The sequence below is a fragment of the Rhinoderma darwinii genome, chromosome 5 (genome assembly GCF_050947455.1).
Source record: "Rhinoderma darwinii isolate aRhiDar2 chromosome 5, aRhiDar2.hap1, whole genome shotgun sequence".
Taxonomy (NCBI): Eukaryota; Metazoa; Chordata; class Amphibia; order Anura; family Rhinodermatidae; genus Rhinoderma; species Rhinoderma darwinii.
In genome coordinates, this window is record NC_134691.1 from 155,060,343 (window position 1) to 155,204,521 (window position 144,179).

The 144,179-nt window shown below is 42.3% G+C and overlaps 1 protein-coding gene across 2 annotated transcripts; it reads right to left on the bottom strand.

Annotated features, from left to right (window-relative positions):
• Positions 1 to 43,608: 43,608 nt before the first annotated feature.
• On the bottom strand, positions 43,609 to 117,404 carry RREB1 (ras responsive element binding protein 1). 2 transcript variants are annotated; one of them, XM_075826671.1, is made up of 14 exons: positions 117,099 to 117,404; positions 108,037 to 108,103; positions 85,263 to 85,374; positions 82,347 to 82,463; positions 74,163 to 74,365; positions 71,998 to 72,087; positions 70,271 to 70,434; positions 64,540 to 64,684; positions 63,472 to 63,608; positions 59,849 to 60,038; positions 55,142 to 57,854; positions 49,962 to 50,126; positions 47,678 to 48,385; positions 43,609 to 47,166 (listed from the first exon to the last, which is right to left on the bottom strand). In XM_075826671.1, the coding sequence occupies exons 2-14, from the start codon at positions 108,046 to 108,048 to the stop codon at positions 46,685 to 46,687; spliced, it is 5,238 nt and encodes a 1,745-aa protein (XP_075682786.1). In that variant the 5' UTR covers positions 108,049 to 108,103; positions 117,099 to 117,404; the 3' UTR covers positions 43,609 to 46,684. The 2 variants fall into 2 exon arrangements, with proteins under 2 accessions (XP_075682786.1, XP_075682787.1); XM_075826672.1 differs by lacking the exon at positions 49,962 to 50,126.
• Between the last annotated feature and the right edge of the window lie 26,775 nt (positions 117,405 to 144,179).

Here is a 144,179-nt window from a genome sequence, read left to right on the forward strand (position 1 = left end):
AGACAATTGAGGCAATACAGTTAAATTCAGGTGTAAACATGGAAACTGAACAAAAGCCGTTTATTATGGATTTAATTAAGTTCGATTCCCACTACTATCTTCAAACCGCAGGTACAGCTATGGGGGCTAAATTTGCCCCCAGCTATGCCAATTTGTACCTGGCAGTTTGCGAAGATAAGTACTTTTATTCTAAAGAAAATGTTCTTTTGGATCGTCTAAAAAAAAAACGTAATATAGATGACATTTTCATTGTTTGTGAATGGGATGTGGAAGACTTGCTATTTATTTTTTGAATATATTATTAATAATTTTTACTACTGAGTATAGTGAAAGTGAAGTACATTTTCTGGATTTGGAAATCTTTATAGATGGTGAAAGTTTATGCACAAAGAATTTCTTTAAGCAGGCAGCCTGCAGTAGTTATATTGAGTTTACAAGCTGCCCCCATAAGCCTTGGTTGCAAAACATACCTAAACGGTGGTTTAAAAGAATTGAAAAAAACTGCACTAATGATGTAGATTTTAAAACGCAGTCTAAAGTTATAAAATCACTTTTTTTTTTAGAGTGTAATTGTGTTGTCAAAGTTGTTAGTAATGCAATAAAGGAGGTTGAAAGAAATTGTTACAGTAGTAAAGTAAAGAAGGATATAGAGAAAATATTGAAAAAATATGAAACCAAGTAAGGTGAATGTAGCATTCATCACTACATTTTGTGTAGGTGCTGCAAAGGTTAGAGGCATTATTAGATGTAATTGGTATATCCTTAAAAATGATCCAGTATTGGGAGCAATTTTGCCTGAAAAAACAAGGTAATATACCGTAGGGCAAAAAACATTAAGGACATAGTAATGAAAAGTTATATGAACTCGGAGACCGGACCGACCATATCCATAAAAGGTTCCTTTTCTTGCAATAGGTGCAAGGCATGTAGAGAAGTTGGGCACAGTAAAATTAAAGGTGTATATAAAACTTTCTGACGTTAAAAATGTGAAGACCTATGACCAGTGGCGTAACTACCGCTATAGCAGCCGTAGCGGCTACTACGGGGCCCGCGGCATTAGGGGGCTCGTGTTGCCCGCCGGCACGGGCCCCCACCATGGCCGGAGGCTCCGCTATCTGCTACTATGGCTGCTACGGCGCGACACCACTGAACACTACGGCAGAGCAGGGAGGTATCTCCCCGCTCTGCCATTAAAGGGGTTGTTCCTACATAAGACCTGTATCCCCTATCCACAGGATAAGCGATACATGTGTGATCGCTGGCAGCGATAGGGAGAACGGGGGACCGAAAGTCCCCTGAAGTTCTCCATCACAAACCTCGGACTTCCGGGGTCTGTGTCGGCAGCTCCGTAGAAATGAATGGAGCGCCGGTCGTGCTTGTGCGCATGCGTGAACAGCACGCCTTTCATTTTTATTGATCTGCGCAGACTCCGGAAGTCAGAGGTTAGTCATGGAGAACTTCGGGGGACTTTCGGTCCCCCGTTCTCCCTATCGCTGCCAGCGATCACACATGTATCCCCTATCCTGTGGATAGGGGATACATGTCTTTTGTAGGACACACTATAGGTCAGATTTTTTTGGGGGGTTGGGGCTGCATGGCGTTCCCTACAGGGTGGGCTGTATAGCGTTCCCTACAGGGGGCTGTATGGCATTATCTACAGGGGGGGTTGGTTCTGTATGGCGTTATCTACAGGGTGGGCTGTATGGCGCTATCTACAGGGTGGGCTGTATGGCGCTATTTACAAAGGGGTCTGTATGGCGTTATCTACAGAGGGGGCTGTATGGTGTTATCTACAGGGGGGGCTGTGGAAAAAGGCACTATCTACAAGGGGGGGGGGGTTGTGTGACACCCAGTCAAAAGTTTGCTTTGGGGCCCAGTCTTTCCTAGTTACGCCCCTGCCTATGACATAAACCATTTTATCACATTTGACACAAAGGGTGTCATATATATGCTGGTGTGTCCATGTGGGCTGATGTACATAGGTAGAACGGCTCGCAAACTTAAAACGAGAATGACACAACATTGCAACATTAGAAAGGGTAAGATGGACCATAGTGTATCTGCACACTATGCAAAGATACATAGTAAAAATCCCAAAGGGACAAAATTTTATCGGATAGAAATAATGGAGAATCACTGGCGAGGAGAAAATCACATAAAAAATAAAATGAGCCAGGGGGAAACCTACTGGATTGACCAGCTCAAAACATTATTTCACTCGGGTCCCATTTAGATTTTGAACTAAAATATTTCTTGTAAGTTTAGAAATAGTGTCTAAAGATAAATCCACTTGCCTTAAAGGGGTTGTCCGGGATTTAATGACTTTGTATTAATGCATGTAATTTATAAATGTAAATACATTTGTCATTTACTTACGTTTTCCAAAGTGGCCCCGTTTCCAGATCCTGCCGTGGGGAACTTGACGAGTGATGTCACTCTCTGCTCTGGCCGCTGTGTTGATCTTCAATTCTTTGCCGGGTATACGACACGTCACTTGTGACGTGATGTATATCGGCTTGTTCTGCTTCACAGCCCGTAATGCGCATGCACTTTCACTGCTGTTCTCGTGGTCCCTGCTATTTTCGAGATAACAGCAGGAGCCGCGAATGCGCATTACAACAGAACAAGCCGATATACACCACGTCACAAGTGATGTCGTATACCCGAAAAATAATTCAAGATCAACAAAGCGGCCAGAGCAGAGAGTGACTTCACCCGTCAAGTTCCCCACGGCAGGATCTGGAAACGGGGCCACTTTGGATAATGTAAGTATATTACAAATGTATTTACATTTATAAATTACATGCATTAACACAGTCATTAAATCTCGGACAACCCCTTTAAGTATTCATTCTGAGTATGCAGATCACACTTAAAATACAGTTGAATTTATGAGTCGGCCACAAAGAAAAGGTGTAACTAATAGTAGGTTTATAATGTTCCCTCGTTTGTTCTGTTTGGCTAAAAAAAAATGTGTCGATTTGCGCCGTGTCTGTATTTATAGGTTTCCATATTCTATCTTTTTGTAAAACTGTGACACTTGGTAATGATTTAAATCGTATAACAACTTTGTTCACTCCATAGGAATTTAAATATCATGACTTTTCTCCATTACCTTGGGGAACGGTAGTCTTTTTTTAGGGGGAGGTGACGGGAATACGTAATGATTTAAATATAAACTAAAAGAATGTCATGGCCTTTTTTATTACCTTTTGGATGAGTAATTCCAATACGTGTCGGTCAGGACAATACTCAATGATTTCAACTAGAGTATTCATCAGTTTAACAGATGGTCATTCTTTATGAATAAATTTACATCGATGTGCGTGTTTTTTGTACATTGGTTGATCCTTTTTGGGTTGAGATTGGTTATAATTAGTATTGTGTCCTGGAATATAAAGATGAGCATGTAAGTCTTAGGGATCTTATATTTGGCTGCGGTAGCGTTATTGAAGCAGCGTTAATATATTTTTAGATTTTTGATTTTTATTATACATATTTTCTCGATGTTTTTAGAGTAATCATATTTACTATGCAATATTATTTATATGTAGGTTTTTATATTTCATGTGTGTATTTATTATGCAAATTTTTGTTTGTGGTGGCTATTTATCTTTGTCAAAGTACGCGCCTTACATGCCCCAGAGGTAGTCGGAAGGGCGAAACCCAGGGTTGGGCTATAGTTTGGTGTGCCGCATGCTATGTTTTAAATCTTTTCCCTTTTTGTAAGTATGGAATAAAAAGCGTGAAGTGAATTAGTCCAAAAAGTGTTGCACTATTTGTTTCCTAGTTCCGTCTTTTGGAGATCTAGTGTGGCGTTCGACTGGGCTTACCTGGATCGTAGCATCTCTGCATCCTTGTGTGGAACTACAAGTTGAAGAAAACCCCTAAAACAAGTATGATTTGGACTAAGGAATTGCCTTCTTGCATATAGGCTGGGGGATTTTCATTACCATGTGCGATAGATGCGAGTTATACACAGGAGCTCTGCAGACCATACAAGTGATTGATTATGGCACATTTATAATCCAGTGACTCAGGTGATATTTTCTCTAATTAGAGTCATTGATTTTTTTCCCTTTTTTCTCCATCCGGCCCAGACAACTGTGACGACTTATTCCAGCCCTGACTCGTCTCTGCAGAATTTGACACACAGACATGTTGGTTTCTCGCTTTGCCGGCATCCTCCCCACCTATACCCCATCCTCTAAACAAACTCGTAATCCACAGTGCCCCAGATGGTAATAATGATCCATCAGTGCTCGACACAATAAAAGTGCCCCCCCATTAACCGTGCCCCCTTTCGAGTGTGCCAATGTGTCCCCTGTAGATAGTGCCACAAACAGCCCCCCTCCTGTAGATAGTGTCACACAGCCCCCTTTTAGATAGTGCTATACAGCATTCCCCCCCCCCCCCCCCCAAAAAGTACTTGCCTAGCCAGTACTTCCCTTACTAGTTCACAACCTCGTCAGCCTCACCACAGATGCAAGTCCATGGGGTTGGGGGAAGATCTCTGGCAGGGAAGATGGCATCTTTTGGCAAGATCCTCCTCAAATCTCAAGGGACTGATGGCCATAAAGAAGGATCTCCTAGATGCAAGTCCCCTCTTACAGGGAAAGGATGTCAGAATTTATTCAGACAAATCAGTGGCTTACATAAATCGCCAAGGAGGTACAAAAGCTCACCCCCAAGCACAATTTTTCTTTGGGCAGAATGCCACCTCAACAGCTTATCTGCAGTTAATCTCTGGGGGAAAGGACAATTTTGTTGCAGACTCACTCAGCATGGTCAGAATCAGGCAAGGCGAGTGGTGCTTGAACAGAGATATTTGTTTGCGGATTGTTTCCAGATGGGGTCCTACTCTGATAGATCTCTTTGCCACCAGGGAGAACAAGCAAGTAGGGAAATTTTACTCTCTCAACCCTCTAGATCATCCTCTAGCTGTGGATGCTTTGAGTCAGTCATGGGGTCAGGAATTGGGATTTGCCTTCCCATCCCTTTGTCTTATTCCCAGGGTATTAAAGAAAATCAAGGAAGACAGGGCTGCAGTGATTCTGATTGCTCAAAGGTGACCCAGGAGAGCCTGGTTCACTTGGCTCATGTCCCTGTCAGTAGCTCCTCCTTGGGTACTTCCCATCAGGAAGGATCTTCTCTTTCAGGGTCCCCTTTTCCATCCGCATCTCAACAAACTTCAATTGACGGTGTGGAATTTGAGAGGCTAGTTCATTCTAGAAAAGGTCTTTCGGACAAGGTAGTAGACACACTCTTAGCCAGTAAGAGATAAATGACATGTAACATCTACTTGAGGGTTTGGAACACCTTTACTAAGTTTGTAGGTTCAGAACAAGATCCTCTAACAGATCCTATCATTCCAGTCATTCTAGATTTCCTACAGGCAGGTATAGACAAACAACTTAGACCCAGTACTCTGAAGGTTCAGATAGCGTCATTGAGTGCCTTTTTTGACGTTGGGCTAGCCGAAAATCCCAGGGTGAAGAGGTTTATATGAGCATCATCACGTCTGAATCCCACTCTTAGGTCTGTTGTACCACCTTGGGATCTAAATACTGTCCATTCGGTTCTTTCTCAAAGTCCCTTTGAGCCTATTGAAAATATCAGACTGCTAACCCTAAAATGGACTTTCGTTATGGCCTTACATCTGCCAGGAGAATTTCTAAGATTCAGGCTTTTTTCAGCTCACCCCTTTTGGATGATAGAGTGATCTTTAATCCCCTCCCCTCCTTTCTTCCAAAGGTAGTGTCAAAGTTCCATACTTCGTAGAGTGTCATTCTAACTTCCTTCTTTTCTGACCCAAAAGGCACTCAGAAAGAAAGATTCCATTGCCTGGATGTCAGGAGATGTCTTCTGAGATATCTAGAAGTTACTTCTCATTGAAGGAAAAATGAAAATCTTCTCTTACAGTTTCAGGGACCATTGCCAGATGGATCAAGCAGCATATACATTTAGCTTATGTGTCTTTATCCCTTCCTCCACCAGTAGGGTTTGGAGCTCATTCAACCAGGTCAGTGGCCACTTCCTGGGCTGAGAAAGCAGGAGCCTCTCTTTCTCAAATTTGTAATTCTCATTCTTTTTGGAACAGATGCTTCCTTTGGTAGCAAAGTTCTGCAGGCTGTTGTTCCTCCCTGATGACTGCTAGTCTAGTCTTTCATGGGTGATGATAAAACAATAATTACTTACCAGTAATTGCTTTTTGGAGTCCATGACCGCACCCTATATATTGCCCTCCTTCTAAGAATTTATTTGGCACTAAGAGTCAGTTAACTCCGTGTAGAGGTCTATAGGTCAGGGTGTGGCCTAGGCCGAATAGAGATATAACTTACCAGATTTGGGTCCTTTTTTCATCTCTGCCTCTTGTGGTGTTCTCTTTCAAGATACCTTTTTTATTGTTTTGTTTCACTTCTCCGAAAACTTCATTTCTTGCAAATCACTGAGGTGTGGAGGGGGTGTGAACCTTTTTTATTTCCACAGGTTTCCAGAAAAACAATTAGGCTTCGTTCGAAACTGCGCCAGGCTTCCGCTCATGGGTTCTGTCAGACCTTTCCATCAGGGGAACCCATGAACGGAAACCATAGCTTTCCGTTTGCATTACCATTTGATTTCAATGGTAATTCCGTTATCAATGGTTTCCATTTGTCTCCGTCCTCTAAGGTTTAGGTTTTTTCAGCAGAATCAATAGCGTAGTTGACTACTGTAGCATCCATGGCCATGGGCCGTCGGGTTTACTCACCTCCCGCAGCCTTGGATCCGTGAGCGCTGGTCCCCATCTCCTTCCTAGGAGACGCCAGCGCTCGCTTCCACTCCGGTCTGCTGTGTCCCGAAGGGTGCGCGCGCGCACGCTCGTGCCCGGCCTTAAAGGGCCCGTGCGCGCACAAAAGAAATCTGCATCATCATCACTGCCACGATTTCCTGGTCTATAAGAAGGCTCCAGGCCTTCTGATCCTTGCCTGAGCGTTGTTAGTTTTCCAAGTCTGTCTTGCAAATGGTGCCTTAGTTGTTACTCGTGCCTTGTTACCTGTTCCTGTATCCCGTGCTGTTAGTGTCAGAGTCGTGTCATGTCCTGTGTCATCTGCCACTTCCGGAGAAATCCGCCACGTCCGGAGGAATCCGCCATGTCCTGTGTCATCTGCCACGTCCGAAGGAACGCACCACGTCTGGCGCAACCTGCGGCACATGTGTCATCCGCCATGTTTGGCATTACCTGCTGCACCCATCTCCATCTGTACCAGAGCTGGGGCCACTGTCTGGACTATCCAGGTACCCTTGTGCGGGACATTGTATTGCTGGGGTTTCCTGTTGTTTGGCCAGCTGCCTCGGCGGTACGGCCTAGTGGGTCCACTAACCCGCTACGTGACAACTACGCTGTTGATTCCACCAAATATACGGAAACCTTTACGGAATGGAGATAAATGGGAACCATTCGCAACGGAAGCATTACCGTTGAAATCAATGGTAATACAAACGGAAAGATATGGTTTCCATTCATGGATATCTCTGACTGAAATGTCTGACGGAACCCCAACACAGAATTTTATTTGAGCTGAATCAATAGCGTAGTCTACTACGCTATTGATTCCATCAAAAATACGGAAACCTTACGGAACAGAGACAAAAGGAAACCATTAGCAACGGAAGCATTACCATTGAAAGCAATGGTAATGCAAACGGAAAGCTATGGTTTCTGTTCATGGGTTCCCCATATGGAACACATGGGCGTAACCCCGACGCAGATGTGAACGAGGCCTTAACGGTAAGTAATTATTGTTTTTCACAATGAATGAAGAAGGAAGTAGAGCCGCACTCACCCAACTCTGACATTTTCATATGCTTTATTGCTCAAATAGAAGTGTGGGGGGGTACCCATGAAATCTTCTTCCTGTGTCAGCCATGGCTTAAGTAACGGCAGCTAATTCCTCATTTTGGACTTCTCTTCACATCTGGAAGCAAGCCAAGTCCACGATCCTTCAGGCAGTTGATCGCATGAAAAAGTATGCTGATAGAAAAAGAAAAGTTCCTCCTTAGTTTTCCCCCGGAGTCAAGGTCTGGCTATCTTCTAAAAACATTTGTCTCAAGATCCTTTCTCACAAATTCGCTCCTAAGTTCATCTGCCCTTCTGTGGTCTTGCATCAAATAAAGCCTGTGTTCTATAAGCTTCGACTGCCTCCTACTCTCAGGGTTCCCAACTCATTCCATGTGTCCCTTCTTAAGCCTGTGGTCCTGAACCACTACAGTAAATCTCCTGGTTCTACAGTTGCTCCGAGCGGTTCTTCTGATGTCTTCAAGGTGAAGGAAATCCAGGACTACAAGAGGGTAGGAGGGAAGACTTTCTATCCAGTAGACTGAAAAGTGTTTGGTCCTGAGGAGAGTTCCTGGGAGCCAGCAGGGAACATCAATGCCCCAACTCTCATCAAGAAGTCCCTCCTACAGAGTGTAGGACCTAAAAAGCTGGGAACTAGTGCACGCACATGCACCCTACAGGAATCAGAGGGGGAGCTGCAGCCGCGTGTGCCGGCATCTCTGGGGAGGGAGACGCCGGTAAGTAGGACGTGCCGGCGGTCAGCGACCGTGGGCACATCACATAGCATCGTCCGGTTACTTAATTTCTTGCAAATCATTGAGGTGTGATGGGGCGGGAACCTTTTTATCGCCTCAGGTTTCCTGTGCCCAGATGGGCGGTCTCCTTACATGGGTGCGGTCATGGGCTCCAGAAAAACAATTAGGCTTCATTTGAAATCAATGGTAATGAAAACGGAAAGCTATGGTTTCCATTCATGGGTTTCCCTGTCGGAAAGGTCTGATGGAACCCATGAACATTGTCAAACATCTCTTTTTTTAGAGTTCCCCCCGGCCCCAGACATCAGTCCCCAAATACACATATCATGCTTCACTCTAGTCACCAAAAATCATGTCATCACAAAATATTTCCAAAGTCTCCCGAACAAAACACAACAATCAACATCCACAAAAAGAAAAGAAAGACCAGAGCGTTCAGAGGAGGCAAACAAAGAACCATACAAGAAAAGCAGAAAGGACTGACAAAAAAGCCTTATGATTCAACAATAGAAGATCCAAACGAACAAAAGAAACCAAATAATATCTTCAATTTATCCAACTATACCCTCAAAGATGAAGAAATAAACCTCTTATCTAAAGGACTATCATTCTGCCCTACACAACAAGCAGATGAATTTCAACTGATTTTAGATCTTAATTTTATTAGAAAGTTGATGCCACAACGTCATTTTGCCATTGAAGCTAGTAAGCCAAAACGGTTAGAAAATATAATAGATGAAGAAGACCCGTTCACACACCTTCCAGTAAAAGGCAGGTCAAAATTTTACCCATTACACCATAGAGGTAACTTTTTGGAAACATTCTATACATGAAAATTTTTTATAAAAAAAGAAACCTAGCAAGAGTAATCTTGATAAATCAGAGAGAAAATCACTCAAGGATCTACAGAATAATAAAGACATAGTGATAAGATCAGCAGATAAGGGAGGAGGAATCGTAATACAGGATAGAGAGGTCTACATCCAAGAAGCAAATAGAATACTTTCCGATTATAAATATTATGAAATATTAAAATCAGATCCTACAGATCAATATGAAGAGGAATACCAACACCTAATAAATATACATTTTGAAGAAGAAATCATAAACAAAAAAGAAAAAAAAAATTCATAACAGTACCAAATTCAGAAACACCATTTTTTTTTATCATTTACCCAAAATTCACAAAGACAAAAATAATCCACCGGGAAGACCTATATCAGGCATCAACTCATTAACCAGTCAATTATCACATTACATCGATCTACACTTACAAAACTTAGTTATAAAATTACCATCATACCTGAAGGACTCCACAAGTCTAATCAGAGACCTACAGAAATATAATTGGAAAGAAAACTATATCTTTATGACACTAGATGTGACCTCTCTATATTCCAATATAGATCCCAAACTTGGACTAAAAGCGACTCAATACTTTTTGGAAACTAACGGTACAATTGAATAGACAGACTGCATTCATACTGGAAGGTTTAAATTTTATTCTTAATCATAATATTTTAAAATACAATTCCAAACTATACAAACAAATAAGAGGTACAGCAATGTGGACAAGGGTAGCACCCAGCTACGCAAATTTGTTTATGGGGCATTTCGAGTCCCAAAATATAGAGAACGATCATGTATATATAAACAACATAATATATTACCGCAGATACATCGATGACCTTTTCTTCATATGATCTGGTACCTTAGAGGAGGCTGATTGTTTTGTTAACATCTTAAACAACAATACATGGGGAATACAATTTACCCCAAATTTATCAAAACAGAACATTGTATTTCTGTATTTGGAAATCGGCCACCTACTTAACAAATTCACCACAAAAACTCATTTTAAAGATGTAGACAAAAATAGCTTCTTGAATTTTAACAGTGCTCATTATAAAAGATGGACCACAAATATCCCACATAGTCAATACAGAAGAATCAGGAAAAATTGCTCCTTAACAGAAATTTACATAGATCAGTCAAAAATTGTAAAAGAAAGGTTCAAAGAAAAAGGCTACCATTAAACCTTATCAACCATGCATATCAAAAAAATTTAGCTATCCCACAATAAATATGTCTCAAAGAAAAAGATCAGTCAAAATATAACTCAGAAGCCCCAGTAAAAGACTATTCTAGCAATTTTTTAACAACATATAACTCAGATCACAACATTATCAGAGGCTCTCTAATTAAACATTGGGGAATCCTTCAGAGTGATCCAATTCTGAATAAGATTATTCCACCCAAACCTGGTATTACATTTAGTCGTGGGAGAACAATCAAAAACATATTGGCACGCAGCAGACTGAGGGTTAAAACTACTGCCACCACTTTTAACCTTTTTTGTGGTATATATGTACTGAGCTTGGTTCTGGTGTGGTATATATGTACTGAGCTTGGTTCTGGGTCTGAGAAGGTAAATATATACAGTAAAAACTAAACCCAAAAAACCATGGAGGAATCTCAGTTTTTTCCAATTCACCCATTATATGGTAGTCTATATGGTGCCAATAAAAACTACAACTCCTCCCACAAAAAAATAATCCTTCACACACCACTCCATTGACGCAAAAATAAAAAAGTTATAAAGCTCCTGACCACTTGAGTGTCTCAAAATATTCTGCTTTCTCTCTTCTGTATGGCTCATTCTGCTTTTACAGCTAATTCAAAATCATGCTAGATCTGTGGCCGCCTAAACAGAAATCTGCAAATATATACGGTACAGCGTCTTCAAAGTTCTGTCTTCAGAGTTTGGGAGGGGGGCCCAGACTTGAAAAAGTGCCCGGGGCCATGGTACCCTTAATCCTCCCCTGCCTGGGAAGTACACGGAGGGAGAGGCAGGGCAATTGCGCCATGGACAAGTCCAGGCGCAAAAGGCGGAGTCAGGCAGGCAGGGTCAAACCGGGAGAGTGCGGAGAAACAAAAAGTCAGAAGGCAAAGAAAAGTCAAGAGTCCAGCCGGGGTCATGGTACACAAAGGAGTCAAAATGCAAGTCGCTGTGGGGAGTGTAAAAAAGGGAAAGCGCCAGGCTAGGTAACTCTAATTACTGCCTCAGTCTGCCAGGCCGAGCGAGTAACTCTCGACGTCCTGGAGACTGAGGGAGCCGCAGGAAGGGAGTACGTGACAACAAAATAACTCACACGTACCTTTTGAAAACTCCCATAATGAACTCTAACCTTGACTATCTGACCCGGGCGTGAACTACATGACACGGCTATTTAAGACGATGTCTGTCTGAAATCTATATGCCTGACGAAGACCTCAGCATGAGTTTGAAACGCGTTGCAGCAGCTATTTTTATTGTTTCTTAGCATGTTTATAAATAAATTGTTTTAAGTCTCATCCGATGGTTCTGTGGAATTACTGAACCACCCACACAAGAGTGCCCGACACAAGGAGTATTTTTCCTAGGTTCTTAATTTCAAGTGACCACGGTAAAGATACCCCAGCATTGGAGCTATCAACCGTGGGTCTGCTCCAGAGGCTAGCACAGTGTGTCCGAGACCAAGGTGAATACACCTGACGAGCAATATAGTTAAGTTGTGCTGAGGATCTTGCACAACCAGATCAGCTGAGTCTATAAACTCACTTTCACAAAACTACCATTTGCCTATACGCTATCACCTTAGAGGAGCGCCGTTTCTCTCTTTTGTTTTTTTCCTTATATCAAGCACGGTAAGTAATTATTGTTTTTTCCTCAGAAATGTCAGACACTCTTATTCAAGCTATTAGGGAAACCATGAATATTCAGGAGGAAGATGAACTCATACTATGCAAGACGAGATGTTTGGGGGCCTTACAGAAAGGAAAACTAAGGTATTCCCGGTATTCCCTTAAGAAAATGATCCTGGCAGAGTGGGAGAATTCAGAAAAAATACTTTATTTCAAGAGTTAAAGAATAGGCTTCTATTTGACATTGAGGACACAAAAGCCTTGGATCAAGTTCCACATGTAGATGTTCCAGTGGTGAGAGTAGCATAGAAAACGGCTATTCCGTTTGAGGATTCCTCCAAACTAAAGGATCCTTTGTGTTGTGCCCACGGTCGCTGACCGCCGGCACGTCCTACTTACCAGCGACCGCAGGACATGATCTTCTTGCCGACGTCTCCCTCCCCAGAGACGCCGGCATGCGCAGCTGCAGCTTCCCTCTGCGTCCTGTAGGGTGCGCACGCTCGTTCCCGGTCTTAAAGGGCGAGCGTGCGCACCAGTGCAAAGTTCCCTAGCCAATCCCTATACATCCTGAACTTTAAAAAGGGCTCTGCTCTTCCTCTCCTTGCCTGAGTGTTGTAGTGTCTGCCCATGTTCGTTATTGCAAATAGTCCCTCAGTTGTATTCTGTGTTCCCGTACCCTGTATCCTGTATCCAGTAATTGTGTTTGTTCCATTGCGAAGCCGAGTGTCATCTGTGCCCAGTGTTTGCTATACCACGTGTCTGCTATGCCACGTTTCTGCTACGCCACGTGTTTGCCGCGCTGAGTTTCTGCCAAATCATCTATCCTGGTACCCTTCGTTTACAGACTGTTATTGACTATTGTTTGGCCAGCTGCTACTCCGCTACCCCACACAGGTGATACTGGATTGAAAAGCGGACAAACTTCTTAAAAGAGCCTGGGAATCATCTTCCGCCCTGATTTCAACAAACATTGCTGCTACCTCGCAAGATCAATGTTCATCTTGTGAATTCAACTAGAAAATCATCTGATGATGAAAACACCTAGAGAATAAATAATAGAATCCCTTCCCTTACTTAAGATGGCAACGGGGTTTCTAGCGGACACATCAGCTGAGTCAGTAAGATTTTCTGCTAGAAATGGGGCATTATCAAACACCTCTAGCAGAGCTTTATGGTTGAAAATGTGGATGGGAGGTACAAAGTCCAAAAATAAGTTGTGCTCAGTGGCGGATTATCATATGGGCGGTTCGGGCGGCCGCCCGGGGCCCGAGGCTCCCAGAGGGCCCATGGCAGCCCGAACCGCACATAATTTTAAAAATCACTTAAGGACTCACTGTGTGGTAGCGCCGCTAATGGCCGTTGAGAGGGAGGGGCGGGCGGACTGCAACAGAATGCAGCCGCCAGCGCAGTGCTGATGAGGAGGAGGGGGATGGATAGCAATAGCTGGATTGGACTAGCAGACGTGCGTCTGCTAGTCGTGGTAGAACACGCCCCTCTGACGCTGCACGGCCAGTGAGGAACAGACGAGAAGGGCGGTGGTCGAGCGACGAGATAGAAGGTAAGTGTAATGACCGGGGGGTAGGGAAACGGACAAGTGAGCCCTAATCTACCCGCCACTCTGTCCCTGCCTACTTGCAACGACCCGCCCTATGCGACGGGGTACAACTGGGCGGCGGTCCCTGCACTCAGTAAGTGCACGACAAACACGACAAACATACAAGGGAATACAAGCAAGGGAAAGGGGCAGTTGCCCACGGCAACACCGTGAGCAACCAGAGTGGTGAACGAGCCGAGTCAAGCCAGGAGTGTGCGAGGTACCAAACGAAGAGTAGTCAGTAAGCCAGGGTCTGTATGGAGCAGGAACAAAATAGAAGGAGCTGTAGCTGGGCCAGGAAACCACACGAAAAAGAATCACAAGCACTGGAGGAACAGGAAAGGCAGGCTTAAATAGACAGAGGGCGGGAGCTAGCTGAGTCTGGCCAGGTTGCGATAGGCTCTCCCACTCCTAAGCCTGCCAGCCTGAGTGGTGGAAGCTGGAGTCAGTCTCAGGGATGTAGATTCAGGTGCAGACTGATTAAGGGAGTTAACCCCGAAGCTGTGCCTGGCAGATCCTTTACAGTACCCCCCCTTTTATGAGGGGCCACCGGACCCTTTCTAAGTGGACCTGGCTTACTGGGGAAACGCAGGTGGAACCTCCTGACCAATACCCCAGCGTGAACATCCCGGGCGGGTACCCAAGTCCTCTCCTCGGGCCCGTAACCTCTCCAATGGACCAGGTACTGGAGGGAGCCTTGGACTATCTTGCTGTCCACAATCCTGGCCACCTCGAATTCCACCCCCTCAGGGGTGAGGACGGGAACAGGAGGTCTCCTCGAGGGAGCCAAGGACGGGGAGCAGCGTTTAAGGAGGGAGGCATGAAACACATCGTGTATACGAAAAGACGGGGGTAACTCCAGCCGGAAGGAGACAGGATTGAGGACCTCAATGACCTTATACGGCCCAATAAACCGGGGAGCAAACTTCTTGGACGGAACCTTGAGATGCAAGTTCCTAGACGACAACCACACCAGATCCCCGACCATAAACAGGGGGTTAGCAGAACGTTTTCTATCAGCCTGAGTTTTTTGTACGCTCTGGGACGCCTCTAGGTTCTTCTGAACCTGGGCCCAGACTGTGCACAGTTCCCGATGAACGACCTCTACCTCGGGATAGTTGGAACTACCAGGTGAAACCCAAAATTACAGAAAAAGGGAGAGACCCCTGACGAGTTACTGACCCGGTTATTAAGGGAAAATTCGGCGAGGGGAATGAATGAGACCCAATCATATTGACAGTCAGATACAAAACACCTTAAGTATTGTTCTAGAGATTGATTAGTCCTCTCCGTTTGGCCATTGGTTTCAGGATGGAAGGCAGAGGAGAAGGACAGATCAATCCCCAACTTCATACAGAAGGCTCTCCAAAACAATGAAACAAATTGTACCCCTCTGTCCGAAACAATATTGACAGGGACCCCATGGAGACGCAGGATGTGTTTGACAAACAAGGTAGCCAACGTCTTGGCGTTGGGTAGTTTCTTGAGGGGCACAAAGTGGCACATCTTACTGAAGCGGTCTACCACCACCCACACCACCGACTTGCCTTGGGATGGAGGCAAATCGGTGATAAAATCCATGGAGATATGTGTCCAAGGTCTCTGGGGAATGGGCAACGAACGCAGTAAGCCCGCTGGTCGGGACCTGGGAGTCTTGGACCTAGCACAAACCTCACAAGCGGCGACGTAGGCCTTAACGTCTTTAGGCAACCCAGGCCACCAATAATTTCTGGCAATGAGGTGCTTGGTACCCAGGATGCCTGGATGGCCAGATAGTGCGGAGTCATGATTTTCCCTAAGTACCCTTAGCCGGAATTGCAGGGGAACAAACAGCTTGTTCTCAGGAAGGTTCCCGGGAGCTGAACCTTGATCAGCAGCAATTTCAAAGACTAAATCAGAATCGATCGAGGAAATGATTATACCTGGAGGCAAAATACAAGCAGGATCTTCCTCCGAAGGGGGGCTGGCCATGAAGCTACGCGACAGTGCATCAGCCTTAATATTTTTAGACCCAGCCCTATAGGTAACCAAAAAATTGAATCTGGTAAAAAATAACGCCCATCGAGCTTGTCTCGGGTTTAGCCTCCGGGCAGATTCTAGGAAAACCAGATTCTTGTGGTCGGTAAGGACCGTTACCTGGTGTCTAGCCACCTCCAGGAAGTGGCGCCACTCTTCAAATGCCCATTTAATGGCTAAGAGTTCGCGGTTGCCAATATCATAGTTACTCTCAGTTGGCGAAAACTTCCTGGAGAAGTAGGCACAGGGGCGGAGATGGGTGAGGGACCTGGTACCCTGGGACAAGACAGCCCCCACTCCCACCTCAGATGCGTCAACTTCCACGATAAATGGCTCCATTTGGTTGGGCTGAACCAGCACCGGGGCCGAGATAAAGCACTTCTTAAGGACCTCAAAAGCCTGGACAGCCTCAGGAGGCCAGTGGAGGAGATCAGCACCTTTGCGAGTGAGGTCCGTAAGAGGCTTAGCGATGACCGAGAAGTTAGCAATAAATCTCCTGTAATAATTAGCGAACCCCAAAAAACACTGTAACGCCTTCAGGGAGGCAGGTTGGACCCATTCCGCCACAGCCTGAACCTTGGCGGGGTCCATGCGGAATTCATGAGGAGTGAGGATTTGACCCAAAAATGGTATCTCCTGTACCCCAAACACACATTTTTCGGTTTTGGCAAACAGTTTGTTTTCCCGAAGGACCTGGAGCACCTTCCTGACATGCTCAATGTGGGAGGACCAGTCCTTGGAAAACACCAGTATGTCATCAAGGTACACTACAAGAAATATCCCGAGGTAATTTCTCAAAATCTCATTTATGAAATTCTGGAAGACCGCAGGGGCATTACACAACCCAAAGGGCATGACGAGGTATTCGAAATGGCCTTCGGGCGTGTTAAACGCAGTCTTCCACTCATCTCCCTCTTTGATGCGAATAAGGTTATACGCCCCCCGTAGATCCAATTTAGAGAACCATTGGGCCCCCTGAACCTGATTAAAGAGATCAGGAATCAAAGGAAGGGGATACTGGTTCCTTACCGTGACCTTATTCAGGCTACGGTAGTCAATGCATGGCCTAAGACCACCATCCTTCTTCCCCACGAAGAAGAAGCCAGCACCTACCGGAGAAGAAGAGGGACGAATGTAACCCTTGGCCAGGGATTCCTGGATATACTCTCTCATGGATTCACGTTCGGGACAAGAAAGATTAAATATCCTACCCTTAGGAAGCTTAGCTCCTGGTACCAATTCGATAGCGCAATCGTATTCTCTATGAGGAGGTAACACTTCGGAGGCCTCCCTAGAGAAAACATCAGCGAAGTCCTGAACAAACTCGGGTAGCGTATTCGCCTCCTTAGGGGGAGAAATAGAATTAACAGAAAAACATGACGTACAACATTCATTACCCCATTTGGTTAGCTCCCCAGTATTCCAGTCAAACGTGGGATTATGCAACTGCAACCAGGGAAGGCCTAGAACCAAATCGTACGATAATCCCTGCATCAACAGTACAGAGCATTGCTCCAAATGCATGGAGCCAACAAGGAGTTCAAAAACAGGGGTATGCTGTGTAAAATAACCATTAGCAAGAGGAGTGGAGTCGATACCCACTACCGGGACAGGTTTAGGCAAATCAATCAGAGGTATAGCAAGAGACATAGCAAATTCCACAGACATAATATTAGTAGAGGACCCTGAATCCACGAAGGCACTGCCGGTAGCAGACCTACCACCAAAAGAGACCTGAAAGGGAAGCAAGATCTTAGTACGTTTCCTATTTACTGGAAATACCTGTGCGCCCAAGTGACCTCCCCGATGATCACTTAGGCGCGGAAGTTCTCTGGCTGCATTCTTAAGCTTAGGACAGTTGTTCACTTGATGCTTGTCATCCCCACAGTAGAAGCAGAGACCATTCTTCCTGCGGAATTCTTTACGTTGTTGGGGAGACACGGAGGCCCCGAGTTGCATAGGTATCTCTGAGTCTTTCGGGGAGGAACGAAGCAACGGAACTTCGGGAGGCATCATGGGGGAGTCGGAGGAGAAAACACATAAACGTTCATGTTGTCGTTCCCTGAGACGTCGGTCAAGTCGTACCGCTAAAGCCATAGCCTGGTCTAGGGAGTCAGAAGAGGGATAGCTAACTAGCAGGTCTTTCAGGGCATTCGACAGACCCAACCTAAACTGGCACCTTAAGGCAGGGTCATTCCACCGAGAAGCTACGCACCACTTCCTAAAGTCAGAGCAATACTCCTCAACAGGTCTCTTACCCTGACGTAAGGTCACCAGCTGACTCTCGGCAAAGGCAGTCCTGTCAGTCTCGTCATAAATAAGTCAGAGAGCAGAAAAGAAACAATCAACGGAGGAAAGTTCAGGGGCGTCAGGAGCCAAGGAGAAGGCCCACTCTTGGGGCCCTTCCTGGAGCCGGGACATAATTATACCCACCCGCTGGCTCTCAGAACCTGAGGAATGAGGCTTTAAACGAAAGTAAAGCCTACAACTCTCCCGAAAGGAGAGAAAAGCCCTCCGGTCCCCTGAGAACCGGTCAGGCAACTTGAGGTGGGGTTCAAGAGGTGCGGTGGGGGGAACTACCAAGGTAGCATCAGGCTGGTTGACCCTCTGAGCCAGGGCCTGGACCTGTAGGGAGAGACCCTGCATTTGCTGAGCCAGGGTCTCACGGGGGTCCATAGTGGTGTCAGGGACCAGGGTAGACTAGGTATGGGCTTGTGATTATGTAATGACCGGGGGGTAGGGAAACGGACAAGTGAGCCCTAATCTACCCGCCACTCTGTCCCTGCCTACTTGCAACGACCCGCCCTAGGCGACGGGGTACAACTGGGCGGCGGTCCCTGCACTCAGTAAGTGCACGACAAACATACAAGGGAATACAAGCAAGGGAAAGGGGCAGTTGCCCACGGCAACACCGTGAGCAACCAGAGTGGTGAACGAGCCGAGTCAAGCCAGGAGTGTGCGAGGTACCAAACGAAGAGCAGAAGAGTAGTCAGTAAGCCAGGGTCTGTATGGAGCAGGAACAAAATAGAAGGAGCTGTAGCTGGGCCAGGAAACCACACGAAAAAGAATCACAAGCACTGGAGGAACAGGAAAGGCAGGCTTAAATAGACAGAGGGCGGGAGCTAGCTGAGTCTGGCCAGGTTGCGATAGGCTCTCCCACTCCTAAGCCTGCCAGCCTGAGTGGTGGAAGCTGGAGTCAGTCTCAGGGATGTAGATTCAGGTGCAGACTGATTAATTAAGGGAGTTAACCCCGAAGCTGTGCCTGGCAGATCCGTTACAGTAAGTCTTCATGTTCGTCTCCTGCCAGCATGCCACAATCAACAACGGCAGACGCTAAAGGGGGATAGATTATACAGCAAGGGGGGGGTGAGATTTCCATCTAAGTGACTCCAGAGGACTCCATGAAGGGGGGAATAACCCCCCATCCAATCACCCATAGAGCCCTCAGTATTTGAGTATTTATTATACAGCAGGGGGAGTTGAGCGTGTAACTCACTGCAGAGGACACTATGGAGGGACAATAATTTCCCCCCATAGACACTCAGCAGTCAGTTACACGCTCAACCCCCCCCCTGCAGTATAATAAATACTGAAATACTGAGGGCTCTATGGGGGATGGAGGGATTATTCCCCCCTTCATAGCGTCCTCTGGAGTCACTTGGATGGTTAGACCCCCCCATTCAGTATAATCCCCCCTTCCCATAGAGCCCTCACTAGTTACTAATATATTGCAAGGGGAAGTCAAATTGTCTGACTGCTGGGGGCTCTATAGGGAGGTCTGAGCGGCGGGCTCTATGGGGGGGCTATCCCTCTCACAGAGATGTCAGAATCCGACACTCAGACCTCCCTATAGAGCCCCCAGTAGTCAGTGAGACAACCTCACCTCCCCTTGCAATATAATCCCCACCCCCCATACAGCCCTCAGTTTTCCCATAAGGGAAATGTATGACATATCCACCTGTTTTTGCTCTCGCTGCCTCCTAGCCACAACATGATTACATGGTCGGGAGTTACGAAAACAGCGTTGCTTGCTGAGCTACGCTGTTTCCGTAAGTCCCATAAAACTGAACGAAAGTTACGGAAGCAGCGCTGCTCGCAGACTCCCACCGATCACTAAAACTAGGGGCAGAAGCACTCGTGTGAGCGCTGAGCCGCTTGGTTTCTGTTTCCGGAAAACCGAGCAGTTTGTGTACGGGCTCATAGAAATTCAATGAGCCCGTACACCGCTACTTTGGCTTTCCGGAAAAAGCCAAACAGAAACGAAGTGGCTCAGCGCTCGCAGGAGCTCTTCTGCCTCTTAGTTTTAGCGATCGGTGAGGTTCTCAGCACCCGGACCCCACCCATCAAAAGTTCTGACATGTCACTATGACATGTCAGAAGTTTGTTGAACATTTACTTACCCTTTAAAAAGAGGTGTTACAAGTTGTTTTTATTTGATGTGTTAAAGGCTATGTAAACCTTTCAAAAAGTTTTTTTTTTGTTTGGTGCAACCTTTCTAAATACTTATTAACAATTATTTTTACTTTTTGAGATACAGCTGCTTTATATCCTGAATACAGAGCAGCTGTATCTAGTGCTAAAACCTGTATCCGTCAGGTCAGTGGCACTGACTGGTACAGTGTCAGCGGGTTGGGGGGGGGTGGTTGAATTGCGTGTGAGGGGGAAGCTGGGGCCCAAGTTGTGTCAACAGCCCTTGGCCCATGGTACAATTAATCCACCACTGGTTGTGCTCTATCCCTTTTCTGGATCTCCGGTATTTGGTCCCCATCTTGACAACATGTTATAGAAAAGAAAGTATTTCCAGAGGAGAAACCCAGGAAAAACTCCACCTTTTTGAAGTATCGTACATAGTCTAAAAACTACAGGGGGAAGGGAAAACGAGTGCACTACAGTTATCCTAAAGGAGGAGGAGGTCGGGGGTTTCTTCTCAACCTCAATAACTCCTTCCCTTCCAACAAGCAATGATGCCAGCAGTGTGGGGAGACTCCTACAGTTCTATACCAATTGGACGAAAATAACTCAAAACCCTTAGGGTATGTTCACACGAGGTCATTACGTCCGTAATTGACGGACGTATTTCGGCCGCAAATCCCGGACCGAACACAGTGCAGGGAGCCGGGCTCCTAGCATCATAGTTATGTACGACGCTAGGAGTCCCTGCCTCGCTGCCGGACAACTGTCCCGTACTGTAATCATGTTTTCATGTACGCCGTCTGTGCATGCGCCGCTCCCACACAGTCCAATTTGAAATTGGCGCCGTCCGGCGCCATTTTCCTGTGGACCGGAAGTCGCGGCCGGACAGTAAGATTACTACTTGAAAAACAAACTGAAATAATTTAGAGGGGAAAAATAAAAATAACAAAACTATTATAATGTGGTTGCATAATTGTGAACACCCACTTATAACCTTATAATTGGAGATGTGGTTGTGTTCAGAATTAGCCAATCCCGTTTAAAATTATGTTAAATAGTAGTCAGTACACAGCTGCCATTATTTAAAGTGATTCTGAGTAACCCCATATAAAGGTCAGCTGTTCTATTAGGATTTTCCTGACATTTTCTTTGTTGCATGTGACAGCAAAACCCATGGTTTGTAAAGAACTTGAAAAAACATCAAAGGGATCTGATTGTTGAAAGGCATCAGTCAGGAGAAGGGTACCATAGAATTTCCAAGGCATTAGATATACCATGGAACAGAGTGAAGACGGTCATGAAGAAGTGGATTACATTTGGAAGATATGCCATGCTGATAGACTTCTTCCCAAGACTGAATGCTGTCAAAGGGTATTTCAACAAAGTATTAGTTTAAGGGTGTTTAACCACATAATTTTTTTTTATTTTTTTTATTTTTCCACCCTAAAAGATTTAAGTTTGTTTTTCTATACAATTCTACAGATTATAACATTAAAGGTGGAAAAAGTTCTGAAATGATTCATCTTGGACTGATATTGTAACATGACAAAAACCTGGCATTTTAACAGGGGTGTGTAGACTTATATCCACTGTATGTATGTATGTATGTATGTATGTATGTTTTTTTTTCTTTTAATGTTTATGATTATGGCTAACAGTTAATGAAAACCCAAAATTTAGTCTCTCAGAAAATTTGAATATTAACCCCTTCCCGCACCTTGGCGTAAATGCACGTCCAGGTGAGCAGTAACTTCGCGCACTTGGGCGTGCAGTTACGTCCGTGCTTTAACAGTTAACCGCCGCGCGGCGCTACACCGCAGCGGCGGTTAACTGTGCAGGGTGTCAGCCCTGCTCTGCCCATTGCCGATCAGCTGCCTGTCGCCGCTGAAATCGGCAATTAACCCTGCAGTGGTCGATTGCGATCACCACATTGAAGAGGTTTACAGCGGATCGGCAGCAGCCCACATGCATTTGCGGGGGCTGGCGATCCTTATCATGGCAACCAGAGGTCAGACAATGACCTCCGGGTTGCCATGTACGGAAGCCTTGGAGGAGCATCCTCCGGCCAGTCCTCCGATGCTTCCTGTCAGTGTGACAGTTACGTCACAATGACAGTTAGAACACATTACACTACGTGTGTAGTGTAATGTGTTCTAGCAGCGATCAGAGCTGCAAGTCTAAGTGTCCCCTAGTGGGACAAGTGAAAAAAGTTAAAAAAAGATAATAAAAATGTTTTTAAAAAGTGTAAAAATAAAAGTTAGAAGTGACATAAACAAAGAATGCTTTTTTTCCTATAATAAGTCTTTTATTATAGGAAAAAAATTAACACGTTAAAAAAAGTACACATATTTGGTATCACCGCGTTCGTAACGACCCCATCTATAAAACTGTGGTATTATTTTTCCCACACAGTGAACACCGCGAAATAAATAAACGAAAAACAGTTCCCGAATCACAATTTTTTGGTTACCAACCCTCCCAAAATATACAATAAAAAGTGATCAAAAAGTCGCATGTACACCAAAATGATACCAATACAAACTACAAACCGTCCCGCAAAAAACAAGCCCTTACACCGCTTTTTGGACTGAAACATAAAAAAGTTATCGCTCTCAGAATATGGTGACACAAAAAAGAATTTATTTTATAAATAAGTGATTTTATTGCACAAACGCTGCAAAACATAAAAAAATTATATACATCTGGTATCGCCGTAATCGTATCGACCCGCAGAATAAAGTAAAATGGTAATTTATAGCCTAGTGTGAAGGCCATAAAAAAAAAGAATAAAAAACATTGTCAGAATTGATGGTTTTTGGTCACCTTGCTTGCCAAAAAATGGAATAGAACGTGATCAAAAAAATTTCTGCTACCCCAAAATGGTACCAATGAAAACGACAGATTGTCCCGCAACAAATAAATCCTCACACGGCTCCGGTGGAGAAAAAATAAAAAAAGTTTTGGCTCTCAGAATATGGCGATGCAAAATGTGCAGAGTGTTCCAAAAGCAGATAAGATCGGGCGCCATTTATCAGTGCGACACCGGCCACATATCTGCGGATTATTATTTATTTACTGCATTTTTATACCCTCTTATTATACCCTGATGTACTCCGCACAGATAACATATGCCCCCACATTATAAACTGAAACGCCAGTAAAACCCCAAACAGAACAACTACCAAGCTACATCTACGCCCCAAAAGCCAAATGGCGCTCCCTCCCTTCTGAGCCCTGCAGCGTGCCTAAACACCAGTTTACGTCCACAGATATGGCATCGCCATACCCGGGAGAACCCGGTTAATATTTTATGAGGTATTTGTCTTCAGTGGCACAAACTGGGCATAACATGTAGTGCACTAAAATGGCATATGAGTGGAAAATTGTAATTTTCACTCTGCACCATCCACTGCACATTAACCCCTTCACGCACCACGACATAGCATGGCTTAGTGTGGGGGGTTATGTATGGAGCGTCTCACGTGAAAAATAAAGAATTTAAAACGGCAAAATCGCTGTTTTTTTGGTCACCATCGCTCTACCTAAAAATGTAATAAAAAGTGCTCAAAAAAGTTGTATGTACCAAAAAAATGGTACCAATAAAAACGACCGCTCGTCCCTCAATAAATAAGCCCTCATACCGCTCTATTGACTGAAAAATAAAAAAGTTATGGCTCTTGGAACGCGGGGAGGAAAAAACTAAAAAGGAAAAGAAAAAAATGTAATAATGGGGTCACTTTCCGGGGGTTTCCACTATTTTGTTCCCTCCAGTGCATTTCAAACGCGACACGGCACTGAAAACTATTCCAGCAAAATCAGAATTTCAAAATCCAAATGGTGCTCCTTCCCTTCTGAGTCCTGCTGTGGGTCCAAACAGCAGTTTATTACCACATATGGGGTATTGCTATAATCGGGAGAAATTGCTTTACATATGTTGGGGTGTTTTTTCTCTTTTATTCCTTGAAAAAATTAAACATTTCTACGTTTTTTCAGAAAAAAAGTAGATTTTCATCTTCACATACTAATTCAAATAAATTTAGCAAAAAAACTGTGGGTTCAAAATGCTAACTATACCCATAGATAAATTCCCTGAGGGGTGTAGTTTCCAAAATGAGGTCACTTTTGGGGGTCTTTATTGTTTTGGCCCCATAAGACCTCTTCAAACCTGACATGGTACCTAAAATATATGCTAAAAAAAAAGGAGGCCCCAAAATCCACTAGGTGCTTCAGAGACCGGTGTTTCAGTAAATTAGTGCACTAGGGCCACATGTGGGATATTTCTAAAAACTGCAGAGTCTGGGCAATAAATAATAAGTTACATTTCTCGGGTAAAACCTTCTGTGGTATAGAAAAAAATGTATTACAAATGAATTTTGTAAAAAAAAAATGAAATTTTTAACTTTCACCTCTACTTTGCTTTAATTCCTGTGAAACGCCTAAAGGGTTAAAACACTTTCTGAATGCTGTTTTGAATACTTTGAGGGGTGCAGTTTTCAAAATGGGGTGATTTATGGGGACTTTCTAATATAAGGCCCTCAAAGCCACTTCAGAACTGAACTGGTCCTTGTAAAAATCGCCTTTTGACATTTTCTTGAAAATATGAGAAATTGCTGCTTATGTTCTAAGTCTTGTAACGTCCTAGAAAAATAAAAGAATGTTCAAAAAACGATGCCAAACTAAAGTAGACATATGGGAAATGTTAACTAGTGACTATTTTGTGTGGTTTTACTATCTGTTTTACAAGCAGATACATTTAAATTTAGAAAAATGCTAATTTTTGCAAATTTTCTCCAAATCTTGCTGTTTTTTACAAATAAATATTGAATTTATCAACCAAATTTTTTCACTAACATAAAGTACAATATGTCACGAGAAAACAATCTCAGAATCGCTTGGATAGGTAAAAGCATTCCAGAGTTATTACCACATAAAGTGACACATGTCAGATTTGAAAAATCGGCTTCGTCCTGAAGGCCAAAACAGGCTCAGTCCTGAAGGGGTTAAATAAGCTTAATTTAAAAAATGATTTTTTTATACCGAAATGTTGGCCTACTGAAAAGTATGTCCAGTATATGCCCTCAATACATGGTCGGGGCTCCTTTTGCATGAATTACTGCATCAGTGCGGCGTGGCATGGGGGCGATCAGCCTGTGGCACTGCTGAGGTGTTATGGAAGCCCAGGTTGCTTTGATAGCGGCCTTCAGCTCGTCTGCATTGTTGGGTCTGGTGTCTCTCATCTTCCTCTTGACAATACCACATAGATTCTCTATGGGGTTTAGGTCAGGCGAGTTAGCTGGCCAATCAAGCACAGTGATACTGTGGTTAGTAAACCAGGTATTGGTACTTTTGGCAGTGTGGGCAGGTGCCAAGTCCTGCTGGAAAATGAAATCAGCATCTCCATAAAGCTTGTGAGCAGAGGGAAGCAAGAAGTGCTCAAAAATTTCCTGGTAGACGACTGCGTTGACTCTGGACTTGACGGCTGCGTTGACTCTCGACTCGATATAACACGTTGGACCAACACCAGCAGATGACATGGCTCCCCAAACCATCACGGACTGTGGAAACTTCACACTGGACCACAAGCAACTTGGATTGACGTCTCTCCACTCTTCCTCCAGACTCCGGGACCTTGATTTCCAAATGAAATGCAAAATTGACTTTAATTTGAAAACATGACTTTGGACCACTGAGCAGCAGGCCAGTCCTTTTTCTCCTTAGCTGAGGTAAGACGCTTCTGACGTTGTCTCAAGGAATGCGACAGTTGTAGCCCATGTCCTGGATACCTCTGTGTGTGTGGTGGGTCTTGAAGCACTGACTCCAGCCGCAGTCCACTTTTCTTGACAATCCTTTCAAGGCTGCGGTTATCCGTTTCTTGTGCACCTTTTTATACCACACTTTTTCCTTCCTCTCAACTCTCCATTAATATGCTTGGATACAGCACTCTGTGAACTGCCAGCTTCTTTAGCAATGTTCTTTTGTGGCTTACCCTCCTTGTGTACGGTGTCAATGACTTCTGGACAACTGTCAAGTCCACAGTCTTCCCCATAATTGTGTAACCTCCTGAACCAGACTGTTGGACCATTTAAAAGCTTAGGAAACCTTTGCAGGTGTTTGTGTTGATTTGCTGATTAGAGTATGACACCATGAGTCTACAATCTTCAACTTTTACCCAATATTCTTTTTTTCTGAGACTACATTTTGGGGTTTCATTAACTGTTCGCCATAATCATCAACAATAAAAATGCTGGAAATAGATCCCTCTGTGTGTAATGAATCTATATAATATATCAATTACTGAAATAAATTAACTTTTTGATGATATTCTAATTAATTGAGAAGGACATGTAGTAACAGTCAGTCTCCTGGAGTAGAATTTTCTGGGATATGAGCTCCCCCTTGTGTTCATAAGGAATATTGTAGCTTGAACTGATCTAACTGAGGAAAATATTCTCATCATTTCCCCATATTGACAATTACTCATACATAATTGCAAACTACTAAACAGGATGAGCCAAGATGATGCATGTTCATTTATTTCTGCATACAATGGTTATGTGCTATGAAAATTGCAGCAATCCTGGAAAGTTTAAACATTAATAGAAAATGTATGTGTAACAAAAAGAAAGGTTTTCCTATGATAGGGTTCACTGTTGTTTCCTGCAAGAAATATACGTTCAAACAAAGATGTGAATAACCCAAGGTTCCGATTTGGAGTAACTTTAATGATCATATTTGGAGCAAAAACCGAGTCATTCCTCATAACATTATCAGCATTGCTCCCTTTTACATGCGGTAGTGATTAAAATATTCCACAATATGTAGGCTAGGTTCTACAAATGAAAATATAAAAGCATCAGATTGGTATAGGTGGAAGTGGGCTCTACTGGTCAGATGTTGATTGCATATCCTAGCGATTGGCTATCAATGTCAATTGTCAAATACCCCTAAAGGGGGTTATTCGATCTTTAAAAATGATGTGTTTAACTGTAGTAAGAGGGTAATTACAGCACTACCTTACAGCTAATATCTATCTTATCCATGAATGAGTGTGTGCATGTGCATATACATGATGTGTATAAATATAGTGTGTGTGTATGATGCATGTTTGCAGGGCTGGACTGCCCATCTGGCAATTCTGACAAATGCCGGACAGGCCAGTATCTGCAGTGGGCTGCACGCTTCATTCCTGGCAGTCTTCAGTTGCTCCACCCCCTCCACTCCCCTCTGACCTGTCTGCATGCTTCAGGGTTAGTCACTCAGCCCCTGTAGTCTCCTTTCCCCTTCCTCTGACCTGTTTCTCTGCCTGTGCACAGGGCCGCACCGTCCATGAGGCGGATGAGCTTCTCGCCTCAGGCGGCCTGCTGCCTCTCTGAGGGGGTGGCGGCCCCACTGAAACCAGCCGCTGACAACCCCTCCTGCACTAATTGTACCTGCGTCTATAGGACGCAGATACAATTACATGCATAAGCGCTGAATGGCCGAGCAAGTTCAGTGCCCGACCATTCAGCACCTTACAGTGACGCTGATTGGCAGGGCAGAATTACTTAGTGTGGCAAGTCATTCTGCCCTCCCAAGCAGCGCCTTTCAACTACGCAAGCGGCGCGATGACATCATTGCGTCGTTCAGCCACAGCAGACCTGCTCAGAAGAGAGCAGGCCTGCATTGACACAGGACGGCGCGGGAACGGGATCAAGGAGAGTTTGTAAAGTGTTTTTTTACACTTAAAAGTGTGAGTGGCATTATTTACAGGGGGAGCTATATGTGGGGCACAATCTACAGGGGACTATACAGTATGTAGTGCACTACCTACAGGGGGCTATATGTGAGGCACTATCTACAGGGGGCTATATGTGGGGCACAATCTACAGGGGAGGCTATGTGTGGGACATTATCTACAGGGGGGCTATATGTGGGGAGCTATCTACAGGGGTGGGCTATATGTGGCGCACTATCTACAGGGGGCTATATGTAGTGTACTATCTACAGGGGAAGCTATGTGTGAGGCACAATCTACAGGGGAGGCTATATGTTTGATTCTATATACGGGGGGCGATATCTTGAGCTATATGTGGGGCACTATCTACATGTGGGCTATATGTGTGGCACTGTCTACAGGGGGTGCTATATGTGGAGCACTATCTACAGAGGGGGCTATATGTGGGGCACTATCTACACGGGGGCTACATGTAGAGGGCTATCTACAGGGGGGCTATATGTAGAGCGCTATCTACAGGGGGCTGTATGTGGGCCACTATCTACAGGGGGCTCTGAAGGCACTATCTACAGGGAGAATTGTGTGTGTGTGTGTGTGTGTGTGTGTGTGTGTGTGTGTGTGTGTGTGTGTGTGTGTGGGTGTGTGGGTGTGTGTGTGTGTGGGACACAGTGTATGGTGCTATTATAATCAGGGACACAGTGTATGGTGCTATTGTATTTAGAGCACAGTGTATTTAGTGGCACCATGAGAATTTTATCTTCGTTTATGGGTGCAGAAATGTTTGAAAAGAGAGAAGCTGAAGACATCTGAGCAGCAAACTGCAGAAATGGACTGTGGCTGGGAGAAGTCATCATAGAGGTCTGGACCGGACGGAGAAGAAAAGAATTACTAGAATTTGAAAAGACGTCACCGGTGAGTCTCTTAATGTAAATGTTTATTCTGCCTCTAATCAGTACTGTAGTCACTATATGATCTGCAGCGACATGATGGGTGGTATGAATTATTTTTTTTGTGAAGCAGCAACTCCCAGCATATCCTTACAATTGTTCGGCCTATGCTGGGAGCTGTAGTTTTACGCCGTACAAACCTATATGGCAGGGGTTGCACTAAATTGAGCTGTATTTGTGCTGGTGCTGTATTTATGTACAGAGCTTGGTTCTGCTGTTGTTTTTATGGGTTGAGCTTGGTTCTGGTGTTGTATATACATACTGAGCTTTGTTCTGGGGCTGTATATATGTACTGAGCTTGGTTCTACTGCTGTATTTATGTACTGAGCTCTGTTCTGGAGCTGTATATATGTACTGAGCTTTGTTCTGGTGCTGTATATATATGCTGAGCTTAATTCTGGTACTGTATATATGTCAGAGTGTAACGTCTATGGCCACGGCCCGTCGTTCTGACTTACCCCTTGACGGCCATGGACATCCGAGTTCCTTGCAGCATCGTCCTCCTGTGAGGCGCCGGCACTCACTTCCGGATATCGAGACTGTCTACGGAGGGAGCACGCGCCCGCGCGTTCACGGTTTTAAAGGGCTAGTGCGCGCATAATTGCAGGAAGTCTGCAATCTACCCCAGGATGCTCTGGGCTATAAAAGGGGCTCTGCCCTCTTGTTCCTTGCCAGAGCATTGTTCTTTACCCAAACTTTGTCTTGCTAATGGTCCCCTAGTGTCTTCCAGTTTCCTAGTGTTCCCTGTTCTTGTATCCTGTATCCTGTTTCCGTGCTATCCTGATCTAGTGCCGTGCTGAGCTGTTGCCGTGTTGTGCTGCATTCCACGCCTGTTCTGCTATGCCACGCCTGACGTCTACCTGCCACCTGGTTCCAGCTGTGCCTGTCTTGCTACTGCCTACGATTGCCTCAGGTATCCTCTATGAACTATAGACTCTGTACTTTACTTGTTTGGCCAGCTGCCATCCCGCTACGCGGTACGGCCCAGTGGGTCCACACCCCACATTGTGACAGTACGCTCTGGCCATGGACTCCGCTGGTCAATTCAAGGGCATGTCACCCTCCCAAGCCATGCAGGCGGACATGCAGTATCTCCGAGCAAGACAGGATCAATTGTTGTGGCTGTGGACTCCATGGCACAGCAGCTAGGGACGCTAGCTTCTTCCCTTCCTGCCTCTATGCAAGCTCCTCAGATCGACCCTCCTGCTAAACCTCCTGGCAGTTCCGGCTCGGATCCTCGGTTCTCGCTGCCATTACCTTCTCGGTTCTATGGAGACGCAAGTACGTGCCGGGGGTTTCTGAACCAATGCTATATCCATTTTACCCTGCACAGCCCAGCATTTCTGTCGGACGGAACCAAGATTGCCTTCATCGTGTCTCTACTTGCCGGCAAGGCCCTGGCATGGGCAAACCCCACCTGGGAACGTCAGGGACCTGAGACCCAAGACTTCCCGGGGTTCGTGCGGTTATTCCGGACTGTTTTCAAGGAGCCAGGACGAGTCTCTTCGGCAGCTACTGCTATGTTTAACCTTCGCCAGGAGGATACCTCCGTGGGCGAATACACCATCCATTTCCGGACCCTGGCAGGAGAACTATCCTGGAACAATGAGGCCTTGGTGGCATCCTTTTGGCATGGTCTATCGTCTGAGATCAAGGACGAAATGGCCGCTCGTGATCTGCCACCTGCCTTGGACGACTTGATTCTGCTTGCCACTCGGGTGGACATAAGGCTGAGGGAGAGATCTCATGAAATTTGTCAGGAGAAACGGCTTCCTAGACTGGCGCCCAACTACCAGCAACCCCTCTTGCCTCCTTCTACTGCTTTGCCCGAGGTTCCAATGCAGGTGGATCGGCTAAAATTCTCCGTCCAGGAGAAACAGTGCAGGCGCACCACTGGACTCTGTTTATATTGCGGCCTCGCTGGCCATGTCGTGCGTCTGTGCCCTCAGAAGCCAAAAAACCCCAGCGCCTAGGTTTGGTTGGAGAGGCAACCCTGGGTGCCACTGCATTTAATTGAGAACTCTCTTCCAAACATCCCGTAACCAGCATTGCTGGCGAGAGGCCCCATCCGGTCTCTGCTTGTCTGGACTCTGGCTCTGCAGCCAACTTCATCTGCCAAGACCTTGTGGACCTTCTTCAGTTGCCCACTGTCCTGCTGGAAAGGTCGTTGATCGTTGCCTCGGTAGATGGACTGCCATTGCCTGACCCAGTTGTGTCTGTGACCAAGCTATTAAGACCTCAAGTGGGGGCTTTTCATGCTGAGCTCATCTCCCTGTTTGTCCTGTCTAAGGCCGTCAACCCCGTGCTGCTGGGTTTGCCTTGGCTCCGTTTACATGCCCCAGTCCTGGATTGGAACTCTGGAGAGGTTCTCCAGTGGGGTCCGAAGTGTATTGACAGCTGTCCGGGTCATATCCAGCCACCGCAGTCTCCTCCGCATCAGTCATTGGCAGGGTTTCCTTCTTGTTTCTCTATGTTCTCCGATGTCTTCAATAAGAAGGCAGCTGAGACCTTGCCGCCACACCGAGCATATGATTGTCCGTTCGACTTGGTTCCTGAGTCGTCTCCTCCTCGCGGTAGAGTGTACCCTCTCTCCTTGCCAGAGATCCAGTCTATGCTGGCCCTTATTAACCCCTTCACGACCACCCCACGTAGATTAACGGGCTACAACGCTGGTCGTTGTGCCTGCAGCCCGTTAATCCACGTGTGCTCCTAACAGAGCACACAGACGCTCACCGCAGCCCGGCATCTCCCAGTACAGACTGCTACTAGCAGCCTTAGTACTGGGGGAAAACATCAATAGTGACCGCGGCATTTAAGTTGTTATAGCAACATCGGCACCCTGCTACGCGATTGCGGGGGCCGATTGTTGCGGGGGGGGGGGTGATTGCTATGGCAACCGGAAGCCTAACAAAGGCTTCCTATCTGCCATTACGTTAGCCGATTAGGCCCCGCCCGGAGGCGGAGCCTGATCGGCTTGCTGTCAGTGAACAACTGACAGTTCTAATACATTGCACTACATGGGTAGTGCAATGTATTAGAACATCAAACAAACAGTTGGACCTTCAAGTCCCCTAGTGGGACTAAAGAAAAGTGTAAAAAAAAAGTGTAAAAAAAGTAAAAATAAAAGTTGTAAAAATACAATAAAAGTTTCAAATAATAACACAAAACACAATCGCCCTTTCTCCTTTATCGAGTCATTTATTATTGAAAAAAATAATAAAGCCATACATATTTGGTATCGCTGCGACCGTAACGACCTTAACTATAAAAATATTATGTTATTTATTTCGCACAGTGAACGCCGTAAAAAAAAAACTAAAAAATACTGACATAATTGCTATTTTTTGGTCACTTTGTCTTCCAAAAATTGAAATAAAAAGTGATCAAAAAGTCGCATGTATCCAAAAATGGTACCTATAAAAACTATAACTCGTCTCGCTAAAAATAAGCCCTCATACAGCTCCGTCAACGGAAAAATTAAAACCGTTATGGCTCTCACAACATGGCGACAGAAAAAATCTATTCTCTTTACAAAAGTTATTTTATTGTGCAAAAAGTTCTATAAATTAGGTATCTTCGGAATCGGACTGACCCGCAGAATAAAGGTAACATGTAATTTATAACGATTGGTGAACGCTGTATAAAAAGAATTAAAAAAAATAATGCCAGAATTGCTGTTTTTTGGTCACCTTGCCTCCCAAAAAAAAAGGATAACAAGTGATCAAAAAGTCGCATGTACCCCAAAATGGTACCAATAAAAACTACAGCTCGTCCCGCAAAAAAAACAGCCCTCATACCACTACGTCTATGAAAAAATAAAATTAGTTAAGGCTCCAATAAGCCAGGAAATAAAAATATGCAACTGTGCAGGCCCAAGGGGAACATTTCTTCTGCTTCAAGTGGCGAATTATCAAGGCCCCTAAAATTAGGGAACCAGGAAAGGGAGAGCCCAAACATATCTGCTGGAAGCGAGGGCGCCCGTATTATACCAGGAAAACACTTCTCAGCAAAATTCCTCAAACTGCAAAGGTGCGGAGTGTGGACCAAAAGGGGCATAAGAAAGGACGCCATATATCAGTGCGACACCGGCCTGTGCAGAAAGGATTGTGTCACAGCGTAACACACATCTATGGATTATTTTATTGTTTTTGTTTACCCTATTATTATACCACCTGACTATGCCCCTTATATACTCCGCCCAGCTTACATGTACCCGCACATTATAAACGGAAACACCAGTAAGACTCAATACAAAACGACTACAAGCAAAATCCATGCTCCAAAAGCCAAATGGCGCTACCTCCCTTCTGAACCCTACAGTGTGCCCAAACAGCAGTTTACTTCCACATATATGGCATCGCCATACCCGGGAGAACCCTTTTAACAATTTTTGGGGTGTGTGTCTCCAGTGGCACAAGCTGGGCGCCACATATTGGCATATCTATAGAAAAAAATCCCATTTTCACTCTGCAACATCGAGTGCACACCAATTTCTGCCAATCACCTGTGGTGTTAATATGCTCACTACACCCCTAAGTGAATACCTTGAGGGGTGTAGTTTCCAAAATGGGGTCACTTCTGGGGGGGATCCACTGTTTTGTTCCCACAGGGACTTTGCAAATGCGACATAGCGCCCAGAAACCAATCCAGCAAAATCTGTACTCCAAAAGCCAAATGGCGCTCCTTCCCTTCTGAGCCCTACTCTGTGCCCAAACAGCCGTTTATGACCACATATGTGGTATTGCCATACACAGGAGAAGTTGCTTTACAAGTGTTGCGATGCTTTTTTTCATTTATTTGTTGAGAAAATGAAACATTTTCAGCTAAAACTACGTCTTATTGAAGAAAAAGGATTTTTTTTTATTTTCACTGCCCAATTCTAATAAAATCTATGAAACCCCTGTGGGTTCAAAATGCTCACTACACCCCTAGATAGATTCTTCAAGGGGTGTAGTTTCCTAAATGGAGTCACTTCTTTGGTGTTTTCACTGTTTTGGTCCCTCAGGGGCTTTGCAAATGCGACGTGGTCTCCGCAAACCATTCCTGCTAAATTTGAGCTGCAAAAGCCAAATGGCGCTCTTTCCCTTCTAAGCCCTGCCGTGTGTCCAAACAGCCGTTTATTACCACATGTGGGGTATTGTTTTACTCGGGAGAAATTGCTTTACAAATGTAGTGGTGCATTTTCTCCTTTTAGTCCTTGTGGAAATTAGAAAAAATTAGCTAAACCTACATTTTCTTTGAAAGAAGGTAGATTTTCATTTTCACGGCCTGCTTCCAATAATTTCTCCCAAAAACCTGCGGGGTCAAAATGCTCACTATACCCCTAGATAATTTCCTCAAGTGGTACAGTTTCCGAAATGGGGTAACTTTTGAGGGATTTCCACTGTTTTGGCACCCCAAGAGCCTTTCAGACCCGACATGGTGCCTAAAATATTTTCTAATAAAAAAGGAGGCCCCAAAATCCTCTAGGTGTTCCTTTGTTTCTGAGGCCTGTGCTGCAGTCAATAAGTGCACTAGGGCCGCATATGGGGTATTTCTAAAAACTTCAGAATCTGGGCAATAGATATTGAGTTGCGTTTCTCTGGTAAAACTTTCTGTATTACAAAAAAAATAGATGAAAAATTAATTTCTGCAAAAAAAAAAAGAAATTTGAAAATTTCACATCTACTTTGCCTTAATTCCTGTGAAACATCTAAAGGGTTAAGAAACTTTCTAAATGCTGTTTTGAATACTTTGAGGGGTGAAGTTTTTAAAATGGGGTGACTTATAGAGGGTTTCTAATATATAAGGCCCTAAATTCCACTTCACAACTGAACTGGTCCCTGTAAAAATAGCCTTTTGAAATTTTCTTGAAAATGTGAGAAATTGCTGCTAAAGTTCTAAGCCTTGTGATGTCATAGAAAAATAAAAGGATGTTCAAAAAACAATGCCAATCTAAAGTAGACATATGGGTGATGTTAATTAGCAACAATTTTGTGTGGTATTACCATCTGTCTTACAAGCAGATACATATAAATGTAGAAAAATGCTAATTTTTGCAATTTTTCGCTAAATTTTGGTGTTTTTCACAATTAAATACTTAATGTATCGAGCAAATTTTGCCAGTAACATAAAGTCCAATGTGTCACGAGAAAACAATCTCAGAATCGCTTGGAAAGGTAAAAGCATTCCGAAGTTATTACCACATAAAGTGAAACATGTCAGATTTGAAAAAATTGGCTGTGTCCTGAAGGCCAAAACAGGCTGTGTCCTGAAGGGGTTAAAGAGAATCTGGAGAGTGGCTTCATTTGTAAATCCTCATCCCTGGCCGGAGCTGGGTTCTTCTTTGTCAAGAAGAAAGATGGATCGCTACGACCTTGCATTGACTAACGAGGCCTCAACCAGATCACTTTGAAAAGAACAGGTACCCCCACTGCCTTTGATTTCTGAACTGTTTGATCGCATACGGGGGAAAATTATTTTTTTCTAAACTGGACCTGCGGTGGGCCTACAATCTGATCCGGATTCGTCGCGGTGACGAGTGGAATACTGCTTTCAATACTCGTGATGGGCACTACAAATACCTAGTTATGCCCTTCGGCCTGTGTAACGCCCCTGCGGTGTTTCAAGAATTTGTCAATTACATTTTTCGTGATCTCCTTTATGTTTGTGTTGTGGTGTATCTCGATGACATTTTGATTTTTTTCCCCAGATCCAGTAACTCATCAGAGTCATGTCCGCCAAGTGTTGCTTCGTCTAAGGGAGAATCATCTTTACGCCAAGCTGGAGAAGTGTGTGTTTGGACTGTCTATATTGCGGCCTCGCTGGCCATGTCGTGCGTCTGTGTTCCGAGACCAAAGAAACCCCAACGCCTGGGATTGGTTGGAGAGACAACCCTGGGCGCTTCGGCATTTAATAAAGAACTCTCTTCCAAACTGTTCATTCCCGTGACCATCGTCGCTGGTGAGAGTCCTCATCCAGTCTCTGCCTACCTGGAGTCTGGCTCCGTAGCCAATTTCATCTGCCAAGACCTTGTGGATCTTCTTCAATTGCCCACTTTTTTGCTGGAGAGACTGTTGATCATTGCCTCGGTAGATGGACTGCCTTTGCCTGACCCAGTGTTGTCTGTGACCAAGCCATTAAGACCTCAAGTGGGAGCTCTTCATTCTGAGTTCATCTCCCTCTTTGTCTAGAGATGAGCGAACTTATGATAAGTTTGGTTCGGCTGGTTCGCCGAATTTCATGAAAAAGTTCGATTCGGACCGAACCTGTAATTCAAGAAAGCCCTTAAAAATCGTCGCCGTCATAACGGCACGGGCAGCCCATAGAAGTCTATGGAGCTCCCGTAATGACGGGTGGCTACATGTGTGCACCCGGCATTACAGCAGCGTTGCTAGGCGACGTCAGTAAATAGTCACTGTCCAGAGTGCTGAAAGAGTTAACTGATCGGCAGTAACTATTTCAGCACCCTGGACAGTGAATTCCGATCACAATATAGAGCAACCTGTAAAAAAAAAAAAAAAAAAAAAAAAGACGTTCGTACCTACCGAGAACTTCCTGCTTCTTCCTCCAGTCCGGTCGAACCCGGTGAAGTTCGGATTCGCTGCGAATTGAACTTTTCACGATGTTCGGACTGAAACCGGGTTCGGTTGTCCCGGTTCGCTCATCTCTAGTCCTGTCCAAGGCCGTCAACCCCCGTTGCTTTGGCTCCGTCTACACGCCCCAGTCCTGGATTGGAACTCCGGAGAGTTTCTCCAGTCGGGTCCCAAGTGTCTCGACCGCTGTCTGGTGCATGTCTATCCATCCCAGCCTTCTCCGCATGAGTCATTGGCAGGCTTGCCTCCTTGTTACTCTCAGTTCGCTGATGTCTTCAACAAGAAGGAAGCAGATACATTGCCACCACATCGAGCATACGATTGTCCTATCGACTTGGTTCCTGATTCGTCCCCTCCTCACGGTAGAGTATAGCCTCTCTCCTTGCCAGAGACCCAGTCTTTGTCGGCCTACATTGAGAATCTGGAGAGGGGCTTCATACAAAAGCCTTCATCCCCGGCCGGAGCCGGGTTTTTCCTTGTCAAAAAAAAGGATGGATCCCTTTGACCCTGCATTGAGTACCGAGGTCTCAACCAGATCACGGTGAAGAACAGGTACCCATTGCCGTTGATTTCGAAACTCTTTGATCTCATACGGGGGGGGGGAGCAAAAAATATTTCCAAGCTAGACCTGCGGGGGGTTTACAATCTAATCCGGATCCGTCAGGGTGACGAGTGGAAGACTGCATTTAACACATGTGATGGACACTACAAATATTTGATCATGCCCTTCGGCCTGTGTAACGCCCCCGCAGTGTTTCAAGAATTCGGGGCCAGTACGCGTCTAGCTGTCACCAACCAATAATTAGCCCAAATGGCTGCTGGACTATAAAAAGGGGCTCTGCCCACTTGTTCCTCGCCTGAGCAATGTTGTATACCTAAGTTTGTCTTGCAAATGGTCTCCCAGTGTTTTCCAGTTCCCAGTGTTACCCGTTCCTGCTGCCTGTACCCTGTATCCCGTGCCAACATATCTGCTGAGAAAGTCAAGTCGTGTCTTCCGCTGCATCCATGGTGCCTCCTGCTGTGAAACTCAAGTCGTGCTTCTGCTACTGTCTACATTGTCTCAGGTACCCGTTCTGAACTATAGACATTGTTTTGTACCTTGTTGGCCAGCTGCTACCCCGCTACGCGGTGCAGTCCAGTGGGTCCACACCCTGCGCCGTGACAATTGTATATTTAATGGGAACCTGTCTGGTAGTTTTAACCCCTTGAACCGCCACCATGCAGTAATACATGACCTGACAATATTTCCAAACATTCCCCTGTATGTTTTTCAGATGCAGCAAAATCTATAAAATCAACTTTTAAACCGGTGCACACTATATGCTAATTACTCATTAAAAGGTCCATGGGTGGTGCCCCTATACTGAAGAGTCACATAGTCCTGCCTCCAAACCCAACTTTCCATGCTTAATTGACATCCCCCTGGCTGATATACATCAAGACCAGTCTCCTCCAACTTTCTCAGATGCGCCATTGCCTTGTACTACTTGAGCACACACCGTGCAGTGAGGTGTACTCTGCATTGGTCAGCGTCATACACTCCTCTCCACAACGCCCACTTGGTCAAAAAAGTAAAACACGCCCAGTTGTCCATTGAGAAACTCATTAGCATAAAGTTAAAATAGGTCATAACTCCATCAAAAATGATTGTTTTTCTAAATAAAAACCACTGCTGTAATCTACATTACAGCGCCGATCATATTATGTACAATATAGGGCACTTATAATGTGGTTACAGAGCCTCTTTAAAGAGGCTCTGTCACCAGATTATAAAGGGCCCTATCTCCTACATAATCTGATTGGTGCTGTAATGTAGATAACAACAGTGGTTTTTATTTAGAAAAACGCTAATTTTTTTAGCAAGTTATGACCTATTTTAGATTTATGCGAATTTGTTTCTGAATGCCCAACTTTCAAAATAAAAAACACTGTTGTTCTCTACATTACAGCGCCGATCACATTATGTAGGAGATAGGGCACTTATAATCTGGTGACAGAGCCTCTTTAACACTGTGCTGACATCAAATTACAGGCATTAGAACAGTGTAGGGAGTGTCTCAAGCTACCGCTCCTACCATGCATATTGCCACTGTCGGGAAGCAGTAGTTTTAAAAGTTATTGCAATATTAAAGGGAATGTGTAGCCAGCAAAACATGTTTTGTTTTTTTTTTAATTAAACATTTAGTGTGTAGGTGATTAAACATTGTTCTAATTTTTTTATTTTTTTTCACAAGTCAGGAAATATTATAAATTGGATTCAATTTATAATATTTCCCAGCACTGTTCACTAGATGAAGCCATTCCCAAAATTGCAGCATTGCATGTGGTGAAGCAACCACATTGCTTTATGCTGCAAAATTGGGTAAAAATCCCTCGCTCTAGTGAGCTCTCAGAATCCCCCCCTCCTTTATCCTGGCTAGTGCCGGGAGAAACGAGGGGTTTGAGCGGTCTAACCTCCTACACTGTGTGTCGCCATTTTTTGAGCTAACACACAGTGTAGTAGGTTTACATACAGTAGTAAACACACTGAAACACGAACATACATAGAAATAACTTACCTGCTCCAGTCGCCGCCGCTCCCTCCGGTCCATCCGCTCCGTCTGCTGCCGCTGCTCCATGTGCACAAGTCCGGAAGCCGCGACCGGAAGTAGTAATCTTACTGTCCGGCCGCGACTTCCGGTCCACAGGAAAATGGCGCCGGACGGCGCGCATTTCTAATTGAACTGTGTGGGAGCGGCGCATGCGCCGTTCCCACACAGCGGCGTACACGATAGTGGATGGAACGGGCCCCGTTTGCAGTCCCTATGGGACTAGAGCTGCCGTATTCCATGTCTGTATGTGTCGTTAATCATTGAGGGCATAAAAAGTACACAGCGTATCCGCCCTGGACCCCGCTGGGAATTCCAGTCGAAAAACCGCTAGTAGTAGTAGCAGCAGATTCCAACTCTTTTCCCAGTAGTGACAGCAGGGTCACTTTCTTATCCCCCAGTAGTAGTAGCATGCCCCCTTATGTTTTCCCTACTAGAAGTAGTAACAAAACCCCTTGCCTTAGTAGCAGTGACAAGATCTCCCCCCTATAGTAGTTATTGTCTGCAAATAGTAGCAGCAGGCCCCAACAGTAGTAGTAGTAGTAGTAGCAGCTGCAAAAAGGTTCCCCACCCCTTTCTCCCCACTAGAACTAGCAGAACCCTCTCCACATGCTTGACACATGCTCCCACAATGCGCCCTCTGCTGGCTAGTAGCTACAGTACATGCAGCAATCTATTCCATCATTGATGACATTGTTGGAAGAACTCACGTCGACTAGAATTTACTTCTATAATTATGTGACAGCCGCGGTGTGTTCTCTACTCAACCAGAGAAGTTAGTGACCCTCTCTGATGAGACTGATGGACATGGTTGACAACAGTTACAGCAGAACTGCCAATAAAACACGGTGTATTTAAAATGTAGAACGAGAAGTGAATAAAAGGGATTTACAAAGTTACTCAACTTTGTATCTAGACAAAGACTACCTATAGTTATAGATTGTTCTTCTTGCATAAAATCAGTAGTACTTGTTAATATATGAAACTTTGTAATATATCTTGTTTGGGGAAGTGGCATCATCCTTATTTTTCATCAGCCTGTAGTTCCCCTTTCCATTATTGCAGGGTCTCTGTTCAGCTATAATACGGTTTAGTGCAGGAACCACATACTTAGTGCCAAGGACGGGACAGGATTCTGTCCTGGAAGATCAGGAAAACCTTTCCTTGGCATTAAATATTGGATCTTGCATGGAAATGTATTATGGCCGTGTGTGCATGAGCCTAAATGTTCAGAAACCTCCTCTGTCCCTAAAAAAGATCAGTTAATTGTAAAACAGTAAATAGTAGATGGAGGAGGAAAAGTTTCTCACTCAGAATTGGCTCATATTTAGCCGCCATAGCGCAACCGAAAACCTGCCGTTAGTCCGGTTTTAAAATTTATTGTTAATGGTATTGCAGGTAAAATTTCTGGTTACCCACAAAACCTGCAGACATGAACAGTCCGTCAATTTGAAAACTACACCAATTTGTGGTAAAACTGCATGACACTGCTTTTCTGGCAAAATCACAGCCTCTTCGTGTGAACCCATCTAAAGTGAGAATTTAGCAACCTTTCTAAAAGGCCAAAAAGAAAATTGATGGGGAAAAAATTGTGACTTTTGAGCAGTTTACAACACACATGCGGGTCTAAGCCGCAAAAGGGGCACCTGTAGCCTGACATTTACTATTATTTACTGTAGAAACTGGTGTCAATTATAGTGGAAATCTGCATCAGCCCCAACCTCTTCTCCCCGATCAGACTACCCGCCCTCTTTCCGATTGGAAAATAAAATAAAAATCTCAGCATCAGGACCTTTTATGTGCGGTCTGCTGTGAGAGCCTGAGGGGACCCGGGGGAGAAGCAGAACGGTGATGTGAGTACATTTTTGTAATTTGAATGTCCAGTCTGGGGTGGGGATGGGTCGTGGTCGCACTCCCTGCCACTGTTGCGACACATTTATTAAGAGGCGTTCACTTCCTAGTAAATGTGTTGCATCTTACTCCAGTGTGGAACACCAGTATTAATAAATCACTCCCTTAGGCCTTATTTACTCGAGCGTGTTAAACATCCGTGTAACGGTCATTGAAACAACGTCCGTCCCACGGACCTTTGTAATCCAATGTGGCCATTCACACGGCTGTTGTTTCAACGGATCGTGTGAAAGGTCCGTGAGAAAATAGGACATGTCCTATTTTTTCACGTTTCACGCATTCCCTCCATATACTCTCATCAGCGCAGAGCACGGATGCACCTCGGACGTGAAAAACTTTCACATCCGAGATGCGCAACGCTCGTGTAAATAAGGCCTTCGTGTTTTGGTGAAACCGCATAGGGCAGCAGGTGGAAGACGTCACATAGTCTGAGCACTTACATCACACCAGAAAGAGATTGTGTATTCAACAGGCTTGAAGAGAGAAAATGTTAATTTACAGAAACCAGCAGAGAGAAGGGGAATGACCCAAAATTTGCAGGTTACAATCAAAATTCTGCACGACAACTAACACACCTCTATAGCACCCCTTCTTTTGTAACATTAGGTGCACTTTAAACTATGGAATACTGTAAAATGCCATTTAAAAGCCGTTTTCCTTCAAAGTGAACCTGTCTTACAGCATGAGGACATTTATAAATCCACCATTTTTATGCCTGTACTGTATCGACTAGTTGGACAGATGTTCATAAACATCAATATATTTTTTGCATTTAGTGGTGTGTTTCAAAAGACAGGCATTTATTCTAAGCACCGTGAAAATAAGATATAGCAACGGCCTAATATTATTAGACTTGATTGCATAGATCTACTATGGAGCTCCCATATGGCCATTCGACAGCAGACTACAGACTGATTTCATGAAACAGTGGTCTGTTGTCTGACAGATACTCGAGGAAACCTCTAGGGACATCTCACTGAAAGATAGAAATGTAGTGCTAAAACTTAAATTTTAATACAGCTGGAATAACTCAAGTGGATGCAATAAAGCTTAATGAGAAGGGTACAGCAAAGGGTATCTGCATCCACCCGTCGTCATCATCAGACTCAAATCAGAGTCCCTATGAGAATTTTCACTGCTGGCTTTACTTCAGACTGCTTCTGGCGAATTAATCCCCGATGACTATGCATTGGATTAGGCAGCCTGTGCATAGTCCTAGCTGCAGGGACATTTTAGGCCCTGTTCACATCACGTTTTGGCCCTAGGTTTTAGCTGTACATTGGGAAAGCTCCTTACGCACACGGTAAACATGTCCATAGGGCTCCATTAGCCTGACGGAGTCCAAAAGAGTGTCCGTCAGGCTGGTATATGTCGGTATACCTTTTTTTGGAGGATAGAATAACGTAGTATACTACGCTATTCCATCCTGAGGGATCCCGCCAAAAAATTGTATACCGCGTGGTATAATTTTTTTTTTACATGACTATGTGTGACAGATGCCACTGTATGGCATCCGTCACAGGTATACGTTAAACGTATACTTTGGGGAACTTTCCCAGGGGTGGAATTACCAGGAGAGAATCCGGTAGCGCAGAGATTTCAGGCAACGGAGCCCACTGTATGCCTTTACAGTGGGATACATCTGTGCCTTCCATCAGAGTCCCGCCGTATACCTTCAATGGAAGTGAAAAATGAAATTTGAATAGGCCCCAAGGTTCAGTTTTCGATTTGGTGTTGACTTTTCAGAGCGGATTTTTTAAGTAAGGGTGAGAATTCCGTTTAGGGACTCATTAGGAAGCCACCGTTCTTTATCCCTTACCTTATTGCTCAGTATACACCGGTCATCAGACCGAATCAGATAACCTTTCCTGTATCCTTCCCGCTATGCTTTATTACATCCACTTGAGCGGAGTTATAGAAGTTCAGGTAGTTCTCTTATCCCGCTTGGTGTTAGAGGGCCTCTACTTGTGTACTATCCCCAGTTTCGAACTTTGGGGGGTCCAAGTAACCCTGAGTAGATTATTGTGAGGGCCCATCCTTCATCTATACAGCGCATGTGCACATCTAATTTCAATTTGCCTTGTAATCTTTGTTATTATCATTGCAGACAGCACATATCAATAAGGTCTGAGAGATTATTAAGAAATGATCCCATACGAAATAGACCCAAGTGGCAAGTGATTGGTTTCCAAAGTCACCTCCAAATGGGCTTTTCTTCTGTTGGATCATTGAGACCCATTAATTTAGTAACGATTTTGCTCCATAAGCAAGAAATTCAACTCACTAAATAGAGTTTCACACGGAGAGGGATAATCAGGGTTGGACTGGCCCACTAGGGATCCCATAGAACCCCAGTGGGCCAGTCCAACCCGGACTATCCCTCTAAGTGTGAAACCTCCATTCAGTGAGTTGAATTTCTAGCTTATGGAGCAATATCATTGTGAAACTACTATTAAAGCAATGTAGTACTGAATTAGATATTCATATGAAGGTGTTAACGCCATGTTGCCATTTATCTACCTAGCTATGACTTCCTCTCATTTGATTGTGTACCGGAGCTGTAGTAATGTACTAACAAAGTGCAACTTACCAGAACTTTAATTTTAAATATAACATTTTATTGCTTAGATTGTTTCATACAGAACAGCATTTCATTCTGAATTTGGAAGTACTGTACAGCTGAATAAAAAGGAGGAAAACAAGTACCAAAACAAAAATGATTCTCTGTTCATGTGGCATAGACCAGTCTTGTACATAATGCATAGCAGCAGTTGAAGTTCCCTTTAGAAAAATATGAAATTTAAAATTTTCACCATAGTTTCCCCTTATAGTGGGATATAGTTGCTAATGTTGATCGTACAGTCAGAGGACAGGAGAAAAAAAATCATTGGGATACTAGAATTGTGACTGTTCTATTGCCCCAGCTATAACAAGATCACCATCTATGTGACGGGGCTTTTATTGCATTCACAGTCAAGTGCTTATTGTAGTGATTTCATGACCTCAGCTTTAAATATATCGAGCAGTTAATCTGAAACGTAGAAATGACAAATAAAATAATTCATAGAAATCAATCTGCAAAGCCCTGAGAGGAAAAGAAAGAGAAGGGGGAAAAAAAAAAAAAAAAAAAAGACAAAATTAGCTGAACATGCAAACTAAATATCTACGATTCACCCAGAGTTCAATCATGGCATATACTTCACAGTTTAATATCCAAAAGACACAATATTTTGGGAACAATTCATATTAAACTCATTTATGATATATTTATATTTCGAACAAAAGAAAAAAAAATATGATAAAGACCTTATCTATCAGGGTATACATACATTAAATAAAGCTTTCATTCCATTGAAATTATTGCTAACAAACGTCCCACTGTTCTGATGGGCTGATCAGCTTTGATACATCACTTTACAGTAAAACATGTAACATCAAAAGGTTTGGAGACATACAACTTAAAATAAATTGACTAAAATACAGGTTTGTCCTTTAATTGATTCTGATTAATAAGAACACTTGGTAAAAAAAATAAGAAGGAATCATTGGTTGTGATTTACCATTCTCCAGAACTAGTCGGGTGTGTCTATATATATATATATATATATATATATATATATATATATCTGCTCATCCCATATAGAAATATATTAGTTTCCATAGAACATCATTGTTTGTAGAAAGGCATCGCTTTAGCTGCTGCTCTGTTATATTGGTCATTCAGTTGATTGTCCGGCATTGCACAGATACTGTGACAGTGTAGTACTGAATGATCCCTCTCGGAATTGACCTCCGCTTAGCCTACGTCCGGACGAAGCGGAAGAAATCCGCCACATCCGAACGTGGCCTTAGACTTTGATTTTAAAGTTTGGAACAATTTAGAAGTTATAATAAGAAGCTTCTCTCTACCGCCCAATCACAATTTCAATAGTTGAAGTATCGGTTTAAGGAATTTTAGACATTAACTAAATGCATAAAAATCATTACTGATTTACCAGATAATGTGAAATGTTTCAGATCAAGGTCAAATACTGGTTCACGGAAAAGTGGAGGTAATACCCCCAAGCAACCAATGTGCGAGTAGCCAAAACACGACCTTAGTAATACCGGTCGCCATGACACAGACAGCCTGTGCCATGGATAATTCAGAAAGTAATTGATATATATATATAACGGGTGTAAAGGGATGCGTATAGTCTAAGACACAAACATTCTGGACATACCTTTATCTCTAAAGTCCTAGAGGTCACAATAAACCGAGGGGGCAAATTGCACAGTTACAGTAAAGTTTAATATATATATATATATATATATATATATATATATATATATATATATATATATAAACAAATAGACCATTTATATTTGTATCTAGGTGTGTAGACATATATGTGAAATATACATATACACACATGCATACCCAACATACACAGTGTATTTGTAAAATATATATATATATATATATATATATATATATATATATATATATATATATACATACACACACATACATACATACATACATACATACACACACACACACACCATTTTTAACTGGGCTGATCTTCAAGCGCCATGGTACAAATTCTATTCTAGCTCTTCTTTCTCACTTTCTTTTTGCCAGTAGTACAATCCTGCCTAGAAACAAAGGTCAAAACTTAAAAGGTAAGGCATCTGATATTGGAAGACAGAACTCTTTGCTTGTTTTTACAGTCCACCTCTGTCCTCTGCCAACCTCAATGGCAGGACACTTGAAAGTCTCCATTTACCTTATTGCGCACAAGCCTCTGTTTTCACTGAGAAGAGGGTTGGAATGGCGCAGCGCAAGAGAACTGCCGAAGGCTATCATTTATAAAAAGCAAAAGTTTATATTTATACATATTTATTAATACCAGGACTCAGAAGTTACTTGGTAATTTTTGAAAGGCAAATATTGCCCAAACGGTTCTGCAAAATGCAGAGACTAGTAAGTTGTTGAATTCAAGCAAACAGAATCGAGACATAGGTGGGCAGAGAGTTCCATTGGTGGTAATCCTTCTGCTGAACCCTGTGTGTGTGTCTATCCGAGGTAGAACAACTACTCAATAATAACACCATACAGATCGGTTATGTGCAGGATCAGGTTGTGAAGTTCAAACGACTACTTTTTTTTCCTGGGTTATGGCGATTGCCATACGCTTTGTGAATATAATCATCCAGCACTTGTAAAATACACAAATGTCCACAGCAAATTCAAAGCGCAGAAATGTTGCAAACTGGCAGAAGTCTGGTAGAAAACCTTTTCTGCATGTCCATTGACTTTCTTCCAGTTATTGGCTGCAGTAACATATTGCTTTCTCCACAACCTGAAATAGTCCACCTCTGGAAAGACAGTGATTGATGTACACACAAAAAAAAATATTTAATGCTTCAATGGGAAATGTCCTTTCTGAATATCCATCAGAGTAATATCCTCTTTTACGTACAAAACTGAATATTGAAAAAGTGTAATACCAAAACACATAATAAAGTAGTAAGGCACTCAATATCCATATAAAGTTTTTGTATTTAAACAAAGGTTATGGCACATGGTATGGCCTGCCATAATCCGCTGTAGAAAATTCATCTGAAAAGATCAAGTGTAAGTATGATTCTGTCGGAGCAAAGCAGGAAGGGAACCTCCTATTATTGGCTCATTTAGGCCCTACAACAGGAGGGGATCCCTCTGAGGTTATAAGCATATGATTCATAGTAGCTTTTTCAGGCTCCTTGTTTCCACCCTCTACAGTTTTGGGATCAGCGATCTTATGGCTGTCTAGATCTTTAATATTGACGGCCATGCCTTCTTTTGGGGTGTCTCTACCAGATGCATCTTCATTGTTTTGAGAGGATTCCTCAGCATCCACATTGGGGGACTGGCGTTTTTTGCTCCTAGTTAAAGCATGGCTGTTAAGAACTGGTGTATCGCATTCATTTTCAGATGCATGGTGTGTGCTGCTCTGCATGGACTCTGCATCACTTTCTTCGTCCCCCCTAAGCAGCCGTTCATCCTTGTCACTCTCTTTCCCTTGGCTTTTAGTATCTCTTATTTTCTGGTGTATTCGCTGGTGACGAACCAGACTGTGCTTCAGAGTAAAAGTGCGATCGCATGTCTGGCATTTGTAAGGACGCTCACCTAGGAAAAAAAATTATAAGCATCTATTAAACGGTGTGCAGAGCTAGCACCTACTTTATACTTTACCTTGACTGTACTGGTACAAATATATAAAATGTATAAGAATCAACGAGGATTCTACAGCTGTACTCAGTATACTATCACTTCACAGGTGTATGCAGTAGAGGCGGTGATGGGGGACTGCGTGCCACGGAGGGCACCAACAAGTAAGGCCCCATGCATACAAAGTATGGGAGCACGGCCCGCAAAATGCAAAAGAACGGACATGTTCCATAATTCCCGGAACATTTCCACGGCACGGACACCCTTCCGTAGTGCTACGGAAAGGTGTCCGCGTTCAATGAAAGTGAATGGGTCCGTTTTTGCGGACCGCAATTGCGGTCCGCAAAAACTGAGTTTTTTTTACGGTCGTGTGCATGGGGCCTTACTCTGTCTTGGACAGGGTATTTAGATACAGGGCCTGGGCAGTGAACTGGATCTTTGACCTAGGTGCAGGTAAAGGTGCACTTACCTGTGTGAGATCTCATGTGTCTTGTGAGATCCTGAAGGGACCAGAAACGTTTACTACAGACTGTGCAGATTTTCTTTCTTTTGTCTGCTTTCGTCCCCTTAGTCTCAGGCTTGGTATCCTTGTCATCATCACTTTTATCCAATGACTTTTCCATTTTTTCTTCAGAATTCCCGTCACTCTCTGTTTGTTGCTGTCCCAATGGCTCGGCCACTACAGTCAATTTAGAAACTTTTAGGTCAACGGGCAGCTCTTCATCTTGACTTCCTGGCTCATCAGCAGTGACATAAGTGAAATTGCAGGCCGGGGTTGATAAGTCATTGCATTCATATTCCACATTTTTCTCTTGCACCTTGCTTACACATGAGTGTGCTCTCTTATGTCTGCTTAGAGTGGCAGCAAACTTAAAGTTTTTCCCACAAACATCACAAGAGTTGTTAGTAGCCTGTTCACTGGCTGACAGCTTGAACTCAATAAGCTTGCTTGCAAAATTAAGATCAAGGCTTTTGTTGCTCACAGCATCATCCTCTGGCAGCTCCTCTTCATTCTGTTTAGACTCTTCTTGGTCTACAATCATTTTCTCAGTTTGCTTGTTCTTGGATACCTGCTCGATGTCCGTCAGTGGAGCCTGCTCCGCTTTAGCTCTTTCGCCAGACGTCAGGTCTAGAACATCAACTTCTGCAGCTGACAAGTCCGCATCAGACTGACTGTCTATAAAAGAACATTCACAAGGGTTTAGTAGGTTGTCCTTCATCCACCATCTCTTAATAAAGCATAACCTGTGCAGCAAAAGACCCTACTGTCCACAAAGAATCCTTGTTACCTAAATACAAGTGTCATTGCTTAAAGGCTATGTACACCTTGGAGGGCTTTTTTTTATTTTTATAAATAGATCAGTGTGTTTAGTGTAACTTCTTAATTATTTTTTATTTAAAAATGTATTTTACGTTTTTAGATACAGCTGTTCTGTATTCTCTATGCAGAACAGCTGTATCTAGTGCTAAATCCTGTTCCTATCAGTTCCGTGGACCTGACGGGTTCAGTGAGAGCGGGTCCTGCTTGTCTCTGACATCCACCCGTACTCTATCACATCGAAGTTATGAACTTAAATGTGAAAGATTAAAGATGGAACCTGGAACCTGCCGACTCTGAACCTGTCAGGTAAGCGGGACTGACGGATTCGGTGAATAGCGAATGATACAGCTGTTCTGTATAGAGAATACTGAACAAAAGTAAAACTATTTTAAAAAAAAAAACAAATTAAGAAGTTACACTAAACACACTGACTTTATTTTTATTTTTTTTATAAATAGATAAGCCCACAAAAGGTACATAGCCTTTAACTGGTACGAATATTCCCTTTCCAACCACAATTATTTAGGACATTATATAGCCAAGGAAAGGTTATGCCACATTCCCACTTTTGAAAAACATTTGACAGGTTGCATTTGAATATAATATACATATAATGCTAAATAACGTAGCTTTACTTAACTTGCATTGATCTTGGGTTATATCGTATCTTATAGCCCATTCACATTGAGCGACTCAAAATTCTGCTTGCTGCCATCTGGAATCCACTAATACTATGATGACAGACAAAGTCTGAAGAGATAAGATGAATTCCAATAATGCATTGTTGTCCAGTGCATGGCATTTTGAAAGATATCGTTTTTATTTCTCCACAGTAGACTACTGTGCCTGATGTAAATACTAAATCTTCCACCATGCAAAACAGCAGGACGTGTTTTGTATAGACATTAAGCATGATCATACAAAACAGCAGAGTTCTGAACGCACTTTGAATGGTATACAAGACATGCCTAGGAAATATGCTCTGCCAAATTATATATGCATAAATACTATAATAAAAGAGAAAAATCGACCAAAAACCTATAAAAATGCGATATAAACTCTCAACACAACTAAGGCTCCGTTCGAACGTGCACGCCAAGCACATGCCCCAAAAGTGAAGTATGCCACCCAGCGTCTGCCCCAGATTCATGCAACTGTATAAAGATACAGTCTCACACGTCTGCCATTGACTCCCAGTGTAAAAAATTTACTTTTCAATACAATTTAAAAAAAAAAAAAAAAGTATAGCAACATATACTGCCCAAACCAACATTCTTTTGGCATACATTAGGGATAACGAAGTCTATGGGTACCCAAACGTAATGTGAACAAAGACTAAAGCAGACCGGACACTTTTGTCAACCCTGGACCCTACTAATATGCAGATGTGACATCTATTTATTTAGAATAATGAATAAGCTAAATGTGCTACCTGTGCTATCATGAGATCCAACATCACTTTCTTTAGACTGGGCAATAAGACCGTTTCTTCTTAAGGAGAGGTTGGCAACTCCATGTTTGCGTAAAAGATGGCGCTCACAGTTTGATTTAGTGGAAAAGAAGGCATCGCACTGTGCACACGGGTAGGGCTTCTGACCTGAAGCAGGAAAAAAATTTATTTATCCCACTTTCTACACTGTACACAAATGCCAAATTTTAGGTCATTATATAGAGAGAAAGTATATGCAGTTTTGGAAATATTGAAGCATGCGCGAATATTCGATAAAAGTACAGGGCATTGGAGTCAGGAGTGATGTGGGTTGAAGCAACAGAGGAGGGAGAAGGGAGGGCATAAATATCCTTTAGAACAAGAGAGCCTCTCTAGGCTGGAGACAAAAGCTGCATTATGAGCGCCCACTCTGCTTTAATCTGCCTCAAGTTGTTCGTTTTGCTGCTAATTAACAGCTAAATCTGCATTAGGAGATTGCATGGAGCAATCCTTACTACCCGGCGGTCAGGTGACCACACTCTGCCTAAGTACATGAATCTCCATGCCATTCCTTGTTCATCGGGGAGGAGGGAAAGTAACAGCGTGCAATAGTCTGAATGACACATATGGAAAACTAATGTGCAACTTCTATTATAAGATGATAATATACTGCGGATATTTCGTACTGCTATTAAACCATTTAGGATATGATGAGCAAATGCTGAAGTCAAGCAGAAGATTTTCAAGGTGTTCTAGAAATATTGCCTTCCAAAAAGCTGCACTTAAACTTATTTATAAATACTTTTAAATGTAACTGAAAATGTAATTTATCAGGGGGGGGGGGGGATTATAATTTAGAGGGCACTGTTGAATTCCCAGGAACAGTCAGGTGTTCCCCGCAATACAGCAGAAGGAGTTGTCAGGGATGGCAAAACAGATTTCAGCCTGCTCATAGAGGAACGAAGAGCAACAAGTCTTATGTAGAACAAAGGGCCGGCCAGGATTATGGAATGCTTTAGCCACCCGAAAAATTGAGCAAATATGCGTTCCTCAAAATGTAAGCTGCAACATACATTGAATATGTTTGTAGCATTTTACAATGTGTTCTTTATTATTAGAACAAAAGAGAATCTATTGTCTAGACAGGTCAATCTGAATTTAACACAGGTTCAGGCATAGGGTGAAGGTATGGATCATTGATCCTTTTGGAGTAATATGTAGATAATGTATATAGAACATACTATATATTAAAGTTCTAATACAAAAGGTTCTACATTCTGTCACCTTCGCACATTACTTCACCAGGGGTGTAGCTAGGTGGGCAGGCGGGGCATGTGCCTCGGGCGCAACTTAGAGGGGGGCGCCAGCGCCACCTCCTCCTGCACTATAATTGTACCTGTGTCTATAGGACACAGGTACAATTAGAAGCAATGAATTGCCGGGTACGTTCCGTGCCCGGCTATTCAGCGCTTTTGTACCAGTGAAGCGACTGGTACCTTTTGTACCAGTGAAGATTCCGTCGCTGAATGACAGGCAAAGTCATCCTGCCCAGCCAATCAGCGCCTTTCATAGACGCTTCGTTCAACCCCCAGGAGACCTGCGCAGAAGAGAGCAGGTCTCCATTGCTGCCAGCCAGTGTGGGAGCGGGATTAAGGTGAGTTTGAATAGTTTTTGTTTTTTTATTGTAATAAAAAAGTGTTATCTACATGGGGGGGGGCTTTATCTACGGGGGGGCTATGGAGCACCATATACAGGGGTGGGCTATATTTACAGGGGGGCTATATACAGGGGTGGGCGATCTATGGAGCACTATATACAGGGGTGGCCTATATCTACAGGGGGGCTATATACAGGGTTGGGCGGTCTATGGAGCACTATATACAGGGGTGGGCTATATCTACAGGGGGCTACATACAGAGGTGGGCTATCTGTGGAGCACTATATACAGGGGTGGACTATATGTGGAGCACTATATACAGGGGTGGGCTATATCTACAGGGGACTATATACAGGGGTGGGCTATATCTACAGGGGGCTATATACAGGGGTGGGCTATCTGTGGAGCACTATATACAGGGGTGGACTATATGTGGAGCACTATATACAGGGGTGGGCTATATCTACAGGGGGGCTATATACAGGGGTGGGCTTTCTGTGGAGCACTAGAGGGGGAGCTATTTGTGGGATACTATATGCAGGGGTGGGCTATATCTACAGGGGGACTATATACAGGGGTGGGCTATATCTACAGGGGGGCTATATACAGTTGTGGGCGATCTATGGAGCACTATATACAGGGGTAGGCTATATCTACAGGGGGCTATCTGTGGAGCACTATATATGGGGGTGGACTATCTGTGGAGCACTATATACAGGGGTGGGCTATAGCTACAGGGGGCTATATTCAGGGTTGGGCTATACGTGAAGCACTATATCTACAGGGGGGGGGCGATTTATGGAGCACTATATACAGGGGTGGGCTATATCTACAGGGGGCTATATACAGGGGTGGGCTATCTGTGGAGCACTATATACAGGGGTGGACTATATGTGGAGCACTATATACAGGGGTGGGCTATATGTACAGGGGGGCTATATACAGGGGTGGGCTTTCTGTGGAGCACTATAGGGGGAGCTATTTGTGGGATACTATATGCAGGGGTGGGCTATATCTACAGGGGGACTATATACAGTTGTGGGCGATCTATGGAGCATTATATACAGGGGTAGGCTATATCTACAGGGGGCTATCTGTGGAGCACTATATACGGGGGTGGACTATATGTGGAAGGACTATATGTGGCCTATATACAGGGGTGGGCTATATCTACAGGGGGGCTATATACAGGGGGTGGACTATATGTGGGCTATCTGTGGATCACTATATACAGGGGTGGACTATATGTGGGCTATATACAGGGGTGGGCTATATCTACAGGGGGCTATATACAGGGTTGGGCTATACGTGAAGCACTATATCTACAAAGAGGCTATATACAGGGGTGGGCTATCTGTAGAGCACTACAGGGGGAGCTATTTGTGGGACACTATATACAGGGGTGGGCTATATGGGGGCACTATCTACAGCGGGCTCTATGGGAGACACTATCTTTAGGGGGCACAGTGTGTGTGTGTATGGGACACGGTGTATGGTGCTATTATAATTAGAGGTGCAGTGTATGGCGCTATTATATTTAGGGGCGTAGTGTGTGGTATAATGAGAACTTTATCTTTATTTATAGGTGTAGAAATGTTGGAAAAGTGAGAAGCTGAAGACATCTGAGCGGCAAACTGCAGAAATGGGCTGTGACCGGGAGAAGTCATCATAGAGGTCTGGACCGGATGGAGAAAAAGAACTAGAATCTGAGATGTCACCGGTGAGTCACCTAATGTAAATGTTCATTCTGCCTCTAATCAGCACTGTAGTCACTATGATCTGCAGCGAGATGATGGGTGGTATGATTATGATATGATTAATTTTTGTGAAACTCCCAGCATATCCTTATCATTGTTCGGGCCATGCTGGGAGCTGTAGTTTTACGCCGTACATACCTATACGGCAGGGGTTGCACTAAATTGAGCCGTATTTGTGCTGGTGCTGTATATATGTATTGAGCTTGGTTCTGGGGCTGTATTTATGTACTGAGCTTGGTTCTGGTGTTGTGCATAGAACTATATTGCTTGTAAAATGTACAAATGTTTTTATGCTCGAGTTACATAAAAAGAAATGTGGAAAAGAAATGACACGTCATTGATTGATAGAGAAAACAAACACGGCGAGGGGGAAGGAGATGTCGGGAAAGAGGTTGGTGGGGGGGGGGCGCCAAACTGAATCTTTGCCCCGGGTGCTGGAGAACCTAGCTACGCCTCTGACTTCACAGCAAACTACAGTTAAACAATACAATCTTAAAAGGGGTTTTCTGCATTGGACAATCTGCTTTTGTTGGAAGGATCCAGAAAATAAGCGGATCACGGGGCCGCCAGCTGCAAACATCTGTAATCTATGGAGGAACCTGACAGAAAGTGTTTAATTCCCCTACAGTGCATATTGCCTCTCTCTGTTAGATGGGGGGGGGGGGGGAATCTCCCACTAGCAGAATTCCCTGCTAAGGATTTCTTTATCCAAACCAAGCTACCCCTTTAAATTGTCATAACATCATGAGGCCCTTGGCAATTACTTACTCAAAGGTTAGTGTAAAACCACACCAATATTTAAGTGACTGCTGATGTAGAACATTCATTTCTGAAGGGTTTGTCTGGTTTAGAAAACCAATTTTCAAATACTCTATTATAAGTTAATAAGTGTGGGTCCCTCACTCTCAGTCCTCATCTAGTAGTCAGAGAACAGAGCATTCTCTCACTCTGGAGGACTCCATGTGTCTAAGTATTACACGGACAGCTCACTGATTTTAATGTGCATTATGTAATGCATATTTTTCTCCGGTGGAGGCCCTGCAGGGAAATAAAACACTCTGCTACGTTCCCCCATAGATAACAGTTGATCACTTGGGGTCCCAGCAGCGAGAAAAACCAAGATCAGCTTATTATCAGGTAAAACTTCTAACAGAGGGATTGTTCAAAGTGGACAACCCCTTTAAAGTCTAACTAAACGTTCAACAAACTTCTGACATGTCATAGCCAATCACTAAAACGAAGCGTCAGAAGTGCTCGTGTGAGCGCTCAGCAGCTTCGGTTTGGCTTTTTCTGGAAAACCAACGTATCGGAGTACGAGCTCATAGACTTTCTATTGAGCCCGTAATCCGATGCATCGATTTCCGGAAAAAGCAGAACAGAAACTAAAGTGGCTGAGCGCTCACATGAGCACTTCTGCCAAACCCTCACCAAAACGTCTGACATTTCACTATGACATGTCAAAAGTTTGTTGAACGTTTCGTTACCGTTTAATATTGCAAGATATATCATAGCCAATGGTTGATTCAAATGTAGATAGTTACAGAAATGCTGTAATATTTATACCGGCAGTTATGTTTACAAGATGAAGTTTGCAAGAGATGTAGTCAGCTATCAAAGCACAATAGTAAGACATTTCTAGATATTTATACCCATAATATACAGTAAATTCTTTAAAGGTGATCTATTTTTACCAACAGTTGCAATGGTCATTACTATGTAAATACAAGGAAAGTTGGAAACAGACTGAGAAATGGTGTAGGCCGTCTTACCTGTGTGAGTCAACATGTGTCTTTGTAAGGAACTTGCCCAGGGAAAAACACGGGGACAATACGGACAGGTTATCTTTTGCAGGGAATTGGAGTAGGAATTTCTTTTTCCTTTTTTATCTTCACCGCTATCTCTCTCGTCCTCACTAGTACCATTTTTGTCTACAGCATCTTTAAGGTGTTCTGTAGGCTGCAGATAAGGACTGAACTTATTAGTGTCTGTTGTGGCCAACATCTTCTCAACACTTGCAAATTCACCGCTTGATTCAAGGTCTACACCTATAGGTGCCTTAGGCTTATTTTTAGTTCCTTTCTTTCTACCCCTTTTCTTTGCTCCTATAACTAAAGCAGCAGGATTAGAAAGGTCTGATGGACTTGTCAAGCTTCCAACAGTATGGGGTACATCAATGGGAAGAATAGGTTCCTTATTATGGATTGTCGTCATCTTGGATTTGGAAGCTCCAGATTTCTCAGTGGATGGTATATTGTTGGCAGAAACTTGAGAACTAGGTGATGTTATATCACTTTTTAGCAAAGCTGAAGCAGATGATACTGAAGAAATGATCTGTGCAATAGAAGCCAGGGGTGGCAACTCTTTAGTAACTGATGGCTTTGGCAAGAGTGGAGGTGGTTTAGGCCTCAAAGGGCGAAGAATAGTTGCACTTCCAAGAACAGCAGGAGAAATTATTGGAACAGTCAAGTGTACAGGGTTTTTCCCTGATTTGGAATGTGTGATAGCTGCAGTTTTTTCTAGGAGCTCATTGGCACTTAGGGGAAGTTGGTATGGCTGACAACTAAACAGTTGACTGATGGGGCCACATATTTGCTCTTGAGTGTTTGGTTGAATTTGTGGGTTATCTTTGTCCTGCTTAGCATATTTAGGTATGGAGAGATCAATAGGTTCCATGTAGGAATCAAAAGAAGCGAGAGAAGTGAAGACCGGCTCCTCTTTCACCGAAAACACACATGGGTTTTTGTTCTTTTGAGAAAAGTCTAAGGGTTCATCAAGGTCCACAGGAAAGCTGGAACCAGGTTCAAGTTTTAGAGGAAAAGAAACACTCCCACGATGAAATCCATTATGTGGTTCCAGGTAAGATGTTGTGGCTTTATGTTCGAGGTAAGTGCTGTCCTCCAAAGGTGGAGTGTCTGATCTACTTTGCTCTGGGCTAGAGATACCACACAAGATGTGATTCTCTATTTCTTTTTCTCGAACATGCCGGTGTTGTTTGAGAATGTGGTGAATGCAGTTTCTTTTGGCAGAAAAGGCAGTGCCACACTCTTTGCATTCAAAAAGTTTCTTTTTCTGAAAGTTGCTGTGGCTCCTCATGTGTATATGAAGAGCACGATAACTTTTTAAGTCTTCCCCGCAGCATTTACAAACTGTATCTGGAGAACAGAGCGCATCCACTATTTCAGATGTATTTGTGGATACATAGTCAATGTTCTTTTCTATATCCTTCCTGGTGACCTTTAGATGCTTCTTTCGTAGGTGTCTCTCACAGTTAGCTTTAACAGTGAAAGGGTATTGGCATATTTTACATATGTACGGTCTCTCACCACTGTGTGTTCGCAGGTGTCGTATTAGTGCTGCTTTGTCAGCCGCAATATAATCACATATGTTACACTGGTAGGGTGATATTCCCAAATGAGTGCGTATGTGGGCCCGCAATACACCAGAGAATGTAAATACCTGATCACAGAAGCGACAGGGATAAAACACTTTTTTACCTTGGGTTGTTTTTTTGCTGTTTGATCCAGAAATAATTGATTTCAAATCTCCTTCAGCTACTTCTTGTTTGATCTTTGCCTCCAAATCTAAAGGCATGAAGGCTTCTATAATACTGTCCTGTTCAAGCTGTGTCTTTAAATCTCGCGGTTTTAATAATTCCGAGTTTGGTAGTTGGGAGTTCTGAGCAGAGGAGCTACAAATGGCTCCAGACCTGGATTGTAAATATATGGCGCTGGTGGCCGTTTCCACACTGTTCTTTGTCATTCTTAAAGGTGGGGGAGGAAGGCTAGGGCTGATGCAGCCAGGAGATGCCTGCTGATTGGTAACAAGAGGTGGGGGAGTAGAGGCAGCAACAACTGTACGAGGAGTCACTGGTGGCTTTGGCTTCAATGGCGGCATATGTTTAATAATGGCAGGAGACATTTTAGACAATGGTGGAAGACTAATCTGAGATTGTGCTGAAGAAGCCATCTTTAATATCTGCTGAATATCAGCCAACTCCCCAGAGATAGGTTTTACCACAATGCTGTTGTCTGGTTGTACAGTAAAGCCTTTTTGAAAAGGCTGCAAGGAAAGAAATTTCATATTTTCTTTTGTTGAGGGTAGGACTGAGAATGGACCAACAACAGGTGGTGCTTCTATAGGAGACAACTTCAGCATGGTTATGTTGCTACCAATCTCGCGAGGTAGTTTGCTCTTCATAGCTTCTATGTGTATGGCCTGGAAACAGACTGATGAATTATCCTCCTGACTGACAGGCTTGATGTCTTTGGTGTACTTCAGGCCCAAGGCTGCCATAAAAGCTTTCTGTTCTTGATCCACTCCAGCCGATTTTTCAGTTTTGTGCAGACTGTTAACCTGACACTCCTTATGGGTTTCCAAATGCCGTTTCAGAGCTAATTTCATTGGGAACGCTTTGTTGCAGATTTCACATATGAAACTATGCAATTCACTGATACATCTTCTTAAATTGGTTTCACACCAGACCTAATCCCATAAACGGGAGTAAGAAACAGAGAACATTGTAGACATAAATATGCAAATCAGTATGGTAATATAAAAAAAAGTTAAAGACGACTTTAAAAATATACTAAATTTAGCGGTTAAAAATCAAGACTGACTAATCATACATTTGCTATTACAAGCACAAATATCTGGGCAATTTAGAAAATCTAGTAAAGAAGAATCCAATCCAAGCATTTTTGTACCATTATGGTTATTACTTGTGTGTTTGAAATATCAAAGTATAAATGATCTATTGGGAAGTCATGCTTAAATCTAGGAATCTTTATATACATGAACCTTGTCCTATACTGGATGTGGATGGGTTAACGTCTATCTGGGTCTAAGGGCAGACCACTATTTTTTTTCCTCCACATGCCATTTAAAGCCTTGTGAACTGGGGATTAGAATGATAAGCCCTTTACTGCTATAGAAACCCAAAGAGCATTGCATGTCTCGCTGTGATACTCTACATCCAGCCTATTGCATAAAACTAACAGCTGACCATCTTCCTTTTGTACTTCTTTCTTAAATAGCAGCTTAGTGCAAGATGCCCAGAAAAACTGCCCCGCCATTCCCCCGTAGTCCAAGAGCTTAGGTTTTGTCATAATGTTCTAGCAATTAGTAATAATTACTTGGGAATATAATTGATTTAGACCAAAGAAATCTGGATGTAACTTATCAACTACTTCTACTACTATAATTCCTAAAACGACAGCTGGTTTGTAGTTAGTTAATTATAATCTTCTATATCACGATATAGAAAACCACCAGACAAATGTAAAATATGGTTACATATAGAATAACATTGCTTAAAAGTTCATAGAACACTATAAAAAGCAAAAAAACAGGATATTTAGAGTGCTCGCTGCACAATACTGTATTAGGCCCTGTTCACACTGAGTTTTTTTACGCGGAAACCGCGACGCAAAACTCCTCAAAAACCGCCCGAAAATGCCTCCCATTGATTTCAATGGGAGTTGGACGAGTTTTTTTACCGCGAGTAAAAGAAAACGCGTCACGGTAAAAAGACACGTCATGACCCATCTTGAGGCGGTTTCCGCCTCCAAAACCCCATTTCAATCGGTCAGAAAGAGGAAAAAAATACCTCGACGAGTGTTTTGACGAGTTTTTGTCAAACGACTGTGCAAAAACCGTCTGGCGCAGTTTTCCTCCTGCAAAAAACTCTGTGTAAACATAGCCTTATAAAGTGAAAAGAATCCCATATCCACAGAGATAACAAAAACTGCAAGGGGCAGACATAGAATATTTTCCAAGACAACAAAATGTTTTCTAATTTATGAATAGATGGCTTGTGCATGGGCGTAGCATGTGGTGGGTGCCTGGATTGGTGCCAATAAACAACTCTGCCTAGGAAAGGGTACTTTAATACAAATTCAGTGAACTGCATCTATGCCTCAGGTGAAGGAAAGTCTAGTTATGTCTCTGGCTTGTGTACATTTTTTAAATAAGAGCCTTCATATTTCAGGGATAGGACATCAGTATTTATAGTATTTTCCCATTAAGCATCGCTTCCTTTTACATTTTTTTTTTAAGACACCTCTAGTTTTAAAGACTTTTATTTCTCTTTAACCTTGACTACACTGTCGATGTAAAGGCTATGTACACCTTTGAAAGGAAATTCTTTTTTTTAACTAAATAAACATTTTATGTGTTTTTAAACAACTTTTAAATATACTTTTATATACTTTCAAATCTACTATTCTAATAAAAACGCTCAAATATACTTTTTAAAATACAGCTTCTGCAGCTGAACTGACGGACTCGGCTGAGACAGACGATACAGCTTCCATCTATACAGGCTACATGGAAGCTGTATCTTAAAAAGTAATTTTTTTTTAAATTAAAAAGTCAATTTAAAAGTAGTTTAAGGACACACACGCACGCACGCACGCACGCACGCACGCATTCATTTCAAAGGCGTAATTAGCTTTTAACTATAGGGAAAAAGGCTTTACCTGAGAAATGATAGGGAACTTCTTGCAAGAAAAGTCAGTAAAGCCCAAGTCATTAAATCCAGCTGGGATGGAAGGGTTGTTTTGTATGAATGGCTTTCCAGACTGGTCTCTGGGGAGCAGCTTGTGGATTACAGCATTGTGTCGTAGCAGACCACGGTGGGTGCGAAATGAAATGCAGCAAACATCACACCTAGGGAGGGAAGAAAAAAACAAAAACTAAATTAAACTAAAACTAGGGATTATTCATGCATATATCCAGACATAACGGAGATAATCACACTTGATTGGTGCTTGACTTGAAAACCATAGGTTAATACTGCTCTTACAAATAGTCTGAGGGTCTGCAACTATAAAAAGTAAACAAATAGGTTTATATTTCCCTCGCACTTTTATAAGTCAGGCCACATGATAAGGAATAATATTTGCAGCTGCAAACACCCCAAGAAGAATAGAAGGGTAAATAATCCAGAAATACCAGAAAGGTAAACCAGTAGTGTCTTTCATACACACAGCATTTACAAGCACAAAAACCTAAACAAAAAGGCCAAAGGCTTGAGATACCTAAATTCCTAAAATGTCATTTTTATATGGCAATTTTAAATACAGCATTATAAACCATACATGTAACAGCAGGAATGGCAAAAAAAACTGTGGAGTTTAGGAGATAATTTGCGTTTACTAGTGGCTTGGCAATAAGACAAAATAACCCAAAAAGTTGGGGGAAATTTCATAGTGCATTTGTCACCTGGCTCCTAACATTTTTTTTTCCTATATATATAACTTTTTGAACAAGTGAAATTCAAGGGCACCATTTATTATATGTTACAAAGCGTGCATTCCTGTACAGAGGGAGCATTTCATGAAATGAAAAAATAAAAAATTGATCAAGGACACTGCACCAAGTAGCTTGCAAGTTACACATAATTGGAAAGTGGTCTAAATACAATAGAAATACTGTACAGCGTCTTTACATTTTCAAATATCCCAGCTAGATGAGCTGGTAGAAGTGTAGATAACAGAAAGGAGTTTATCACCATGCTCGGTACTTCTCATTTTGCATCAACTCTTCTGTCATCACTCGTCCCATCCCCCTTGACCAAGAGCAGTATAATTGTTGGCGTTCCCTTTCTCACAAGGGTGCCACAAAAGGAAAACAAATCCCTGCCATACCTAGAGGGTTGTAACAAAAACCTCTCAGACCAGCACTCAACACCTGTTGACGTGTCTTCAAACTCAGAAAGAAAAACTGGAAGCCAACATGAAAAGATACAGTATCACCCAAAAACATTTAGTTGTCCCTACCATAGAGATTTTCACTGTACGGCACACATTCCCCACTAGACTCCTGCATATTGCCTTTAAGCTGCTCTTCAAGGACAAGGCAGGTCATTACAAATCCACTCTGTGTCCTAGAGGCAGCCAGGGCATCAGCATCTTAGACTGGCACGGGATTTCCTGTCCCATACACTCTATTCTTACATAGCACAAGAACTTAAAAACTCGTATTATATATGTATATATATATATATATATATATATATACACACATATAAACACACACACACACACACACACACACACACACACACACACAAACACACAAGTCCACCTTAAACAAATATATTTTCTGCTATTAAAAATGTTCCATCCTACTTGATACCATTTTGTTTTTTGCTTCTAGGCCTTCAGTATAAATCCAAGCAATATTTACTCTTCATTATTTTTGTTCTAAAAAAATAATAATATAATCATATGGGGCAATTTTTTTTTCATTTTTTTTTATCCACCCAGGGTTGTCATTGCACGCACACAGGAAACCCTGTACTCCCTTTAGCCGTATTCCCCAACCTGTTGCTCCCCAGCTGTTGCTAAACCACAACTCTCATCATACCCTGCCCGATAAAAAAACACTGTCATGAGGTAACCAACAGCAAATGCCAATTACTTTAAATGTATTAATATCAGATTTAGCAGGAGCCATTTACTTGTACGCTTTGGGTACTTGTGTAGCAGATGATCTCGTGTGCAGCACTGTCCAGTGGGAGAGAAACATCTGTGTTCTGCTGTCAGTTAATGATATAATTAGCTTTATTGCACCGACATACAGTCCCCAGGCTCCTCAGTTTAGCACCTATTTAACTCTTTTGTACGGCAATGCGAATTCTCCAAAGACCAATGTGTTATTTCATTAAAAACCGGTTCACCACAAAACGTATAGGAAGCAAAAATCTTAAGGCCTAGTGGAGAAGCTATGGAGCACGTTTCTTCAGTAACTAGCAATGCATAGACGACTATTCAGTTCCAGTCTCACCCGCGTATCCTGAAATGGGAGACATCTCCCCTGTCTCTGTGAACTGACATCAAACAGCTGCACTGGCTTCAGCTGCTAGAAGCAACGCTCTCACACAACTGACACTGCTGGCTCTCTGAATTTGCAATGGAGGCTGAAAGGGAGGACACATGGCTCGAAATACCCTCCTCACATCCTTTCATATCTCTGCTGCATTTTACATCAACACTCCATCAGCATCCTGTCAGACTAGAATGCCGCCCCCCCCCCCCAAAACACACCATAGAAGGTGTAAAACAAACAAATAATTTGTATATGATCTTTTATGCGTCTATCATTTACAATACGTGCACACACAAACAAAAGGGGGGGTTTGTTTGTTTTTCCACTGTACAATTTGAAGTCTGGAAACAATAGTTGAGTGACTTCATGTGAAAGACTCTTCTGTCATTTTCTAGTGTAAAATTACACATGCTCGCAGCAGTCATCCAAACATGCATGCACACACACATCTCCCTCGACTCCAAGGTCTGAAACCATATCATTAGGGCTTCCTATTTTAAGGCTGCTGGTTATAGATTGGGCAGGTTGCCACTCACATTCCAGACACAGCGTAGCTGTTTTGGTCTGACCCATACATAGGGATCTCACAAGGCTCCACTGCAAGCCACAGAACCAAGCGCGCACCCACAGTAAATCCTGAACCAAGACACACACGTAAATCCTAAAAACATACTTATGGCGCTGTGAAAGAGGTAGGACTGTATAGGAATCACTGTGTGCGGTTACTACTGTGTAGAATACATTACAAACGGTATCATATGATATTCAACCATGATGCCATATCTTACGTTGTGTGTCTGGCAGGAATGAGAATCTAACATTAGTGACATGCACGGCCTGTTATTATCATATTACAATCCGTAAAGTAAAACGAATAGAATGGCTCTTAAAAGGTGCATAATAGATTGTCGTTGAAAGCAAAGTACATAGGAAAACAACAATATCATGTAAAACGTGTATCGTCCCGCGCAAAAAAAAAAAAGTGCAGCTGAATCTGCAGTCCTTCCTGATAAACTCCCAGCACGCCTCACGTACCAGTAAGAAAACCAATACCTTTGGCTAAACCCATAATATACTATATTAGTTCAAAAGTGTGTTGTCCTACCCCTGCTTTCTAGAAGGAAACCATGCTACTTGGATTTCCTCACCTCACCGTTGTTATTTATCTTTTTTTACAGAGATCCAGTATTCACATTTTCTAAATTGAATGGCACAATTGGTTATAATGCCAAAGAGTAGCTGACTTTGGGTGCAATGAAAGTTTCCTTACTTTAGAGAGGCTTCTGGATGAGTCTCCATGTGAGTATCCAGACTAGACTTGCAAGCAAACTCTTTAAAGCACAAAGGGCAGGGAAGGACATCCTCAGTCTTTTTCACTTGCTCAACTTGCTGAATTTCTTCCACCACCTTTACAAAAAACAAAACACCAAAAATATATAGAGATTATTTATTTTTATATAATATATATATATATATATATATATATATATATATATGTATGGTATTATAAAATAGCAGAAATGAATGTATATAAACATTTATTTTATCATTTAAAAAAGTGTAGTGCAAGTATTCTCTACACCACATGCAGTATTTACAGAGCCTAAATGTCTGAATACCAAGAGATCAACTTTTTATCTGTTTATCTGGACAACTAATCTGAAAGGTCACCCTTGCCCAGCCTGGGCCACCTGTATAAACCACCTGTTTAGTGGTTAGTATGGTTGATACATGCTCCACAGGCAGAAAAGTCAGTTATCAGCAAACCTGATCTACAGTTAGTCCATGAAATGTTCATTACGTGTGCTGTATGTTATATTATAGTAGGTATTGTCTTATATGTATAAGTATATGTACAATTAAAGAGAGGTAGGATAGGAATGAGAAGAGAACAGTGGGGTAGGTAGTGTTGAGGTTATGAAAAATGTAGTTATCCAAGGATATCAACATTTGTGAAGGTGGGGGGAGGGGTTGTTGCCGGATGGGAGGCACAGGTACAGGTAAACCCATCCAATTTTTTGGCAATGTCTGTTTTATCCGCAATGTATAACACTGCGGTGACATGGCAACACTGGTTAGGATAAGGTCGAGGACACATTTTTTGCCTTAGTTTAGTGATATAGATACATTTAAGAGTAAAAAACGTAAGCAGTACAGGTTACTCATCTCTGGCACACCGTGTTATAGATCAGTGATATTGTTATACTTTGAGCTATAAATTCTCACAAATTCTCTTGTATAACAAAACACAAAATGGGACAACTTACTGTAATATGCAACGAAACCACCAGCTGTAAATCATACAGCAGAACAGCTAAACTCACAAAGACTTAATTACCTTCTTTGCTGGAGGAGCCTCTTCTTTCTCGGTTTCCTCTTCAGGGCTAGGTTTCCTTTTAGATGTCAACCTCCTTCGTTTTTGTGGAGAAGGGGGGCTTGTAGTTGCTGAAGTATTTGGGTCTTTTTCATGAATCTTCATGTGCCTATAGCATAATGGAAAATAAAGTAAATCAGGTACTTTATTCGATGTAACAAGTTAAGCACTTCTTTTACTCACAACGGATTCAACACTAGGTGGTGTCCGCAATGGTTTAATCTGCTGTCATATTAGAAAATGTATGTGCAGAGACGTAAAATAACAAAAACAAACAATATGCGCAAGATATCTTGCATTGCATGTCCTTTTTAATGATGAGCATCAGGATACTAAAAAATATCAGAAAAATCACTGAAAATTGACCGATGTAAGGCCAGCTTTCCTGCTTGGTACCACACTTTCCATCCCACTACCATCAATGTCATATAGAGGGCTACTTGTAGTTAAAGAGATTGTCTCATGACACACATTGATGGCAGATCGCTGAATCTCCTGTCCGTTCAGGTCAGCTTTTTCCGGAGGCCTCATGGTCGGCGATTGAATTTAATAGGCTGAACTACTGCCACTTTATTCTAGCGATCCGCAGGGGTCACAACAACCAGACTCCCACCGATTGAAGACGGATGGTATAACCTAGCTATACACCATAAATATCTGATGTGAGACAAGACTTTAAACTGCTTAGTATCTTGAAAAGGGTTAACACACAAATATTGGTATATATATATATATATATATATATATATTAAAACAAGTAACTGTATAAGGATGGCATGTATTATGTATCACAATATATAAACCAATTACTTTTAACGATGAGACAAAATGGTTAAATCACAGACACTTTCATCCCCAAAAAAGAAAACCCGAACAAGTTCCCAGAGATTGAAGAAAGAAAAGGAAGTCTGCAGGCAGTGTGCCTGGTGAACAGAAAGCAGACATTTCAAGTCAGTTATCTCCCAAGCAAGTCTCCTTATTTGGGATTGCTCTGGTGTTCAGCTCTGTTCTCGCCAAATCCCAGGCGTCCTACACATGACACCGTCATGAGGATGAAGGCAACTAGGCCAAAATGCTCAGGGTAAAAGTGCAGCCATACTGCATTGGTCAGATTCAGATTTACAAAGCATGCTTTATCATTCACATTTCACTTAACAGAAACAAGGCAGCTCTGTCGTGTGATAGTCTGGGCCAAAAGAGTAGATTATGCCTATGTGAAAAGAACAAGTGTTGACATTTCATTATACACACTATCAACTAAAAACACTGCACATTAAGACTAAAAGGTCAGATGTACGAAGACTGGCATATCGGTTGTCAAATCTCAGGTTAGGACGTACCATCGTAGTTACATAGACCTATGTCTTTTCTCAACCATACTATTAAGTTCAACCAAGAAATGGGAAGAAGGGAAAATATATGGGTAAACTATAGAACTTTGTGTTATCCCTAATGATCCAGAAGGTTAAACAAAAAAATACCAATAAGGTAATAACCAATCTGATCGAAAAAGGAAAAAAGGTCCCTCCTGATCAGACTGGATCAACATACAAGCAAGAATTCTACACATTGACATAGGAGCGAATATTTTTTTGTTCTAGGAAATTATCTAAGCCTTTTTTAAAGCCATCTCCTGTCCCTGCTGTGACCAGCTCCTGCGGTAGGCTATTCCACAGATTCACAGTAAAAAAGGCTCGTCGCTTCTAGAGATTGAACCCCTTGTTTTTTGAGGGGGTTTTACATGGAACAGCTTTTTACCAGATTTTTTTGTTCAGGCTATTCATATAAGTCAATCATGTCCTCCCTTAGTCGTCTCATGTCAAGGCTAAGTTTAGCATGACTGGTTTAGGAATATGGTGCTCGCTACTGCCCTAGGTTTTACCTGGATTTGTTCAAAGGCCTTTTATTTCAGAAAAGTGGCGTAAAACATAAATAAAATCCGTGGCACAGAAATAAGATGTGGGACCTTGGAATGAAGGACATTTTTTCATGCTATATCATCGGAGAACTTCATGATCGAATAAGTAATAAATCTCCCCTCCCCCGATTATCAGCAGCAAGCTGCACTTTAGAGGATGCATATGAATTCACAAAAACTTAAATTCCTTATCCATGGCTAATATAGGAAACAAGTAAACACATTCACTCAACCTCATTCTTAAAAAGAAGTGCATATAGGATTTTCTAGGGGCTCAGAGTATTTTTCTGGCTTCTGATGAGGATAAAAAGAACACCGATTTATCAGAAAGGAATTGAGATGATTACAACACTGAATGCCCAGTAGATGCCAGAGTCATGAACAGCTGCTTGTACTAAAAAATGGTTTCTTCAAACAGCTGCTGGCCGTGATCTAAGGGGAAGGTAAGGGGGTAAAACGTTAACCATTTTTCCACTATCCTTACCAGCACAAAGTTTATAGAGAAACATAAGAAATATTTATGTATTTCTTATTTAGAAACGTGCAAATGTAAAAAAAAAAATACATCATAGAATAATATGTATTCAGGAAGAAGAAAGATAGAAAGATTTCTGTGATTCTAAGAATCTCAAAATGGACTAAAAACTGCGAGTTCAGTCATATCCTCCCTTGGGCAAACGCAGGATTGCAAAACTCTTGTGAGTGATCCACCTTAGACAGGCCCTAGTGCCAGACATCTAGAAGATTTCACTCAGGCAACAGAAACGGTACAGTACAGTTTACAAGGAGACGCAGCCAAATAACAGGGCGGAATCATCCTCCTACGTACTCCAACCAAGCATGAAGGAGGTCTGTAGAAAGTGCAGTTACCACAATGATGTGGGCTCTACAACCGGTCCTCTTTTGCTCAACAGGCAATCACTCATCCTCTCCACCTAGGTGCTGCTAACAATGCCAATATGTGGTACCATCTGGAACTGGGTCTTCTGGCCACACAAAGCCAAGAGAACTGGTTATTTATGGGTCTGGCTTAACAATCAACTTGCAATCTAAACGGCATTCACGCCAACTGGTTACTCCACACACATCAGACTGGGAATCCAAGGTTAAAATAGTCCCCCTTAATCTATAAAACATGATCCCTTTGGCGGTTACTGGTTATATTCTGCCGAGGGTTGTCATTGCTTATGAATGAATCAACTGTCTTCTAGTCCCTGAATAACATTCATCCCTGTAGCAAACTCTTATTTCTCCCCTTTGATAACAATTGTCATGAAGTTGGCAATAATTGCCAGGTTGTTACACCAAATGGCACCAAGTTGTTTGTGGCCATCTTTAGCCCTTATTATCATGCTCTTGGCCTACGTTTTAAGTATACACCAGTAAAAGCTCCCAATGAAATATGTTAAAACATACGCGGTGATGGATATGTCACCCATGGACTATTACGGCCCAAAGGAACCTCTTTTGGCCTCCGTCGGACCAATGGTGCCCTACGGACACATTTAACGTGTACGTCAGGCAAAGATAGTCCTACTTATTTGAGAAATGCTTTGCTTTGTTTTAGTCAAGGTGAGCAATGAAAAGGCTGAAGGCTGAGGTTTAGCTTTAAGTATAGACAGAATTGGACTTTGAAAGATAACCAGCCACACGCACATAGGATGATGCTCACATCAATAGGAAAAAGAACATTTCTGTTGGGAGACAGTGAGGGAAGAGGGAGTGAAATAAGATACTGCTCTGTTTGCTAGTCCCAGCCTGTTTAGTAGAACAGGTCAGACAAGTTTTCACTCACTTTTTTTCCTGTTTGTTGTGTGAGTTGAGGTGAAGTCCCAGGCAGTACCTTACAATTGTGAAGAGATGCATGACAACCTGGATGATGAGAACATTACTGCTGATCCCATCTAAGCCCCAGGTTCACTTTCTATTTTGTTAACACCTCTGTTGCTGGCTACCAATCAATATGCCAGTGTTAAAGATTGTATTCTCTCTATTAAGATTGTATTCTCTATTAATCTAATTTCTTTTGTGAACGTTTCCCCTTCGGTACATTGTATTTTACCAAAGCTATTTATACCCTGACTAGTATTATGATAGCAATCTTTGCATAAATTAATTGATCTGAGGTTTAACCATTGCTAGGATAAGTAAAATGAATATATAATTAGGTAAAAACCCTTCAAAAAAGGGGTTGTACAGCTTCTTTCTTGCAAAAACAGCACCACACCTGTCCATGGGTTGTATCTGGTATTGCAGCTCAACACTATAGATGTTAATGGGGTTGAGTTGCAATAACACAAACAACCTGAGTAGAGGTGCGCCTCTGTTTTTGGAAAAAAGCAGCCATGTTTTTCTAATACTGTACAACCCATTAACATCTCAGCCGAATTCCTATATTGTAATGCTGCACTGCATTATGGGATATCAAATTACCGTATGCCTTGTATAAGCTGCACTTCGTGGAACGCAAATAACCAGAGCATATGGCAAAAATAAATGAAAAAAGAAAACATGAATTGTTCAAACTATAGCAGCCTTGCAAATCAAAGTGCAAGAGAAGGTGTGCAATAACTAAATGCAGCAGGGATAACTTCCACACAGCCGTCAATAAGTAGATCCATCGCTCCATTCATAGCCTCGGTTGGCAGTTCCATCAGTTTTTACAGCAATATTAGCGCAGTAATAGATCACAGTAAAAGTGGATGTGCGCCATGGCGAAGATGTATCAAAAGTAGTACAAAGGATAAGCGGAACAGTTGCCAAAAGCAGCCAAATTATATCTATCATTTTCCAAAGGGTCTCAAGAAAATGAGATGGAAGCGGATTGGTTGCTATGGGCGACTACTCCACTTTTCCTTTGCAGCACTTTTGATAAATCTCCCCCCAATGTCTTTATCTGCCTTGATGGGTAGAAGAATAGCACAGCATGCAGCGCTATTCTTGCCGTTAAAAAGACGGAAACCAAAACGTATCCCTGACAGACTCCATAATAAGTGAATGTGGTCCATTAGGTGCGGTTAACATCCGTCGTATAACGGATCCGGCCAAGCATTTTATCTTCCATTATGAAGAGAAGCCATGACACAGATGTGAACACGGCTAATATGTTGTTACACAAAAATGTGTGATTCTAGCCATCAAACTGTCAGAAAATAAACGATTCCCAATTCATAGCAACAAACATTGAAAACAAAGAGGTAGGAAATTACATTTAGAAATTTACGCTTCTAGTTTTACATTTTCAAAAAAATAAAATTCTATATATATATTAATAATAATAATGTATCAGGATCTAACACCTTATCTATATGGGGCAGAGGAAGTAGCCCGTCAAATACTGGATTGTCCAGGTATATGCAAACTGTCACTAACTAGAGGGGGGGCTTAACGCCGAATTATAAACGGGTAAGGAGATTGGTTTAAAAGCAGGTAATGTAAGGATCACAAATTCTGAGAATTTGGCTGGGTTAAATTCTCCTTCTCCACCTTCACTGCTCACGGCCTTTGTTTCAGTGTAGTTAGGCCACTGTTCATCAAAGGATTGTGTTCTTTTTGGCACCTAGATAAAAGAAATGCTCGCACACCTTCTTGATCCTTGCTCATTTGTACAGCTATACAGCCAATTACAAAGCAGTCAAATGATACTTGCTGTCTTGGGCAGCACAGAGGATTACACACCAGAACAGAACCAGGATTTCCCAGGAGATATATAAGGGGGGGGGATACACAGCACGTGTGTTCTCAACCTACTATTCGATCACTATACGTCTTACTCACCTGTGCATGTTCCCATTGGTAGTGAAGGACTGCCCGCACATTGAACATCTGTAAGGCCTCTCCCCAGAGTGGACAAGCATGTGACGGTCAAGAGAGCTAGCGGAGCTCAGCGCTTTTCCACAGATACTACAACTGTGGTCTGTCCCTCCGGTGTCAGTATTGTGCTGTGGAGGCAACCAACAAAATTATTTTTATTTTCATGATAAAATAATAATCACTCCACAGAACAAGATACATGCTGTTTTTCTGAGGTTTAGACCGGTCCCTAATTCTTGCCTACATGTAGTGGGACAAGAGGCCATAATAGAAGGTTACTCCCACGTCCCACAATATAACTTATCCCGAGTACTGCAAAGCTGAGAGGACCAAGGCTCCCAGGCGCTTTATAGACACCCATAAGTGCCAATACAGGGTGGAATCAGTGTAATCCGTATAAAGACTTAGGCTATGTTCACACGCAGTGAGCAAAAACGTCTGAAAATACGGAGCTGTTTTCAGACGTTTTTTTTTAACAGCGTTTTTCGCTGCGTTTTTGGAGCCGTTTGTCAACGGAGTCAATGAAAAACACCTCCAAAAATGTCCCAAGAAGTTTCCTGCACTTCTGACGAGCCATCATTTTACGCGCCGTATTTTGACAGCGACGCATAAAATAAAGGCTCGTGGGAACAGAACAGCGTAATTCCCATTGAAAGCAATGGGCAGATGTTTGTAGGCGTATTAGGGGCGTTTTTTCAGGCAGAATTAGAGGCGTAAAACGCCTGAAAACAGTGGGTGTAAACATATCCTTACTCTAGATTCTAGATATAGTATCCAGCAGAGGGAGTATTTCTTTATACAGATGGCCAGACACGTCATAGCACTACTTTATGAACCTCCCAAAAGCAGGCAGAAGGAAGAATTACTGGAACCCAGGTCACTAATAAAAGTTGGGAGTTCATCCTATCGCAAGACACAAAACTGATGCATGCAATGTTATAGGATAGATCGGGGGTTTCCATACCAACGTTCTGTGCAAACCTAGTGCTTCTTTAAAACATAGTCAAGGGTTACTCAAGGGCAACAGTAAATTGTGGCATTATTTCCCGCGGGATGGAACTGCTCAAATCTGCTCAATCCAAAGACAGGCAAAATATTCAACATAGAGTTATGGAATGCTATTCCCCAACCCATTCAGAGCTTATTAAAGGGATGGGAATTACTGGGATACACCATAATTCTAGTTACACATAAAATGAATAGCCTGTGCACATTGTAAGTTTCCAATTTTATAAACATTCTCCATTTTTGGTTAAATTTTTTTTTACTTTATTTTTTAGTAGCACAAAGCTTTAAACGTGTAGTTTATTTATACACATTCAGGCCCCATGCACATGACCGTAAAAAAAACTCAGTAATTGCGGTCCGCAATTACGGACCCGCCCGGTTCTGTTGGCCGCAGACACCTTTCCGTAGCGCTACGGAAAGGTGTCCATGCCGTAGAACCGTGCCAGGAAATATGGAGCGTGTCCTACTTTTCGGATTTTGCGGGCCGTGCTCCCATACTGTGTATGGGAGCATGGCACGAAAATGCAGGCCCGTGGGTGTCGCGTGCCGTGATTACGGGCACGGCCGTGTGCATGAGGCCTTATTACAGATAACATTTGTATTTCTGCCACTAGAGCACGATGACACACAGTACTAAACGTTACATAAAGCATAACTTGCACCCAAAGCAGAAGTCATAGTACCTGACGAATGTGCATAGTAAGCTGGTGTTGTGAATTGCAGACCTTTTCACATAAAGGGCATATATATGAAGACTTTTCCTCCTTTGATTCCTGTTTAATTCGAGAAAGAGAACATTTTATTCAGGCATTGCTTGAATAGGAACAATAAGTCCTCATTCAGACGAGCGTGTTTCACATCAGTGTGCTGCCGTTGAAATAACTGACAGCACACTCTGCAATACATTGCAATTCCAAGGCTATTCACGCATGCGTGTTTTTTCACGCAGCCTGTGTCCGTTGTGTGAAACTCACTGCATGTCCTATTCTGGTCAGTTTTTGTGGACCTCGTCGCCCATTGAAGTCAATGGGTGCGTAAAAACCATGGACAGCGCACTGACGACTTCCGTGTGCTGTCCGTGGTTCACGTATCAGTTGCTAAACAAATGCAAAGAAAGAAAAAGTTAAAAAAGGCGTTGTCTGGACATGGGGCGGTTTTTCATACTGATAACCTATCCACATGATAGATAATCAGTATATGATTGGTGGGGGTCCGACAACCAGACCACACACACCGATCAGCTGTTCCAGCTGCCTCGGCACCGGAAGCTTTGCAGTGTTCGGTGCAGGAAGCAAATGGCTCCGTACGCTGTATAGCGGCCGTGCTCAGTTACAGCAGCTCTGCTCCTTTTCACTCGAATAGGAGCAGAGCTGAAGAAATGCAGCATGGACAGTGTATGAAACCATCTGCTTCCGGCACTGAACACTGAATGACTCCCGATGCCAGAGGCAGCTGATCTGTGCGGGGCCTGAGCGTCGGACCCCCACCTGTGAATAGGTCATCAGTTTGAAAAACCGCCCCATGTCCAGACAACCCACCCCTTTAAAGCAGGAAGTGCTTGCAGAGAAGTAACACGGACGCCCCATGGAAACCACACGGATACCATACGGACAGTCATATGCGTGAAACACAGCCCGTTTTTTTTGCGGACGAACTACGAACCCGCTCGTCTGAATGAGGCTTTAGAAAGATAGCTATTTTTCGCTCAGTTGACAGCAGAAAATAAGAGAACAAGTAAACTTCTATTAAAGTAACTTCTCTTATAAACGTATAATGCTACTGCATACATCAACCTAATTTGCCATATACCTAATAACCTCACATTTTTAAGTGAAGTCGTAGATACATATTCAATGTATAAAATAATCTATAGAAGACTAAAGTCCATTACAGTTTTCTGTATTTCTTGTATATTACATTGCTGTGAGAGGGAAATATACAATATAATCTTGTCTCTGTAGTTATTCTGTATGTACTGGACCTATAGATAGATGTGGTTGTCAAAACTAAAAGTTTTACATCTATTTCAAAAATCCATTTTTGTTACTTTATGTATTTTATGGACGTGTTTTTTCCCTTTACATAGGCATATTAACAAACAAAAGAATAATTGCTGGTTCACCTTGAAGTAAAGAATGACACATAATCCAGGCAGCCATGGCAAATGTCTGTTTGCACAAGAGTTTATCATTAACGGAGGGCCAAACTTTCCTAATACCAGCACAGTGAAATATGATGGAAGATGCTTGTCTTATTGCAACGGTTTCTGCCATATGGAAGCAGACAGGCAAAAAAAAAGTAACTAGCTCTTCAACTTCTCTTATTGGAAGGGACCGGAGAAAGGCACCATTTAGAAATCATATTAAAAATGTGAGTAATAGAGAACAAGTGGGAGGGGGCAGTGAAGCACTATACGGAGGTCTGAAAAACTGCTGTTAGACAAGGAGCTGGGTCAGGACACCATTACTGGATCGGGAGAACAGGGTCGCTGAAACGGGTTAAACTATAAGTTTGAGCTGCGCATCAGTAGCCCAGGCACAACAGTATAGTTTAGGCCTGGATGTTTCTTTAACTCCAACATCCACAGCAATTACACACTAACAAGGGTTCAGGATGCTGAGATAGGGAGAGTTGTTTGAGGGGGTCCTCAAACTATAGAGCTGCTATGTCGCAGAGAGGAAAAACGGTTGTCTCCAGTGATATAATTTGACTGACTAACAGAATAGAAGCAAGGTGACTGATTTTCCTTCATGTCAAAAGGACACTGGGACACCTATAACATTCGAGTGTAAAGATCCTAAAAAAGAAATAAACACTGATCAAATGGAATTACCTTTAAATGTCTTACCTGATTTCTTCTACCAATCCGATTTAGAGGTGGACATTTTCCTGGGGATTTAGTGTTCTGAAGGTTTGCACCGTTTTCAGCAATATTCGTTGTGTTCATGACGGCTGACATCATTGCATTCACAGACGACAAGTCATTTGCCTCTGAACCATTATAAAGGTTGTCTGGTTTCATCTGATCTTTTGCGCTCGTCGTTTCCTTCGCTATAAAACAGACCAGCACGTAGATATTTACAGGTGCAAATCATCCTGCTGCTACAAGGCATGAAAAAAAGTGGAACATTTACTGGAGTCCCACGATTTCAATGCCATACATCTATTTTACTTAAACGAAAAACATATTTTTGAAAGGAAAAAAAGCATACATACATACATACATACACAGACACACACACACACACACACACACACACACACACACACACACACGTGTAAGATGTGAGGCGGCGCCTCCATAAATCAACTTTTTTTTCTCCAGCAGATCCCACAGATTCACGATCGACTTTTGATCTGGGGAATTGGGAGGCCAAGTCAATACCTTGAACTCGGTCATGTTCCTCAAACCATTCGTGAACAATTTTTGCAGTGTGGCAGGGCGCATTATCCTGCTGAAAGAGGTCACTGCCATTAGGGAATACCGTTGCCATGAAGCAGTGTACTTGGTCTGCAACCATGTTTATGTAGGTGGTACATGCCAAAGTAACATCTACATAAATGTCAGGACACAAAGTTTCCCAGAAGAACATTTCCCAGAGCATTAAACTGCATCCGTTTTTTCCCCATAGTGCATCCTGGTGCCATCTCTTCCCCAGGTAAGTGACACACACACCTAGCAATTTAAATGATATAAAAGAAAGCATGATTCATCAGACTAGGCCATCTTCTTCCATAGCTTCATGGTCCAGTTCTGATGCTCAGAAGCCCATTGTAGGCACTTTTGGCAGTGGATTGCGGTCAGAATGGAAACAGTGATGGGGCAAGGGGGGCACTTCTGCCTTAAAAATAATAATAGTTCGCCCTACTATCTGTTAGATCACATATAAGGGACTTTGTGCCAATCTATCCATGGATTGGTGCCTACCCCTAGGCTATGCAGCAAGCTGCAATGCACTGTATGTTCTGATACCTTTCTATCATAGCCAGCAGTAATTTATTCAGTAAATTGTGCTACAATACAATATCTTGTCCGTGGGATCGGACCAGACAGGCTAGCCTTTGCACCCCAAGCACATGAATAAACAAACATTCTTGACCCTGTTACACTGGTTGTCCTTCCTTGACCCACTTTTGGTAGGTACCAACGACTGTGGACCGGGAACATCCCACAAAACCTGCCGTATTGGAGATGCTTTGACCTAGTCATCTAGCCTTCATGATTTGGCCCTTGTCAAAAGGTGCTTAAAGGCGTTTTCCAATGAGAGACATTTATGACATATCCACAAGATAGCCTCAGGCTTGAGAAAGACCCTCCACTTGTCACGGGTCGAAACAAGGCCATTTTTTACTGGATGTTTGACCAATAAAAGAACATATTTATTGAAATTTGGGAGACGTGTGCTGCTGTTCAACCATGCTTTTTCTGAGGATTACATTACGTCAGACTGGGTTTGTCTGATCTTACAGCGTGTCACCGCTCCTGATATCGGGATTTGTGCCGCTACAAGCACTTTATTTTTTGGATATCCACAAGATATGTCATAAACGTCAGATAGATGCAGGTCCCCCTAAACCCCGTTTTGCCGTTCTGTGTTGCGTCAGAAGCAGGTGAATTCTGACCATGAATTAGGAAACAGCATAGCTCGCTGAACTACGTGGTTTTCGTTAGTCCCATAGAACTTAATGGTAGTTACGGAAACAGCATAGCTCGCACGCTACTTCCGTAACTGCCGTTCACTATTATGGGAGTTACAGAAACTGTGTAGCTCAGCGAGCTACACTGTTTCCATAACTCCCGACCATATAATCAGGAAGTGACCGGGGACGCAGAGGGAGCAGAAAAATTGTAGAACGGGGTTTAGGGGGCCCTGTTCTACAGATATGCGTGGGTCCCAGAAGTGGGACCTGCATCTGACATATCCTGTGGATATGTCATAAATGTCTGATGGGGAAATCCCTTTAAATCTTTGCACTTGCCCATCTTTCCTGCTTTTACAATATCAACTACAAGAATGGTCTATTCACTTGCTGCTGAATATATCCCATCACTTGACAAGTGCCATTGTAAGGAGAGAACGGTTATTAACTTCACCTGTCAGTGGTTTTAATGTTATGGCATATTTATTGGTATGTATACTATATATGTAGTATAAAATCAAGAATAATACACTATAATTAAAATTTGTAAGCAGGCGGGAAACGGTCTGTCTATAACTTGGTGATGGGAGCTCAGGGCCACTGCAGGAAATCGGTTATTCCCATAGATGCCCTGATCCAGTTAAGAGTTACTCCTGCTTGCCAATAGGAGAAATTCCAATACCACCAATGTTTTAGGGAACGGTTATTTAAGCGACGCTTTTATATTTTATATAAATTTTGTAAACTTAACGCAGGTTTTAGAAGAAGCAGACTCCCATGAATCAACATTGAAATTGCAACACCAAGAAGGGCAAACTGCTAGGTTATGCAAATCGAGGAAGTAGCAAATGTTGCTAAGATCTGCAAATTGTCAAATTTTAAAAGCACCTAGCTCCAATCTGTGTCATGCGAGAGGCATAAAAGACAGATTGAAAGCAAGTTTTTCAGCCCCATGAAACCTCAAAAATCAGATCAAGTGATGTGGCATGATTGTGCGATGCCTCCTGTTAGTCGACGTGCCAGTTATCGCCATTTGTTGCAATCGGAGAGGGACAGAATCCTTGAACTGAGACACCTTGGTTTATCACTCTGGCAGATCGCTAAGTGCGTAGGCTGAGTTGTCAGCACTATTCAACATTGCGTGTCCCGGAGGTTGGGAGAACAACAACAAACGAGAATGACAACAAGAGGTGCGCAGAGGCGAACCTCTGCACCGATGGATCGTCTGATTGGAAGAATGGTGCATAGTGTTCCATTCTGTACTACAAGTGAAATTGGACATTACATCCCAAGCCTAGGGCGGCAACCAGTGTCCAAACAATCATCAGAAGGCATTTGCACAACATTGGGCTACGGGCCTGACGTCCAGCTACATGTGTTCCATTGACCACACGCCACCGCGTTTAAAGGCTATCATGGTGCACAGCAAGATGGCAATGGAGTCTGGAATGGAGGTCTATCCTTTTCAGCGATGAGTCCCGCTTTTGTCTCGGATGCAATGATAGCTGGAGATTGGTCTGGAGATCACATGGGCAACGCCACGAAGAGGCCTTCACAAGGGAACGTCTCACCGGTTCTTCCCCCTGGGATTATGGTGTGGCATAATATATGGTAGCGGGACCCCTCTAATCTTCATTTCAGGTACACTATCAGCTCGGCGTTACAATGATTTGGTCATGGAGCCAGTGGTATGGCCATTTCTTCACAGTGACTCAGAAGACGTTTTTCAACAGGACAACACCAGGCTGAATGTTGCTCGTGCTACTGTGAGTAGCCTGCATGGGCTAAACGTGCTACCATGCCTGCAGTGTCTCCGGACTTCTCTCCTAGCGAGAACATCATTGGTCGGCAATTGCAAAGGTAGCTGCAGCCAATCTTAATGTGCATTCAGCGTGGCATAACATTTCTCAGACAACCAGTAATAACCTCATTGATAGCATGCCCAGGCGTGTCAGTGCGGGTATTTCTGCGCATGGTGCTCATACTCTATACTGAATAAATTAAGAGGTTTGAAATATTTTGTTTCCAATTTATCATTTGCATATCATTAACATGGTCTATCAATCCTGTGATTTCCAAACTTTTCCTTTTTGGTGTTGTAATTTCAATGTTGAGGTTACTTGCACCAATATTTTTTCTTTTAAAACGGTTTACAGGTCCTTCTCAATGAATTAGAATATCATCAAAATGTTAATTTCAGTAATTCAATTCAAAAAGTGAAACTCATATTATATAGATTCATTACACACAGAGTGATCTAGTTCCAGTATTTTTTTCTTTTAATGTTGATGATTATGGATAACAGTTAATGAAAGCCCAAAATTTGTCTCCCAGAAAATGAGAATATTGGGTAAAAGTTGAAGATTGTAGACTCATGGTGTCACACAGAGCCAGCCCTAGGATAGATGGCACCCTGTGCGAAAAGATCTGTCGGCGCCCCACCCCATCATTAAAAAAAAAAAGGCCCATAATTTTTTTTATAAATGCCCCTTTAGTGCATTTTTTATAAATGCCCCTTTAATATATTACAACCCCTTCAAGGACAAAGTATTTTGTCTTCTAATTGTGCCCACAGTATTATGCCACCTGTAATACCCCTACAGAGTATAATGTCCGCTTAGTGGCCCCCACATAATATAGTGACCCCCCTGTAGATTTTGCCATATAGCCTCCCTGTAGACAGTGCCATAATCCCCCACCTCCTTTTTGTAGATCGTACCATACAGTCTCCCACCTCCCCCTTGTAGACAGTGCCCCCAAACAAAAACAAAAACTGTACTCACCTAGGCCCCGTTCCCATGACGAACTGAGCTGCTCCACGACGGGATCCTGTAGCCTAGTACAGACTTTCCCAACCTTTTCGGACTCGAGGCAGCACTGGAAAAATACAATTTCCTCAGGGCACCCCTACTAAAATTGTTTAGAGAAAGACAGAAAACGGCTAACAAGCACTGCACTCGTAGGGTATGTTCACACACGTTTTTTTGTAAGGCAAAAAAAATCTGCCTCAAAATTCCTTAAGGAATTGAAGGCATCCTTTTAGCTAGATTAAATAGAAGTTATATCTTAGTTTATTTCCACACATTTATTTGATAGCCGGGAAAGCAGGGCATTTCGTGTGCTCTTGCACAGTCGTCCTTTTTTGTAGGTAGTGCCACACAGCCCCCTTGTAGATAGCAAACCCCACTCCCTTCCAGTATAGATAGCTTCCACTGTAGCTCCCTGAAGGAGCGGAATCCCCGTGTGGCCGGGGATTCCGCTCCTGGAGCACTCCTTGATGTCTCTGTCCATATATGGACAGTGACATCAGGGGAAGCTCCTGAAGCGGAATCCCTGGCCACAGCGTTGCCGCCGCTGTGACCAGGGATTACTCCAGGAGAAGCTCCCCGTTCACAGCGTCTGCAACGCTGTGGACAGGGATTCCGCTTCAGGAGTTTCCCCCGATTTCACTGTTCATATATGGACAGAGACATCAAGGAGCACTCCAGGAGCGGAATCCCCGGCCACATGGGGATTGCGCTCCTTCAGGGAGCTACAGTGGCGCTAGTAGATAGAGCAGGGAGCTACTTCGTGCCGGCCACGAAGTGAAGAAGCGCCCTGGTGGAAAGGCGACTGCCTAAGGCCGGCTCTGGGTGCAGTTAGCGAGTGGCACCTGACCCGCTGGTAGTTGCAACAGCGCGGGGTTACACCCCCCCGCTGGCACCCTTCTTGCAGTGTGCCGGCTGGTGCCCTGTGCGACCGCACTTGTCGAACGTATCTAAGGCCGGCCATGGTATCACACTCTAATCAGCTAATCAACACAAAACACCTGCAAAGGTTTCCTAAGCCCTTAACCCCTTAGTGACCAGCCTATTTTAGGCCCAAATGACCAAGCTATTTTTTGTTTTTTTATTTTTCTAGTGTCGCATTCAAAAAGCTATAACTTTTATTTTTCCGTCGACATAGCTGTATGAGGATTTGTTTTTTGCGGGATTAGTTGTACTTTTTAATGGCATAATTTTGGGGTACATATCGTTTTTTGATTAACTTATAGAAAAAAAAACCTGAAATTCCGCCATTGTTCTATGAGTTTTAAATTCAACCCGTTCACTGTGTGGCGTAAATAACAGGTTACCTTTATTCTATTGGTCGGTACGACTACGACAATACCACATATGTATAGGGTTTTTATATTTTACTACTTTTGCACAATAAAAACTCTTTTGAACTAAAATTATTTGTTTTTGCATCCTCGCTTTCCAAGAGTCGTAATTTTTTTATTTTTTCGTCAATGTAGTTATATGAGGGCTTGTTTTTTGCGGGATGAGACGTAGTTTTGATTGGTACTGTTTTGGGGTACATGGGACTTATTGTTTAACTTTTATTATGACATTTTTGGGGAACAATGGAAAAATATAGCAATTTTGCCTTGTTTTTTGCGGTTATTTTTTACGGCGATCACCTTGCGGTTTAAGTTACATGTTAACTTTATTGTTTGGGTCATTACGGTCGTGCCAATACTATACATGTGTACTTTACTTTTTTTTTTACACTTTTACTAAATAAAACCACTTTTTATGGAAAAAAAATGTTGTTTACTGTAATCTCTATTAATAATTTTTATTTCACATTTATTACTTAGTTTTTTAGTCCCACTAGGGACTTCACTATGCAATCTTTTGATTGCTGCTATAATGCTTTGGTATACTTCATATAGTGTAAAACTGACGGGCAATCTATTAGGACGTGTCTCTGGCACGGCCTAATATAGGCATATACCCAGGGCAGGGAAGTAAACTTCGATCGCTACCGTTGGAGCAGTCGAGAAGCAGCTCCAGCCTGCATGGGACACCCGTGCAGGACTTAGACTGGGCCGCCATGAAAAGGCGACGGCCTAGCCTAAGGCCACTTAGTGACCGCCGTGTAAAGGGGGTTTTGGGGGTCACTAAGTGGTTAAATGGTCCAGCAGTCTGGTTCAGTAAGCTGCACAATCATGGGGAAGACTGCCGACTTGACAATTGTCCAGAAGACAGCCATTGTCACCCTCCACAAGGAGGGTAAGCCACAAAAGGAAATCGCTAAAGAAGCTGACTGTTCACAGAGTGCTGTATCCAAGCATATTAATGGAGAGTCGAGAGGAAGGAAAAAGTGTGGTAGAAAAAGGTGCACAAGCAACAGGGATAACGCAACCTTGAAAGGATTGTCAAGAAAAGGCCATTCAAGAATCTGGGGGAAATTGAGAAGTAGTGGACTGCGGCTGGAGTCAGTGCTTCAAGAGTCACCACACACAGACGTATCCAGGACATGGGCTACAACTGTCGCATTCCTTGAGACAACGTCAGAAGCGTCTTACCTGGGCTAAGGAGAAAAAGGACTGGTCTGTTGCTCAGTGGTCCAAAGTCCTGTTTTCAGATGAAAGTAAATTTTGCATTTCATTTGGAAATCAAGGTCCCAGAGTCTGGAGGAAGAGTGGAGAGGCATCAATCCATGTTGCTTGTGGTCCAGTGTGAAGTTTCCACAGTCAGTGATTGTTTGGGGAGCCATGTCATCTGCTGGTGTTGGTCCACTGTGTTATATCAAGTCCAGAGTCAACGCAGCCGTCTACCAGGAAATTTTAGAGCACTTCATGCTTCCCTCTGCTGACAAGCTTTATGGAGATGCGGATTTCATTTTCCAGCAAGACTTGGCACCTGCCCACACAGCCAAAAGTACCAATACCTGGTTTAATAACCACAGTATCACTGTGCTTGATTGGCCAGCAAACTCACCTGACCTAAACCTCAGAGAATCTATGGGGTATTGTCAAGAGGAAGAAGAGAGACACCAGACCCAACAATGCAGACGAGCTGAAGGCCACTATCAAAGCAACCTGGGCTTCCATAACACCTCAGCAGTGCCACAGGCTGATCGCCCCCATGCCACGCCGCATTGATGCAGTAATTCATGCAGAAGGAGCCCCGACCAAGTATTGACTGCATATACTGGACATACTTTTCAGTAGGCCAACATTTCGGTATTAAAAATCATTTTTGAAATTGGACTTATATAATGTTCTAATTTTCTGAGACACTACATTTTGGGTTTTCAGTAACTGTTAGCTATACTCATCAACATTAAAAGGAAAAAATGCTGGAAATATATTATATAGATTCATTACACACAGAGTGATCTAAGAGTTTCACTTTTTGAATTGAATTACTGAAATAAATTAACTTTTTGACGATATTCTAAATCATTGGGAAGGACCTCTATTTATGGATGCCATATAACTTTTATATTACATTTATTTTTCATTTGGATGATCCATTGAACAGGCTTTGCATGAACAAAAATTACTGTGAAGATCAACATATACGTAGTAAAGCTAAAAATAAAGGAAGGGACCGTAGAAATCCGCGACTCAAGGGTTTACCTCCATTTTCCTTAGCCATGTGGTCAGTAGTGGTTTGAATGTCTTGTCTGATACTTTTATCTGTCAGAATGGTGGCAGAGACACTGAACGTTGAGTCAGCAGCAACTCTCTCTAGAACTGCAAATTAAGGCGCATATGTCAGAATTCTAGAAGACAGATCATTTGAATGATATTCATAAAACATTCAGTCACAGGGAGTTAAGGAAAATGACCCAAAATAGTAAAAACAGCCCAAACAAATAATTTGACCTCATGACAGGACCATGTACCGATAAGGCTTTCCATTTTTCCATTTAAAGAAAATAAATAAATTGTGTATGACTGGTCGGTAATGCGAAACAAAAAACATACAATTTAGGGCGGATTTACACTAACGTGATATATGTCCGTGCAACGCGTGTGATTTTCACGCGCCTCGCACGGACCAATATTAGTCTATGGGGCCGTGCAGACAGTCCGTGATTTTTACGCAGCGGGTGTCCGCTGCGTAAAACTCACGACACGTCCTATATTTCTGCGTTTCTCGCGCATTGCGCACCCATTGAAGTCCATGGGTGCGTGAAAATCATGTGCACCACACGGAAGCGAGTCGCGCAACAGCAGTAAGAAATATGATTGAAAACAGAACAGCACCACGTGCTTTTCTGTTTACACACATACAAACAGAGTGTCATAATGATGGTGGCTGCGCAAAAATCATACAGCCACGCATCATATGGTGATGACACACGGAGCTGTTAAGTGCCTTTTGCGCGCGCAAAACGCAGCGTTTTTTGCACACAGCAAAACGCACACGCTCGTGTAAATCCTCCCTTAGGTTAATATATATTGCAGCATGTTTCTTCCATTCAGCAAAGACAGGAAGACATTTGCTTGATGTATTTCCTTATCGAGTAGAGACTGTGACTGTTGCCATCATGCACATAGTGTACTGCAGCCGTTCTTCACACTATATCCTCTTGTCGGGTCAGATTTAGCTTTGATATTGGTTATTTGCACTACGCAACACATCAAAATAACTTTGTTCAATTCAAATGAGTCAGCTGCTGCAAGGAGTTAGTTCTGGTGACACACCGTAGTGCCTACCAACGCTGTCAACTTAGGATCCAATAATAGGGGAAGGCTCATATCCTTATACCATTACCTCTGCCTGCACTCAAATGGTTAATGCAACTGTATATTCACTTGTTGAATAACTATGAGAGGAGTTTGGCAACACACAGACCATGTATAGAAAACGTAGCTTTCCTTGTTTTAGGAGTGGTGGCATATGAGGGAGTATAGTGAGTGATGTTATAGATCTACTTTTTCCACATTGTTGATCGATCAGTTACTGCTGCTTTTAGAACACAAAAATCAGGAAACAAGAGGATGCGGGGAGGGTTACAAATGTTGGGAGGAGTGAGAAGGGAAGCAGCGCCTGACTAACTGCAGCCACAGTTCTGAGTCATGTAGATGAAACCAAAGCACACATACACTATAATATATATATATATACCCTATGGAGTAACAAACATCTCTGACTAACGTGTGCAACTTATGAGCTCTCCCACTGGAACAGATGGGAAAAGCGTCCCGAGCTGAAACAGGACAGGAAGGGGGAAACCAGGAAGTGCAGCAGGAGGAATGTGAATGTAAGCCAGAGTAAACCCTTTGCTGCCAATGTTGCTTGCTGTTCCAGCCAACAATGTGTTAAGGTTCTGGGCAAATTGTGACATGTAAGTCAAGCAAGTCAGTGAAGCAGTGCAAGGATTAAACATCCTGGTTTTCCATGCATAAGGGTGCCAATTAACCCAGCAGTGATGACACCGGCCCTTTTGTTTCCCTACTCGGAGCCTCTTTTTTTTTTTTTTTTTTTAACAGCTGACAAAGGTGCCTTTCTACTTTAATTCATAGTTTAGTTCATATCTGTTAGATGACGATTAACTAACCATGTGCTGCAGAGTTGGAAACTTTGTATCTGGAAATGATGGGCAATAGCCTTCCACATGGTCACAGCATGGCTTTCTACCATATCAAATAGTGTGATCTCCGTCATCCTAGTTGCTGTAAATTTCTAACAGTAAATCTAGCCAAAAAAACATTTACTTTTCATAGATAGCATCCATTGTTTGCAGCGGAGAAATGGGCAGTAAGAACAAAACTGGGCCGCTTGTATCTCATCTTTATAGGTTGAGGTCAAAAGGTGTTTATGCCTTAACAATAGCAGATCGGGTCCTTGCCATTTGTGTCCAGTGTTAGTCCAAGTAAATTGACTCAGCTGTTTGTAAACAGCATTGCAGTTCACAGGGCTCACTATGGTAAGAATCAGGACCATAGATTAAAGAACAAAGGACTCATTCCCACTGTCACCTACCGTATGTGACACAGCGGGGCAGACAATTGTGCCAGTCACACAATCACATCTATTTTTCACACCCCTGTCCATGACTCTAGCTAGCATCAGGTAAGGTACATACAGATGTATGATATAGTAGCATCTTTATGGTTTTGTATTCACATTTCTTACTGGATCACAAGAGGCCAACTGGACTACTGATAAGTACTTTTGGAGAGGATTTTACCACTCGGGCCATATACAAACATTTGAAAGACACAAATATAAGAAACATGACAAGTGTGATTAGAATGACTATACGATACGTAGGTCTTCGCAGTCCCAGCTCATCATAGATTGATGTGGCCAATTATTCTCACTAGATTAGTACACACCGACATCAGAGACTGCCACAATATGTGTCATTGCCCAAGTATGCCGATGTGATCCAACCAGTTACATAGAAAAAGGCTGAATTCTTTTCAGGTGACAGGTTATAGAATGTGTGACTGATCAATGTCGAACGAAAGAAGAAGATAAAAAGGAGAAGATGACATAATGGATCAAGGAAGTTTTACAAGAAGTATTTTCCAACTGACCTTCAACAACCAGGCTGCTCCCCGGATGCTGGAACTGGCAGGGCCCATTTGAAAAACTAGCTGGCAGCATCCCTTCAATTCCTCCTCCAGCTGGGCACCAATACAGTGCAGCCTACAGGGGACAAGACATTTTGTAATTATTCATTTTGTCGTAATGTAACAGAAATACATTGCAATTATACCATACAAGAAAGCTATAAGGGCCTGTTCACATCAGCGTTCAGTTTCCGATGGATTCCGTCAGACCTTTCCATCGGAGGAACCCATCAACGGAAAGGCAAACGAAAACCATAGCTTTCGTTTGCATTACCGTTGATTTCAATGGTAATGCTTCCGTTGAGAATGGTTTCCGTTTGTGTCTGTTCCGCAAGGTTTCATTTTTTTTTACGGTATCAATAGCACAGTTGACTACGCTATTGATTCCGCCCAAAAAAATTGGAAACCTTACAGAACGGACACAAACGGAAACCATTTGTAATGGAAGAATTACCATTGAAATCAATGGCAATGCAAACGAAAGCCATGATTTCCGTTTGCCTTTTCGTTGATGGGTTCCCCTGACGGAAAGGTCTGATGGAACCCATCAACTGAAAACGAACGCTTATGTGAACACACCCAAATATTGTCATTGTGGTTTGAAACGTTCATCAAATAGAGAATACAAGTGGTCATTGTCACGGTGGTCTTCGATCACTACAGCTCAGGTTACGTACTAAAGGGCGATGTTCGCTTCATAATGGTACCACACTGGCAATGTTGGCAGATCCGAAATATTATACTACGAATATATCATTACATGTCTTGTCAACATTTTCCCACTAGACATAATTGTATCATAGAAGATTTCATTCAGCCGCTACTCCGGTATTTTGAAACTAGCCTAGTTTTACAGAAGTCCATCAATGCCTTGTACACGTTTCTTAGGATGTGCTTGCTTTGCTTATTCACAAGGTGGCAATAACCAAACAAAACATCCATAAATACATTTATATGAGAACATTAGACTATCCATCTTACAGAACAGAATACACCCAAAAACCAGGCAGCCAATAGGAAGGTTTTACCTTTATCCAATATTAGTGCAAAGGAAAAAAGTGTATTAGATTTCAAAGTTTTAAGATCTTTTGCAGAAAAAAGTAAAACGGCAACTGGATTGATTGATATGGGTGACTATTCCACTTTGCCTAGCCGTGATAAATCTACCCCAATGGGTCTACAAAGGCACTATCCGTATTCACATTCTTTCCTATGAATATATATGTCAAACTGTCTCCGAAAAACTTCGGCGTTTTGTCCTCCTCTTTCATCTTCTCTAATCCACATTTATTTAGTTCAGTCAATGTTATATGCTCCTATCTACATTCTTTGTAGCCTTGAAGGTCTTATGGGAGCACATAGCCCTCACTTCAAATATATGGGATGTATTTTGCAAATAAATGATTTTCTAAAGTGACACAGACCGATAAATGCAGTACTTCTGGTTTGTCATGTGAGTGCCCGAGGATGCTAGCGCACATTCCTAGTCAAAGTTCACAAAATAAAAGGAGGAAGCCAAAATAGATGAGAAAAAAATAAATAATTGTCTGCATGATTTCCTCCCAGGTTAGTTACTACCAGCATTAATCCGGTCCAATTAAACCCATCATGTAACCTTTAACAAGCTTTTTTCTTTTTTTGTTAAAGGGGCGGTCTGGTTTATAAAAGAAGGTAACCCCTTTAAGACTCTGAGAAACACAATGTTTATGGCCAGGCCCGATATCGATGTTGTTGATCTCACGCAACAAGTTTGAAACTCTACCCATAACGGTGTATAGCCTACATGCAGCGCCGATAACCAAACACAATTTTTTTTTAAACTAACCAACCCTTTAAGGATGCAATGTTAGGTAGCCGTCTGTACTCCAGATGTGTAAAGCAAAATGTCATGCTCTCTTAATAGGTAACCTCAAGGGCGAAATGTAACATGCGATAAAACCTGCATGGTCTTGAATGCTCATGTGAAAACACACACACCTTGAAATGACTACCTTTGTGTTACTGTGCAATAAATACTTAATAAAATCATTACCATAATGAAAAATTGACATTATACAGTAGTCAGTCAATAGTTATTAAGTATATTCATATGGTTTTTTTTGTTTTTTTTGCCGCCTTATTTCATTGAACTCAAAACCAATTCAGCAGTCATAGAATAGAGCATGAAATTACATAAGCGCAAGGGTCATGTCTAGAAACAAGGCAACTAGGACCAATGGTGTTGGCCATTGCAACACATCAGATTAGAAAGGCAGTACCTACATGGTTGCCATTAGCAGCACTATTTGCTGTGAACTTTTATAGACACTGTATAGGAAATGCTTATAAATACGGTTAAAAATAAAAACAACTGTGAAAACGTCTTCACACACAAAGTGTGGATGGGGCATGGGGCTCGGAGTGTACTTTGCCTTGTATTCTCTTCAGTAAAGGCTAATGATTATATGTGGATGAAGCAATAGCCTGTGTAAACCAAGAGTAGCTCTGCCTCTGCTGATGCTTTCCTTTTGTAGCCTTGCAAAACAGAACCCAACCCTTCTCGTCTCATGAAAGATAAGCGAGCCCATCCTAGTACAGGAGGTGCACGATTGTGACAAGGGTACAGCATTACCCACTATTGATTGTTATATAGCACCAACGCTAGGAACAAAAACCCTCCGTGCCACCGCTTATGGATTTCAGATCCATTTCAATCATCAGTTCTGTCAAATCTCTGGACAAGGATTGTAAAGACTCATCTGCTAGGAGAAGAACGCAAAGGTATAAAAATAAACAAGATGATAAATAAGGTGAAAGCGGTGAATGAAGAAGTTTTGCAAAAAAAAAACAACTGTTCCTATGCCACATCTCGATGAGCACTACACTTACTGAGTACTTGTGCATTGGCCTGCCTTCCTAGAACTAGTTCCCCTGATAGAAGTGCTTTCCTTTACTTAGCTATGCTGTGTCTTGTGGAATGTGTGAAAACCAGCGGACTCTGGGGAGATTAACACCCTGCACAATAACCAATCCAAATGCTCCATTCATTTACAGAGATCTCTTTGGCCTGTAATCTGACAGACTGTTCCACATAATTACAGTCACGCTAATAAGAAATTAAAGGAAACGACAAACATAAGACTAGAACAATAACATTTTAAAAACTTGTAATTATAGCCAGTCAATAGCACGAGATGCTAGATCTGTTTGCATTAGAACAATGGGCCTTGGTAACAAAGTAACAATAATAAATAATAATAATTAATAATAATAAAAAAGCAAATATATGGATATCTTTTTCACCTTTTCTCAAAGTATGGAACCCTAATAATGTGTGGTATGTGTACATACTATAGGGAATTTAGTTGCCATGGCCTGGCATTTCGTGTTGGGATTTACTTGTTAAGACATCTAATGAACCTAGACTACAATGTTATCTTTTTTCTTTGAATGGAGTTGTATGATGAATGTTCTGAGTGTACTTAATAAAATATCCTACCTAGATGGCGCTATATATATATATATATATATATACACATATATATACACACACACACACACACACATCAATACATTCTGCTACTATTACTTATTAGAAAAAGGAATCCATGTCAAAAAGCTGCAGGATAAATTCCTATACAAATTGCAGCCATAGGAGTACATGTCCTGAAAAGCAGCACCATAGTAAGGTTTCGTTCACATCTGCGTCCTGTTCTGACGTTCCGTCTGAGCTTTCCGTCAGAACGGGACCCTGAACAGACACAGACACAAACGGAAACCAGTGTTTTCCGTTTCCATCACCGGTGACTGGTCCGGTGCCCATGGTTTCTCTGTCTCTGTTGTGCACCGGACCCGTTGTTTTGCCAGAAGCAATAGCGTAGTCAACTTCGCTATTGCTTACGGCAAAACTACGGATCCGGTGCACAACAGAGACAAACGGAAACCATGGGCACCGGATCCGTCACCATTGAAATCAATGGTGATGGAAACCTCTGGTTTCCGTTTGTGTCTGTTCAGGGTCCCGTTCCAACGGAAAGCTCCAAACGGAACATCAGAACGCGACCCACAGATGTGAACGAAACCTTATCTGCACATTTCTCAACCTGCATCTCCATTTTCCTAACTTGGGTAAAAAGGGACAAAAACTATTTTTTTTTTAATACACTTTACATTTTGTGCCTCCCATTATATGAAAATTACATTTCAACCAAGGAAAATTGTACAACACTCATTTTAAAGCCTCTTGCCAAGATTTACACAAAGAAAATCCCAAAACCACAGTAGTCAGCATCTGACGTTTTGTACATTGGCACATATAAAAGGACTTTGAAGTACATATAACGTAAAAATATGTCCTTAAGGGAGATTGTAACCTAGCGATCAGTGGCGTCTTTATAAGCGAATGTCCTGTGTGCTGGAGGAGGAACCAGGACAATCGTCTATTGGTGCCGCTGCTATACACTGTTTAGGAGATGGATTTCCTGCTGCTGTGAACCATGCCGCTACTCTTGGCTGAAGAGGTCTGTTCAGCTGGTTTAAATATTACTGCTTAGAGCTTTGGAAAACTGCCCAAGAGAAGAAGATCTTCCCAGAAGCCTTTTCAGCAGCCTGATGCTTAGAGCTCTCTCGAAGGTCAGAAAACGCATGGACACATAACTATCTAGATCCAGAAAGTGATTGGAGGTTGAAGAATAAGACAGATTTTTTTTTTTGTATAACTATTCCACCTTTTTAGAAATCAGGCTTAGCCCACATCTAGTAGTCAGGCAAGTTCAACAGCAGATCACTAGTAAAAAGGAAAAGTCATGACATCATTCCCGGGCCAATGAACCCAGGCGTTTCTGCAGAGTGTATTGTATAGGAGACGTGACAATGGATCAAGTGTTATACTATACTCATAAACAAACCTTGCAGCATCATCAGGAAGCATGAAGACAAGAGCTTCCAGGACAGCACAGCAGTGCCTAAACCAGGACCATTTAACACCTACAACTGATAAACCGGCTGCATCCTTCCCTCCCCCAATGCAAAGCATGTTTGCACACAGAAAAGTATAGCACAGAGGTTACTGCAGCTGTGTAGAAGCAGACACTGGATCCGGATTCTGCCGACAACGTGATCCACCGTCTCCAACTCGCTTGGGCTACTCATCATAATCACACAAAAAAAGACAAAATTATGCTTTTTAAGACTAAACAGGATTTAAAGGTTTCTCAAACTAGAGAGAGTAAATGTTTGTATTCCAAACGATCTGATACGAACACAAAAGCTGCCCATACACAGTAAATGTTGGCAGTACCAAGGTTTTTTGGTGGGGTCAGCCGACTAATGTATATCCAATGCAGAAGGAAATGAGAATTGGGCATGTTGGATGCATGTCAAGTCCTGTGTTCTGCTGAGAGAGAAGCCAGAAGTAGAAGCAGCTTGTCTCCCTTTCCCTTGTATATCAAGCGATCTAATAAGACTAAACCTGCCTATAAAAGGTCAGAAGTGCCAATGGTTTTTGGCAGGGTCAAATCGATTAATGTATATGCTACCCCTGCCGACTATACCAGATAGTGGAGATGAGAATTGGGCATGTTGGATTTTAACATGCCCAATCGGGAGTTCTGCTGGGAAATAAGTCAGAAGTGTCTTTGACTTGTCTACCCACCCACATTGAATAAACATGAAAGTTCAGCCGATCCGAGCATGCACAATTATAAGGGCAGTCTTTGGAGACAGCGGTCGTCAGAATGGGCACTCGGCTAACACCTATCATCTATCGGCAGCTTAACCGTTTTTGCCTAATGTGTGTTAAAACAAACCCTAGTTTTGAAAAACGTTTAAAAATGTATTTAAAATATTTCTAAATTAACAATTTTATAAAAAATGTTTTTGCAATTTCAAATGAAAAGCCTCACAAATAGCACAAGCAGAATATATAAAAGTGTACTCATTAAGGGTATGTGCACACGATAACTGCAATTACGTCTGAAATTCCGGAGCCGTTTTCATGAGAAAACAGCTCCTGAATTTCAGACGTAATTGCATGTACTCGCGTTTTGCGGGGCGTCTTTTACGGACGTAATTTGGAGATGTTCTTCATTGGAGTCAATGAAAAACGGCTCCAATTACGTCCCAAGAAGTGTCCTGCACTTCTTTTGACGAGGCTGTAATTTTATGCGCTGTCTTTTGACAGCGACGCGTAAAATGACAGGTCGTCGGCACAGTACATCGTAAAGCCCATTGAAAGTAATGGGCAGAGGTTTTCCGACATATTGGAGCCGGTATTTCATACGTAATTCGAGGCGTAAAACGCCTCCAATACGTCTGAAAATAGGTCGTGTGAACCCAGCCTAACACTGCACGGAAACATCAGGGTTAATACAACATCACAGATGCTTATCGTGTATAGAAGGACCATGGAATGTAGACAATTCCTCTTTGATGAGGCATCTCTGTCATGTACAGACACATTTCTGCTTTAGCGATCAACTAAAAGTTGTATTCTAGATTTTCTTTCTCTGTATTCAGAGAAACAAACATGAAGGATGGGACCAATATGGATCAATGTGAAGAAATGCATTATACACCGTGGGATACAATACATATTATTACTAGGCCTGACCCATGTGATGGTTTTAGTGTTGTATTTTGGATAAAGAATAATTTGCTGTCACTTCCTGTGCTTGACGCTTTGTCATTCTGATCTTTAGTCTGGGATCCTTCACTTTGGTGACTTTTTAAAGTACATGGATACTTGTTGCACATTGCTACCTTACAATGCAGTGACATTTAACAGGAGCTGAGAAATAGTAAAATAAATACATTAAAAGGACCACTATGAAGAAAGAGCTCAGGTATACAGAAATCCCAGGGATGGGACTTCAAAATACCAACTGGATCTGTAGCCTGTCCATATTGGCACGCTTATACATACAATGCGTTCCATAAGATCTTGGGGTTTAAAGAACTCTACCAACAGAGTGCATTAAAAAGTTGACGCACTCTGATACTCACGGAAATTTCTAACAAGTCCTTTAAAAAACATTGTCAGGAAAGAACTAGAAGCCGGCTTGCAGATACGCCAAGAAAACGTGCAAGTATCTATAAATAATAATAGTAATACACATCACGAAAACTAGTCAATACCTAAATGTAATACTAGTTACACATATGGGTACAATTAGAAGGCTCAGGAATTGTCCACGGACAGGACATGACAACTTTTGTCACATCTAAATTGTCAATGTTTACAAATAGAATAGATAACTGATCATTTTAGGGGCTTTCTGGGCGTTTTTGAGAGGAAGGGGGTGTCTATGGTAATTGTCCTATATTCCAAGTTGATACTGCTTCTGGACCATGTGACCCCATCCATGATGTTAGAAGTTGGATTCAGTATGTGCACAGTACAAAGAATGCACAGTGTGGAAGACGACTGAGAAGTTTCACAGTATAGGGTTTGTCTGCCTGAGAGCGCCATTCTGTAAGTAATGATTTACAGCTGGAGAACTCGATCATCTGCCTCTCCAAGTCTTTATTAAATCTGTGTTCTTTTTAAGTTCCCTTAGTCGCTTGGCTGGACCAGGGGTGCTAGAAGTCATGGGAATAACTGCTAGCGTTAAAATGCGCATATAGTGGGTCGTGTGTCCATCCTATTATTATAGATTTCCAGAACATTTACCATAAACTGTGCAGTACAATATTTAGATGTCGTAGCTTAAATATCCTAGAATTCTCATGACTAGCTTTTGTACGATAAATACATGAATAATGTAACATCTGGATAGAGAATGGTGTGAGCAATGCAAAATAATTATGAAGTGATGACTGTGAAAAATCCCCAACCCGTAGTCACCGTAATGCTGGGTTCATAATATGCCAATTTTGTTCCACTTTTTACACCCCGGTAATTTACCCCAGTGGCCAGGTGGTGAATGGGATATTTTGAACCGATTTTAGACCATGCTTTATAGTGTACCAGATTTTCTGGATTATCAGATGCCAGTTTAAAAGAGATTCTGTCGCTAGTTCGTAACACAGAACTGTAATTTAATGTGGAATTTCACGAGACTAGAAGAAGTACAGGCCTGAGCAGAGGAAACGGATTTAAAAATTTCGGATTAAAAAAAAAAAAAAAAAAGTTAGTCTCAGTTCACACAGCTTTTTTTTTTTTTGCAGTGGAAACCGTATCGGAATCGGCATAAAAAATGTCCCAAATTTCCTACCATTGATTTCAATAGGAGGTAGAGGGGGTTTTTTTAGCCAGTTTTTCACAGCTTCCGGAATAAATAAAATAATAAAAAAAAACAAAAAAAACACCATACACACCTCTTGCCCTGTCTTGAAGATAGAAAAAAAAAAAAATGTGCAGTTAGTTTGGATATTTTTTTTTTACGCGATTTTTGCATTTGCTCAAAGGGGTTGTCCAGGCATGGGGCGGTTTTTCATACTGATGACCTATTCACAGGATAGGTCATCAGCATATTATCGGTGGGGGTGTGACACCCAAACCCCACACCGATCAGCTGTTCAGGCTGCCTCCCAAGTGCAGTAGTCTGTGCCGGAAACAGATGGCTCCGGTCACAGTATAGTGGCCGTGCTGCAGTACTGCAGCTCTGCTCCTATTGAAGTGAATAGGAGCAGAGCTGCAGTAACCCAGCATGACCGCTATACTGTGTACGGAGCCTTCTGCAATGAACCCTGCATAGCATCCAGCACAGCTAGTCGTGCAGGGTCCGGGTATCATCAGTATGACCTATCCGGTCATCAGTATGAAAAACCGACCCATGCCAGGAAAACCCCATTAATGAAAAAATAAATAAAGCTAAAAAAAAAACAAAAAAAGAAAAAACACACGTTTGCAAAATTACCCTTAAAAATCCTGGAGGAATTACGAGGCAGACTTTTTTTTTTTTTTTGGCCAGGCATAAAAAAGTCTGTGTAGTGGCAAATTGTGTTTTTATTTTTTGCTTTTTATATTTTTCTCTATCTAGCCCATAATTCAGGAGATAATGATAATGTAACACTTATCAGGTATTTTTCTTAAATGGTTTATTTTGTTTGATGCTAATTGACATTATTCTTTCATAAAACAACTAGACTGAAATAGAAAAAAAGAAAAAAAAAAAAAAAGTCAAGAGGAAAAACAAAGCCGGCTCCAAAGCATCATTCATCTGCTACATTAAATAGGACACAGTACCAGCATCATGTGCTTTTCCAACGTTTGTAAGTCACATGAGGTTTGTAATAGGAGAATGGCAGAAGAAGAAGAAGAAGAACTAGTTCAGATGCAGTTGGCCGGCTCATTTCTAGAGGAGGTTAAGTACACGGGCAGGCTTTGGAGTCAGATCCTTGCTGTCCATGTGCTGAGGCAGGTGTGGCTATGCAGCATGGAGATGGCTCTATGTCACACACAAACTGGTCATCCTACTCAGGCTCTGAGGGAGCCAAGGAATGCCCTTGTCACAGGATAGGTCAGCGCTCAGCAGAACATTCTCGCCAGCAGCAGATGCTCTATATATGGCATGTTTACGGCAATAGCAAAATGACACATTAGCCCTCATGTTCATATCATATGCGAACTATGAAATGTTATAAGGGAGCAGAGGTGCAGAACGCTGTCCGAACCGCATTCATGCTCAAGATTTGCAATTAATTCTACAAGAATGCCACAAATTAGGCATAGAGATTGTATTGGTCCATCTACTTGATCGACTTTTACTTATACTGTACAACGTGGTGGTTGGTACATATAACCCTAGAGTGTCGTAATTTCTTACACTTCAAAACTACTTCCTTTTCAAAAGTTAGGCTCATCCTAAGTTAGGCATTAACCTAAAAAAACAAAAAAAACTAATTCGGCCAGTAGGACCAAGGAGTTTAGAGAACCACAATACCTTGTATAAAAGCCTAGCAATACAAGGGTTAAGAATACGGCCTCTTCTGTGATGTAGAATGATGGGCATAGACATGTGCAACTTCTGTGTCTTAAGACCTAAACAGCAGAGCCTTTCTTTGCCAGCTGCTGTCTCTTATGAAGATCCATGTCCTTTCCACCCCCCTTCACAACTAAAACATGATGTAAAAAAAACCTGTGCCTCCTAAAAGTTTTTTTTATTGTGGGACTGGGTTATGGTAAGGTTGTAAAGAAATAGAAAAGAAAAATAATCAGATCATACTTAGCAGCAAACAGATTCAGAAAATCTCGTTAAACCTGTTAGACTGCATTGTGTGCCTCGCCGGTGACTCTACCGCAGTCCTGCGGCCTGTATGTTACCATGGGCCTTTCTCCTATCACACCTTTGTGCTACAAAGCATAGCACAGCAGCAAAGTAATGACTGTATATACGACAGCACAAACTACACAGCACAGTGATGTGCAACAAGTATATAGCTGTTCCGTGTGGAAGTCTGAGACAACCTGCCTACAAAAGTGATCAATTTACAATTCAACTGACTTTTGCAGGATTGGATGTAAATATGTTTGACCAACATCGAGTAACCACAATTGCAGGCTCATAGAGCCCCAGTTGCCTGGCAATCTTCAGTTTCCCTTGCTTTAAAAATAGCAACTGTTGGACATCTCTAGCTGTACATCTTGTTACTGCAGCTGAAACAATAGCACAATGCTGGCCTTGCTTCCTGACACCCTTTAACTGGATCAAGCGTAACACAAAGGAAAAAGAAAAAAATTAAAATGAAAAACAAGCGTGCACCAACCACGATTTTAGATCTTGTTTGCCGGCAGATATGGTAGTAGAGCATCCTCATGGAAATACACAAAGACTAAAAACAGGTTGAAAAGTAAAGTAGAAGAATATCATGCTTCCCTAAGACCGTGTTACGTATCTGGACTTTCAAGGAGCCATGGGAAATACACATCCATTGGGACCTAAACACGACCCACAAAAGCCACGTACACAAAGAGACAACTCTTGCAGAATTAGAACGGGACGATCTGCACATTCCATTTGTGCCACTGGTTTTATTTTACTTGCGCGTACGACACTGCTTACGAAAAAGTCAGTACTTTACAAGATCAAAATATTCAGATTATAATCTCGCTTGTACCTCCTGCATGGAAGCGGTCTAACACTTTGCAAGGCACCGTGCCATGACTTCTTTGTATCGTATTTGTAAGCGTCCATGCAATCCACCCCTAGAAGGTAGCACTGGATAGCCGGCATTCCACAACTACGGTATGTGCAAGGAGGCCACAAATGAGTAGATGTCCTGCAGACCGGAAATGCAAGGGCCTAGCAACAGAAGGAACTACTGTAAAACGTACACAGCTCCCAGGATGCTGGCGTTAAAGACCCTGATGGGCCTACTTTCCTCAGTCTTCAAATGGTTTAAAGTTTGTATTGTTCAGCCCATCGCTTTTAGGTTTTATTAGTCCAGATAAAAAGAAGGAAGAAGAAGAGGAAATAATCTTATAGACATTGATATAAAGTAAGGCATCAAAATGCAAAACACAAAAGATGGGTAGGACGTTATTATCATTGATACATTTCAATAGGACCGTCAGGAAAAGAATGAAAGAATACAGTTGGGATGCAGTGACTGGAGTAGTGTGGGATGTTGGGCAGGCTACATCTAACAGTTGTGCGCTCACTAACAAATGGTCCATTCATGAAGAAAAAAAGTCTGTTTGGAGGATTCTAATTCTACAGTGAAATGGAGGGTTGCTGTCTCGTTTCCCTCCCACACAGCGGGGTGAGAAAGATAGGGCATGGAGGACTATATACTCATCCTCATCATTAGTGGTGAACATTTTTGCCCCCAATAAATAATTTTTTAGATTAACGGTTAGTTGATACAAAGTTTAAAATTGCCAGAAGGGCAATCATTTATTTTGCTAGATTAGGCTCTGTTCACACCTCCGTTGTGCTGTTCCGTTGCTCTGCTCCGTCAGAGGAGCAGATCAAGGGAATGATGGAGCCAACGTTAATGGAACGATGGACTTTAATAGGTCCCGGCGGCTTTCCGTTGGGGTGTCTGTGCTGCACTATTGTCTCCGGTAAGCCCTGACGGATCTGTGACGGAGGCCCCTAGCGGAGGCTCCGACGCAGATGTGAACATAGCCTGTCATTTTTAATTTGAAGACCATGAACCCAAAACTAAATACCTGGTTAAATATGAAGAAATGGGTACTTAACCTGTTCATCACCAGAGTTTACACTCCCAAGACCAGGGAAAAATTCACATTTTTGGATTGCTGTAGGCAAAATATATATTTTGTTAAACCAAAAAAAATTGGTATATCCTTTATTTAATGTGGATAGGTCATTACATAAGTGCTTAATTTTTTTAATGACCCCAAAAGACAGGACCATGATGCTCTGTGGCAGGATGCCTTATTAAAACTTCTCTTGGCCTATAGATTATTTTTGCCTCAAATCATTTAAGATACAATTAAGCTCTGTTCACACCCGTGTCATGGCTTCTGTTCAGGATCCTTGACAGATATGATCCCATTGACTTATAATGGGTCAGGTATCTTTTTTTTTCTAGATAGGAGAAGTGGGCATGCTATGCTAGTCGAAGCACCAAAAAGCAATAAAAACCGGATGAAAAAAAGAACACAAGTGTTAACAGAGCTTAAACTATTCGTCATAAAAATCACTAGTTTAAAGGCCCTTTTACATGGGCCAATGATCCGGTCAGCAGCACATATCCCTGCTGACATCATCGAAATGTATGTGGACGAGCGATCGTAGTAAAGATCGCATGTCCCCATACATTATTGATCATAGTGCCTTGTGAAAGGAGCAAACGAGCACCGATCAATGAGCTACCTCGTTGATCGGCGCTCATTTTGGCAGCCCATATCGGGTCTTGTAATAGGACCTTTAGTTAAAAAAGAAATAAAAAATTGGGAGTATTTAAATAATGTAAGGTTCCAGAATAAAACGGTAAAATGTTTGATAATGTTTTTGTACTATGCAAATAAATATAAATAAAACGTTGTTCATTTTCAATACTAATAAAAACGATACAAAATAATCGTTGCGAATTGTCCTTTGCTAACATCAACTACGCATAAACCAAAGATAAGACTATCTTCACCAGCTAATTGTAGACTAGTACCTGATACGCTTGTGACTCCGGTTAAATATTTGCCCGTTTATCAATAGTGGTATATAATATATATATATATATATATATATATATATATTTACTGCTGAAATATAAAAATACAGGATGTAAAAGCATCTGTTTTTCCTCTCTGCAAATATAACTGAGGAAGAGCGTTTAAGATTGAGCAGTAGTTTGAAAAAGCGTACATCTTTGTAGACATGCTATTGCAAAATCTCTCTGCTAATCTCTCTCCCTTCTCTGCTACAAATCTCCAGGCGAGAGGATGCAGGCCAAAGTACAAGGCAAGAACATTGGCCAACTGTTGCTGCAGCCGCTCTCCTCCTCCCGTCAGTGTGTGGCTCCTATCACCCAATCACTGCCCTGCCAGCAGGTTCCCCGCCCTGCTCATTCTCCATGACTGACAGCGGTGCTCTGTTAAGCAGAAGGTGAAATCCATCAGTGAAGAGAGAAAACTGCCTGTAGTGTCACAATGTACCATTAACCCTCAGTGCAAACAACCCTACAATTCAACTTGTAGTTTTATCCAAGACATCTTGTAATGCAAAACCCATATAATCCGGTTTACATATCAACAGAACTGATACAACTACAGACTACTAACCATAGTAAAAAACAAACAAAACTAAAAACATAAAAGTAAAAGTGATGCAAATGTTGATGCACTGCTTGCATTAACACTGCTTTAGTCAGCCAAGTGTGATAGATATATATATATATATATACACACACACACACACACACACACACACACACACACAAGAAAAGGGTCACAGAGTCACAAAAAGTTTACATTTACTTATATTCTTTAGGACATTCCTTCCCAAATCCCCCTCCTCTAAACTTATAGGCAGAATGTAGCAGATCACATGATTGGTAAAAATAAATAGAATAAAAGTGCTCTCATCCTTTTGACCTTGGACTCATTTGCTTCATCTGAGTCTTTGGGTACATTCTCTTTGCTAACCACTCAGCACACTGCAAGCTCTGATAATAATGGTTAATGTTTACTGAAACCTGCGCATGAACTGTACTAAACCTGATAGCAGAACTTTGCCTGCTCAACCCTATAAGCATCCATGTCCTCCAAGTGCTGCACCACTTTTTATATTCTACTTTTTATTAAGTTTTTAAAGTTTAACAAGGCACAAAGTTACAAAAAAAAAAAAAAAAGTACAAAAATACATAAAGTTGTGCGCATGCAGATCAGTGTGGAAGTACAAAGAGATAAAGTATTTCTGGAATACTGTCCTAAATAAACATTTCAAAGACCACTTTAAAACAATTCACAAGAAACTTCTAAAAAACATCAACATCGTTATGTGTGATTATTATTGAACTGAAGCGTAACAAAATATCAACAATTTTTTTTTTATTTGGCTATTGTGTGTCTACTTTTTAGTCACACCAGAGAATGACCATTTGGAACAATAGTCATATATTGATCTATGTAAAAGGTGAAAAATTCATCATTTAAATTCTTTATTTCTATTAATCTTCATACTGGTAATGAACACTAAAGTGACTGTGCAGTTAGGTACAAGTTCGGACATTATATCATCTTTCTATTTAGGTAGATGTATACGCAATGCAAAAAGAAGCATACTGTAGGACTTAGGATTTTCATATTTATAGCTTGCATTATTTCTTTTATGTACATAAGATGTGGCCACAGTGACTGGATCCTTACGTGCCACGGAGTAGGATAGCTTTCGAAAAAGCCTGTTAGATATTCGCCCTCCTCCAAGAAAAAGCTGTAATCAGCAAAATACTCTGGATGTCACTTATTATGTTGTCTCTTGATCACTAGACAGACCGATTATGTGAACACTAAAAGTGATCTGAATGACAAAACATTGAAAGTAAGTCATCCCATCCATAAAAATGGCCTTTTTATTTGTTTATAGCGATTGTCTAGATCACATTCTAGAACGGAATGTCAATAGCGAGACAAAAGTGCACGCCTTATTTTTACATCCATTTTGCCAAATCCTTATTTACGCAGTTTTTAACACAAAAAGCACATGCAAATAAATGCAATAATCATGCTAGTGATTTTCTGTACTTTGCTTTCCATCAGCAAGAGAAAAGTTAAATAAATAAATGAATAGTATATAATATATATATATATATATATATATATATATATATAATAGAACCACAGTCACCTTGGAAACAAGCTGCACCCTATGTTTAACGAACAAACAATGGTACCTTTTAAGCCAGGACCAAACAGACCGAGCAAGGGGCGGCCAAACAGTCAAGAGAACTTTCAGAGCCAATGCGATAACATGCATGAATTCACTAATGGGACGCATACAGTAATACCTGTGCATACAAATTTTTAGGATGATATCTTACCATAAATAAAACCATTATAAATATAAAGATAATATAAAAAGAACTCCATCTAAATTAGTTGAGGGTTTGTTTTTTTTTTCGGAAAAAGCGGAACGATATTGCTGCCCAAGATAACAATAGCTGTCAGCACAGTGCCTATCTAGCTATGATGCTTCTGCCACGTACAATGGGTATTGCACCTGATCTACTCTGTACTCGTACTGTAAAATATTCATAACCAGCTCAGTAAAATAAGGTGCGTCTTTGTATCCCTTCATTCAGTGAGAAGTGCATACAATCATCGACAACACCACAAAGTTACTTGGCCCTGGGGAGTGGCAAGATCTATTGTGACTTGAAGGAATCTCAGCAGTGGTTACATGCTGAAACATGGCCTCGCTGGAGAAATACAGGAACAGTGCCACAAAACAGAATCCGAATATTAGTTATATGCTTGCTGCTGCTCTTTACCAGGTCATCTTGGAAAGTCCACGGTATACAAATCTGTCATATTTTGCTAATGCAAAGTAGGATATTAAACAAAAAAAAACAAAAAAAAAGTTCTAATTACGATAGGAAATCCTGCACTTAAAAATGGGGAGGTGATGGCAGCTGCAGAGATGGTACCCCCTCCTCAAAGAGCACCATCGAGCCGTACTAGATTGATGGCTATGCCAGATAACATTACATTGGTCCTTCTGTCTGAAAATTCTTGCAAATGAAAAGTGAAGCAGATGCCCATAGCAAGCAGTTAGTCATTTTTTATTTTCCAACTTGTCTTAAAAAAAAAATAGGATGATTGGCCGCTATGGATATCTACTCTGCTTTCCATCATCACTAGTTTTTCTAAATGAGACCCGAAAAAGCTTACAAAAAGACACACAAAAACAGCACTTGAACCATCAATGTTTACAAGGGGTATAGTAAATGTCTATAAATGTTAAAATGAGGAGAAAAAGACAAGAAAACAAACATAATACGTGAAGGTGTCTCAGGCACAAGGCTTGAAAGGAGCAACAGTTGGTGCCCAGAGCATTTATCCCCCCTCCCCCTGCTCTCCATCTCCTCCACACCCTTCCAACAACTATCACAAATCCTCAGGCCTCACGACTGCCAGCTGACAGAACTGTTTAGTCAGCAACAAGGGGTATAGATACACAGATCTTCTAGTCCATCATTGCTATCTACGTCGTGCTACTTGCTTCATTGTACGAGTTGTATTCAAGCAAATTTATGTCAGATGCATTTTTAGAATTACAATTGCAACTAGCCAGTGTAAAGATATGTTCAGAACAGTGGATTTACAACTAAAACGTCACCAGGTTACCCTAACATACAGATATATTGGTGTGGGTCTGTTTGTGCTACTTTCAGGCTTTCTTTAAAGATACAAATACAAAACGATTAGATGTAGGGCAGCACGATAGATCCGTTTCTTTCCAGGGGTCCTGGGTTCGGATCTGACCATGGGGAACATCTGTATGGAGGTTGTATGATCTCCCTGTGTTTTCGTGGGTTTCCTCCCATACTACTCATAGGTAACTAGCAGAAGCATGTGTGAGATAGGGAATTTCGATTTTTACTATTCACATCAGTCTCTGTCTAACACCCACCTCATGCACACGACCGAGTTCGGGCCGTGAAAAGCGGGCCGTGGGTCAGACGGATTGCACTGCTGTTTCGTACTGAACAAAATGATACAGTACGGAACAGAAGTTCCGTGGGGAGGCAAAGACTCCTAGCATCATAAATGTCTATGAGGTCAGGAGTCCCGTTGACCTGTACCGCGGTCAGTCCGGGAAATCCGGCCAACACACGGACCGTTTTTCACGCCCCAAACTCTGTCGTGTGCAAGAGGTGTTACAATCTCTGTACAGTGCTGCAGAATATATTGCCGCTATGTAAACAACAATAAATAAGCAAACATCTCCCTGTGTAAAAAGTAAAACGTGCTGCTGACATGAAAGAAATGGATGGGGACGAGCGATCGTTGTAACAAGTGCTCGTCCCCATACATTACTGATAATAGCTCCTTGTAAAAGGAGCAAACGAGCACCGTTCAGCGAGTTTTCTCGTTCATCGCCGCTCGTTACAGCAAAGATGTGTAAAAAGGTCCATTAGTACGTCGTAATGTTTTTTCCTATATGTTCCCTGGCTTGTTTTAAAACATCTTTACGGTTAGAAAATTACTGATAATCACAACATAAACATATGTCCAATATGCCCTCAGTGATACAAGGAATGAACAAGGACTAAGGGTGGCCATACACGCAAGATCACTGACCGCCGTCATCCATTCCTCCTGACGCCACCATAAAGATGCATATTTTGGCTCAACCGAGCACACATGTGTTTTGACTGGGAAGAGGGCATTATCTCATGTGGGAACTAAAGATCGGGCATGTCGAAATCCAATATGCCCAATTCTTCTTTCCCCCGACATCTATAGTCAGGGAAGAGATGGGAGCCCCATACACATTAGATAATCTTCTGATATTTATCTAGTGAGTATGGCCACCTTGACTCTACTCATACATACTGTATATACTACTCAAAAGGTAGAGTCAACATTTTCCAACTGTTTCTGGTTATCACTTGAGCCTGGGCAAGGATTGGCTTACAATGAAACTTTGGCCATATAAATTATTGGGAAATGCAGAAATACTTTAACAGGGAATGCTGTTCCTATTGGATCAAAATACATTCTTACTATTACTTACAATGAGGAACCTCCACCATTCACATGATACACTACAATAGTAATGATAACCGTGATTGGACAGGGAAAATTTGAGTCATGATTATTTATACATATTTATCATTGATATGATCCAACATATTTGGTTGTTTGCAAAAAGTATTACCTCACAAAATCTCCATATAAACATTTTATGCGCCTCATCAGCTCTAAACACCACACCCAGAGCCAACACCACAAAACTAGATTTACCCCCCCCCCCAAAAAAAATGAGTTTTCAAAAAGATGTGATCAGAAAGTCACTTTCATTATTCGCTCAGAGCCAACATCTGGACAGTGTTTCACATGAAAAAAAAGAAAGCACCCCAAAAACACAAATTGTGAGCTGGGCCTAATACTTTATTGGTTCTAATATGATGCATTTTATAATTGCTTACCGATTAGTGAGGGCTCTGTCAGACAGCCGAAATATAGCGTCTATATTATGACTAAAAATACCCGGACTACCCACAGATCTACTTAACAAGACCACCACGGAATCGGGAGGTCTGGCTAATATGGTCGGAATAGAGCCATTTGAAAGTGGCCTAAAGTTAACAATGGTACAGGCTAGACAGATAGATCAGCAAAAGTAGTAAAAAGTAGAGAAGATTTTTTTCACGCCCATTTGCAACTGTTTTTGGATACAATGCTGCAATGTCCAATTAACCCCTTAGAAGCGGAAGAATCCCACGCTGTGTCCTAGCAGCAAACATTTTAATGGAAATCATATTGCCACGGCCCATCTTGTTTGGCCCCCTCCTTCCAGCTCTGTGATGAGTTTTACTGAAGCAACTTCCCCCATCTTGTGAGAGCAGCTTGTACAGAAAAGGCCTGCATGTTTCACTTCCCCAGCCAGTGATGCCTGTCTAGGTGCTCAGCCGCCTGTCTTCGGCTCTATTCCTGCTAACCCCTTCAGGGTCACTGGCACAATGCATCCATTTTCGTTTTGGATTAGCTTTAGCTCAAACATATTTCTTTATTTTGGAGGGGATGACAAGGGTAAGTAATAATCGAATTAGGTAAATTAGGATTTGAAAATTAGGGTTTAAAATTGTTATATAATTGAGTTCCTAAAACACAACTAGCTGCTCATGTTTTTAGACTGAGTAAGTATGTTCACCTTTGCATCTAAAATGGTGCCGCTGGGGGTGGGGGAAATGATCAGAACAAATCCGCCTGAGGCTGTCGGACAGCCCCAGTAAAGGATCCAGATGAAAAAATGCTGGATCCATATGTTTAGAAGCTTCATATGTAAGTTGCACTACTGATGTAAATAACCAGATTTCTGTTTGCTCTATTATATTTAGGTATAACCATCAGCTTGACAATCATCAATTTTCTGTAGCAACGTCAAATATGAACACAACTTTCAACTAATAAAATGACGCATCAAAAGGAACATTGTTTATGTCCAATTTAGGATGATACAAAGAATATTGAAATCTCCAGCACTACCCTTATGGTTACACTCCGTGCTCATATGTAACATTTGTTCTTGCTTTCACAGGTTACTGCACCCTGCCCCTAAAATCTACCATGAAAAAAAAAAACATTAAAATTCTCAACTCTACTACATAATTTTTACAAGATCAACCAAGTCCCATTATGGATATTATTTTTGGTGCACTCAACCCCACAGACGCCCTTCCCTTGCGTTCTTCACATTACACTATAGCTCCTGGCTTCTTACATTTATATACCATCTAAAGTTGGCAGCAGCGTAAGAAATATGAATTATATCCCAAAAACATACATAACCTATAAATAAAGGCTGCTTGTCATCGCATTCATTTTTATTTGCCTGTTCCGCAACATAATCCATATGTATGCTAGAATACCAAGAGGCCACATATTGCTAGGATGCGCAGTACTATGGAAAGTACCATACCAGACATAAGCGTTCAATCATATGGAATTATATTTTCTTGTCCGTAACACTTGACAACTATTAAAACAGTTTTAAAAGGTGAGATTTGACTAAATACTCGCAAATATGTTCTTATAGGGGATTGCGGCTGGAGTTGCACCCAGGCCTCAGTGCTTGAGGGGACCCAAATGCCTGCTGCCACATAAGAGGACAGTAGTGCTGGAAATGGGGAGCAGAGCTCTAAAGGTAAGGCCAAACGGTGTGTCGTTAACGCGATTTTGTTGCGTTTGAAAACCGCATGCGGTCAACTGCATGCGTTTTTTGTCTCTGTAATGCTGCAGTTCTGTTGCGTTTTTTTACGCACAGTTTATGGACACAGTTTTCACCGGTGTTGAAGTTTGTTAGGTGCTTCCTGTATATTGTTCATTACAAGGCATTGCAGAACTGTTAGCAAAAACGCACGCAGTTCAGCAACAACATTGGCAGCGCGGTCATTAACCGCATGCGGTCGGACATTATGAAGATGCGGTCAACCGCACAAAAAACACATTGTAATATAACAGCAGCAGTCTGTCCATAGCACAAATTTCACCATTGACTTCTATTGAAAAACGACTTGCCGCGGTTTAAAAACACAACATAAACGCACCGTGACTGCACCGTGTGGCCTTTGCCTTCAGCAAAACATAATTGCACCGAAATGTAGTAATGCGAGATACAAAGCTGTATGATAGATAGATAGATATATAGATAGGATATAGTTGGAGGGTCTTTGTTCTAAACGACGTCTTTAAACAAACACTAGAAAAGCACATTAACACGTTACATATTTTAACATATAATGCAATAAATACAAAAAAAAAAAAAAAAAAAAACACTACAAAAAGCAAAAAGGTCTGTCTAACTGTAGACTGAAGTGAAGCACGGCACAGTTGTACTGTTCCTAGAGCATAAAGGCAGCTAGCTAAACTATTGATGGGAAAACAAAACAAAATGGGGGTTGTGTTTTAGGTGAAACAAGTGGTCTGCTTACAATAAATAAGCAAAAAATGAAGTGTGCATACAATAAGTGCTGCCAAACAATCGGAAGACCCATGTCTGCAAACTCAGGTCTTCTAGCAACAACCTGCAATTTAATACAGACTGCTTCATCCTAAGGCTGTGCTCAAACAGCATTTTTTGCAGGAGGAAAATTCTGCCTCAAAAGTTTGGGATTTTGAGGCAGATTTTTATCCTTTCTGCACGCCGTTTGCCGCGATTTTCGCCATGTTTTTCGCCCACGACCATTGAGTGCTACGGGCAAAAAACGCCGCAAAATACGCTCTCTTTGCCTCCCATTGATGTCAATGGGAAGTCAGAGGCATAAACACACAAAGATAGGGCATGTCCCTCTTTCTGAAATCAATGGGAGGCATTTTCGGCCGGTTTTTGCGGAGCGGTTTCCGCTCCAAAAAGCTTGTCAAAATACTCCGTGTGAACAGGCCCTAAAAAGCAGAAAGGTGCACAGTAAATACTATGCAGGGTACAGCAAACATACATAGCACAATATTTAAAATTATGTTGTGGTATGCTACAGCATATGACAAGTTAAATATGTGTGAAAGTGCAGCGTTTAGTTGTGCAACATTATGCACATTCAATAAAATAAATGGGTCAACAGCTTGTGGGATGTGGAAAATCTCAGCCAACATGGACCTATGACTGAACCCCTTATTTTATCCTAAACTTCCAGCAAACAAAATATTAACCCCCTCATATATCCAAGACCATCAGGTATCAACCCCTTATTTTATCCTAGCCCAGCAGGGAACAAAATATGAACCCCCTTTTCTATCCTAACCCACCAGAACTAGTGTCATTAACCCCTCCATTACATTAGACCACCAGAGAAGATTTAATTAGTATAAAATATTTTTTTTCAGGTCATTTGCACCTTTAAAGAGGATCTGTCACTAGTTTATTAATTCCCTATCTCCGAACTAATCTAATAGGTGCTATGATGCTGATAATACAAAGTAATTTTTTTTCAAAAACGTTTATTATTTGCAAAGTTATGAGCATTTTTCTAAATATGCTAATTTGGCTATACGTGATTAGAATCTCCTCTTTCATATGCCACCAGAACCGTTGTCCACAGCCCGTGATATGACTGTTTAAAGTGATCCCCCTTCCCTCCAGCCTCAGTCTCTCACGCTGTGTAAAGCAGCTTCATGCGGATAGGACAGCGTCAGAGGCTGTGACGTAGCTCCGCCTCAGGAGAATCGCTGGCGTTACCTCCCAGTGGTCCAATAAAGGCTCATTTACATATTTAGGAAAAAAAAGCTCATAACTTTTAAAATAATAAATGTTTTTGGATACAATTTTACTAGCATTAGATTAAGCTAGGAGATTGGGCATTACTAAACTGGTGACAGATCCTCTTTAAGTCAAATCCATTCTAAAATGGCAGCAGTAGAACAGCGTTAGTACCAAGGTGGCAAAGCCGATCGTTTAATCCGTCTGACATTTTGGTTATTCAGTCTCTGAGCAGACTGACTTGGATTAAAAGCATCAATAGAGCAGACTGGTCCCATCATTTCACCACAATAAATATGTTAATCAAACCAAGATCTATTGTTTGGACATCTTTGAAATGCAGATTATTCTCAGCAACATTATCTTATCACTGGTTTTTCATGTCTAGAGAGAACAGAAATTAAGAAGGTAGAGAGAAGGCCCTTTAGTACCTGGTTTTCCATCGGTGAGTGAATGCCAGCTCTCTGTCCCAATCACCACAGGGGTCACTTTAGGTTTCTGCAATTCATTAGTATCTATTAGCTGTAACAAACTACTAGATGGTGTCCACATCATTTTTACTCAAGCATCATTTTCATTAAACTAGAATGGTCTACAATTTGTGCTTTTAGATATAAATGATTTAAAAATAGAAGAAGATCAATCAAAGTTCATTCATACATTGCCATGATTTATTTTAGATCATCGATGTAACTGCACATCCAGACAATATAGAAATGGACCGGACGATCCCCCCTCCAAATGAGCATATTTCCCTAATGTATAGTAACAAAACATCAGTACAAATTTTTTTATTCTTTAAAGATCCTGTCACATGTCATTATTAACACAAAAATAAATAATACAAATAATGTGGGAAATTAAACTTTTACCAGAACATATTGATTATTTCTAACCGGTTGGATTTATTTATGGTTACATCCATCACCTATAGTTTTATATTTTAGAAAATGCCACATATACAGGATCTTCGGTCTATGTATCTCCAATACATCACTCCAAATTTAGATGCTTCCAAACGAAAAAATAAGAAGCTCAGGTGTAAACACAAAAATAACTGAAAGTATTTTCCAAACATATCTATAAAGAAAAACTTTCCATGCTGACAGACAATTATAGGCAGATTACACACACGCATATTACTTGGAACACAGAACATCCTCCCTTCCCAGGATCAGATGATGAAATGATGAACCAACACCCATCAGAATCCTTGTTTTTTAACGGCTATAACAAAACCTGGGTGCATTACACAGATTTGGACGGCATGCCACCTGGTTGAGTTTCAGGAGTAGCACATGAGAAAGTGTGTGTTCTGGCGATGATTCAGTTTTGAAATCTGGCACTGATGTATAAGTTACCTTTCCAGCATCTTGTTACCATCCTGTGAAGGGATTTATCTGCTTTGCTCTTGCAGGGGCCTGGACTATACAGCAAGGCTTTTGCAAGTAGGAGTGAATGCTAACAAAAGTAACACCCCACACCTCTTACTGGCAGTACCTTAACCCCCTCTCAGCCAGGAGCCAAAAGAGAGGTACAGCAACCTTTAAGTATTCGGAGACTGACTAGGGAAGCACAAAGAAGTCAATTTCAATAGATGCTACTGATGAAAGATGATGCTTTATAATAATGGCGCTGTAATTATGGCTGCATATCCAAATCACCATCACCGTATATTTTATATAGAACAGATAAAACGATCATAAAACATACCAACACTTAAAGAATGTTCTGGTTGTAAAAAGTAAAAAAACAAAAAAAAAAAAAAAAAAACACAAGCAACGGGATGGAGTTATCAAATGTACTAAAGGAAAAGTCTTCCTAGAGGGAAATGAGTTCCCAAACAGGAAGCAAGACATGCGGTCCAGGCCGTTAGTTACTAGCCAACATCCTCTTCAAGAAAATTAAAACTTGCTTTGTAGCAAGATGTGACCATCAAAAAGAAAAATCAAAAAGGGTCACGTCTTTCAAAGGCTACCGTTTTAGTTAAATAGTATTAAAACTAAAATGGTCATGTAGAACATGAATGTACATACACGTGGACCAAGAACCTGGACCAGGAGGGCAGCAGAACTACAGGCTCTCATTGATGAGGGCTATGCCAGTTACATGCTAATAACCAGCTAAGCAGATCAGGCTCAAGATAAAAGGCAAGCAGTAGTGGGAGGGCGATTTTTGTTTCTTATTCCAAACCAAGCCCTAAACAAGCGGTGTCAGGGACAGCCTAACAGTAGGGGAGATTGTGGTCAAGTAAATATCTTCAGTCAGCCATCAGCAGGAGATTCTGTCAAGGGATCTTCATTACCTAGTAGAGCCTTGACTAGCTATACAACTACAGTAAAACTATTCAGATGTAATATGTGATTAAAGAAAACTATTCTGTGAAAATAACCATATATTGATTAACAATTTGATGGAGAATCAATGATTGATGTTGGTAGGGGGATGCTAACAAGTGATTCTGATCACAAGAACTCATTGTTCACTCATGAAGTGACATCTCATCATTTTTATAACTACGTTATTACAGGAGCATGGGACTCCACAACTTCCAGTAAATAACTGCAAATTAAAAGTATATGTATATGCATCATTTGTTTAGCACACCTGATTAATAGTACACCTACATTAATGTACATGTGTTGCATCACGCCAAAATTGTCAGGGTCAGACGAAAATCAAATGTATTTAGGAGCCTGCCAAGTGTCCCCAATGGCAGATGTGGGGGAAAACATAAGATCGGATATGTTCAACATGCCCAATCTTCTAGTTCTGCCCCGAGATAAGCAGCTGTCCGACGCCTTATCTCCCTCTCCCCATTGAGAAAAATATGCATGTCAGTAGAGATAGCTATTGATCAAACGCTCAATCTACATAAAGCTATTTAATGTATTTAGGGTAAGGCCCCATGGAGCGGCATTGCTGGTTACCTGCAAAATTGTGCAACCATAAATGGTGTATTCATTAATGGCTGCACAATTTTGCAGGTAAACAGCCATTTCACCCGCAACAATGTGTGGCCAATAGTGAGCAATTTGACAGCAGCACCAAACAGGGTGCTGGCACGACTTTCGGCCACATCGCAGCCTCATCAATGCAGCTCCAGGGGGCCTTACCCTCAGTATTCTAGTATTACCATTATCATATCCAATGAAGTAAAGCAAGTGGGTACAGTTAACAAGTGGTGCAGCCCAACGGAGCCAATATGTTAGCCCTGTCTGACTGACCAAGAGGGCTTAGCCAAACTCATTTACATAAAGGATTTACATATTTTTGCCCACCATTCCCCATGGCGTCCGAAGTTTGGGAGCCATTTAGTGGATGCACATACATTCACAAGCTCCTCGTTATTAGGATATTTTATAGATCTCCGTAGTCAAAGAATTCATCTGGTTAAAGACACCCTTACAAGAACGAAGTTATAGAACAAGCAGGTTAGAGGGACATCACTGTATCTGTGCATACTGGTAGCCCAATAGATGGAAGGGAACATAATCCAGAGTTATTGTAAAATTTTAATTTACATAACTGGTTTCTGTTAACACATAGCAGATGAGGCTACAATTCTAGAAGTCGTTTTCCTAGATGTTGTTCCAGAAAATTCCCAAATCCAGCAATAACTAGTCCTATAGATTTTAAATTTGCGTTTCAGTTTGGAAATCTGTACTGAGACCTAGGCTTGCCACACTTATTCACTTGAATGAGGCTGAGGTGCAATACCAAGCACAGTCAATGGACAAGAGTGGCGCTGTTCCTGGATTTAAAAAAAAAAAGCTGACTTTTTGTTTCAACTCTTGGAAAACCCCTTTAATCTATTAGTATTAAGCCGACGGAAATACATTTGCTTTTATTGCAGCCTTATCATCAGCACTACAAATTTTTATTCCACCATAACACCTTCCTTCTTTTTGAACAAAGACTGTTTTTTTTTTCTCACATATTTGCCCTCCGATATCTTACCATCCCAAGAATCATTAAAATTCTTTCTTTCATACATTGAATTTACACGGTCAAAGTCCAGCCCTGCTCATAGCACCTGTAGTAGGAGCGTCTCAGCCGTAAACTTAATTTAATTAACAAAAGAGGATCCTAATTCATTGCATCATTAGCCTTGGCAACAAGCGGAGCAGGTAAATCCACCAGGCGCTCGGTTTCAGCTGCTCTGTTTGCTATGGAAACCAAAAGGTTCCTAAATGTTACCATGTGGTTAACAGCAGCTTGGAGAGGATGCTGCCTAGTACCCAGTCTAAAGCTAATCTTGCAAGATGGTTTCAGACAGGGTGGACATCTGTTACCGACACAGATCCAGTAAGTTGTCTTGATCTTAAAATGTGAGATGAGCATTGCCTTCTCCATAAGCAGGCACCCTTGATCAAGAGGGGAAAAAAATACCCTGATGGTGTGATGCTTTATTCTATGTGTATACAATGTTTCAATATATACTTTACATCTACCATCAATTAATTCAATAGCCTTTTCAAAAAGTGCAAACAAAAGCAACTGAAAAAGTAAAATTAAGTCACTTAACAAGTTTATCTCATAACCCCAAGAGTAACAATGCCTGTGGGGGGGTTTGAAGAAGTTTTCTCCACCCCTATTAGCAGCAACATCATGAAAGTCTGGAGTCTGCAGGTGAATCCTTGTCAAGTTATTCAAATACCTGGTTGTAGAAATCGACTGAGGCTTTTAGGCTCTCGCAGCTTTTCTTGTTTGAATCACACTGAGCAAACAGTCTCCACCCGTAACCCACTGCTTTTGTCTGAAGCACCTTTTCACTGAAATCTACCTTTGTTTCTTAGCAGAACTGCTTACAGGCTCCAGTGAAAACAAGCTACTCTGGAATGTTTCTAAACTGCCAATAAAAATACTTTTTCTTATTGATTGTAAGCTCACAAGGCAAAGACCACCTCCTTCATATCTGATCCTAAACAAAAATTCCCTTTTAAATGGTGTTAGAATAAATCTTACATAGTCCTATAGTGCTTGAATGAGGTTCTCCTTAAAAACTTATGCAATAGTGCATTGAGCACAAGGTACATGATATGATACAGAACCATGAGGCGATGCAATTGAAAATGGCCCCTACAGAAACTGTAATGCTCTCCAGAATTGTCAGTTGTTAATCTCCAATTACAAACACATCTGCTGCTGCCCCCCTTCCATTCCTTATCCCTCCACATTAGATTATTTATGTCCAAAAAGCCATAACCAATTAACCTGCATCTTAGGAAGCCAAAAGGTTTAACACCCCCCCCCCCCCCTCACTCACTCCCCATCTTTTTCAGCTCAGTATAAAAGATACCCAAATGGAATACAGTTTTTAGAAAAATAAATAAATACGGGTCCAAAATGTATTCACTCCTATTGGTGGAAAAACCATCTAAAAAAAATTCAAGTGCCTACAATATACCATTTAGAAAAAGCACACTATAGATGACTATTTTATGAATATGACCTATGGAGGATGAGAATACAATCATAGATTTCTGGAACCATATTTACAGGAAGGGAAGTATGCAAGGGTCACCTTCACGTAACCTTGAAGAACTGTTAACCAGTGCATAACATCTTAAACTTCATCCTAACTGTATGTCATTGCGTAACTAAATGCATGCAATTTCTTTCAGAAGTCACCAGTATCCTTGTGTTGCTACATAACAAAAGCTATTTACATTTTTCCTTTTAACTAGGACGATTATTCTGACTTCTTACTATTTTGTTGTAAGTCTATATATACTTTTTAACAGTCTTCGTAAAACGCGTCAGCATCAGATGTACTATTCATTAAAACCTGTATGAGCCACACATACTATTCCAGTGTTAACGTACCGTATCTGACCCAAAATATTCCATTTTGTAACATACGTATGGAAATGTTTTTCCATGCAAACAGCACGAGAATCCATATGAAGAATTCAAAAATGTCTAAAAGGTATCCAATACAGATAAACTACAACGATCTAGATGCAAAGTGGCTATAGTAGACTTTTCAGCAGAAAACTGTTCACTCCACACCTCCAACATTGTGTGAAAACGACATCATTTACCTGACTGCAGATAACAGGATAAGGAAAATGTCCCACCCTTTACAGCATGTTAGAACAATGATTCATTTTACTTTTTTTTTGTCTCTCTCTAGTCTGCCAGGTAATAAACCTGGTGGGCAAAGTCTTCCTTTCAGCTATCTACAAGCACAGAATATGTGATGTTGTTGACTTCTTAACTCCTGCAGTACTGGTTTATGTCTTTCCACAAGGATCCATTGGTCCAAGCACAACCAAGAAGTTTTCCATGTGAGCCAACATCTGACACGACTGGTCCATGTGATGGGTTTCATTGAATCAGTATGATAACTGAAAACGTGGGCTTGCCAGCATCCTCTCTACCTCATGAACCTTTTTCAAAAGATCCAATAAATCTAAATCACAAAGCTAATAAAAGTTTATTAAAATACACATATGGATGTAAAGGTTTCTGGATGTTCTCAGATATGGACATAAATGATAAAAGGCGATTATGGGGGCAGATATTTTTCTAGACTTCCTATCAGCTATCCAATTGAAGAATACTACATTCAGCTTCTCTCTAGCCTCAAATGGCTGCTTACAGGGGACAATAGATAACATTCTAATGCACAGTAAATGAAGATAAGATAAACTTTAGTAACCAAAATGTATTGTAGTCTAGAGACTGATCTTTAATTCATTTTACATGATCAGCCATTGAGAAACAACAGGAGTGAACCCACACAAATGCAGGGCATTAATGTGATCTGATCAATGTAACGCTTACTTTATTTACATTATATAAAATAGTGCTAAGGGGTTTAGTCCAGTCCACCAGTCCTCCTACCATCTGACAGCACATCATGTGCTCAGCTAAAACCAGCAAGGTTATTCACCAATGGACACAAGTCAAATCATTTTTGACCAACTAAACACTTTCGTAAAAAAAAAAATGCATCTTGCTTTTTTCCAAAGATACGAGGGTTAATTTTAGCTCCCTTCTGTTTAGCTGCTTAGCAACACTTATCCTATGACCTTCGGAGCACCACCTTCTTTTAAAAGGGATAATGAATACCAACATCTAAAAGTGCTTTACTTTTTTTTTCTTATAGAACGTAAATCCTTTAATAAAACAAAACATAGAAGTTTATAGACCTCACCCAGATAGAACTACACTCACAAAAAATGTAAAAATCAGCATTGCTACTAGTTGGCTTCTTTCACTAAAATTGTCACAATTGTGCAGAACAACGTATCTGCAAGGTCAGTACAACACATGTAGGTTAATCTGAGAAAATGGAAGCATCCTCTACACACCCAGTATGCCTACAACAAAATGTAAAACAAACAGAAAAAAAGAGCAGTAACTCATTCATTACAGGAAAACTTCTCAGAAACTCAAAAGAACTCCAGAGCCAAACAGGCACCAACTAAGACAATGAAACAGGCCATCACTTACTTTACATACTCCCAACAGTCTGGCCAGCCTTGAACTGTAGTATCATGTAAATAGATGTAGACAGTCATCTTGTGAGGTTTATTAGTAACTAGGACAAGGGTAGCTTCTCATCACCCTATATCCATTCACCACATGCAGAGACTATAGGTAGATGATAACACACAACAAACATGCATCAAGCATGCTCTGACTTGCTATGATCTGGCAAAGGAAGGGTTACATTCAAACTTCAGACCATCTGACTGTGTCTTGCCCCACACAAGCAAAGATAGTAGGTTGCACAACTACAATGTAATCCAGACTGATGAGATGAGTGGGACTCTTGAACATCCACACACAAATATACCAAGGGAGGAGTATCTGCTCCCTGCAAACTCTCATCTAAGATGTTACAAAGGTGAGTTGTCCTGGAGACATGATGGATGTGCTTCTGTTCACTGACAGCAAACAACTTCTTTTAACTTCCGGCCTACACAACTTCCAAAATGAACATTGTACTTATTTGTGGATGTAAACACTATGTGATATTGAGGGAATTTATATAAAGCTACCCTTTATTAGATATCAGGTGTAAGTATTGCTAGGTATGGAAATTAGATTGTGAGCCTCCCATGGGACCAGGAATGATATAAATGGATACAACCTGTGTATAGTACTGTGATACATGTTGACAAAACATACATACCATAATATAAATAAATACATCAGATCATAAAAACCAACAATATTTACATAGAATGTTAAACATGAAGTCCCATTTATCCTAATAATCACATGCCACACACCAACATGGAGGATCAAGAGAGTGGCATGAGTCCGGCCAGCCACTGAGGGGTTAAAGTGAGTGAGGAGAGTGAGTACCCTCCATCAGATACTCTTCCCTCCCCTAAGTTAGTGCAGAGCATGTATGTTGGTGCTGCTGTGCTGGCTCTTAAGCCGTGTAGAATTTCGTAATGGAATGTGAACTGCTCATCCGGATCTGGGCTCCTTCTATCTCCTAACCAGTAAGGAGCAGGGGAGGACAGATCTGCTGAGACAGGAGAAATGCTCTCTTTCTCCTCCTCCTTTTATAACTCATCAAGGATGCCTTACGGAGGACATACAGCAGAGGTACTACCCAGGAAAGTCCAACAAACACAAGTATATAACGCTATATACACACAAATATATTATAAATACACATATTTAAAAGTGTGTGACACCATCTCAAGGACATCTGCTGGTAGCACACGAGGAGGAAGAGGAAATACATAAAACTCTTGAAAACTTTTTCACCCATGAATATATTTATGCCTAGTTTTAGCGAGTCAGCAAATACTGTGAGTCCATCCCCATCATCTCCTGTAGAGAGCACTGGGGGTAATAATACCCTGCTTCTTAGCAACCATTAAGGTCGCAGAGTCCTGGGGGTCGGATGCCCCCTAGTTCTGTACTTAGAGCGGAGCACCCCCCAAACTTTACAAAAAGTTTTTACAAGTTTTTTTGTACATTGTACCTAAGGTCCAGGTGTCGTCCTACATATTACGCAGGGATCAGTGGAGGAGCATCTATGTAGAGATGGCTGCTGGGAGGAGGAGTATGGAGGTGAGAAAGTTAGCAGGAGAGCTCTTCTATATGGCAGCACGCTCACAACATCCCCCATCTGTACTTTGATGCCAGGCTCCTTCCTGTACTCTCATGATGACGATCTCTGCTACGTGTGATTCCACCCCTGATCCACACTCCATGCCCAGTACACGGAACAGATGCGATTTAATATTCGCACAGCCATTACTTTATCCCCCTCTCTCGCGCATAGGAGAATATTCCATGGGTGGAAAGTTTGTCAAGGCCACCAGGCTGCCCCCCTCCTCTTTACACAGCAAGTGGGATCAGAAAACAGACGAGAGATACATGGAGGATGCAACAAACACACAAGGACAGGGAGGGGAAGAGACAAACTTCCCCATCTCCAGCTGTACGCAGTCTACAGGGTAAAGATGCCCAGCACAACTTTCTTATAGTTCTACAAAACTTTCTCTGAACTCACCTTACTGGGGATGTCTTCATCTCATGCGCAAAACTCAAAAGATACAAAGTAAAAAGAAAAGGATACAAAAAAAAAAAAAAAAGAAAAATAAACAAAGTTTGTCTTGTGCTGAGAAAGTTTGATAGTCCTTTCTACGTGAGGCCACGGAGCTGGGAGCAGCACCATCCAGGAACCTGGTGGTGCTGGCTAGTTAAAAATAAACTTTGCTCTAGGAGGAGATGATCTGGCTGGATTCCTGAGCTCAGCCAGTTTAATATGGATGAGCATCAGGTCCTGCAGGCAAAATGCTGCTCTTGGTGCTGCTGCTGTTGCTGCTCAAAGCTGGTTGGTAGAAAGACTTTAACAAGGAAGGGGAAGGAGAGTCAGGAGGGCGGAGAGACAGGGGAGAGAGGAGGAGATGGGGGAGGGGAGGGGAGAAAAAAAAAAAAAAGCAACATCATCTCCTCTAACATTGGGTCACACAACTTCTCAAAAGTTTTTCATTTAACTTTGCCCCAGTTTATAAGAACCTGATAACACTTTACATGAGGGTCAATAATAAGAAGCCATCATCATGACCATCATCTGACTACAACTACCTGTGGATTGTGGGATGATGCCTGCAAAGCTGTATACATGATAGATAGATAGATAGATAGATAGATAGATAGATAGATAGATAGATAGATAGATAGATAGATAGATAGATAGATAGATAGGCAGGCAGGCCATAGGCTATGTGGACAGCTGCCATTGATCTCTGCTGATCCTCTCAGTAGTAACTTGTGTGTAAAATGTCACCACTACAAAGGTCATATTGTAATGACACGTCCCAGCAGAGAGCACTTGGAGTGTGCTCAGGACGATGCCCACAGTGTCAGTGGTGAGGTGCCTGCCTTTGGAGGTACATGGGCAGGTGAGGTACGGAGGGCGGAGTACACACGGCGGGAGGGAGGGGAAGAGCCGGCAGAGCTGTGTAAAGAATAGTGTGTGGATGTGCAAAGTTCACAGGTCTCATGTTATCTCCGCTTCCTCCAGTGGCTGATAGAGCAGCAGCTGACCTCCATGAAGGATGGCGGAGGGAGGAACCTGGGGCGGCAGGTAGAGCAGGTTAGCTCCTTTTTTCTTCCCTCCTGCAGCTCACTAGTCTCCCCCTCATGAGTCCTCCTCACACCCTCCCTCTGTGATAAAGAAGCCATCACGTGTTTCATCTCCCGGGGACATGTTACTGAGCCTGCTTCTCCTCCAGCTAACTGCCTGTTGTAACAAAGTAGCATCCTATCCGCGGTCATGCCAACTCTGCGGCTCCTACCTACCTTTCAAGTATTTAAAGTGACCCTTCCAAGAAATGAAGCACACCTGCTGGAACCAGAGCAGAAATTGCCCACAGGTGCCTCATTAAGCGCCCTCACTTGGTACACAAGGTTATCCTATAAGTTTACAATGCATGGCAGACTCGCTGATCAAGAGCTCACGGGCACGCAGCCGGGTGGTAAAGAGTTAAATACATGAATGCAAATAAAGGAGTGAGTCTGGCAGGCCTAGTGTGGAGCCCGGTTTACATGGCATGTCCCATTCAGGAGCCAGGCTCAGGCAGGTAGCTAAGGCTCTGTTCACATACTGCAGTTTTAGATGTGTAAACTCGTTTTCATCGAGATTATTGTTAGAGGGAAAAATGTCAGTATATTCCGATCACATCATGTTTGGGGCATAACGTTACAAAAAAATAATAATAAATAAATTGGCATCTGAATTAATTTCTTTTTTTAGGCCTGTACGGCGCAGTCATTTTACATGCTGCGATTATTACACTTGTGGAGGATTGTAGTGGGATATTGCAGGTTCTCGGCGCTCATTTTTATCTATGGGGTGTGCGTGAAGAATCCATCGTTGATGTTTTTTTTTTGCTACCACGTATCACTGGCACATAAAACGGCGTGTATACATGGCTATTTCATGCCACCCAATCGGCTATTTAGAGGCGATAATACGCAACATCGCAGAAATGTATCTAACAGAATTTGTATCCAAAGTAGCATGGCGGCCAAGCTGTGGAATACTGTTACAAAAACCAAAAAGCATCTAGTGTAAATGTCAGACGTAAACGCTATTGGCGCACTTCTGGCCTATAGAAAGCTAGAGCTAGGACACCGTACACATCTGCATACTTTTATTTTTATTATATAACCATGTACTTTAGGATTTCCAGACCTCCCAGGACAGGATCCTAAACTGTCTTTTGCCCTAAATATAAGGCTATTGAATAGTTGTGCGTGGCCGAGAACTCCATGAGCTTCACCTATGCTACATGCGGAACCGCAGTAAATCCGCACACAGTTGTCGTCCACGCAGCAACAACCGCAGTGCTACTGCACCATCTGAATATGCTCGTAATGTACATGACTGTGTTATGGCTCCGTACACGTTCCGGGATGCGTTTCACGCAACTTGGAGTCTGGGATATTCTTGTGAAGTGGATTGACAGCTTTGTCTTTTATAAGGGTATGTTCACGGGAAAAATCCATTGTGTATTCTGCCGATATTCCGCCTCAGAAATCTGTCTGACCCTCGGATTACTGCAGCGGTTTTGCAGTTTACAGTCGTGTTTTTAGCACGCAGATTATCCCCATACACTGAGGATAATCTGCTTGTGGCTCCTGAAGCGGTTTTTGCAGCAGAATACGCTGTGGAAACTGCGTTAAAAGTTACATGCCATTTTGTTTATTCTAAGTAAGGCGATTTCGCATTGACATCAATGGTCGCCTTGTTATTGACAAATTCCATTGTGAAAAATGTGCCAGAATCAGCATGAAAATTCCATAGTGTGAACAAGGCTTTAGGCTGGGTTACCTCAGTGCAGATTTGCTGCACATTTTGCATGTATTTTTTAAGCCAAAACCAGGAACGGAACATAAACACAAGAATTATATAAAGAAAGGCCTTATAGGACTGCTTTCCTGGATCCAGATCTGGTTTTGGCTTACAAAATACAGGCAAAATCTGCAGCAAATCTGCACTGTGGGAACCCAGACTTAGGCCTCATGCACACGCCCGTGCCCGTAATCACGGCCCGCGATTGTGGGCACAGACGGCCGCGGGCCGAATTTTTGTGCCGTGCTCCCATATAAAGAATGTGAGTACGGTACGTAAAAAACGAAAAGTAGAACACGCTCCATAATTCCCGGGACGGTTCTACGGTTCCGTAGCGATACGGAAAGGTGTCCGCGGCCAATAGAACCGGGCGGGTCCATAATTGCGGACCGTATTGCGATCCGCAATAACGGCGATTTTTCACGGTCGTGTGCATGGGGACTGAGGGTAAGTTCACACGTAGTGTGAATACTGCAGGTTTTCCGCAACATATGTAGTTGCGGAAAATCCGCAGCATAATACAGTAGCAGCAGAGTGGATGAGATTTGAACAAATCTCATCCATACGCTGCGTAAATGATAAGCGGAAAAAACGCTCAGAAATTGACCTGCGGTGCGTTTTTTAAATCCGCAGCATGTCAAATGTATTTGCGTAATCGCTGCTTTTTTTTTTTGCAGGGTTTCCCCAATGAATTCAATGGGGAAGTACATCTTGCAACAAATAGCAGATGTTGCGATTTTTACGGCAGAAAAGCTGCGATTCCGCCGCAAAAATCGTAACTCGCAAATCTCATACTTACCCAGAATTCTTTGCTTCTTCGTCCAGGCCGGCCTCCTGGGATGACATTCACAGGCTAGAGCGGTCACATGGGATGAAGTGTCATCCCAGGAGGCCAGCCTGAAGAAGGCAGATGGATGCGTTGCCATGGCTATGGGTACGTAGGAATTATTTTTTTTTCATGCGGTTTTCCACAGTGGACATTCCGGCTGAAAGACTGCACCACAATTTGGTGCGATTTTTCGGTAGGAATTCCTTGAGGCATCCAGGACGTCTACGCTGTTTGCTTTTACGCAGCGTATCCACTCTGTGTGAACATACCCTTACTGTCTATAGGGAGAAGGCTGTCCATCAATAGCGTCTGGGCGGAGGGGAGACCACAGCTCATGAATATATCAGACTTCGGCTGAGTTCATACGGGGCGGATACGCTGCGTAAAAGCACGCAGCGTAGACGCCCTGTGCGATACAGGGAAACTGTGCTGCAGTTTTTCACCTGGAATGTCCGCTGCCAAAAACTGCAGCACTTAGCCGGCCGGCCTCCTCGGATGACGTTTTATCCTAGGAGATTTCTGCAGCCTGTGGTTGGCTGCAGCGGCGGTCACATGGAATGAAGTATCATCCCAGGAGGCCGGCCTCTGACGTCATCCAGGCCGGCCTCTTGGGATGATGTTTCATCCCACGTGACCGTTGCTACAGCCTGTGATTGGCTGCAGCGGCGGTCACATGGAATGAAGTATCATCCCAGGAGGCCGGCCTCTGATGTCATCCAGGCCGGCCTCCTGGAATGATGTTTCATCCCATGTAACTGGCTGCAGCTGTCACATGGGATGAAATTTCATCCCAGGAGGCCGGCCTGCAGCAAGAAACAGACTCCTGGGCAAGTATAAGAGTTGCATTTTTTGCGGTGGAATTGCTGCAAACCCACAGCAAAAAATGCAACCACTGCATTTTGTTGTGGGTTTCACCTCTCCATTGAATTCATTGGGGAAAACCCCCAACAAATAAGCAGCATTTACGCAAATACAATTGACATGCTGCGGAATAAAATTCTACGCCGCAGGTCAATTTCTGAGCGTTTTTTCCGCTCAGTATTTACGTAGCATATGGTTGAGGTTTGTCTTAGCTCATCCACTTTGCTGCTACAGTAATTGCTGCGGATTTTCTGCAACAAATTCTGTCGCGGGAAATCTGCGGTATTTACATGTGTAAACTGACCCAGCAACTTCATAGCGCTTGTAGTGTCCTGCAACTAATAAGATGTTCGTTTACCCAGACTACACCATATTTACACAAATGATACACAACTGAAATCGGCAGTGACAGATTTGCTTTACTATGCTTCTTAGAAAATTGGCCCTAGGATATATCTGTGTCTGAGATAGGGAAATTAGATGGGGGGAGGGGGGTGTGGAGACGGCCACTGTGGATGGTGTGGAATAGGTTGGCACTATATAATCAACTGGAAATAAAATAAAAGTAATATCTCCATAATATGGTGCCATACAGACTCTTTGTGCCACCATAAAGGCTCTGTGCACATGATTCTGTCTTTCGCATGAGGCCTAAGGCCTCCTTCACACACACTTTTTCTCCAGCATTTAAAATGTGGCATGAGTTTTCAGCTTTTCTACTGGCGTATTTTATTTAGTACCATTTTGTGCACTCATTTTTATTGGTGCTTTTTGAAGTCCTATAAAGAAGTCTATGGAAAGCGATACTTCGTTTTGAATCAAAAACACCACTGACCCCCAAAGGTCCACTGACCAAAATGCTGTGTATGTAATCTTTCTCCGAATGTATTAATGACTTTAAAGTAACATCTGTCTGCAGAGTTTTTTGGCCAAAAAAAATGCTGAAAAAAACATTGCAAAAAACACTATAAAAAATTTGAGTAAACGCTGTCTGTGAATCCAGCATTAGGCATTTGCAACCTGTGCAGTCGCACAGGGAACATCGGCCACCTTAGTTGAAGTGGGTACTACAGATGGCTTGGCACCCAAGGCTTGCGACCACCATAAATCTCAATATTAATTTTCTAACAGTGCATAGCCTTCTATATGGAGCGGTTATTTGGTCACTGTATGTTGGTATTATTTGAGCACTGTATGGTGTCATTGTTATTTAGGCAACAGTATTTGACCAATGTATGGCACTGTTTTTTGGGCACCATACTGTATGGTGTTGATAAATAGGTAATGTATAGTGTGGTTATTTATACACTATATTACCATACACCATATGGGGGACACCAACAGAAGGTACCACTCAGGGCATCATCCAAACTTAAGGCCAGCCTTGGTCTAAGACTCTTTTAAGCTGGCCATGATGGGTTAGTGTGAAAGCCGTTAATTTTGTAAAACAGAAAAACCTTTCCTGAACAAAACCTTTGGGAAAGGGTTTTACCTGCTTTGTTCTTACGGGATCCAATCTTGTCCTTGGCACAAGATACATGGCTCACATATGGAGTTGTATTAGGGCCGTCTGAAAGAGACCTTAGACCCAGTTTACACTTTGTACCCAAAACTAGGAATAGATCTAAACAAGAGGAGATAAAGGCACTAATACTTCTTTTGACTAAAAACACTGCACCATGCTGTGATTTAGGAAGAAAATGCACCATACCCTAAAAACACACTGAGTAGATTTACAAATGTGTCTGTGAATGTGAATGTGTCAAAAAATGCGCCAAATTTTGTTTTTGCATTTTATTTTAGTCTAATTTAAGAACTGATGTTTGCACCTCACCAGAGGTTAAAAAGTGGCTAGTTAAGTGGCGTGACTTAATCGGAAGGGGCATGGCTTAAAATGCCTCAAAAATGTGCCAGAGAGTGTGCCAAACAAAAACTAAGCCAACAAAGATTTGGTATAAGGAAAAGTGTGCCACTGTGATATATTTGGCGCAGATTCAGACTTCCTGGTCTAAGATTATGCGGTCTAAACCTTAGACAGATTAGTAAATCTGTCCCACTTTTTTGTGCATCAGCCGTGTTTGGCTTTTTACTCATAGCCCATAAATCTTTCTCATACCAAGGAAAATAGTATTGTACTAGTCTTACACTAGTTTTACTTCATTTCCCTCTTTGTATCTCCTGCCATACGTCAACCACATAACCCTGTAAATAAAAATTCTAATAGAATACTCCCCACTCCAGAACTTTTCCATTACGCAATTTTTTGTAAATGTACAATATAAGGCCTAATTCACATGATCGTGGTGATTTTGCGGTCCGCAAAACCACAGATCCGTTGTCTGTATTTGCGGTCCATTTGTCTACCTTCCATATTGCATCCGTGTGTCATCAGTATTCACGGATCTGCAAAATAAAAGGATGGCTGGAATTGATATCACCAGTTTGTTCCAACCCCGAGTAGGTCACATGATCCGCAAATACGGACAATAAAATTACAGGTCCTGTCATGACATGTTATTTTAAATACAGACTAAATGTCCTACTTTATCAGCGGCAACTTCTCCCAAGCCCCTCCACTCTTAATTAAAGTCTCTTGCCTCATCCGACATCCTTTCCAGGAGACTTCATGGATGAAAGAACTCCTAGCAGACCCTTAAAGCGACCCTCCAGTTCACAGTAAAAATGTCACCATACATGCAGAATGTATACTTAACATTTCTGGTATCCTCCTTTTTACACTATGCAGAGTGTGTTTTGGTAGTCTGGGACACGCCCTCATGCGCTCAAGAAAAAGGGGGCGTGTCTCAGACTACCAAAGTACACCTTGCATAGGGCAGCGTGAGAAGCTGGCGGCCGTTTTACATACACAATAAGTAGATTAGTAATGGGACATACCTTTTTTTTTTAAACTCGTTTTATTAAGAACTGTTACAATAACAAGTATAAAATCAGTCACACATCTCGAATTACAAAACATGGCACATTGGATCAAGAAAATGTACATCGAGCAAATCAAGTAATGAGTATACACAGAGCATTCCAAAAAGATGATATGTCATAAACAATGGCGCTTAGACTGGTTTGCTTGGACGTATGCATGACAATGGTAATAAAAGGACAAAAAAAACAGAACAGATATAAAAGAAAACAAAACAGCCTAGGACTCATGTCACCCATGAGCATCTAATAAATCCGGCGCAGCAAGTTCTTGGATACATAATAAAAATTCGGGTCACCGATATTACTATCTCACATTATCTGGGGAACCAACGGAGGGGTTGACTGTCAGAGGGGAGTTATTCCAAATATCCCAGACCTTAGAAAACGTAGTACTACAACCACGATTCAGAAATACAACTTTTCTCGAAAGGTATGACAGAATTTACCAATCCCTTCCAATGACCAATTGATGGAAGTTGATCATTCATCCAGTGCTGTGCTATAGTTTTCCGTGCTAGAAACAGAGTTTCTCTCAAAAAAATTCTAGTGTGGTGATTCCATGTCTCCCCATCCAGTATACCAAACAAACATATCTTAGGACATAAAGGAATGCCTACATGTAATAAGGACGATAACAGGGATAGTATGTCGTTCCAAAAGTCCCTAATGACAGTGCATGACCATATCATATGCCAAAAATCTGCCTCTGGAACATGGCATCTCAGACAGTCTGAAGAAGGCAGACGTCCCATTTTGAATATCCTAACCGGGGTCAAATATGCCTGGTGTATTATATATAACTGGATCATTTTATTATTTGCGGATGTGGAAACTTGAAGATGAGACTCCAAAATATCATCCCAATCATCTGTCTGAATGGTAGGAATCCACCGTTTCCATCTACTCTCTATAGCAAGTGGTGTGGAATTCACCGTGACGGATAACAAATGGGTATAGAGGGCGGATATCAGGCCTCGTAGACTCTGGGAGTTAAGAATCCCTATCAGTGGAAAGGAAGAGATTATTAACTTGTTTCTCAAGTGATGGAATTGGGTTTGTACAATATGACGAATCTGTAGATACCTATGAAAATGGGTGCGTGGTATGTCATACTTAGTCTGCAACTGAGTGAATGAAAGTAGGACATTATCCTCATATAGGTCCCCTATAGTTCCAATAGCCAGAGATAACCGTGGTGGCATTAAAGGAAGGTAAGAAGCATTGTTCCATAAAGGCATTTCAGACACAATATCATTGTAACCCAGCTGCTTTTTCGCTTGTCTCCAAACCACACGAGCCAGCTTGTGTAAGGGCAGGGGTTTAATATGGGCAGGGAGAGAGCTCGCTTCAAGGGAGCCGAGCAGACATTGACTCCCTAGTACATGAGCCAAATGGTGCTCTGAGTTGGGAAGATCCTTTTCAGGCTTCCAGGAACTTAAGGTTTTCAGCTGACCCGCTGAATAATATAAAAATAAATCTGGCAGAGCCGTCCCTGCCTGTGCCTTAGGCCTTTGGAGCGTGGACAACCTGAGTTTACGTCTAGAATTTCCCCATATAAACGGTGATAACAAGGAGTTGAGCTGTTTAAAAAAGGATTTAGGTACGACAACCGGACTGTGCTGAAGGGCATATAGAAATTTAGGCAACAAAATCATTTTAACCAGGTTTATACGGCCAGATACCGATAAAGGCAGTTTACCCCATGCGTGAAATTTAGACCGTGTGAAGCCCAATAGCGGCAACATATTTAAGGAAAGGTCAGCATCTCGGAGTTTAGTTATAAATATGCCCAGATATTTGAAATTATCTACTAGAGGCAACGGCGACAGCTCAGACAGGCCAGGGGGCTGTACTTTGGACAGGGACACAAGAGATGATTTCCCCCAATTAATAGAAAGATCGGAATATTGTCCAAAACGTTCAATTATATTAATTACCGAGGGAAGGGTATCCTGCACTCTATCCATAAAAAGCACCATATCATCTGCATAGAGACCAATGGTGTCCGTACGATCTGCTATGGTTATACCTGTGATAAGTGGAGAGGAACGTATCCGCAATGCTAAAGCTTCAATTGCCAGACTAAATAAAGCGGGCGATAGGGGGCATCCCTGACGTGTACCCCTTTGAAGAGCAAATGATGGGGATAGTATATTATTCACCAAAACATTAGCCCGGGGTGAAGCATATATTATTTGTATCCATTTACGAAAAACGGGACTGAAACCAAAGTTTTCCAGGCAAGCAAATAAAAAGGGCAATTCAATGGAATCAAAAGCCTCTGTTGCGTCCAGAGATGCCAAAGCCCAAGTGTTGTCCTGCAATGCACTATATTGAACTATCGTCTGAACCCTCCTAATACTTATAGATGTGCTTTTACCCGGCATAAAGCCCTTTTGATCCGGGTGTATCAAATCCAAGATGACCTTATTCAGTCTTTGAGCAAGGATTTTAGTCAGGATCTTATACTTTACCAGCGATATGGGGCGGTATGAACTACAGTCCAAGGGGTCCTTTCCGGGCTTAAGCAAAACCAGTATGGTGGCATCATAAAATGTGGATGCCAATGCCCCAGAAGCAATGGCAGACTCAAAGACCTTCTGTAGCTGGGGTGTTAAATGGTCACTGTATTTACTATAAAGCTCTATAGGCAGGCCATCTGGACCAGGGGATTTACCTTTAGCCATAGCTTTGATGGCCAGGGTAATTTAGTCTATTGTGATATCAGCATCCAAAAATGCCCGTTGAGTGTCTGTGAGCTGCGGGAAAGATAAATCTGAGAGATAAGCAGATATATCCATATCAGTTATAGCCAGCGTAGTCTTATAAAGGGAAGTATAATAATCCTGAAAGCATTGAGTCAAAAGTTCTGCTTCCATGAGTATATCCCCGGAGGGGGCCCTAAGCTTCAAGACCGCATTCGAGGCAGAGTTTTGCTTCACCATGAATGCTAATAGTTAACTGATTCCCCAGTTCAAAATATGACTGTCTAGAAAAAAATAACTTTCGTTTAGATTTAACGTGTTGTTGTTGGGCGTATAATCTCTGAAAGCTCAACCCTTCCGACCTGTGTGCATCAGTAGGGTCAGAGACATAGGACCGTTCAGCTGATGCCAGCCGATTTGTCAGAATCTCCTCATCCTGGGCAGACGTACGTTTAATGTAAGAAATAGTAGAGGATAAACAGCCTCGCAAGTATGCTTTGAGGGTATCCCAAAAATTAGAGGCATCCGTCTGTATATCATTAGTGGACATAAAACAATCTAATTGATCCGGGATCCTATCTGATGGGCCGATTAAAGATAACCAGAAGGGGCTCACCCTCCACAGGGGCCTACTTCTGCTGGACAGAGTCCGGAGAGTGAGAATAACTGGATTGTGATCCGATATTCCCCGGGGACCATGTGTTATAGAGGCAATGCGCAATACCAAATCAGGTGTCCCAAATATACAGGGTGGGCCATTTATATGGATACACCTAAATAAAATGGGAATGGTTGGTGATATTAATTTCCTGTTTGTGGCACATTAGTATATGGGAGGGGGGAAACTTTTCAAGCTGGGTGTTGACCATGGCGGCCATTTTGAAGTTGGCCATTTTGTATCCAACTTTAGTTTTTTCAATGGGAAGAGGGTCATGTGACACATCAAACTTATCGAGAATTTCACAAGAAAAACAATGGTGTGCTTGGTTTTAAAGTTACTTTATTCTTACATTAGTTATTTATGTCATTATACTAATCTGCCACAAACAGGAAGTTAATATCACCAACCATTCCCATTTTATTTAGGTGCATCCATATAAATGGCCCACCCTGTATAATCCAAGCGTGATAGTGTACGTCTTGTTGAGGAATGACAAGTATATTCTAACAAATCAGGACATTTAAAGCGCCATAGGTCTATCCATCCAGTCCCAGTTATGAATGTATATAAAGTGGTATTTGTCGTGCCGCCCACACTAGACGGTATGGAATCACGAAATCTATCTAAATTACTATCCATTAAGAGATTGAAGTCCAACATGCAAATAACAATGGGACATACCTTGGTAGCAAAATTTTAAAAGGAGACACAAGGTATGTTAACTGTACATTCTGCATATAAAGTAACATTTTTACCGTGAACCGGAGGGTCGCTCTAATGATTTATTAGCATAAGGCGTGTGAGTGAATAAAAGCTAATTTTCTCTGGTATACTTGGTTTATGATAGCAAACATGAGGATGTGTGACCTTGTTTCCCCAGCACCTATTTAGCAGTGTGAAAAGTTAATGGGGGTGGGGGCATATTTGCCAACAGATTCTCTTTAAGTCCTGTAAAATGCAAGATGGGGCCATCATGGATCAGACTTGTTTTTGCAGCACATCCCAGAGATGTTCAATCATATTTAGATCTGGTGGCCAACTCAAGACCTTGAATTCTTAGTAGTGTTCCTCAAACCATTACTGAACCATTGTTGCAGTGTGGCAGGGCACATTATGCAACAATGTTTAGGTACTGTAGGTGGTACATGCCACGAGGGCTTGTTTTCTGTGGGAAGAGTTGTATTTTTTAGTGCCACCATTTTGGGGTACATATAACATATTTATTAACTGTTATTACCTCATTCTGTGGCAGAATGGCAAGAAACAACAATTCCGCCAGTCTTTTAAAAATTAAATTTTTTCGCCGTTCACGATGTGGCTTAAAGAACATGTTACCTTTATTTTGCGGGTCAGTAAGATTATGGTGATACCAGATATGTACAATAAAAACACTTTTCTTTTATTTTGACGTTGCCATATTCTGAGAGCCATACGTTTTTAATTTGACCATCGACAGAGATGGGTGAGGGCTTGTTTCTGTTTTTGTGGGGCAAGCTGTAGTTTTTATTGGTATCATATTGGGGTACATATAATTTCTTGATAGTTTTTTATTCTAAAAACAGGTACCCAAAAAACAGCAATTCTGGCATTATTTTACAGTTGTTTTTTTTTTTTTTTAATGGTGTGTACCGTATATTAGAAATAATGCGTTACTTTTATAGTATGGGTCGTTATGAATGCGGCAATACTATGTTTTCTGTACGTTTACATTTCTTTTATTTTTTTACATAATAAACCATTTTTTAATAGGATTTTTTATAATGTTTTAGCTTACACCCCATCTTGAGCGCACTCCATCACTGTGCCTCAAATGTAGAGCAATTTGCGCTAAGGCCTACCCGCCCATGATGTAACTGTACGTCATAGAGCAGGAAGGGGGTTAAAGTCAGCTGAACCCGCCAATTTTGTCAGATTGGCGGATGATCTAATGTGTATGGGGAGCTTGTCTACAAATTAATTGGCAAGTACTTATGGCTTCAGTAAATTCAAGGGCCTTTTACACCTGCCGATATTGGGCCGGTGCAGCGAGCGCCGATCAAGGAGACATCGTTGATCGGCACTCGTTTGCTCCTGTCACACGGAGCTATGGATGGGGACGAGCGGTCGTTACTCCGATTGCTCGTCCCCATACGTTATCATCATGTCGGCAGCGCGTCTCCCTGTTAACAAAGGGAGATGCGTTGCTGACAATGATAATATTTTACTTTTTTAAAACTATACGACCAGCAGAGTATCGAGCGTTTGCTCGTTCATCTGCTGATCGCTGCCCTGTTTATACAGGGCAATTATCGGCAACGAGCGGTTTTTGAATGCTCGTCTTCCTGATAATCTCCCAGTGTAAAAGGGTAATCTTAAGTCATCTGGGATAGCAGTGGCAATATATGTGAAGAATATTGAGAGTTAAAAATGTTCATACACAAGAAATTGCATGAAGTTCTTACAACATTTTTGTTTTTGAAAAATCTCCATAAGGGTATGTTCACACGTGCACGTCCGTTACGGCAGAAATTATGGAGCTGTTTTTAGGCAAAAACAGCTCCTGAATTTCAGACGTAAAGGCATGTGCAGGCGTTTTTCGCAGCGTCCATTACGGACATAATTGGAGCTGTTTTTCTATGGAGTCAATGGAAAACGGCTCCAATTACGTCCCAAGAAGTGACATGCACTTCTTTGACGCGGGCATCTTTTTTACGCTCCGTCTTTTGACAGCGGCGCGTAAGAAAAATGACCATCTGCACAGTACATTGTAAAACCCATTCAAATGAATGGGCAGATGTGTGCCGACGCTTTCAAGCAGTATTTTCGGCCGTAATTCCAGGCGTAAAACGCCTGAATTACGTCCGTAAATAGTGCGTGTGAACATACCCTAACTGTGCAAGCTGGGATCATCTAAGCTAGCATCCGTTGGTCTAGGCAGGTGGAAGGGGACCCTATTAGGCAGATCCGGTGGTGGAGGGAAACAACAACAATCAATATAAAAACCATCAACTAATGTTACTTAATTCTAACTAATCTGGTTAGATAGATAGTATCCCTATCAAATGGCTACTAGATTTAGCATTTAAATACATTTGTAACAATTATAATCTATTTTTATTTAGTTTAAATTTTCAAGATATAAAAAAGAAGTGTAACCTAGACCATATTATCTTAATAAAAACGTGTTGAGTCTTTATGCACTGCATCTAGTATTATATTCAAATCCAGACTAAATTGGATCTTTGAGAAGTAATTGGAGCAATAGCAGTTGTCAGTGGACCCAAGCCTTTCTGATAGTGGTACCTTGCTATTCATCTAAGATTGACAGACCTAGAAGATGACACAATGTTATATGGTGACATTACATAATGTTCCTGTTAAAATTAAATCTGGTGCGAATTGACACTTTTGGCAACTAGACCAGCATAGTCTCAGGGGCAAACGCACATCACGCCACGCACCTGCTACCCTCTGGTTTTTACGCTATGAGTTTTTAATTTGTTTGCACGTATCCACCATCCTAGCCCTTTGAATTACAAGCTCTAATAAAAATGGGCTAGGCTAGTGGATATGTGCTGACCACTATTGGTAACATAAAAACCGGCGTAGGTAGTGCCACACTCTGCCCACTGTAGATATTGCCACAGTGCTCCCTGTAGATAGTGCCACACACTGCCCCCTGTAGATAGGGCCACACACAGCCCATGTTGATAGTGCCACAGTGGCCGGAAACCCCCCTGTGTGCATCCCTGAGTCTGTATGGGCAGAAGCCGGCCCTCTTTCTCAAAAGTGTAGACATCTTTCCACCGCATACACAACTTTGGTGATCTGTAACATTCAAATCTGGCTGCCTAAACAAACTGGATACCTGTTCTGTTGTTTTATCCCTTGGTCAAGTTGCAGCTCTGAACTATGTATAGCAGCCTATTACACATCAGAACCTACGTAGTGGGAAGCTCTTGCTGACAGACAGAATCTGAAACCGGAAGTACCGTAAGCAGATATTCCTGAATAGGAAGCAGGCTTAATAAAGACTTGTTCATAATAACATTTTTATTTCCTTTATTTATTTTGCCAAAAAAAAAGTAAGTAAAGGATCCATCTATAGATCTCATTAATTTCTATGGAATGCACTTTAATGCCAATATGCCCACTTTGGCACCAGTTTAAATCTGTTCCATTAGAATCTCTTGTTTTTACAGGAACTCAAATAAGGCAGTATGCTGAATATGAGAGAACTGTACAAACAAGGAACTATCGGGATTGGTTTTCCATTATCATCAATGTCGGCTGACACACACACACACACACACACACACGCACACGTATCTAATTATACATCCAACTTCAATTTGTTATCATTGGCTATAATGAAGTCGGATACTCAGTGTATCTGCCCTGTCACCTACCTCCACCGATATAAATGGGACACAAAACATATTTTTATTGGTAGACAGTTTTTGTCCTGTTTTCCTGTAGTCCCAAACAGGGATGTAACTTGTAGCTCCTGGGCCTCAATACAAAATCTGTAACCGGGCACCCCACCTACCATGTACCTTTAATAATACTGCTGTATTATTATGAGGCCTCACCAGTCACCAGTCAGTTGTCAAGTGTAACTGCTACCTCTGCACACCTGTAGCTATCCCGTGTAGTAGATATTTTATAGACTTAAAATTCTATGTTATCCAGCAAATTGAAATAATCATGCCCAAGTATTACATTCATTGGTTCTAATTTTTGTAAGGCTTGTTTGGAAAAGGTTCCAATCACATGTACACTACATGTCAGTGGTTACATCTAAGGACCTATTACCATCACTTTTAGTACGTTCAGCGTCCACCTCGGGAAAGCGCCCGACAAGGCTACAGGGCTACATTAACCCGAGGGAGGCCAAAAGAGTGTCCTATTAGCATCTGTCTGGTCGGTATACATTAGTATACCGCAAAAAAAAGGTATGAAATAGTGTAGTAGATTACGCTATTCCATACAACAGTATCCTGTGAGTAAACATATACCGTGCTATATACGTATCTTTACAGAGGACTCTATGGGTGACGAATGCCAGTATATGGCATCCGTTGGAGGCATCCTTTTAAGTAAAGAGGGCCTAAGGGCTTCTTTACAAAGACGTAGGGAATACCTAATGCCATTTTTTTCAATGGGAATCAACTGTGTCCTTTTGTACCACAATAAATGTACTGCATTAAAGCCAGACGTCTTTAAAAAACTGTCTAGGCAGCCTGACGCAAATGTTTCATGCTACGTCAGTGAAAGATGGACACCATTTACACAACTGTACTCCGTATATGCCAAATTTTGAGGAGATGCCAGGATGAAGAAATATGAATCAAAAGATGTATAAAAAAAATACAGTAGTGTAAACACACCTCAGATACGGGCTTGTAAACTAGGCCAATTGGGAGGAATGAAGGCGAAGCAGGGCTTAGTAATACTCAAGATTGTACATGAAGAAAACTGTGGCTACAGTAACTTTCATTTTGGACCATGCACGGTTTGGCACATTGGGGGCAGCTTATTGTGTGGACTAATATGTAGCTGAAAAACAAATAAATGAATGTTTTGATGGGAAAGTGATTATGGCTAAACAAAACTTTCCAGTGTCTTCCCTGCACCAAATGAAGTGCCAAGAAATGTCTTATATATTTGGCACCTCTAGGAGTATCTAGCTGGAAGTAAACATCTGAGCTTGTTTCCTAGCGTGGAAAGTTTGGCACCCATTGCTCACTTCAGAACAGAGTGATATAAAGAATAACTACTACTCTGGGATGTATGCCTACTTCTCTAGAAAATTGGTAAAGAACCGAGGTCCATGATTGCCAATGTGACATGCATGATGAATCCAGTCATGCTTTAATGCTTTAAACAAAAAAAATCTATTCTATCTAACTTTTTCATTAAAGGTGGCAATAAACATTAAAGTTGGCTATGCACATCAGATAATTGTTAGCGTCTTCTAGTGTGTATGGGGGCAGCCCAACAGTAACCCCTTGTGTGCTGCTGGGATAAAACTAACGTGACTGATCCGTTATTTTGCTGAGAAATAACCACTTAACCCTGAAAGAGCCACTTAACCCTGTGTCTATATTGTAGCAAACAAAGTTGAAAGAAAAGTGGGTGAACCTTTGGAATTACCTGGATATCTGCATTGATAAGTAATAAAATGTTGTCTAATTCTAAATGTTGTCTAAGCAAGCTTGGCTGTTTTCGTACTCCTAGCCACCTCGAAACTCAGTGGTCGAAGCCCAGCGACAGCGGGAGAAGGTAGGATAGGGTCAGGGGGGGCCTGTTTTAGACGTAGGACCCAGATCTATTGGACATTTGTGACATATCCTGGGATATGCCATAAATGTCAGAGATTGAAATACCCCTTTAACTAGTTGCTGACACAGGATGGGTATACTCGTACTGAGCGGCGGGTACTTCGCACATCAGGAAGAGCATTCTCGTACTATGACAGCCATATTCCGTGCGTGATCAGGAGTGGGGAAGTGGCTGTAATACACGGCCGAAGCCCCGCTGTAACAGCGGAGAGAAGAGAAACCTCTTTACTCCGACGTTAACCCCTTGAATGCCACAATCAAAGCTAATCGCAGCATTCAAAGTAAACAAGAGAAAGGGGGACGGCCTTTTGATCATGTCACAGAAAATCCCTGTGACGCGATCAAGGCCCATAACTAGTATGGCCAGACAGCCCAGGGTCCATTGAAGGACCCCAGGGCTATCTGACCATATTTCCTGTTGTTAGGGCATACTGAGGTATGCCCTAACAACTGCCTGTGTACAATCAGTACACAGGCTAATGTACTGGCATATAGATATATGCCAGTACATTACAGTGAAAAAATAAAAATGAAATATCCTTCTATGGGATTATAAAAAAAAAAAGTTAAATTAATTAAATTTTATGTTAAATTAAAAAAAAATATTAAAAAAATACACAGAAATACAAATTGTTTACAATGAATAAACTTTTTAAAAGGTAAGTCCCAAAACATGAAATAATATAAACATATTTGGTATCACCACGACCGTAACAACCAGTACAACAAATGTATAACAGTATTTATGATGATCAGTTTATGGTGTAAAAATAAATAAATCTGCATTTCCGCCAAAATTTTACATTTTGATAAATTAAACAATAATGTATTTGTACCAAAAAATGGTACCTACATAAAGTACAACTTGTCCTGCTAAAAACAAAGTCTCATATGACAACGTCGTACAAAAAGCAAAAAGTTATGAGCGTCGGAATGCAAAGAAGGAAATATAAAAACATTGTTGTGTCCTTAAGGGGTTAAGTCCCCCGTTAAATTTTGTTTATTGAAGAGCTCGCAAGGCTATCCTGGGGCGATAGTTATTCCAAATGAATTTCCTGTACATGGCCGATATTATCCTCTCATCTCTAGGTCTGAAATAAATGGGAAGTGATTGAAATAGATATAGCAATTTGGGGAATGCTATCAGTTTCAGAAGGTTGGCGCTACCAGAGAATACAAATGTAAGGGTATGTTCACACACAAACATACAAAGCTGTTTTCAAGGGAAAACAGCTCCTGATTTTCAGACGTTTTTGAAGCCACTCGTGATTTTCGCAGCGTTTTTTACAGCCGTTTTTGGAGCTTTTTTCAATAGAGTCTATGAAAACAGCTCCAAAAATGTCCCAAGAAGTGTCCTGCACTATTTTTTCGTGGCCGTGTGAATATACCCTAAAGGTTGCCTGTCTATGGAAGTGCACATATTTAACCCCTTACTGACATCAGCCACATATACTGCGGAAGCAGGGTAGCAGGGTGCAGCATTTGTAAGGGGGCGGCCGGCACAACAGCTAAGAGCTGGAGTCCGACTGTAATAGCAGCTGTGGTCTGTGCTGCTACTACTAAATCTCTCTATGCTGCTTTAAAATCTCCCCCTCCAGCCCTTCTTCCCTGCTCTTCACACAACCTCTCCTCCTCCTAATGCTGTTACCAGTCGGGACGTGAGGGAGGGGGAGACTGTCTGCGCGCTCTGTGTCGGGCTGTGAGCAGGAGAAGTGCTGGAGAGAAGACCATCCCAGCATCAACCTGCTGAACTCCCTCCACAAATATCCTACATAAAAGTAAGTGCATGTGTGTTTACAATGTGTACTTTATATGTGTATAATGTGTGCATGTAATGTGCATATTTGTGTGTCTGTGATGTGTACATGTGTGTGTGTGTATATGTATATTAATATATATATATAGTGTGTGATGTGTTCATGTGTGTATAAATAGTGTGTCATGTGTTCATGTGTGTATATATAGTGTGTGATGTGTGTGTGTGTGTGTGTGTGTGTGTGTATACATATAAGTGGAGAGCGCTATAGCTGTTGTATGTATTTCCCTCGTAGTTTAAATACTGCAGATTTTACCAATGGATTTCGTTGTGGTTAGGGTACGTGCACACAACCTCTTTTCAGACGCAATGGAGGGGTTTTACGCCTCTAATTACGCCTGAAAAGACAGCTCCAATACGTCGGCAAACATCTGCCCATTGCTTGCAATTGGTCTTACGATGTTTTGTGCAGACGAGCTGTCATTTTACGCGTCGCTGTCAAAATACGGCACGTAAAATGGCGGCTCGTCAAAAGAAGTGCAGGACACTTCTTGGGACGTTTTTGGAGAAGTTTTTTCATAGACTCTATTGAAAACAGCTCCAAAAACGCTGTGAAAATGCAGCGAAAAACGCGAGTTGCTCAAAAAAAGTCTTAAAATCAGGAGCTATTTACCCTTGAAAACAGCTCCGTATTTTCAGACGTATTTTGTTAATCCTGTGAACATACCCTAAGGGCTTGTCCACACGCTCCTGAATTGCTGCATTAGTTCCGGCCGGAAATTTGGCCAGAAAAAACGCAGCAGAATACAGTAGCAGCATAGTGGATGACATTTAACAAATCTCATCCACACGCTGCGTAAAATTTCCGAGCCGAAATTGACCTGCGGTGCGTAATTTACAGACCGCAGCATGCCAATTCCTGCTATGAAAAGTGTTCAGAATTGCTGCATTTTTCATAGGAGATGTCTACATCTCCCAGCATTGAGAAAAACACAGCAATTTAAGCACCATTTTCTGTCGCAAACACCGCAGGAAATGGTGCATTTTTGCCACAGCGGAAAGCCTTTGACTTTCAAACGGAATTGCTGCAGAAATTTTCTGCAGCAATTCCGTTGTGTGTGTATAAGCCCTAAATCCGCAGCATAAGGGTTTCTGCACACGTATTGGAATTGCTGTAAAAAATGGTGCGTATTTTTCTGTGTTTTTCCCAATGTTGGGGAATGGTGACATCTCCTCTGAAAAACCCAGCGATTCAGTCCACTTTCCGCAGCAGGAAGCGACATGTAGTGAAGTGACACCGCAGGTAAACTTCTTGTCAGAAATTTTACGCAGCGTGTGGATGGGATTTGATAAGTATCACCCACTTTGCTGCTACTGTATTCTGCGTATTTTCCATCCGCAATTCCGGATGGAAAATACGCAGCAATGCCGTTACGTGGGGACAAGCCCTAATGCAGTAGCAGCAGAGTGTGTGAGATTTGAACAAATCTCACCAACACAATGAATGGAAAAAAGGCTCAGAAATTGACCTGCAGTCCGTTTTTTTAATCCGCAGCATGTTAATTGTATTTGCATAAACGCTGCTTATTTGTTTCGGGTTTTCCCCATTTAATTCAATGGGGAGGTAAAACCCGCAACAAATAGCAGATGTTGTGTTTTTTTGCGGCGGAAATGCAGTGATTCTGATGCAAAAAATCGCAACTCAGGAAAAATTTAAATCTTATACTTACCCAAAATTCAGTTTTTTTTGTCCGGGCCGGCCTCCTGGGATGACGTTTCATCCATGTGACCGTTGCAGCCAATCGCAGGCTGCAGCAGTCACATGGGATGAAACATCATCCCAGGGCTGCAGTATGTAGGAGGGAAGCGTCGCCATGGTAAGTATCCATTTCTTCTGCTCAGTTTTCTGCAGCGGCCATTCTTGGCCAAAAAACTGCACCAGAATTTGATGGGGATTATCAGCTTGAATTCCCTGCGGCGCACAGGGCGAATACGCTGTATGCTTTTACACAATGTATCCGTCCTGTGTGAATATACCCGTACAATATATACATAGAGTAGTTGCTGTCTTACAACGATACAGCTGCAAACCACGTCAACATGCTGCATTCCCACGAGTCAGCGCAGTTTTTAAATGATTGTTAGGGTATGTGCACACGTAGTGACCAAAAACGTCTGAAAATACGGAGCTGTTTTCAAGGGAAAACAGCCCCTGATTTTCAGACATTTTTTGAGCAACTCACGTTTTTCGCAGCGTTTTCGCAGCGTTTTTTACGTCCGTTTTTGGAGCTGTTTTCATTGGAGTCTATGAGAAGTGTCCTGCACTTCTTTTGACGTGGCTGTATTTTTACGCGTCGTCGTTTGACAGCTGTCAAACGACGACGCGTAAGGCTGGGTTTACACGAGCACATTAACGTCCGTAATGGACGGACGTATTTCGGGCGGAAGTCCCGGACCGAACTCAGTGCAGGGAGCCGGGCTCCTAGCATCATAGGTATGTACGATGCTAGGAGTCCCTGCCTCTCTGCAGGACAACTGTCCCGTACTGTAATCATGTTTTCAGTACGGGACAGTAGTTCCACGGAGAGGCAGGGACTCCTAGCATCGTACATAACTATGATGCTAGGAGCCCGGCTCCCTGCACTGAGTTCGGTCCGGGACTTCCGCCCGAAATACGTCCGTCCATTACGGACGTTAATGTGCTCGTGTGAACCCAGTCTAAATGACAGGTTGTCTGCACAGTACGTCGGCAAACCCATTCAAATGAATGGGCAGATGTTTGCCGACGTATTGTAGCCTTATTTTCAGACGTAAAATGAGGCATAATACGCCTCGTTTACGTCTGAAAATAGGTCGTGTGAACACAGCCTTAATGTCTATGCAATATTTTGCAAACCATAACAATCATTTGAAAACCGCACTAACTTTTGGTAAAATTGCATGTGCTACGTGTTGTACTGGACGATGGTTGTTGTTACGATCTGATTGTTTGCATTAAAGGCTGTGTACCCTTTTGAAGGGGATTTTTTTTTTTAAATAAAATGTCAGTCAGTGTGTTTTGTGCACCTTTATAATTAGTTTTTATTAAAAAATCTTTTTACTTTGAGATACAGCTGCTCTGTATCCTGTATACAGAGCAGATGTATTTTACGATGAATCCTGAACACGTCAGGTGCGTGATACTGATGGGTTCAGTGTCAGCGTGTCCTGTGTGTGTCTGACACGCAGGATCCACCTATAATAGATCACATCTAAGTTACTTAAATGTGGTAGATTACAGGTGGATACACTCAACTACTCTATTGATTCCGCCCAAAAAATGGAAACCTTGCGAAACGGAGACAAATGGAAACCATTCGCAACGGAAGCGTTACCATTGAAATCAATGGTAATGGTAACGGAAAGCTATGGTTTCTGTTTGGTTTACGTTCGTGGGTTCCCCTGACGGAAAGGTCTGACGGAACCCGCGCATGGAACCCCGACGCAGGTGAGAATGAAGCCTAATTATTACTGTATGATCTGTACAGATGATGGAGAAGAGTACTATTTTTTGGGGTATAAGTAACTCCATTGTTCAGGTCATACTGTAAGCTGCTAACCTGACTATGCAAATGATCTCTGTACTGAGCTTTGTTCTGGTGCTGTATATATGTACTGAGCTTGGATTTTGTGCTGTATATATGTACTGAGCTTTGTTCTGGTGCTGTATATATGTACTGAGCTTGGATTTTGTGCTGTATATATGTACTGAGGTTTGTTCTGGTGCTGTGTATATGTACTGAGCTTTGTTTTGGTTCTGTATAGATGTACTGAGCTTTGTTCTGGTGTTGTATATATGTACTGAGCTTTGTTCTGGTGTTGTATATATGTACTTAGCTTTGTTCTGCTGTAGAGCAGATGGCATTGTTGCAATTCATTGTATGTTTAATCAGAACCTGTCTGGTAGTTTTAACCCCTTGAACCGCCACCATGCAGTAATACATGACCTGACAATATTTCCAAACATTCCCCTGTATGTTTGTTTCAGATGCAAATCAACTTTTAAAATAGTCCACGCTGTATGCTAATTACTATATAAAGGGTCATGGGTCGGTGCCGCTATCCTGTAGAGTCACACAGTACTAACTGCAAGTCTACCTTTCCATGCTTGGTTGACATCTCCCTGGCTGTTCTACACCACTACCAGTCTCCTACAACTTTCTTGAATGCACCATTGCCTTGTACTCCATGAACACGCACCGTTCAGCGAGTTGTACTCTGCCTGGCTTCATCACTGCACCGCGCATGGCAGGGGAGTACAAGGCAAAGGAGAAGGCTGGTGGTAATGTAGAACAGTCAGGGGGATGCCTGTTGAAAGGCGCTGATTGACGGGGCAAGTCATTCTGCCCTGCCAATCAGCGCCGTCGTTCAGCCCCAGCAGACCTGCATTGACATAGGATGACGTGGGAACGGGATCAAGGTGAGTATGTAAGGTTGTCGTTTTTTTTGTCTTTTTTTTTCCACTTTTGTGAGCGCCATTACCTACGGGGGGGGGGCTATATGAGGGGCACTATATACAGGGGAGCTATATGTGGACCACAATATACAGGAGAGGCTATATGTGAGGCACTTTCTACAGGGGGGCCATATGTGGGACACCATATACAGGGGAGCTATATGTGGGGCACCATCTACAGGCGGGGCTATATGTGGGGCACTATATACAAAAAAATCCTCTAGAATAACGAGCATGTACATTATTCTTGTGGAAAAGCAGTGGATTCGTTGGAGTTCGGTCTATCAAGAACTATTCCTCTTTTAATTTACACATGTTTTAATAAATCTCCCCATGTCTTGTATAGCTGAAAGGTGGTCCCAGCCCAACACTGGTGGCTGCGTATGGCCTGCGGTGGGCCTTTGTGCTTAAAAATATCCGAGCGGTATCCCACCCAAGCGGGATCCCACTTGTTTTATCCCTTATATACCACGGTAAAATAGTCATCATCCCCGCCCCCGCCCAGCGATACGATACAGCGGCAGGGCTTAATAGGAGCCTGCAAAAATCATGATATACTGCAATACATTAGTATTGCAGTATATTGTGCAAGCAATCAAACAATTATGTATATATATATATATATATATATATATGTAGAAAAAAAATCAGCACTTCCTAGTGTAATAGCGGGTGCTATGCGGCCCTGACCTCGATCCAAGGAGAAAGGTCCTGTGAGAGGACTGAAACGTAGCTTGATATTGAACATGGAATAATAAACCACATCTTTATTTGAAATCAACTATTGAAGTGCTGTGATCATTTTGTATATCTATCTATCTATCCAGTGGCGGACACAGACTGCAAAAGGCCCCTGTGCAGATAATGTGCCAGGGCCCCCCCGCCCCCCCCCCCAATACCGACAAAGTTACCTAAACATATATATGCATATAAAAATAAACCTTACTAATAAAAATTATGAAGGAAGATTTATATTGTACATTTTATTACCAGTTTAGAACACAAGTAACACATTTTTTTCCGGGTTAAATTCTTATCTAAACTAAGTCCCTAAATGTGGGCAAAGAAAATGAAAAACCTATACTCACCTCCTCCGGCGCCTCCGTTCCCCCTCCGCAGCCCCTATCCCTTTCTGTGTTTACAAAGCTGCTGTGGTGACGCGCGGTCGATGGCACATGACCGCTGCAGCCAATCAATGCCCTCAACAGCGATTTGCTGTGGAACTACTGTCCTCAGCAGCACACCAATGAGGAGTTATTGGCAGCAGCGGTCACGTGCCATCGGCAGCGCGTCACCAGTGCAGCCTTGTACACTTGTAACACAGACCGAGACAGGAGGATGGGGGCTGCGGCGGGTGAACGGAGGCGAGGGAGGAGGTGAGTATAGTTTTTTTATTTTCTTTGCCCACATTTAGAGACTTAGGTTAAATTGAATCATTGAATATAACACAAAGCACTCATGCAACTGAGATGCAATAATTTAGATGATCTTATCATGCTTAGCTTACTGCACTGTTACCTATCAAGCAGGACTGAATCTCAAGATATCTACAGAGGGGGCTGTATGGCGTTATCTACAGGGGGGACTGTATGGCGCTATCAACAGAGGGGGCTGTATGGCGTTATCTACAGGGGGGACTGTATGGCGCTATCTACAGAGGGGTCTGTATGGCGCTATCTACAGGGGGGTCTGTATGGCGCTATCTACAGGGGGGACTGTATGGCGCTATCTACAGGGGGGACTGTATGGCGCTATCTACAGGGGGGACTGTATGGCGCTATCTACAGGGGGGACTGTATGGCGCTATCTACAGGGGGGACTGTATGGCGCTATCTACAGAGGGGGCTGTATGGCGTTATCTACAGGGGGGCTGTATGGCGTTATCTACAGGGGGCTGTATGGTGTTATCTACAGGGGGGACTTTATGGCGTTATCTACAGTGGGGTCTGTATGGCGTTATCTACAGGGGTTCTGTATGGCGTTCCCTACAGGGGGGGTCTGTAGGGAAAGTCATACAGCCCCCCCCTGTAGGGAACGCCATACAGACCCCCCTTTAGGGAACGCCATACAGACCCCCCTGTAGGGAACGCTATACAGCCCCCCCTGTAGGGAACGCTATACAGCCCCCCCTGTAGGGAACGCCTTACAGCCCCCCCCTGTAGGGAACGCTATACAGCCCCCCCCCTGTAGGGAACGCCATACACCCCCAATCACTCAAAAAAATGCGACCTACAGTGTGAAAAGACAAAAGACATGTATCCCCTATCCACAGGATAGGGGATACATGTGTGATCGCTGGCATTGATAGGGAGAGCGGGGGACCGAAAGTCCCCCGAAGTTCTCCATCACTCACCTCTGACTTCCGGTGTCTGCGCAGCTCAAGTGTGACCGGCGCTCCATTCATTTCTACGGAGCTGCCGACACAGACCCCGGAAGTCCGAGGTTTGTGATGGAGAACTTCAGGGGACTTTCGGTCCCCCGTTCTCCCTATCAATGCCAGCGATCACACACGTATCCCCTATCCTGTGGATAGGGGATACATGTCTTATGTTTAATGGCAGAGCGGGGAGATACTCCCTGCTCTGCCGTAGTGTTCCGTGGCATCGCGCTGTAGCAGCCATAGCGGCAGCTAGCGGAGATTCCGGCCAAGGTGGGGGCCCGTGCCGGCAGGTGACGCGGGCCCCCTCATGCCGCGGCCCCGTAGCAGCCGCTACGGCTGCTATAGCAGTAGTTACGCCCCTGTGTTAGGGGGAGTTCACACTGAGGTTTTTTTCGCGAAAAACGTCAGAAAGTGCCTCCCATTGAAATCCATGAAATTTTTCCTGCGAGCAGTAAAAACCGCATGCGGGAAAAAGAAGCGCAATGCCCTTTCTTCGGGCGTTTCTGTCTCTGACTTCCCATTGACAACAATGGCAGGCAGAAAATGCGTTTTTTGCTGCGTTTCCCTGCCCACGGCCCGATGGCCGAAAAACGCCACAAAAAAACGCAATGAAAAACGCGGGAAGTGTTCTACCGGCAGGTCAAAATATGCCTCAAAATTCCGGAAGGAATTATGAGGCAGATTTTTCTACATAAAAACTTCTCCCTTCTGACATGAACTTTTTAACTTCATCTACCTGTCCTCTGCAGTCTGCACGTCCTCCACTCGTCCTGTGTCTGTCCTCCGCTCATCCTATGAGTTCTCCGGCAGTCCTGACTGTACTGTCCAGCCGCCCGAAGTCTTACGTCGCACCGCCCCCTGTCCTCTCCCCTGCCTGAGCGCTCCTCCTACCACCAGCATCGCCGTCCTGTCCTATTCATCTGTGCCAGATTGGCAGTGCAGTGTAGCGGCTATCACCGGGCCCGGGCACCCGCCCCCTCCCTCCCGATTGGTAGTGCAGTGTGGCGGCTATCACCGGGCCCCCGCCCCCTCCCTCCCCTCATGCCTAGTGTTGTGATGCTACTAGGCATGAGGGGGCCCGTGCCGCCAGGCCTGGTACATAAAATGTAATGTGCCTGTCAGGGCGACACGGGCCCCCCCATGCCGCGGGCCCCGTAGCAGCTGCTACGGCTGCTACTGTGGTAGTTACGCCACTGAACGGGCCCCCTTCCCACGCGGGGCCCTTGTGCAGCTGCACCGGCTGCACATGCGGTATGTCCGCCCCTGTATCTATCTATCTAT

Coding starts and splice junctions, on each gene's coding strand:
- RREB1 (XM_075826671.1), bottom strand. Junction 60,039..63,471: donor CATCCAGAAGCCTCTCTAAA/GTAAGGAAACTT, acceptor TTCCCTCCCTAG/GTGTGATGTTTGCTGCATTT. Junction 50,127..55,141: donor ACACATGTTGACTCACACAG/GTAAGACGGCCT, acceptor TTCCTGCTTCAG/GTCAGAAGCCCTACCCGTGT.